This window comes from Carassius auratus, chromosome 10 (genome assembly GCF_003368295.1).
Source record: "Carassius auratus strain Wakin chromosome 10, ASM336829v1, whole genome shotgun sequence".
NCBI lineage: Eukaryota > Metazoa > Chordata > Actinopteri > Cypriniformes > Cyprinidae > Carassius > Carassius auratus.
This window is the reverse complement of record NC_039252.1, coordinates 18,924,330-19,046,225: the sequence shown is the minus strand read 5'-3', so window position 1 is coordinate 19,046,225 and position 121,896 is coordinate 18,924,330. Positions and strand designations below refer to the sequence as shown.

General features: G+C 37.2%; 3 protein-coding genes and 2 long non-coding RNA genes across 10 annotated transcripts in view; all 5 read right to left on the bottom strand.

The window, feature by feature from the left end:
* Positions 1-738: 738 nt before the first annotated feature.
* LOC113110496 (uncharacterized) lies at positions 739-4,962 on the bottom strand. The gene is made up of 4 exons (XR_003293161.1): positions 3,815-4,962; positions 3,615-3,730; positions 2,590-2,656; positions 739-836 (listed from the first exon to the last, which is right to left on the bottom strand). It is a non-coding gene; the product is annotated as an uncharacterized LOC113110496 (long non-coding RNA).
* A 4,317-nt stretch (positions 4,963-9,279) lies between these two features.
* On the bottom strand, positions 9,280-64,727 carry LOC113110188 (uncharacterized). Its single transcript, XR_003293096.1, has 11 exons — positions 61,914-64,727; positions 61,760-61,795; positions 61,591-61,669; positions 44,579-44,825; positions 41,042-41,181; positions 38,834-39,033; positions 33,906-33,944; positions 27,500-28,032; positions 27,254-27,297; positions 26,916-27,002; positions 9,280-10,033 (listed from the first exon to the last, which is right to left on the bottom strand). It is a non-coding gene; the product is annotated as an uncharacterized LOC113110188 (long non-coding RNA).
* Positions 64,728-74,614: 9,887 nt separating this feature from the next.
* On the bottom strand, positions 74,615-86,519 carry LOC113110185 (transcriptional activator MN1-like). 3 transcript variants are annotated; one of them, XR_003293095.1, is made up of 4 exons: positions 86,112-86,519; positions 82,480-85,599; positions 77,065-77,125; positions 74,615-75,894 (listed from the first exon to the last, which is right to left on the bottom strand). XR_003293095.1 is itself a non-coding variant. In XM_026274230.1 (4 exons), exons 2-3 carry the CDS (start codon positions 85,559-85,561, stop codon positions 77,115-77,117), a joined length of 3,093 nt encoding a protein of 1,030 aa, XP_026130015.1. In that variant the 5' UTR covers positions 85,562-85,599; positions 85,862-86,515; the 3' UTR covers positions 74,615-75,896; positions 77,068-77,114. The 3 variants fall into 3 exon arrangements, 1 of the variants encoding a protein (XP_026130015.1); XR_003293094.1 differs by having other exon boundaries at positions 85,862-86,515; XM_026274230.1 differs by having other exon boundaries at positions 74,615-75,896; positions 77,068-77,125; positions 85,862-86,515.
* A 1,296-nt stretch (positions 86,520-87,815) lies between these two features.
* Positions 87,816-107,454, bottom strand: LOC113110186 (phosphatidylinositol transfer protein beta isoform). Of its 2 annotated transcripts, XM_026274232.1 has the most exons (12): positions 107,352-107,454; positions 104,865-104,895; positions 102,068-102,213; positions 101,725-101,816; positions 101,244-101,251; positions 99,758-99,832; positions 99,581-99,664; positions 96,219-96,296; positions 96,011-96,121; positions 95,510-95,632; positions 92,576-92,663; positions 87,816-90,096 (listed from the first exon to the last, which is right to left on the bottom strand). In XM_026274232.1, exons 1-11 carry the CDS (start codon positions 107,369-107,371, stop codon positions 92,616-92,618), a joined length of 816 nt encoding a protein of 271 aa, XP_026130017.1. In that variant the 5' UTR covers positions 107,372-107,454; the 3' UTR covers positions 87,816-90,096; positions 92,576-92,615. The 2 variants fall into 2 exon arrangements, with proteins under 2 accessions (XP_026130017.1, XP_026130016.1); XM_026274231.1 differs by lacking the exon at positions 92,576-92,663.
* A 3,242-nt stretch (positions 107,455-110,696) lies between these two features.
* LOC113110183 (tetratricopeptide repeat protein 28-like) overlaps positions 110,697-121,896 on the bottom strand; it is a 265,529-nt gene continuing 254,329 nt past the window's right edge. For 2 of the 3 annotated variants that reach the window (XM_026274227.1, XM_026274229.1), the window contains 11 exons: positions 120,669-120,813; positions 119,878-120,057; positions 118,396-118,904; positions 117,073-117,320; positions 116,771-116,895; positions 115,422-115,653; positions 114,884-114,960; positions 114,703-114,726; positions 114,443-114,572; positions 114,249-114,356; positions 110,697-113,040 (listed from right to left, as the gene is read on the bottom strand). In XM_026274227.1, coding sequence (XP_026130012.1) covers positions 111,440-113,040; positions 114,249-114,356; positions 114,443-114,572; positions 114,703-114,726; positions 114,884-114,960; positions 115,422-115,653; positions 116,771-116,895; positions 117,073-117,320; positions 118,396-118,904; positions 119,878-120,057; positions 120,669-120,813 — 3,379 coding nt within the window. In that variant the 3' untranslated portion in view covers positions 110,697-111,439. The remainder of the gene's footprint in view (positions 113,041-114,248; positions 114,357-114,442; positions 114,573-114,702; positions 114,727-114,883; positions 114,961-115,421; positions 115,654-116,770; positions 116,896-117,072; positions 117,321-118,395; positions 118,905-119,877; positions 120,058-120,668; positions 120,814-121,896) is intronic. The other variant, XM_026274228.1, reaches the window with a different exon arrangement.

The window sequence follows — 121,896 nt, the reverse complement described above, 5'->3', positions numbered from 1 at the left end:
TCTGTGCTAGCTAATGTTCAGTTTTGGTGTGGCCAGTGACTTTGTGCATGTGCATGACTTTTGGTGCCTTGATTTGTTTAGAATATATATTAGTTGAGAAAGCAGAGTGTTTGAGAGGATCCACTGGTATTTTGATGAGACAAAAGATGCTCAAAATATTTTTTTTTATCTCTCTAAATGATGCATGAATGTTTTGTAAAAAAAAACAAAAACAATTCTGCATAAAAATACTACTAAAGCATTTATTAATCTTGGTTAATTTCAATATTTTAGTTCATGTTAATGAATGTATTAACTAACATTATTTAATGGGACCTTATTGTAAAATGTTACCAATGTTTTTAATCTGATGTGAATGAAAACAGATGTATTTCACATTATCTGAAATAAAAGTCATTAGTTAAAAACGTATTAACGATGGATTTCTTATAAACACACAGCTTTTCACTTCACTGTACATTATCTGATGGACTCGAGTGGTGTGGGTTACTTGTATATTATTATGATGTTTTAATCAGCTGTTTGGACTCTCATTCTGACGGCACCCATTCACTACAGAGGATCCATTGGTGAGCAAGTGATACAATGCTACATTTCTCCAAATCTGTTCCCATAAACAAACTCTTTTACATCTTGGATGGCCTGAGGGTCAATACATTTTCAGCACATTTTAATATTTGGGTTAACTATTGCTTTAAATTCCCAGGCGAGTCTCTATTTATCTCAGACGCAGTTGGAAGACACCGTTCCCCGTCCATCTTCTGTATATAATGTAGACTAGAATAATGACAAATGTTGCTAAAGTCGTTCCAAACACACCGCTGCTCAACCATCTCCTGCAAAACACAAAACAATCACAGTATTTCTCTAAATAACGACATTTTGATTTTGAGTTTTGGGTGAACTCTTCCTTCAACAATAAATCCACTTTTAGTGTCATTGAGGGCAACAGCTTGATATCTAAACTCTCCTTGTTTGACTTTCTATCTTTCATTTCTGCCTCAAAACAAAGCCGAACATGACATGCGAGCTCCATAAACAAAGGCGACCTCCGTGAAGCATCGCCCTGGTCTGTGATCTCTCTCTCTCGGAGGGTAAACAGCCGGCTGTGGGTGGACGAGGCTTGTGTATAAACCATGAGACAGCAGCAGGTGTTGTCCACAGAAGGGCCGCTTTGAGATGGGCCGACATCACGGGTCATGAGGTTATTTTGGGGTGCTTTTGAGTTTTAAACCTCATCAGTATTCGAATAAACACCACCGACATGTCTAAACACAGATGCCACACTCTCTGACTGTAATTATGTGGCCCTGTGATTAGAGTATACCATTCAAAGCTGCTTTCCAGGCAGGCAGATGAAACCACTTTAGGGAGATTTCTGACGATTAATCGTGAACTATCTTTGAAAAGATCCAGTTGGGTCTCTCAAGTGACTCTTTCCTGTTTAGATGAACGGGAATAGCCCGTAACTCTTCCCTAAACATTTACAGAAAGCCTATGACTAAGCAATATTTTGTTTACAGCCCACAGAGCAACTTCTATCTAAGCATGCTTTGATGCAAACTACAGTCTTTAAATAAATAGGAGAGATTACAAATACTGTGACGCAGACGATGACACTTTTCCAGGTGTGAAATGCAGAAACCGTGATCACTACAGGGGGAATCTGTGTGACGCATTCACTTTGATTATTTCCTCTCTATCTTTAAAGAGGATAAACTCTGACTGCCAGTTAATCCACTTCAGGAAAACAGAACCTTGTTGACAGTGTTTAAGAATAAATTTTATCAAAAAATGTTTTCGGTGTTAGAAATCAATAAAACGAGCAAGTGGTCCGATTCATTTAAGTGAATCAGTTCAGATGAGTCATCTCAATGAACAGGTTCAGTTGATATACTTGGAACAGAATACCAGCTTTAATATAGCATAGTATATAGTATCGTATATGTCAACTATTTGTACACAAAACAGGAAGGAATAGTTGCATGACCTTACCACATTTGCCACAGTGTTTGCTCTGTTGTGTATTGCACATTTAGGCAAATGAAGAAGGTCATCTGGGGGTTCCATGCATACAGACTATTTGCATACTGTACACAGTACACATACTGCATGGAAAACTGTATCCCACAATGCACTGCGATTGACTTCTTGCATTTCCACAAACTGAGAGTAAGCTGGTTTTTATTTATTTATTTAATTGTTAGTTTGTTTATTTATTTGGTCTACTGATAATTTATTTTGAATACAAATTTGGATAATATGTGGTTTTATTTACAAGAACTAATTGCTGAATTAAATTGCATTGGATAGTATTTTATACACTGTTTCCAAAAAAACAAACAAAAAAAAAACAGTATTACCCTTAGTGGATTTCTGAGAAAAGCATCATAACATAACATCCCTCTTAATCTAGTTAAATCAAAATGTAGTTGCATCAAACTATCTTCAGTCTGTTTTGGTGTCTTGTGTCCTGATGCCCTCTAGTGGTTTTCTAGGGAACTCCTGACACAAGACAGTACTCGAGACTTATTTCTGTAATGACAGCAGATATGAATATTGACAAACCTGAACCGGAAGGAGACTTACATGCTGATGTAACTGGCAGAGCTCTGAGTATCTGACATCAGGACCAGAGGCGGTGCAGAGACAGGGCCTGGGAGGAAAAACACCTTCATCAAATAGGTTTTATTGATAAATGCATCAGATATATAATGCATTTACATATACATCATAATCCATTAAATATTTTCATAAATAGCTTTTACCAAAGTTACAAACATAAATGTGTATTATATACAGTATAGTCATCTAATCCTATTATCGACAAAACATAAATAAATGAATATATTTATGTTCATGCCATATTCAGCCTGGTAGGCCATATTATATTTGTATATGTTCTTGTACATAATTATATTTAATTATTCCGTAGTTATATTATTTAAATAAATTGTATATTCTTTTTTATTATATATTATAATTTAGAAAAATACGATACATGTAAAAACATTTATATTTGATAATTTTTATAAAGCATTACAAAAGTAATTATAATCCATTAAATAATCTCATAAATTCACCTATATTCACTATACAATATAAAGTCATAATAATCTATAGTATATAGTAATAATAATAGTAATAATCTAATCCAGTCATATAAATATATTGTTTATGATCATATTGAATTATGTTATTACACAATACACATTTTATATTATAATTTAGAAAAAAAAACGAATTAATTTTATTTTATAAAGTATTATAAAAGTACTTCTAAACCATTAAATCATCTCATAAATACAGTAGGCTACATAGAAATTCACCTTACATATAGTCAAATAATCCCAATTACTGACAAATTATATAAATAAATATATTTGTGCATATACTTGTGTATATAATTATATATTTAATTATTATATATTGTTATATTATATAAACAAATAATGTTACATATTACAATTTACATATATATAATTTTATGAAGCATTATAAAAGTATTTAGGCTTTTAGATATGACAATTTCTATTTTAATATTAGGATGCTTTAGAGCATTTGTGAGATTTCAAGACTATAACTATACAGTGCTTATCATAAAACAAAATTACCCATAACAAAACTTATGTTCTTGGAGCACAAGAGTCCCTGCGATTGTTCAAAACAAGTGCATAAGAAGTAGTGTTTGCCATTGTCTGTCATATTTTCCAGCTGGAGCGATCCAGACCTGAAAAAAAAAAGCACTTATTGAAGATCTTGAAACACTTTTCACAGCCTCTGTCAAAGACTGAACTGTACATGGAGGTTTAACCATGGTAAAAGGTGTATCTGGATCTCCTGTCTTCCTTCGGTTGAGACGAGCAGAGCACATTGGGTCGTCTGTTTGCTCCCGCTGTTCCAGTCAACCAGCAGAGTCGAGTTCTTACTGACAGACACCGACAAACTGACGTTACCTGCTGAAGACGCAAACACACACTCACACACTGATATATTGACAACCTGTCTCTAAACGAGTCCCATCTCACAACACTTACCCGCACAGCTCTCGCTCCGTAAAGAACAAGAGAACTCTAGAAAGAAAAAGGCGACAATAAATGATGACAAAGTCGTCATCTCTTCCCTGTGTTTGTCAGCGACTTCATCCCAGTCGTGTGTACCTGCAAATGGGGCATATTGACAGAGCAATATACCGCAGAGACCCTTGCACACTCTCTCTAGGGCACTTACCAGGCAGAAATAGAGCCGGTAAGCACTTGTGAGGGGATGGAGAATTATCTGGAGAGCTTTCTAGAAGATCTCTCCTTCTGTGAAGTGCAGAGTGTTTCCTGTAATACTGTACAACGAGCTTCTAAAATGCTCATTTTCAGGCCTTGCTGAGATTTTCCAAGAGAGGCTCATGTTTTTATAACAGCTTTTTATTTTGCTAGTTAGTGGTGGTTGATTATTACTCTAGACATTACAGTAAGTGTTACACTTTAACTGAATGGAACTGTATTAATGTATAGACTTTGATGTGAATTTCTTGGACTTGGGTTAACAGACATCAATAATCAACACATATTTCACAAGAAAAACATTTTCTTCAGAAACTGTATAAATCTAATAATTAAAAAAAGAATGTGTAGTAAGTGTGCATTTGATCTGACAAGGAATAAAAAGTGCAGTGCATTCTGGGATTGCTGCATTAATTGTGGGTATGGAAAGTCTCTGTCCTGTCTGTGTAATGAGATCTGCTGACACCATGGAGATCACTGACTGAGAGGAGCCACTGTTTAACCTGCAGCTGCTCCCATGAGACGCATCTGCAGCTTTTTATTTCAGATTTCTCTGTGTGCATGTGTGAATGAGTGTTTCCTGCAGGTCTGGGGCTCTTTAACTTGATTCACAATGAGGGCACACCACAGCACATCATTTTCTTTTCAAACAATCAGTTTATATAACAGCGATAAAGAACATAAATGTTTTATTCGTGGAACTGTGACGTGAAGAGCTGCCAGATGTATAAAACTAGAAATAGGAACATTTAATTTTTTTTATTTTTATTATATACCTAAACCATTTTTGAAAATAAATGAATAAAGCCCCATAAGAGCATAACCTTCATATTAGTTCAAATTATATTCTAATTCATTGCTTAAAATTGGAATAAGCACAAATTAATAACCTTGGTTTATTTATTTATAAATCAATACACTATTTAATCATATCGACATCATATTTAGATATTAAATCATAGTTAATAACAAATTATAATATCTAATAATCAATCTTATTTTGTTACAATTTATAAATTTATTATTTCAAGTGAAATTATTGTAGTTATATTTAACAATAATAAATATATTACATATTTAATCATTCTCTCTCTCTCTCTCTCTCTCTCTCTCTCTCTCTCTCTCTCTATATATATATATATATATATATATATATATATATATATATGTTAATTAATTTTAGATAATTTTAAAATAATATTTAAATTTAATTTGTCATCTCATTTTGGTTTTGCTTAATTAAAATATCAAGATCATGCTGTGCAGCATTACATTTTGGCCAAAAAGCTAACTAATAAAATCTATGTATGATTAAAATATAATTTAAGAATCATAAATAAAATAAAATAATAATATAATAATAATAAATATATATATAAAAAATACAATGCAAATGTTCTCCACCAGCTGGCGCTCTTGCTGTACACATGCTAGTCATCCCATAAAATAATTTTACAGTTTCATTTAATTCAGTATTCATATCTAATCATATTACACTTTTACATATATCTATTTATCAATGAACACACAAAATATGTAGATAATTCAGAAAAATTGAAAACTATGCATGCAAATATAGAGCAAAGAATATGAACAGAAAAAAGATCAACAAAAATGAACTAACAAAAGTGCTTTTTAAACTATATACAGTAAATATGAATAACTATAATACACTTTTGATCTTAAATAAAATGTATTATTATTACATGTACTATTATATCAAGTAAGTGTAGATATGAATGTAAACCTGATGAAATATAAACAGGATCTATAAACATGATGCCTCCTCATTGTTATCCAGAATAGTGACAGGATAACCAGCACACAGAAAAACACAAACCGGATGGTGATGTTAAACTAGTCAGCATGAACACTTCCTGTCTACAGCGAGCGGCTGCGCAGGAATAGCACAGAATGTGTCTCTGAATCGCACCAGTCCTATCAGTGCAACTGTGTCCGGGAAAGGCCAGAAGATTTGTTTCCACAGACCTCGTGTTACTGCGATGCGGCGTAATATTCAAACATGAGCTACAGGAGCCATTAATGACTTTATAGGACTGTCAGAGTCCGTGTATCTCCTCTAGAGAGGGTCGGAGAGGCCAAACAGGTGTGTGTACATGTGTGTGTGTGTGTGTGTGTGTGTGTGTGTGTGATGATTGAAAACTACAGAGCAGCAGAAAGCTGAGGGAATAGAAATTATAATTAAAGTCAACGGGGGATGACAGGCCTTAAGCTCGCCGGAGTTAAAGGTCTTATTGGAGCTGGCTAACCGGAATCATAATAATTCGCAAATCCACCTCACTATGGATTCTTCTACCGTCTGAGACGAGCCCTAATGAATAATGGAGGAGATCACCAGCACCATCTCTCTCTCTCTTACACACACTCTCTCTGCCAACACGCTGCATTCATACATTATACAAAAATACCAGCAGTCAACGTCTAACAAAACTATAGACTGATGAAGATCACGTGCAAAACCATAAAAGCCACTTCATAAACGAGCAAAATTCAACTCTGTATCTAGTTACTCTGTGGTTTCTTTGGGTAAACAGCTTAGAGATTGGATTCATGCAAAATAAACATCATGCATATTATATTAACATTATTTCATTAGAGGTTCTCACTTTACTAACCAGCCTGGGGTTGTTAGCTGGTCTGCCATACAGCTAAAATATCCTGTTACATTTATAGTAAAAAATTATTTTTTTGGTTGTAAAGGATGCTTGTGTATTTTACAAGTTAGATTTTATTATTAGGCCTATTTATATATATATATATATATATATATATATATATATATATATATATATATATATATATATATATATATATATATTTTTTTTTTTTTTTTTTTTTTTTGTACAGTAAAATACACTAATAAGAACCATAATAATACAGGTGGCACAATAATTTTGCAAGTTTCTACTTAGAAAAAAAAAAGTAAAAAAATTTTTTTTGACATTTTCTTACTATTACATAATGTTAAACTATTCAGTTTTTCACTGTGTAACACAGAGACCAAACAATATTAGGGTTTCAGTATTCGGCACTAGAATACTGCAATAATCATTCACTTGAGAAACTGTAGCACAGATCACCCTAATGTACATTACTTATGACAAAAATAAGAAGAAACAAAGTTATTTACACAAAATATACATCATGTATCTTGCAGGGACTTCTGGGAATGCCCTTTTACTGTTTTCACCATAAATTATAATGGTAATTATGAACCATGTATAGTTTTATATTTATTTTTTTACCATATATGGCAAAGTAACTCTTAGGTAACATGTTTCCCCAACATTTGTTTTTACAGTGTTCTCTATTCTGATGCTTTTTCAACTATAACCATTATGCAACCACACACACTACCCTAGCAACACCCTAGAAACTGCATCCCAACATCCAACCCCCCTCAATAGCATCGAGTTATGAATGAGCAGACACGGCTCATATTTTCTTCATAAAATGCTAAACCAGTTCTTTGATATTCAAGGCTCATCAGCCTGATCCAAACCTGTCGTCCTGTAAGATTCTCGGCTGCTGTCTGGATAACTAACGGACGAGGTCAGACATGTTTGACATTCACAGCAGAGCGGCCGAAACTAAATTAGATCACATTAGCTGAGATTTCTACTACAGCCAATTTAGCAAAGTTTCACAGAGATTGCTAATGCAAATATACCCCCTCGACCCCCGCCGTCCAGAAGAGCTGAAGATTAAACTGTCGCTTAATCACCGTCCACACACTGACCCCGCTAATATTCCACGCACATATTAAAAGTTGGGCTGATTGCTTTGTGAAGGAGGAGAAAGGTTTGTTTGCACTGCAGCTGCTTCTTGTAACTCTTTCATAACTCAGGCTAAGTTTTCCTGCTTCATCGTTAGAAATGTAAAGAGCCTTGCACAGGTAGGCCTGCGTTTTATTTTATTTGTTGATTGAGCGACCGTCAGTGGAGAGAAAGTGGCACGTTAACAGTGTTTTGCGTAGTTACGACACGCTGACTTCTTCAGCCAGATAATTTGTGCAATCACGAGCGGCTCTGATTTTCTCCTTACCACTGATTAAAAGTAACAGCCAATGCAATATGCTGATGCCAGCAGTTCTTAACAATCGCATTAGCATTGCCATTACCCAGAGTAGAATGAATCACACACACACACACACACAAACGTAAAGGCTATTTTTTTAATCTCATTGCATATAAATACTAATTCAGCACTTATGCCCTGTATGGAGAACAGGGGACGGGACACAGAACCCAGATCATTTATAATTCAGATCAGCAGGTATTATTCAACTGTATTTGTTAAAACCCTATTTTAACATTTTTAGACAAAAATCAAACTCTAATATGAGCAAATGATGCTTGTGTAAGCAAACCACACCCCTTTTTTTCAAGTCAAAGTTTGGAATGTGATTCATCTCGGCTGTTTGATTGGTTCTTGGTTTATAATGCTTTAAAGAATTTGTTCTGTATATGCACACACACGTATATATCCACAAGGGTTAAATTGGGATTTGTTATTTGTAGGCTTTGGAGACGTGTATGCAAAGCCTACAAAATCATATTAATATGATAAGCTGTAAAATATAACAAGTTAAGAAAGCCCCCTGCTATTAACACTAAAACATTGATCAGAATCATTCTAGATGCTGGCAGTGTGCAAAGCTACATCTGATGACAATAAAATCTTTCTGTAGGCCTGTGCCGTCTCATTAGTGTAGGTATCACATAAAGGAATGATATCACCATTTAATGAGATAATGTAAATACGAAATATTAAGTGTAAAACAAAGTCTTTTTATTAGGATGATTACACTGGAATGAAGTAACCTCATTAATACTTCAGCTTTCATTTCAACATTTGAGCTATAAATTACAATAATATGATTGTTGTTATCTATACATTATCAAATTAAATTATTTGCATGCACACACACGCACGCACACACACACACACACACACACACAAATACTACTGCAATCTTATTGAGATTGTTTAATGTTTTACAATTTTTTCACCAGTACAGTACAAGTGTCTAATGAATGAGTCATTGAGTCATTCATCCAAATGATTCGTTCAAGCGGCTGATACAATAGATGTTTATGCATCGGCTGAAACTTTGACTCAATCGATTTGTTCAAAACACTGAATCATTCAGCAATGAATCGGCTGGTTGCTGTGAGATGGGCTGCCATTCTGCTGGCTTTCTTAGAAATTATTTTCACTGCTGAAATAATGCAGGGTAACTTACCCTAAACATGTAGGCTAAGTGACCTAATATTATTGTACTTACTTACTGAACTGCTTTTTGAACTATTAAACATTATTACTATTATTACTTTAATATATTACATTATTACTATTAGTCGTTATGCTGAAAACGTTGGGTGATGATGTTGCTTAACTAACTGTATCATTTAAAATAAAAACTTTATATTTTGAATTTTGGAAAAAATAGTTAAAAAAAATACTTCAAGGATCAAGGCTGTTGAAAAAGTGTGTAATTTGGGTGCTCCTAGTGTCCTAGTAAAATGGAATTGCAACAATAATGATTGTTATCAAAAAGGTTTCCAGACAAACATTTTAACATGAAATCACCTTTAAGCTCAGAAAATACTCTCTCAGATTTAGGCCTTTATCCCGATGTTGTGAATGTAGAAGCATGACCAACAGCTTTCAGATTGGTTCAGAGATCAGAGGGATGTCATGGTTTTGGTGAGCTTGGGAACTCTGCGCTCTACCTGCAAGATTAAAACATGCCATTGTTACACATTCCAGAAAGAAGCACCTGAAGAGAGAAGAGGGGAGATGAGTCGACTGGAATCTATTTCCATAATTCTGCCGTGCCTGTCTGCCGCTAAGACCTCAGGTGGTTCATCGGTTGCCCCAGCCAGACCCTATCAATGCGAGGGGCGATCTCATCCTTTCTGCATCTTTTCTCATCACAGCTTGATTAAATGGGCTTCAAATATGCCTCCGGAATAACAAATGTGCAATTCCCTCAGCGCTCGCTCACAGTCCTGCCCGTGAAATGCACACACACACACACACACACACATGTGCAAATCATAAAGGAGCTTTTTCTCATGACCATTCTACAGTCCTAACACACATGCGTTTCTTTTTCGATATTAGATTTCAACATTTTGTTGAAGCCAATAAAAATGCCATGTTTTATTTCATTAGCAGTATTTGCCAAGTTACGCATCACTATCACTATCACTCATGCTGTTCGAGAATTCAACAAAGCTCTAAACTTAAATAATAGACTTTGGCACGTAATGCATTCTGCAACAGTAAACAATCACAAAACACCCGAACAAAACACCCTAACAGTCACATAAAAACAGGCTAAAAATAGAACAGGCAGAAAATAGAAATATTTTATTTTTATTGATATTTTACTATAAATGTATTTACTTTGTATACACACGTGTGTGTTGATTGTTCATTATTTCATTATAAATTACGTTATTATTAAATAAAATATTATTTATAATTTATTATGGACAAACAAGATGCACATTTACTTATCATTTTGTATATAAATTACATAAATTGAACATTTTATTGTACTTTTTTTCCCATTATACATATACATATATATACATATATATATTATTGTACATTTTTCAAAATGTTGGAATAATAATAATAATTATTATTATTATTAATTATTAACATTTGATTAGAAATTCATTTTACAAACTGTTCAGTCAAGCCAAAAGTGCTTGTGTACTATAATGTGCAAATGATGTGCAGTTGCAACCTACAGTTTTGTTTTTGAGAAACACGTTCGAAAATGTGTAGGATTATTAAAATAAATGTATGAAGCTTTTTTTATTATTATTTTTTTTTTATCCATGACACATCTGTGAGGTGTATGGTGCATTTAATTCACTTTTAATACACTGGCCATCTGTGCGGCAATGACAGCGCTGTACAAAATCACTGCTCACATCACAACAAACCATTAGCAAGTGATGTTGCAAACGCACCAAATGTTTGCGTTTCAGCATGCGTCTCCATCAGACGTTTGTCTAATTTGAAGCAGAATCTGTCTTTTATTTCACATTGGCAGTAAAATAATAGCCTAATAATCGATTAGCGCATGATCTTTAAACACTGCCATGGCCTTAATAGACTTTTGTTTATCAGCTCTCTGTCGGTGGGGGTTGCTGGATAATTTCTCCGATAATCTCCAGAGACCCAGAAGCCAAGACGAGACGAGGAGAAAGGCAGTGCATGTTAAGAGCTGAATGTATGACTAATTAAATAAATTGATTAAAAGGGACAAATCAATCGCCTTACAGCCTGCAATGAAGATGAGGCACTTAATTTGGGTTGAACTTGCAAGGGTAAGCATTACCAGAGGAGACTGCTCATCTGCTGGAACGAGGCGATGAACTGCCTGACTGAGCGTCTCACACACATCCATTTCATCCGTTCACACCACTACAGACCACAGCTGTGATCAGAATACTCTAGTAGCGTACTATGACCTGACCTTCTGTTTCTACTGTGACAAATGAACAGGAAGTGGTGTCGAGTGTGATTGTTTATCTTCTTCTTCACTTGTGTTTTGACATTTCTACATAGAATTGAATTAAAATGCAAAATAGATTATATGAAAACACATTATATGGCACGCCGCTAATCAAAAGGTTTATAACCACTGCTTCAGAGTATTTTTTATAGTATACAGTGCACTAAACTTATTCCATAAACTCTATGCTAATATTCAAATAACAGACAAAATACTGCATCCCAGAATGCAGTGCACTGAACCTGACCATACATTAGACATTTTACACAAAATTAAATTAGAATTAGAATGCAACAATGTAGCATACTTATAATTGAAATGTTTATCACGGCATGCTGTACACTACTAAATAATATGTTTATAGCTGCATATACTCTGCACCATTTTATCATATTTTTGAAACATATGTAGTATAATTTATACGGCACAGTATTCAATAAATCGTACACTAGTGTTCAATTCCGAATATAGCCGAACAAATGCACAGTGCAAACCAAATTGTAATGTACTTGACCTGAGCTTACATTTTCAACTCGGAACATAAGCAACTAAATTACACAGCACTGGAGAATGCATTGCAGAATTTGAACATAATTTGTTTTATTTAGGTTGTCAAATGTTTGGTATTTTTTAAACACAAAATTAGACGAAATGCAAATGATATGATAACTGGTCATGTGACAACAACACGGCATATTAATTAATTAAAATGTTCACTGCATGCCATTTGATAGTATTCTCTACAAATAATACACAGTATACAGTGCATACTGCACAGTAAGTTAGTGTTCAATACCAAACACAGCCGACTAATTGACAATGCATCCCAGAATGCAGTGCACTGCACCTGACCTTACATTTCCAGTTTTCAGAAATGAATCCACACTAGCTAAAGCATCATCAACTTTTAACATTTTTTTCTTAACATAGGCTGCCAGACGTCGACAGAATGACATTTTCACACAAAATTAGATTAGAAATGCTAAATAGATTGTTACTGGGACAACAATATAGCATAATGAACTGTTTATCACTGCATACTGTGCACAGTTACATAGTTTTATCTAAATATACTACACTGTATACAGTATATACTGCACCATATTGCAATATTCAAAATAGCCACACAAAACAACAACAACAAAAAGATTTAACATTAGATGACAGATGATAATAAATTATATCTAGGCCTGTGACAACAACATAGAATACTGCTATTTTTATCACTGCATACTGTATACTAGGTCATAAGCTTAAAAAAAAAAAGCATTACACAGAGCATACTCCACAGTATTCAACTAACAATAAGCTACAGTAGTATTCAATTCTGAACATAACCAACTCACACTGCACATGGTATCGCAGCATGTAATGCACTTGAATACATTTTACAGTTTCAGTTTAATGAAGGAAACCACAAGTGATATCAGTTGCAATTTTAACATCCTTTACTTGACTTTTCTAGGCTCCCAAAAAATTTGATTAGAAATGCAAAGCAGATGTTAACTGGTCATGTGACAACAATAAAGCATAAATCAAAATGTTTATCACTGCACACCGTTTCATAGTATTAAAAAAATATGTACTGTATAGTGCACAGTATTTAGTAAATAGAAGGTTAGTAATCAAATTGACAACAACCAAATCCCACTGCACTGGAAACTGTATCCCAGAATGCAATGCAATGCAATGGACTTGACCTTAAATGAACATACTATGCACGACCTTACATTTCCAGTTTTTCATTCTGCAAATAGCCCACAATTTAGCAGTTAGCTCTAGGGCTAATTGATGCTTTACACAAAGACTTTTCAAGAAGGTTTTTACATCTTATTCGCGTTCCGCTCCGTCCTGGGAGTTGAACTGTGACAATGGTAAATCAAAGACAGATTGGTCTACCGAAGCGGCCCGCCTGAGCAACTGGAGGCTAACAGTTCTAGCGTGTTTTTCTAACCTCAACATCAGATTGCTATTGGCCTTGACCAGCGTGTAATGCGTTTGGGCCTTTGGTCCCTCAACTGTTCCTTTGTAGCTGAAGTGTATCGATTGGCTGTGCGCTACCATTAAACTCAAGAAGGGTCCCAATTCTGTGTCCTCTAACTGCAAGTGCAAAGGACATTCGGGAAAAAGAGGTACAAAACTGTCTCTTACAAACCCAAAAGTGAGCGGCCCGCTCTGGGAAAAGAGTCTGTCCCTGCAGTACTTTCATGAAAGAATTGTGGTCAGTAATTACAGGAGTTCAAGCGTTTCGAGTTTGACTCTTGCCTTCCAAGTTCATTTTCTCTTCGGAAGAAATCATTAGCCAAATGAACGGATACAAACGGATTGTACGTATATTACAAGCGCCAAGCATCTATGAAATTTTTAATTGCCTTCATCTCCATTATATCTATTATTAAGCTATAATGGATTTTTACGTCGGTGGATGGAAGACATTTTTGGTATGCTCGAAAACACCATAAAATATGCTAAATAAATCAAAACAGATAGTGCTAATGGATCATAAGAGCACTGAGATGTTTTCAAACTTGAAAATAATCATAAAGTGAAACTACCAACCAGTGTGTTAAAAAAATTATAACAGATAAAGTCCAAAATATACTGACATATTTTAAGATAAAAAAAAATGGGTTTGACAAAATAAACAATGTTTAAGATTCTGCACTAAACACTAAGGTAATGTGAAAAAAAGAAAGAAAATGTGTTGAATCAGTGAATAATGTCAAATACAACCAGACTGCTGAACTGCATGTAAATCAAACTGACTGCAACTTCTGAATTGGTTTATAATGTATATGAAAATTAGAAACAATTAAAGAATTCCCAGTACTTTGTTAGTTGCTTATTAAAATAATTTTAGATGTTTAGAAACTACAAACCTGCGTTTTTAATAAATAACAAATGATAAAGTCTGATATCAGACTAAAAGTCAGATATCTTTTGATTTAAACAAATAAACAGTTTTAGGATTCTGAAAAATTGTATATATATATATATAACAAATTAAAGAATAAATATTTAAGACTTTGCACTACTTAACTCATCAAATGCAGAAAAAAAAGAAAAAAAAGATTAAATTAGAGAAAATGCAAACCAGGAAGCATTTTCAGTCTGATCTGATCATTTCTAATTAAAATAAATGCATGCGCTATTTAACTACAAACCAGTGTGTTAAATAAATAAGCGTTAGAGATTACATTTATTTACTTTATATAAACATGGAAATAAAAAATAAGATAAAATGAAAATAAAGAAGTACTTGTATACATTTTATAAATAAAATGTACAAATATAAATGTTCATAAAAAAATAATAATCTAACATTCTGCACTGTTTTTAGGTCACTAATCAAATGGAAGACTGTGGGACTCCGTTTTTGGGACCCCACATCATGGATCAAACGGACCAGAAGTGTTGCCCACTTCTGATTCAAATCAGTAAATAATCAAACAATGACAAGTATTATGCTCCACTCTTTGGTTATTAAAATGAATTCACACTCCTTTCAACATGAATGCATCGGATTCCACCCACCAAAGCAGTAAGTGTCCCATCCTGCCTCTAGGTGGGGCATTTAAGCCATTTTTCTGATAGGTCGAACCATATTTAACTTCAAGCGTACTGTACGCACGTCACGCAGGCTCATTCTTAAGGTGGCCTTCTCCAAACACGCAGGTCGACGTATAAACGACTTGTCAGTCATCACTCCAGCAGTGATTGAAGACAGACCGATGGGACAGGCCTTGGGACGAGACGGCCTCGTCACTGACGGAGTCACTTACCGGCCCGGTGACCCTGTCCACTCCACCCTACAGATCTAAAGATGTAGTGACACCAAACGCTCACAGATAATTAAATATTGATTTTTGTTCTCCAGCCCTACATAAAATTGTCCGGAGCCTCCCAGCAGTAATTCTCATTTTGGGGGAGAAAGGGGTAGAAAAAGTGCGTGCTGGCCGGTCAAGCCCTATTTCATGCACAGGTAGGACATCTATGTTGTGGACGTTTGGAGGGTGGTGATCCATCTTGAGCGCTGCCCGCCGGAGCCAGAAACCATCGCTCTGCCAAAGCCACTGCCAGGGCCTCTCTTTTCTCGAAGTTTTAAACGACCATGCGGCATATCTCCACGATTAATACTCTTCTTAACTGGCCGCCGTCCAATCTCAGGGCGAGATGCCGGCCCTTCCTGAACGATGAACTCGACGTGGGCTGGTGATTTATACGGGTATGAATATGAGCGGATGTTAATCATTTTACATTATTGTGTCAGTGTAAATAATTATGTTACCCGGAGTCAGTTTGCAATCAACTGCGGCAAAATACTGCACGCTGCAATTCGCTGGCTTCATCCATCATGCGGCGTGGGAAGGAGGTGCCAAAACCGAACGGCACCTGAACAGAAGATCTCAATGTGAGCGCATTGAAATCTTCTGAGACCGCATGAGCTGCCCATGTTCACTGTATTGATCTGTAATGGAGCACTGGCTTATTTATTTTTACTTATCCAAAGGAATTCTAGGAGAAACTTCTGAAACCAAGTTGATACTTGAAAATAAAGTACATGAATATGACACTTGAAGTATAACTAGGATCTCCATTAGGTCTTTTAGTCATGAATGAGCAATCTGTGTCAGTTTTGATAGACTTTCCTGTAAAAATCCACAAATGATAATAAGATTGAACTGCAAGCAAATAGATACTTAATAAAAAAAAAAAACTAGAATAATCTCACGTATTTCCTCCAAAATATTGAAAGAGATACCTAGAGTTCCCAGATATATCAAGACACCAAAGTCTTTAATCAAACTCTGAATTAACTCATTTTTGTGTATTTTAGGCAATATTTGCCTGTTTTATGTTTTCTGTATTTTAGGCATTAAAAAAAAAAACATAATTTTGACATTATTTGAGCGGTGGAAAAGCAACTTGTGAGCAATTCAGATCAGAAGGGCTTTCCTGTAATAAAGAAACATTACAAATTAAAGCTGCAAGCAGCGATGAACGGGCCCTCGCACCCGGGCTCACCGCCATCGTGTGGCTTTAGTAAAAAGGTGAACGTTGAGAAATATGCATTTAAACTCATAAATATAAGTGCAATATATCAAAGTTTATTCCATATGTGTGCCAATCTTCCTGTTGCCAGCAGGTGGCGCTATCGTTATAATGGAATAATGGCCTTCAGATGTGTTCAAGCCAGGACCCTTATCACACATGTGAAGTTTGGGCAAGATCGGACATTTTATGCCTGAGTTATAACATCTTTTATTCCCATGGCGAGACATCGAACTTCGTCATGGCGCCATGGACACGCCCTTTAACAAAAACTCAAGATCTCCACAAGCTAACATTGCACAGTCCTTCAGATTAGACTGACCACAAAAAAGACATTGATGTCATAAAATCTCTAGGAGTAGTTTGTCGCAGTGTAAAATATGTCACTTCCTGTTGCCAATAGGTGGCGCTATGACTATAACTGAATATGGGCATGTAGATCTGTTCAGGTCAAGAGTCTCATCCAACATGTGAAGTTTGGGGCAGATTGGACATTGTATGTCTGAGTTACAGCAACTTCCTTTTTCATGGCGAAACATCGAAATTTGTCAGGCCGCCATGGACACGCCCTTTAACGAAACCTCAAGATCTTCGCAATTTAAGATCGCAAAAGGCTTTAGATTACACTGACCAAGTTTGGTGTTGATCTGAATAAATCTCTAGGAGGAGTTCATTAAAGTCCAAACCCTGAAAATGGCCAAAACAACACTAATTTTGCAGAGAAAATTCTAAATAACTGACTTCCTGTTGGGATTCGGATTTCGTACCAAGAGATTTTTTCGTAGATATTGGTGTGTTACATGTGTGTACCGATTTTTGTACATGTACGTGAAACATAGCTCGAGGCGCACTCCGTTTAAAGTGTATACGCACTCCGTTGAAATTGTATAGGTGGCGCTATCGAGCCATTTTGCCACACTCGATGGAATATTGGCCTTCAGATCTGTTTAGGACAGGACCCTTTACACACAAGTGAAGTTTGGGCAAGATCGGACATTTTATGCCTGAGTTATAACATCTTTTATTCCCATGGCGAGACATCGAACTTCATCACGGCGCCATGGACACACCTTTTAGCAAAAACTAAAGATCTTCACAACTAAACATCACACAGGTCTTTAGATTAGACTGACCACAAAAAAGACATTGATGTCATAAAATTTCTAGGAGTAGTTTGTCGCAGTGTAAAATATGTAACTTCCTGTTGCCAATAGGTGGCGCTATCACTATAACTGAATATTGGCATGTAGATCTGTTCAGGTCAAGAGTCTTATCCAACATGTGAAGTTTGGGGCAGATTGGACATTGTATGTCTGAGTTACAGCAACTTCCTTTTTCATGGCGAAACATCAAAATTTTTCAGGCCGCCATGGACCCGCCCTTTAACGAAACCTCAAGTCCTTCGCAATTTATTATCGCAAAGGGCTTTAGATTACACAGACCAAGTTTGGTGTTGATCTGAATAAATCTCTAGGAGGAGTTCGTTAAAGTACAACCCCTGAAAATGGCAAAAACAACACCAATTTTGAAGGGAAAATGCAAAATAACCGACTTCCTGTTGGGATCCGGATTTCGTACCAAGAGACTTATTTGTAGGTATTGGAGTGTTACATGTGTGTACCAATTTTTGTACATGTACGTGAAACATAGCTCGAGGCGCACTCCATTGAAAGTGTATAGGTGGCGCTATAGAGCCATTCTGCCACACCCGGTGGAATATTGGCCTGCAGATCTGTTCAGGCCAGGACTCTTATCACACATGTGAAGTTTGGGGAAGATTGGACATTTTATGCCTGAGTTATAACATCTTTTATTCTCATGGCGAGACATCGAACTTCGTCACGGCGCCATGAACAAGCCTTTTAACGAAAACTCAAGATCTTCACAACTGAACATCGCACAGGCCTTTAGATTAGACTGACCACAAAAAAGACATTGATGTCATAAAATTTCTAGGAGTAGTTCTTCGCAGCGTAAAATATGTCACTTCCTGTTGCCAATAGGTGGCGCTATGACTATAACTGAATAAGGGCATGTCAATCTGTTCAGCTTCGGAGTCTCATCAAACATGTGAAGTTTGGGGCAGATTGGTCATTGTATGTCTGAGTTATAGCAACTTCATTTTTCATGGTGAATCATCGAAATTCGCCAGGCCGCCACGGACACGCCCTTCAACAAAAACTCAAGATCTTCGCAATTTAACATCGCAAAGGCCTTTAGATTAGGCATACCAAATTTGGTGATGATTTGAAGAACTCTCTAGGAGGAGTTCGTTAAAATACAACACATGGAAATGACCAAAATTACACAAAATATGCTCATAATATTAAAAATAACCGACTTCCTGTTGGGTTTAGAATTTTGCTCTAAGAGACTTTTTTGTAGGTACTGGAGAGTTACACATGTGTACTGACTTTCATACATGTACGTGAAACATAGCTCGAGGCGCACACCGTTGAACGTGTATAGGTGGCGCTGTCGAGCCATTTTGCCACACCCACTTCTGAAACCTATATCAGATGTAAATTTTCGCCAGTTCTGAGGTGTGTGCAAAGTTTCGTGACTTTTTGAGTATGTTTAGGCCCTCAAAAAGGCGATTAATTTTGGAGAAGTATAATAATAATAATAAATATAGCTGCAAGCAGCGATGGCGGGCTCAAGCCACCAATGCCATCGCCACCCCGGTGGCATCAGGTAAACTGTGCCCAACGGGCACATGCATTCACAATATCCCTCTGGCAGTGAGGTTTTAAAGGATATGGCAGTTAAAGGGTTAATCCGAATCATCTAGACTTTAAAATCACATTCACAGAACAATATATATATGTATATAACTTTAGTAACACTTTACAATAAGATTCCATTTATAAACATTATGTTAACATGAACAATATTTATATAGCATTCATTCACGTCAGTTAATATTCCAAACTTAAACATTAAAACATTGTTTTATTGTGATTTTTTTCCAAGCATATTTTACCAATTCCAAACCATATCAATCTTAATAACTACCATTATTTTTTATTTAATCATTTATGAGTGCTATACAATAGTCCACGAAAGCTGGAAGAGAAAAACAGGTCAAGAAGAACTGACAAAAAGAATTGCAAAATAATTAGGAATTAATGTGAAGATTAATTTTTAGTCAATTCTGCAAGACAGACTTTCAGGAAAGGAGGTGGAATAAAAATGAGCTCCTAAATCTTAATCCTGGATTCTGGAAGATATATTCCTCAAACCATCGAACAAGAGGAGGTGGTGCTGGTCCTTCACGAGTCACTCTAATCTGTTTATTAAGCCTATATATAAAGTCTTAATATATAGTATTTCACAATACTTCATGGTATTCTAATTAAATCATTTTTTGGAATTTTAAGTCTCTCAGAGCCTGACACCGAGTAATTCTGGAGACTCCAGGAAAGTGGCAGTTCTGTAAAATGTTGGCGCTGGAGACTAAATGCTCCCTGATAGTTTCACACCTAATTCACTTAACACACACACACACACACACACACACATACACACACACACACATTACCCACAGTGACAGTGGGACTGAGTGACATCAGATGTATGATAGTTTTTTAATTTTCTATCATCCATATAGTGTTGTATAGTCATGAAACTATTGTAATGAGACCAGTCATTCTGAGGAAATATGCCTCAGAATGACTTGTCTTCTATGTGTACATTTTTTTGAAGTGTTTAGAAGCTGCACTTTAAAAAAATAAAAAGACATTTACTGGTTCCTTTTTTTACTATTATTTCAAAAAATCACCACGACAAAACCATTCAAGCTATCCAAAATTAATTCAAACCTGTTCTGTAAGATTAATTCTTTAAACAGTGGTAAAAGAGGATGTGGTGCTGATCCTTCAAGAGTCACTCAAAACATATCTGTCCATAAAGCCTATAAAGAATTATTCTTAATATACAGTTCACAATACTTCAGCTTGTTATTCTAATTAAGTGAGGGTCATTTTATCAGTAAAATTCCTAAAATACATATTATTTTATTTCGAAAGATTTCTATAAATGATTTAAATCATACTCGTTTCTACAATAATTATTTAAAAGTAATCCTATAGCTCCCTCTGGTGGCCATTATAGGTACTAAGAATTGCAAGCTTGATTTATAAGTTATGATAGTTTTAATTTTATGCTGGCTCTTGAAAATGATAAAGCTATGAAACTTACTGTGCTTCCTTCAAATGAGGACTTCTACTTATATAAAAAAAATTATGAAGAGTTAGAATGAAAATTTTTAAAGATATAGTAAAATAACTATTGTTTTTTTTTATGTTACTTTAATAAATCTCTATGGCAACACCATTTAAGCTATCCTTAACCCATTCACAATTTAACATCTCAGTATATTGGCATCATGTTGAAAAAGGAGTATGGAGTAGTATGAGGAGGAGTATGAATTCATTTACAGGCTGATTTTATCATAAATCCACAATAACATTTCTGAGTTCTGTATCAATCTGTGTTGTTGTTTGTTTATTTTTATCTTTTATTTTTCATAGGAAGATAACTGACCCTTTACTCTCCTTTTTAATAAATGTGCTTATAAACCAAGGACAAGCTATTTATAGCTGTATTTATGAACTGCTTACTCCTGACTATTAATATTGGGACAAGGCTTTATAAAGCATGAACTGACTATTTACTAATGAGTGCAGTTATTATAAAGTGTTATCAATGCATTTGCTAATGTTAACAAATTAGACATTATTTTACAGTGTTATCAAATCCTTAAATGACTCATAAGCATTTGTGAAAGTTCTGCTTGCATTACAGCTTAGTATTGATCTGTGAGCTGAACAGATTTACTGTTACATCCATGAGATTATGTAAATTCAAATAAATATAATGTCACAGGATGTCATAGGTCAGTATCAAATGAGTTTGAAATTATTATTTGCAGCACAAATAAGGTTTTTTTTAGGATTTTTAAAAATCCCTAAAACTGTCAGAAAAAGGATAAGGCCTAAGCTATTTCTATGTGAGTGGCTAAATTTATTTTTGTTTTTATAATTGTAATACACAAACTATGAAATTATACAAAATGTATAAAAAGGTAAATAAATAAGTACGCACACATTAAAAAAGCAGCCAAGTCGAATGAGTTTCCTTTTTTATATATATAGATTAAAATTGAAGACAGAAGCAAGTGGTAAATGTGGTCACTTTAATATTCAAATCCAGTACGTTCGTACAACGAAAGGCAGAAACCTGCAGCTCAAGAGATATGTTATTCTGCCAGTCGCACTTTCAAATAGTCTTGCACACTTAAACTGGTTACAAACACCTGCAGTTAGCTCTTGTTGTGTTATAATTGGTGTATTGTGTGCATCGGTGGCAATATTTTATTTAAAAAAGCTCTTAAACAAGAATAAATTCGTTTGTTTTCAGCTCGTAACACTACGCGCTGATCGGAGCGGTGATTTCAGATAGGCAGCCGCAAATATTTCATTTTCACACAAACAGTTCAAAAACATCTGAATTTAGCTCTTGGTGTGTTTTAATTGGTGAATTGTGTGATATCGCTGCAATATTTTATTTGTAAAAGCTATAAAACAAGAATAAACTCGTTTTTTCTGAGCTCGTCATTCCACACGCTCCTGCTCAGAGCAGTGATTCATCTCTTGTGTTTCTCACGTATCACTGACCACACATCAATTATTAATGAGCCCTGACCCGGTAATAATCAGATATGTTGGTTTAGCTTGTCAGTGTGAATTAAATCTAAGTATTTATTTGTATTTTAACCAATTTAAAAGAGAAACTAAAACTCCGGTAATTGCACCTGTAGGGGCGCAATTTCTCTCAGACAATGGAAGTCTAAGCACATACACTCAAACAGAGGGACAGAAGTGAGATGAGATGTCTGAGAGTTTTTTAATTTTCTGTTATCCATACAGTGTTGTAAAGTCATGAAACTATCCATATTTACTCAGAATGACTTTTTGTCTGTATGAAAAAAGGTTTTGAAGTGTTTGGAATTTAAAAATGCAGGAAAATTAATAATTCCATTTTTAATGTCATTTAAAAAAAATCACCACGACAAAACCGTTCAAGCTATCCAAAATCTATTGGCAATTTAAGTTGTTTAAAATGTTTTGGCATCATGTAGACAAAGTTTGGTGTGTATAGTGTTACTCTCCTCTGAGCAGTATGCATTAATTCACAGCTAAATGTAAAAAAAAAATCCACATTCAAATCAAAATAGCTGACTTCCTGTTGATCGTAGCTGATGACTGTGAATTAGAAAGTTGTCCGTCTTGATGAGAACAATTTTTGTACCGAGTTTGGTGTCTGTAGCTAAAACTAACCCCCCCACTTTTGACAAAAGGTGGCGCTATAGAGTGCCTCTTCCACGCCCTCTTATGAACTTTTGCCAGTGTTTAGTTATCATAAATACTGATATGTGTTCTGAGTTTGATGAAATTCTAAGCATGTTATATGCCTCAAAATCACCTGAGAAGTATTCCAGTTTAACATGTTGCCACGGCAACAATATTTTTAGATATCAATATCCCCCCAGCAGATTTATATAGGCTGTGTTTTAACATTATTCTGATGAAGTTTGAAGCAAATTGAGTAATAATAAGATGCTGAATTCAAAGCATTTTGAAAATGACACACTTCCTGCTGCCAGTTGGTGGCGCTATAACTTTGACTCCTAATAGTCACATATATGCGATCGACATCATACAAAGAATAATCTGATGAAGTTTGATTAAAATCAGGAAATGTATGTGGATGGTATTAGACACTTCCTGTTTCTCATTTCTCGCCATAATTTCAACACCTCGCCACGAGCAAACCGTTCGAGATATCAAAAATCCCCTGGCAATTTTTCATCCCCAATGTCTTGAGATCATGTTGACCGAGTTTGGTGGTAAACGAGTAAAAAACCTATGACAAGTATATCAAATTCCAGAGCATGCGCTTTTTACATAACTCTAAATAGCTGACTTCCTGTTGGGCGGAGCCTATGACATGCAATACGAAAATTGTTCGGCACAATGAGATCTATATGTGTACTGAGTTTCATATGAATATGTGCAAGTATGTGTGAGCTATACATCAACATTTATGACTGTGTTCCAGGGGGCGCCGTAGAGCCCCTGTGCCACGCCCGGGTCCCAGCCTCTGCAGGCTCCTAAAGGGCACAGGTTCCAAAGTGTGTGCATATTTCCAAGAGTTTTTGAGTATGTTAGGGACCCCAAAAGCCCCCACAACTTTGACCAAAAATATGAATAATAAACCCTAAATAGCCAACTTCCTGTTGGGCGGAGCCTATGACATGCAGTACGAAAGTTGTTTGGTTTAATGAGATCTACATGTGTACCGAGTTTCATGTGTCTACGTGCAAGTATGTATGATATATGGCCCTCAGTATTCCAGGGGGCGCTGTAGAGCCCCTGTGCCACGCCCGTGTATCAGTCTCTGCCCAACCCTAATGGCCGCAGGTTCCAATCTGTGTGCCAATTTTCAAGAGTTTTCGAGCATGTTAAGGACCCCAAAAGCCCCCGTAACGTTAGAAAAAAATAATAATAATAATAATAATAATAAAAAATAATCCTAAGGAAAACAATAGGGCTCTCGCCCTCCAGGCTTGAGCCCTAATAATAATAATTAAAGCTGCAAGCAGCGATGAACGGGCCCTCGCACCCGGGCTCACCGCCATCGTGTGGCTTTAGTAAAAAGGTGAACGTTGAGAAATATGCATTTAATGTCCTAAATATAAGTGGAATATATCAAAGTATATCCCATATATGTGCCAATCTTACCGTTGCCAGCAGGTGGCGCTATCATAATGGAATATTGGCCTTCAGATGTGTTCAGGCCAGGACTCTTATCAAACATGTGAAGTTTGGGGAAGATTGAACATTTTATGCTTGAGTTACAACAACTTCTCTTGCTGTGGCAAGACATCAAATTTTGTCATGGCGCCATGGAAACGCCCTTTAACAAAAACTCAAGATCTCCAAAAGTTAACATTGCACAGGCCTTTAGATTAGACTGACCACAAAATATATGTTAATCTCAAAAAAATTATAGGAGTAGTTTGTCGCAGCATAAAACATGTCACTTCCTGTTGCCAATAGGTGGCGCTAGGACTATAACTGAATGTGGGCATGTAGATCTGTTAAGGGCAGAAGTTTTATCTAACATGTGAAGTTTGGGGCAGATTGGACATTGTATGACTGAGTTACAGCAACTTCCTTTTTCATGGCGAAACATCGAAATTTGTCAGGCCGCCATGGACACGCCCTTTAACGAAATCTAAAGATCTTCGCAATTTAACATCGCAAAGGGCTTAAGATTACACTGACCAGGTTTGGTGTTGATCTGAATAAATCTCTAGGAGGAGTTCGTTAAAGTACAACCCCTGAAAATGGCAAAAACAACGCCAATTTTGCAGAGAAAATTCTAAATAACCGACTTCCTGTTGGGATTCGGATTTCGTACCAAGAGACTTTTTTGTAGGTATTGGTGTGTTACATGTGTTTACCGATTTTTGTACATGTACGTGAAACATAGCTCGAGGCGCACTCTGTTGAAAGTGTATAGGTGGCGCTATCGAGCCATTTTGCCACACCTGATGGAATTTTGGCCTGCAGATGTGTTCAGGCCAGGACTCTTATCACACATGTGAAGTTTGGGGAAGATCAGACATTTTATGCCTGAGTTATAACATCTTTTATTCCCATGGCGAGACATCGAACTTCGTGACGGCGCCATGGACACGCCTTTTAACGAAAACTCAAGATCTTCACAATTTAACATCACACAGGCCTTTAGATTAGACTGACCACAAAAAAAATTGATGTCATAAAATTTCTAGGAGTAGTTCATCGCAGTGTAAAATATGTCACTTCCTGTTGCCAATAGGTGGCGCTATGACTATAACTGAATATGGGAATGTCAATCTGTTCATGTTAGGAGACTCATCAAACAAGTGAAGTTTGGGGCAGATTGGTCATTGTATGTCTGAGTTATAGCAATTTCCTGTTTCATGGCGAATCATCGAAATTCGCCAGGCCGCCACGGACACGGCCATTAACGAAAACTCAAAAGCTTCGCAATTTTACATCGCAAAGGCCTTCAGATTAGGCATACCAAATTTGGTGTTGATCTGAATAAATCTCTAGGAGGAGTTCGTTAAAATACAACGCATGGAAATGACAAAAATGACACAAAATTTGCTCATAATATTAGTAATAACCGACTTCCTGTTGGGTTTTGGATTTTGCTCCAAGAGACTTTTTTGTAGGTATTGGAGAGTTACATGTGTATACCGATTTTCATACATGTACATGAAACGTAGCTCGAGGCGCACACCGTTGAACGTGTATAGGTGGCGCTGTTGAGCCATTTTGCCACACCCACTTCTGAAACCCATATCAGACGTAAATTTTCGCCAGTTCTGAGGTGTGTGCAAAGTTTCATGACTTTTCGAGCATGTTTAGGCCCTCAAAAATGCGATTCATTTTGGAGAAGAATAATAATAATAATAATAATAATAATAATAATAATAATAATAATAATAATAATAAACGGAGCAATTCCAAGAGGGTCCTCACACCATCGGTGCTCGGGCCCTAATAAACGGAGCAATTCCAAGAGGGTCCTCACACCATCGGTGCTCGGGCCCTAATTACAGCAATGAGATGCAACAGAGATTTAAATCATAAAACCTACAGTAATCGCACATGCATCTCAGTATGAATTCAACAACTGACTCATTTGTTTGTATTTAGATTTATCTAAAGCTATTTTACGACAGCATCTAAAACCAAGTTGATACTTGCGTGAAACATAAAATCACAAATGACAGCAATGAGATTTGAAAGATTTAACTTCAACCCAGCAATAATCGCACATAACTGTGTTTTAGAAGGGAGCTCAATAATGTCTCAAATTTGACTAAGTCTGCAATCAGTCTCAACACAAGCTTAACAGCTGACTCATTTGTGTGTATTAGGGAAATGAAAGTTAGTACTTACAGTACATGAAACATAACTAGGATCTCCATCCGGTCTTTTGAGATGTGAATGAGCAACCTGTGAGCCATTCAGTTCAGAAGGGCTTTTCTGTAATAATAATACAAAATAAAAACAATCACAAATGATAGAAATTAGATTAAATTGAAACCAACAATAATCTCACATGCATCTCATGCACAGTTTCAGAAGAGATCTCAACAAAATATCAAAACTGTACTCAGATATGTCAACACCAAAGTCTGTGATCAATCCCTATATGAACTCAACTGATTTGTGGGCATTTTTATTTATCCAAAGGAATTCTAAAGGAAAACATTTGAAAAAAAGTTGATACATACATGAACCATGACAAGAAATGTCTTTTGAGATGTGAACGAGCAACCTGTGAACAATGCAGAAATGTGATTAAATCAAGAGATCATAAAACCAAAAATGTTCTCACATGCATCTCATCCAGAGTTTCTCAACAACATCTCAAACTGTTCTCAGATATATCAGTATGAACTCAACAAATGATTCATTTGGGTGTATTTTTTATTTCTTCCAAGCAATTTAGGAGAAACATCTTAAAACAAGGTTTATACCTGCACGAAGCATAACTAGGATCTCCATTAAGTTTTTGAGCTGTGAACGAGCAACCTGTGAGCAACTGAGTTTGGAAGGGCTTTGTTGCAAATAAAGAAAAATCACAAACGACCTCAGATTCAAATCCTAAAATAACCAGAAGAGAAGAGAGTTTAAGCAATGTCTCAAACAAAGCTGAGCTCTATTTGTACTGTGCGTATTATGATTTCTTCAATGACACTTCAACGAAACATTTGATACGCCATTCACGACCGCTTTGCATCCATAATGTGACGTATTTACGAGTGACAAACCTCTTTGTCCTTTCAAACAGCATGTACTGATGAATCATGCACGATGAGACCACAGACATGCCTTGCAAAAGTAAATAATGTAAATTTCATGACGCCTTGGAGTCTCTGGAGCCTTAAAAGAGCAACATCTGAGTGCTAAAACTCTCCTCTGGGCTCAGGAATCAGGTGCGACATTCTGGCGATCACGTCTGCACGTCTTCAGCGCGAAACTTTAACCGCTGTCTGATTCCAAGAGTCATCTGAATATGGATGAGGCAAAAAATTAGTTAAACAGAAGAGGCTGTCGCATTCATTAAGTTACCCCTACCCCCAGAAACACACTCACAATATTCATGCTGTTACTATGCAAATCAGTGCTAATGAGATGCTGATGATGTTTTTTAATCACAAGGGGAGACAGTGAGTGTAGGAGGGAAGGTGAAGCGAACAAACAAGCTCCTCACTCTCTAACCTCTTGGTATCAAACAATTCAGGCCAGAGAACATAGCTATTTCACACTTGGAATAAACATTTCTTTTTGTGCAAGTTCCCTAGCTCCAGACATCAGAGCTTATGTAAACGCTTCCTAAATCAAGTCGCCTCGATGATGGAGCTGCATCAGAATCCTCCTCCGTAAGTTACGGATGTGACGCTCCACCTGGGAATGAAGAGCGATGCTGTTGACGTGACGGAATTTCGAGAGACAGCTATCCATAAATTCCCAGACTTAAAGAGAACACGTCCTAAAATTTAGCTTAATGAAACGTGGCAGACGAAGCGATACAGATGCACTGTGATGGTATCTTAGCATATTTTTACATAAAACCCTTCACATATCCAAGGATGACTTCGTCAAAAGCAGCCAAAACGCACACTACGCGCCTGGTTTGATCAGAAAGCGCTGCTAGCTCTCAAATCTCCCATATGTTTCACTCATCACACCTCTATGCATTTAAATAGCAGACAATCTGACATTTTGCCTGTCGACTATATCGTAGAGCATTATTTATTTACCAGGCGGAGATGGGCCGAGCTGAAAAGCAGCTCTTTATTTAGATTGAAAGCTTAAGTTCAACACATCCGATCCTAAGACTTCGACCCGTGATCAAAGCCTTGACGTGTAACATTTTCCACAATGGCGGCCCAATTAGTATTCTCAAGCGGACGATGCGAGAGGAGATATTTTTCACGTTCTCTCAAACATAGCAGTGATGGAGCAGGAACAGCAGGTTTTATGTCTATGTTTGGAGAGAATTACTCATTGTGTTTTTGCTGGCGGTATGTGCAGGAGTTCGGGCAGATGGGCATTGAATACATGGCGCAGATATGGAAACAATTTCAGCCGGAGATTTGGCAGCGTCTAACGCCCGTCTATGTTTCATTTGCGGCAGAAATCAGTTTTCGGGGGGAATGCTTTTGTTTACTGTCTGGGAAAAAATTTGAGTTTTCTCATAATATTATCCTTTGGGAAAATAAATAAGAAAAGGATTTGGGCCCCTGATTTGAGTCTGGAATTCGAGAGTTTACATGCTGCATGTTTAAATCACAGATTTAAGTAAACCTCCATACTGATGTTATGTGCATGTTTTGTTAGAGTGTTATGTTGTTCTCATCATTGCAAGTCTTCTGATAAAAAAAGCTGAAGTGTGTCATTTCTTCATCACTATAGAAACCCAAATCTAACTGCAATCTCAAAGCACTCAGACCTTCTGCCATTGGCTGGACCAGCAGATAGCCCCGCCCCACATTCACCCCATTGGTTGACCTGATGTTGCTGTGTCAGGATGGTCTGGATGCTTAAGCAAACAGAGCAATGATTCAAAACCATTTACACTTTTCAGGAGAATATTTACTCAGTATAATAAATTGTGATATGAGAAAGTATTTTCTTATGTGACTTACTCTTGGGATGAGTTACTTTGTTGGATTCTTCATTTGTAGGTCACTTTGAATAAGAAATACATGCTGAATATAAAACATTTTCTAAATGCAATTGCCAAATAAAATATGAGTAAAAAAATACATTATATGTTTGAATTATTTTAACAAAGACAAAAAGCTTTAATGTGCCTAATACTGTATAAGCATCTGCTAAATAATTATAAATATAAGTAATTTTATAAATGTAAATTACAATTATAAACACTCTGAATTATTTTAGCATTAAAAAAAAGCTTTAAATGCAAATGTTTTTACAAGGACTGTTATAAGCATTGACTTAATTATAAATACATTTAACATTTAAATAACATTTCAATAAATGTATACATATTTAACAATTTTAATGTGTGTGTGTGTGTGTGTGTGTGTATATATATATATATATATATATATATATATATATATATATATATATATATATATATATATATATATATATATATGTATATATATATATATATATATATATAAATTATTTTAACAACTAAAACACATTTTATTAAATACATTTAAAAATACACATTTTATGTGTCTGTTTTTTACAATTACTGCTATAGCCATTTGCCAAATAATTATAAATAAAATAACATTTATTTTAACAATTAAAAAAGCTTTACAAGGACTTATTTGCCATACTGGTTCTGTAAAGCTTTTCCTCAAATTAAGATGAAATTTTTTTCGTAACATTACCCTTAGAATTTTTTTTTTATAAAAATGTATTTTTTCTTCATTTATGTGCACTGCTATATATCTAAATCCCAGCTTTAAACTCACCCAAGTACTGATTTTATGTGCATAGTCTTGCTATAAAGCGTTTGTGATAAGAAAACAACATCTACAGGCGTTCACTGAGCGAAAGCAATCGCAGCCGTTTTGCTAATTAACCTGTATATGTGTACACTATATTTTAGCCATAATTTAATTGCATGCATAAAAGCACTTGTGCATGCATTATTGCTTGACTGCAGGGTATGGAAGAGGTGGCCAGCGCCTGATGGTTGTTCAGGAGACAGCATCAGAATGCAGGGTTCGTTGTCTCCGCTCTCCCCCTCTCCGTGCATAGAACAGCTGTGATGATTTCATTTACATACTAATAACCAGCCAGGACTCCGGCAACCATCGAGTGTTTGACTTTTATTGTCACTTGTGTCTCCTGCAGTTTAGTGGGAATGGGGAAGCCACGCATCAGTAAATAAGCGATAGAGAGGGGGCCGCTGTCGGCTGGCACGGTCTTGAGAGACCCGCCGGACGCCTTGATCGATGCTCTTCAAAAAATCTGGAGCTAATTCGGAAAAAAATGCAGAGTATCTCCAGCGAGTGAGGTCTGAAAGTGCACCAGGCATCTGGTTTTTAGCCGCTCTCTCTATTGTAAAGCCTCTTTTTACAACTGTCTTGCGCCTGACACCCTCGAGACGTCCACGGATTGGGCCCGTCGGCGGTAGCACATGGCAGCCATTAGTGTAACTCAATACCACCAATGGCTGCCTCGTATGGAACTTTGATCACTTAAATCCAGCTTAAAGAAGCAGGGGCCACTTTCTAACCCCATATCGCTTTTTTTCCACCCATCTTGGAATTTTAATTTGATCCCTTTCAGGTTATTTGCAAATCTCGAATTAGACGTATGTGCGTTTCTGACCAGGAGCCTCGCTGAACTCGGCACAAAAGACGAGGTGGGGGTCTGAAACCCGAGAATCGCTCCAATGTTTGGACTAGCCGGGATGGATTTCTGCGAGAGAAAAAAAAAAAAACGAGAGTGAGAGAGAGTATTACGACTGGATTATTTAACACGTAAACTTGTGCTTTTAATTGAAAACACACGGCCGAGTGTGGACTTTACATACAGGTTTTATTTCATGACTCCTACTGTGAAGACTCTCTTCCTCTTTCTGGTGCAATCTCAGGTTTATTTATACATTTAGTGCCCCAATACCTGCCAAGGCTCATAAAGGACAAGATTTAAGTCTCAGTTCCAAATTTTACAGACAATTATTTTTTTTTTAAAGGAAACACTTCAAACGAGTCGATAACAAAAAGAAGGCACGCGGCTTGCAGATACCGCAGGTATTGGGAGGATATATGAATATTAATGAACGCTGTTGCCAGTTAATGTCACTCGCAATTGAAGGAGAAAAGACGAGAGGGGGAGAGAGAAAGAGAGAGAGAGACGAAAAACAATGAGGATGGGAAATAAGAAGGAAACAAAAGGAGAGAGGAGCAGACGAGCGAATGGACGCGAGGCAGACGAGAGGAGAGGTGTCTGGCAGCTCTATTAGTATTCATATGGCGTGCAGCTCTGGAGAGGATTAATGTACTCTGATGTGTAATATTCTGGTGAACAATTAATTTGCCTACAGTTTTGTCACGCTTGAAATTTAAGTGCTAGAACCGATCGATGGTCGCAGCTCCTAATATGATCTCTGCAGGCCGCTTCTGCAGTCTCCGGTTTCATCATTTTTATTCTCTCTCTCACATCTCCTGTGACATGCACTGGCGCAAGGACACGCTAGCTTTTTTTTTTTTCTCCACACACATGCATGCACATTTACACAAAAATACTCACATGATATCTCACGCACACACCAGGGCAAAGCTGTTCAAAGTAGCAACACTTCTGGTTTCACTACACAGGCTGGAGTTTGACACATCATGCCTGCAGCTTTAACAAAGATGCAATAACCAACACAATCCTAAAACACCATATGGAAAAGTTTGATCCATTGTAGTGTGTTTGAAAGGTTCATGTTCAAAGAAATGATTCAGACTCATTTGAGTCCTGTGCAGCAAAATAATTACATGTTTTTAAACATTTTAAATTTGATGTACATTTGTGTATTTCATGCCACAATGCTTCTATGCCACATACATACTGATGAAAATAAATGATTGATCACTAAATAATTATTTAATAAGATTACCCACTTAAATAGCTTCAATTTAGTCAAGTAGTAGCTGATAAGTAACAATAAGCAGCTTATTGTTGAAAGGAACAGTTCACCCCCAAAAAGGAAAATTGTCATGATTTCCTCCCCCTCATGTCATTCCAGAAGAAAAATCAGCATAGTCCGAACAACTTTAAGTTGATTGGACGAAGAAAGTCATACAGGTTTTAATTGTTTTTTTTTACAAGTGACAACACTGAAGCTATTTAAATGAGTAATCTTATTAAAGAATTATTACATTTTTATCAGTATGTATCTGGCATAAAATCATTAGTGTTACTGGCATAAAATAGATACACTCACACTAGCAGTTAGATAATTATTTTGCCATACAGGACTCAAAAGAGTCAGTGAATCATTTTTTGGAACATGAACCACTCAAACGAACTGATTCACTAAAATGAATCAAATAGTTTGTCCTTCGTTGTCCTGTGAAACACAAAAAGAAGAAAAGTGGGGTTCAAACAACTTTCAGTTTATTGGACAAAGAAAGTCATACAGATTTTAGTTATTGCCACTTATAAACTACTTTAAAGCTATTTGAGTTAGTTATCTTATTAAATAATTATTCAGTGATTAATCAATTTGAATCTGACATAAAAGCATTAAGGGAAAAAAAAACACTTTTGACTGTGAAAAGTAGTGTCACACACCAGCAGTTAGATCATTATTTTGCCGCAGAGGACTCAAATGAGTCTGTGAATCATCCAAACAAACTGATTCACTAAAATGAATGTAATTTTCCCCATATGATGTTTAAGGACTGGTTATTGCATCTGCATTGAAGCTGCAAGCACAAAGTAAATTAGATCATTGTTTTGCTGCACAGGACTGAGAAATGAGTCAGAGAACATTTTTTTGAACATGAACCATCCAAACAAACTAATTGACAAAAATTAATTAACCTTTGACTTTCTTTCTTCTGTGCAACACAAAACAACAAGAAAAATCAATTGGATACAATCAACAGTTTCATAAACAAGGAAAATCATAGAGATTTGGAATGACATGATGGATGGTAAATGGTCACAGAAATGTGATTTTTAAATAAACTATCCCTTTTAACTCATTTACAGTATGGGAATATTACCAAGTTATAGATTCAAGTAGACATGCACATGCAAATAGATTGTTTTCAGGCACAACAAACAACCGTTCAAACAAAATGATTCACTAAAATGAATTGAACTGTTTGAATGTATTTACATTTATGCATTTAGCATTTGATGCTTTTATCCAAAGTGACTTACATTGCATTCAAGGTATCCCTTTCCATTTCAGCCTTTCCCCTGTGAATCACAAAAGAAGAAGAAAAGTCAGTGGGATCCAAACAACATTCATTTTACTGGACAAAGAAAGGTTTTAAATGCTCATTTTTAGGTAAAATAAGTCTTTAACACTCCTTTCATTTATAGGAATCAGGAAGTTATGTTTTCAAGTAGACATGCACACAAACAGATCCTTTATAGCAACAAAAACGAACATTCAAACAAACTGATTCACTAAAGTGAATTGAATTTACATTATGCACAGATACTCAAAGCGATTTGCATTTGATTCAAGGTATCAGTTTTATCAATTGATGAATTTCCAATGCATTCTTTCTTCTGTGAAACACAAAAGAAAAACGAGCGAGTACAAACGACATTAAGTTCAATGAACAAAGAAAGTCACTGTTTTGGAACAACATTTTTCACGATCAACCTTTAAATGATGGGAATCCTAGCAAGCTTTACTTTCAAGTAACCATGCATCTCACACAAACGGGTCGTTTTCGGCGACAACAGGGGGCGTAGGTGCTTGCTTTAAGACTAGCCGGTCGACGGTGTGTCTAACAGAGGAGATTTTGCAGGACTATTCCACGGCCGTAACCCAAACCTCTCTTCACAAGGGGAGGCAGCGCGGAGAATCAAAGAATTCCACATGTTCCCATCCACACTTCGCTTCCCGATAACTTTCCTGATTTATAGGCGAGCAGCTGAGCGCAGCTGTGAGGTCTTTATTAAGTGCAAATCTTTATTGTGTGCGCTAAAGGCTGTAATCATATGTTTGCAACATTTTAAGAGCTGCATAATTAGTCTTCGGAGGCTCATAAAGGAATATATTCATTCTCAGCACGCATTAACAACCTGCGCAAGATCGCTTATCGCATTAACAGCCTGTGTGAGATTGCTTATTGCTTTAAAAGGCCTGGGCATTAGATAGGGACAGCACTTTATTACACAACTCAACACACTTTCCTTTCACACATCTGTTCCAGTGTGGATTTGCAGTACAGATTGCTGTGCATTTGAGCTTTATCTTATTTTTTGGGATGAAAATCTACTCTGAAAACCAGACAGGACGGGAGAAAATGAAAGATTAGGGTGGTTAAATTTGCAAGAAGGTAACCTGATTTAACTCACTCTTACGAGCATCCAAGCACGAGGTTATGCCTTGGACAGTAAGTTTATCACGTAAAAGTTCTGAAACTCAAGAGGCTGATAATGTTTCACAGCAGCTCTAATGGAACTGAAACTCTCATTCATAAGAAATGCCTTGTGGGAAATCTCCTCGCACCAGCCGTTTTGGTGCAGAAGAGATGTTTGAAAGTGTTTAAAGTCAACATGAAACGGCATTTGTAACCCGTTTTACTTCTGAAATGTGTCATTTACAGAATATTCAACTAGAAAAAAAAATGTAGGGTAGGACTGGATTTTATCATTTGGGATTTGGTTTGATGCCCAAAAGTGGGTATTTTATACAAAAAAAGGCACTAGACCTGAATGCAGACTGCATTTGCAATTGATTCTAGTGGAAAGGTTTCAGAGTGTTTAAGTGCCTGTAAAGACAAATATTTTTTCTTTGGAATAACCTGAACTAATAACATGGATTATTATGGATGCTAGCTGAATCCCAAATTTTTTACACAAAATATGATGCATTTTTGCTTTTGAAAACCATTTCTAAGGTGAAGAGGTCTTGTATTATCCCATAATCGTCTGAAAACATGATTCCTATATCTATTATTTGGACTATTTGTTCGGTTCTCACATGTATGTCATTATTTTATGCCTCATCCTGATTTCATGGTTAGAATAATGGCCAGTGACAGAAGAAAATGCAAACATGACCCAGATGTTTTCTGCCACATCTGTGGGTGTTTTACTACATCCAAACAGTGACAGGAAATTACAAAGAGGCATCCATATCTGCAATGAATGGGTGCCGTCAGAATGAGAGTCCAAACCTCACAATAATCCACACCACTCCAGTCCATCAATGTCTTGTGAAGTAAAAAGCTGCATGTTTGTAAGAAACAAATCCATCATTAAGACATTTATAACTTCAAACCATTGCTTCTGCATAAAACACAAGTTAATAATCCATAATACCGCTTTCTTCAGTGGAAAAGTTCCCATCTCCTGTTGTCCTCTCACATCAAAATCCACCCACTCATTTGTTTAGAAATGTTTACACTTGTAAATGGTGTTTGATCTGTGCATTTCTCCCCCAATTCAGACAAAACGTATTTTTCACTGGAGAAGCAGAGGGCTCATATTTTAGCCATGAAGCAATAGTTAAAAATGTCTTGATGGGTTTTTTCTTACAAACACACAGTTTTTGGCTCCACAAGACATTAACTGATGGACTGGACTGGAGTGGTGTGGATTATTGTGATGTTTTAATCAGCTGTTTGGACTCTCATTCTGACGGCACCCATTCACTGCAGAGCATCCATTAGTGAGCATGTGATAGGATGCTACATTTATCCAAATCTGATGAAGAAACAAACTCCTCTACATCTTGGATGGCCTGAGGGCGAGTACATTTTCAGCAAATTTTCATTTTTGAGTGAACTATTCCTTTAAATGGAGTATTTTTAACAACACTGACATTAAATGATACATTTTCAATGATTCTTATTTATCATAAAAACCAAAACTTTGATATTTGACTGCTTTTATTCTGATATGTGCATTAACACTGCTACATATACGCTTTATATAAGAACAGGATCATGCATTGAAGCAAACAGGGTTCATTTTGATTTCATGTTGACTTTAAGCTGTGGGATTGTGCGTGGATGGGTGCATCGTGCTTAAAAGATGTAATGCATCCAACTTTCTAAAAACAGAAGATATACATGGACAGATGTCCATCCATCCGCAGGGACCATCTGTGTCCCAAACAGTTTGTCCTAATCATCACCGTGACCCTCAGCGTGAAAGACAAAACCTCAAACTGACACGAGAGATCACGGTCAAGTAGCGAAGTGCCATTATAGAAGCTCTACATGTACCATTAGCACAAGACACAATAATAGCCTTTAAAAGACACTAGACTGCTGCAATTTGTACTGAATTTAAAAGCCACGAGCCTCCGTCTCAAACAAATCGAATTCATGTGCTATTTTTCGGCTTGGGCTCGGCACAGAAGCGGGTAATCCATAGCGCTTCCTGGCACGCCGCGCGCACCGCACAGCTGACTGGCGTGTAAGACTGCCTCAAATTGGAGCAATTGAGCTCAAGCTAAAGCAATTACATCCTTTGTGTTCTCCACGGGGGACGTGACTAAACTGTGCTCATGATGAACCGAGAGGCCAAGAACGCTTGAATAACCAACAAGTAACTGAAGGTAGAGCTCCAAATTATCCACCTACATTACCTAAGTATACCTGACTAGGGATGCACTGCTATAGACATTCTGGTAAACAGCGAAATTTTAGCCTGTAATTATTTCTGGACCTCAATCACGTATTAAGCATTCATACATAACACATACATAAAAAAAAATTTAAAACACCATTCTTATACAAACATTTTGTTTCTTCTTTCATTAATGGTGCTCACACTTACAATTTGGTCATGAATTTGCATCAAAACATAGCTAAAAGTTCATATTATGGTTGCCCTGCCAGATTTCAGGGAAATTAAACACTTGTATTAATATTTTTTAAGAATTTTTTTTTTTTATTGTTTGTTTAGTGCAAATAGGAAAAAACTGTAACTGGCCACATTAATCTGCAAATTTAAGACCAAGTCGAAAATCTACAAGGAAATCTAGCAATTAATATTCATGAGTTAATTGTTTGTGAGGACTATTCTTACACAATGTAGCAATTTAGGTAAGACAAGTTTTATAAAAATTTAATTAATTTTTCTCGTTATTAATTCATTAATTATGTTCACACAGTTACAATCAAGAATTTGCATTAAAAATAAATATTTAAGTAAAATTTTTAAAAGATTAAAAAAAAAAAAAAATAGTAGACAAGCCACATTAAACATTATGTAATTAAATAAATTGTGTAATTAATATTTAGTAATATATTAATAGTTAACAAAAAACTTAACTTAAGTAGATTTTAACAAAATGTTACATTGACATTAGAATTTGCATCACAGCACTCATTTTCTTCAAGTAAATATTAAGTTCACCTACCAATTTTTTAGGAAACTTATAAACTGTATCTTATTTCATACAATATATTTTGACAGTAAAATTTAGTTTGGTTGCCATGAAAATTAAAAAATGTAGCCAGTCACATTTAACTAAAAAATAAGACCAATTAAAGGAAGAAGATAGAAATTATTAATAATTAATCATTAAGAGTATTTTTTTATAAAAACAAACAAACAAAACAAAAAACATTCTTACACAATCAAATTATTGTGACAGATTATGTAAGAACTGTCTCTCATAAACGATGCTCCCACAACAGCTTCAAGCATTTGCATTAAACAAATTTTTATTAATTTTTTAAAAAGTAAATATTAATTTCACCTACTCGCTTTTTGGGAAATTATTAAATTGAAATTTATTTCTTAAATACATATTTTGACAGTAAAATTTAGCTTCGTTGGCGCATGGGGGAAAAAATTGTAGCTGGCGACATTAAACAGCATATTTAAGTGCAAGACCAAAAAGGAAATCATGTAATTAATATTCATGAGCCAAGCTGTTTTCATTCCTATGACCCTGTGGATTGATAACTGTTCAGAATTTTTAAAACCTGACATCAAAAAAAAAAAAAAAAAAAAAGTTAATTGTATAAATTAAGACCTTATATCTCCTTTCAGCTGCTAAGATATTAGATATTGGTTATCTATCATGCAAACACAATACACAATCACATGAAGTGTGTCGTTCCATGCATAACCTCACAGAACCTCCTCAGGAAGGTGCACGGCCTCACCGTCGGACACAGCGGTGCTTTAATTGCCCCGGCGAGGGAGTAGGAGTGCGGGGGCAGTAAATAAAGATTTCAGAGGGGGATAGAAGGGTGTTGTCAGGGCTGTGGGCCGCTGGGACATCTCTCCGCTTCTCTGGTTCACTGCATGCTGGCGAAGCTCCAGACTCCATTGCATAAGACAGTGAGACGTGATGTAAGTGTATCTGTAAGAGACAAACTTTATTTATACACAGGCACTCCGATAAGGTCCGAGTACGAACGCAACAAGGCCCTGGCACGACTGATTTATATAAATGTCACGTACTGCTGGGTGAGAATCTAAATGCTCAAAAATCGACAGTGAAAGAGAAAATCTGTTTGATATTTCATCTTTTACTTTTTTTTTTCTTTTACATGCCGAGAGGCAGGGTTTTTTCCCCTCCGAATTTGTCATGTGGGAGCAAACGCTTTAACACATTAGAGGAGCGAGTCAATTGAGTCTTTTGTGAGCCATCTGGAAATACCCGACTCAACAAAGCTTCGGCTCTGGTGCCGTATATCAATGAGAGAGACACAGTTTCAGCTCCGCCACGGGCTAAAGACGTCTCAAATGATCAGCAAAATGGAGGATTTAAAGAAACATGATCATTTTAGAGTGTGTTTAAGATATATAAATACACTCAATAAACTTCTATTAATTCAGGAACAACTTGAACAAATATTCTGAGTTAAATAATGAAGGGTTTACTGCTCATAAAATGCTCTTTTGTACTTCGATCCACTTGATGGAGATCTCAATCACATCTCAACGTCCATCTGAGAAAAAAAAAAAAAACTTTGGGAAGAATAAACAAAAATAATTCGAACATAGAGGAGTACAGAACTATAAAAATAATCATTTGATTTGAAACTTTCCAAACAAGTTCATATTAGGATTTGACTGAAAACTTGCCAAATGTCAGCAGTTTGATCTCTTTTGAAGCTAAATAAGAGTCTTTTTCTTAAGAGAAACATCTTAAAAGCTTCAGTAAAGCCTCCATTTGTTCTCAATTTAAGATAATTGCATTCATATGTGATTTGTCTCCAAAACGTTCATTCATACATATATACATACATGCATATATACATACACACACATATATATATATATATACATACATACATACATACATATATATATATATATATATATAAAATTACATCTTTTCATGCCACAATTCTAATTGTAAAATAGAATTGAGAAATATAAGAATCTTAGAATTCTCGAGCTTTCTTCTCATAAATGTTCAATTTACATCTCAAAATTCTAATCTTGACTTTTCCTCTGAATTCTAAATTTACATTAAACAATAAATTTTTTTTCTGCCAAAGAATTTAAAATAAAATACGTAATTGTGACTTTTTCTCTTACAATTTTGACTTTTTGTCTCAGAATTGGAAGTTTATATTGTGAGATAAAAAAAAGTCACAATTATCCTGTGGAAGAAAAAAAGCTTCCATAACAAACAGACAGACAGACAGCTGCTTTAAAACCAGTATGTATTGTATAAAACAATACAGACTGTCTGAAAGCAGCTTCACATTTCTATTTGATATATATCACCGTATTTAATAAAGTTATTTCATGTTATTTTCACCAGTTCTTTTGTAATGTTATTCTCATGGCACCTCATGCACTAGCTGCGGTCTTCCTCCAGAGCGAGTCTATTATGGGACTAAAGGTCAGGCCGGTAATTTAGATTCGGGCTCTTCTAGTCAGTTAATGGGATTGTTTGGCTCGAGCCGGAGAGTATAAACACCAGGACTCCATAAACATCTCAGGGCAGCGGCTGGGCAGTCTGTTTACAACCCGCACCATTACCAAAGTCAGAAGGGCCTCGGGTCACAGAGATGTCCTCCTCGGGCGACCCCAGCGGCCTCTCCGAGATGATGGAGGACGCATGTTGTGTTGCCAGAAGCCCATTTATGATTCTGGAGCACAGTTGCACCATAAGCCTGCATTTATTTAACTCAAATCCAGTTTACATGAGCTTAAAGGAGTCAAATCATTACCTGATCTGTAGAGATCAAATAGCATTCTGTGAAAACATAATTTAAATTCCCTCCTGTTTGCCTTCAGAAAAAGAACTGATTTAAAAGGCATTCTCGATTCTCAAAGCAGGGGTTTCTTAAAAGGACTGTAAAGAAAAATAGACCATTCATCCAGTGGATGAAGGTTTGGTTAACTCCAACCTTTAGGCCCCTGGTGGTAGATGAGTGTCTGTGTCCAAAGCTCCTGCATCTGTGTTGCATGTTTCCAGGGTTTCATGCACCAACCAAACCCCTGCCATTGAGATGAATGAGACGGAGATCTTCTCGCACCTCATTTAATCCTAAGGATCACAGAAAAGATGGGAAGTGCAAAATTACACTCCAAAATGATGGTTTTCAGTGCATAAAACTTTACTAACATCATAAGTGGACCGCTGGGGAAAAACGCAATAAGAAATGCATGATAGAAGCCGTTTAAATATTCATCTAAAACACTCGTTTCCCTTTTGTTGTTTTCTTTTAAACTCGACCCTCTGCCTATATACAACCAGAAGACAAAACCATATGGTTTGATGAAAAGTTTTGTAGAATGTGCACGGACCCTCGAGAGAGAGTGTGTGCTTTATGGCTCTGTCTCATGATTACAATGTGAGGTATAATTGCTAACACATGTGAGCCATTTCCATTCGCTGCGATGAAATCATCGCATGAAAAAAGGGCGAGAGAGAGTAAGGGCGAGAGAGCAGACAGCTCCCCCCAACATTCCTTCGTTCCCTCTCCGCAGCATCTTGAGAGGTCGGAGGTCAGCGCAAGGAGATCAATGCGATCAGACACAGGAGTATTGTTTCAAAAAGCAGGAGACATGAGAGGCTGCCTGCAACAGGAATCCCTTCGGATCAAAAGGCCAGCGAGAAAGTTGACGGAATTCCTCGGATCCACCATCTTGCCTTCCTAAGCAATCAGGCATTTTACAGAAACCATTTGGCTATGATCAATTCACTGGCCTGCCGTTGCCTCCCATCCACCCTTTGAAACGGGATTAAATGTTCTAAATAGGTCTCCGCTTCTCAAAAGCCGAATGAGCGGAAAAGTGCTTTTAATCTTGTGAAACTCTATACGGTCCATTTGAGGCAAATCTGCAGACAGAAGAGGTTAAAGTCGGTTTAAAAAGCTAATCATCTTCAGCACGATATTGCTACTGACTAGTGCCTGACTAGCTGGCTTGCTTTAGATGCCTCCCATTTCAACCCAGATGATCAGGCAGAAACTGTCGTATCTGGAAATGGCTGTTTAGTTAATAACAGCTTTCGCATGTGTGTTATTCTTGTGAAAATGGCTTGAAATTGAGTTGGAAGGAGAAAAAAGAGGGTCAAGATCGGGAAGAAATGCAGTTGGGAATGAAACCGAGTGTGTGTCTCATCAGCTTTTTATGAAGATCTAGTAAATAACCTAATAGCTGTTACCAGTTTAGATAATCACTACATATAAAGGTGAAAAGTGTCATTTTCTGGAACTGCAAATGTTTTCAAACAGCTTTTCTGAACACGCTCACATGCCATTGGTCAGTCACACAGAGAGTCCCGCAATTGGTCAAGCAGCTGTTGCTGTGCTAGGCTGATAAATGAAATCAAAACTTCTGATAATACATTTTCTTGTGAGATCAGGTTGAGATTGTAACAAATATATGTGGGCTTTTCTTAAATTGTCCCCTAAAAAATTGAATGTTTCCCACTGAACACATTAGACAGTACAAATTCATATAAAACTGCAAATTAAGATCGGGATTGTCTTTGGAACATAAATGTATTTTGCCCAATTTGCAGATTCGGTTTTTTTTTTTTACTTTACTTATGGGTGCTATATGTAAGATTTTGACTCTACTAAAGCATAAAAATACCATGTTTACAGATATTTAAGAAGCATGCTAAGTTAACATACTTGTTTATCTGAAAAACAATGCTATAGTCAGTTTTTCTCTTTTGAAAATGTGCATTCCGGCCAGAATTCTTCATTCTTGCAATTCAAGTGAACTCGTTCCTGTTGGTGTGGTCAATCTGGCAATCTGTTTGTGCGTCAAGTCTTAAGAGGAGGGGCCGAGTGAAAAAAACCTTCTCCAATATTTTGAATTTGGACTGCAGTACTTAGTTCAACCACTTGGTTTCAATCCTACATACATCATCTTTAAATCTGACAAGTGCAGTAAAACAAAATACACCTTAATTAGCCAGTAAAAAAATTTTTTTTGCATTATTGTTTAAAATTAAGAGGAGAGTGGAAAAAAAAATCATCAAAATCTGTAAGAATTGCAGCTGGGAGTGAAAACGTTGTGCACCCGCATATGCTTTTAAGGAAATCCTTACATTTTTACCTAGAAATTAACCTAATAGCAATTAACAATTTAGATAGTGTCTACATAAATATGTGAAAAGTGTATTTCTGCACCACTACAATTGCCAAATGAAACTGAAATTTCACACTTTTTTAAAAATTAATGAATTAATTAAGTTGGGTCGGTTCAGATGCTGCTTTATCTGTTGCATGTCCATACCAAATGACTGTTTAGCTAATAATATCTTTCACTTTCATAAAAATGTGTTATTCTTTTGAAAATGGGTTGAAATTGAATGGAGAGAAAAAATAGCTAAATCTGGAAGAATTGCAGTTGGGAATGAAAACAGTGTTGGTTGCGTCTGCTTTTGTGAAGATCCTTAAATAATAACCTAGTAAATAACCTAATAGCTGTTAACAATTAAGATAATTACTACATAAGTAGGTGAAGTGTAATTTCTGCACCACTAGAATTGGCAAATGGAACTGCCAACAATGGCAAACTGCTTTACTGAACACTCTCACATGCTATTGGTCAGTCACACAGAAAGCCCCGCCCCAAACTCATGCCATTGGTTGAGCAGATGTTAATGTGTTGGGTTGGTTAAACATGACAGTGTTTCAGGGAAAATAAAGCTGGAATAAATTAAACCTGATGCACACCGCATGATTTTAACCTGATTTTGCCATCTGAGACAAATGTCAACTTTAATTGAGATGTTTTTACCAACTCATCTGTAGGAGACAAAATAAATATTTTGCAAATATTCGCATTAAAGAATAAGCAGTACATACATTTTTTCTTCCACAGACCAAAGTCTTAAAGAAGCAGTTCACCCAAAAATGAAAATTAGCTGAAAATTCTCTCAGCAATCCAAGACGTAGGTATTTGATTCATTTTCAGATTGCTTGAGGATTATTGTGATGTTTTTATCATCTGTTTCAGACGGCACCCATTCACTACAGAGCATCCATTGGCGAGCAAGTGATTAAATGCAAATTTTCTCCTGTTCCCATGAAAAAACAAACACATCTATGGTACATCATGAGTAAATCTTCAGCAAATTTTTATTTTTTTGTGTGTGTGAACTATTGCTTTAAGATGTATTTGTACAATGAGATATAAAAAAGACATACAGTCTTGTCTTGGTTTTACCCAAGATCTTGCCGGGGTCATGTTGTTCAATCTAACAAATAACAACCATAAAAATCTCCCAGTGTGTGCCAGGCTTAAAATATAGTATGCTCTACATATTAAGCTTGGAAAGAGAAGAGAGTATTTCAACCTAAAAAAATTACACCCATCACCTTTACGCAGTAATGTTTTAAATCTATTCCTGTGCGTATTTATTCAGTAAGAGGCTTTCCCTGCGGTTCCACATCTCCGCACTGACCGCGCTCATCACTCACGTTAACGTTTTTCGCCTCTCTCCGGGCGAGTTAAACCCCGTTCTGCTGATTCTGTCGGTGTTCTTCTTCTCTCGCTTCCGCAGTGCTATTGATCCGAGTCTTCAGTGATTGAGAGCACAAACTCAAGTGTATGAGGTAGACCCTCTTGAACAGGGCCACTTATCTTCACCTCGTTCACATCTCTCCTCATGTCTCCCTTCTAAATGCCTTTCAGACCAGTCCTCGCCTCAGGTCAGATCTCCAAGTCCTACAGTGTGAATAATATGAATAAAATTAACATTAACTCACCCTCATGTTGCTCCAAACATTAACACAAAAGACATTGCAAACAAATCTACACAACGCTTCAAAAAGACCAAAACACACAATAAATGTGCACTTTGTGTGAGAACATATCAATATACCTTATCTTCTTCTAAAGGACTCCATTCTTGCAATTCAGATTAAAAAATAGTGTGTTGTTGCATTACACCTTGTTTGACATTATTGATGCCAAAACAAATAAGTGAGATGGAAAATCAGATGCAAGAAGTTAACAGCTTAAGTCATTTGTTGATTAATGCATATTGGAGACGCGAACCGTTTCAAATGATTCAGTTCGATTTGGTGAACTGGTTCAAAAAGATCCGGTTACATCGAATGATTCGTTCGCGAACTGGATAAGACAAACTGCTTTGTTTTGAATTCTCTCTCACAACAGACACGGAAGAGAAGACAATGCTGAATAAAGTCGTCGTATTTGCTATTTTTGGACCAAAATGTATTTTCGATGCTTCGAAATATTCTAACTGACCCTCTGATGTCACATGGACTACTTTGATGATGTTTTTCTTACCTTTCTGGACATGGACAATATACCGTACACACAGCTTCAATGGAGGGACTGAGAGCTCTCAGACTAAATCTAAAATATCTTAAACTGTGTTCAGAAGATAAACGGAGGTCTTACGGGTTTGGAATGACATGAAGGTGAGTCATTAATTACATAATATTCATTTTTCGGTGAACTAACCCTTTAAGTCTTTTTTCGGGGGGGGGGGGGGGATGTTTGCATTTACTATGAACTCTTGCATGAAAATAATTTTCCCAGAAAAAAAAAAAAAGAGAACAAATGACAGTATACAAGTTGGAATTACATGAGGCTGAGCAAATAATGACATCAGTTTTGGGTGCACTGCTCCTTTAAAGTTTACGCAGTGCATCTGTGTCATGCTTTCAGTTAGAGTCAGTTATATCCAGCTCATTTTGACAAAAACAACAGGAAATGTGTTCAGTCACGCACTTACAAATGGAAACCAAACTAAACTGCTTAACTTCCTAACCCGACTTCTTCAACCCAAGTATGACGGCGAAGCACGAGGAAGTGAGATGGGATGCTGGAGAAAGTTTGTGGACTGCGAGCACAGCGATAGCGCTGAAGAACACAGATATCATGTTTGCTCTTTCAGGAAAGAGTCATTCCGCCCGGCCGAGGCCTGATAGAAACCCAAAATAGTCCGTCAGCGGCGATCATCGGCCTACACCCATCAAACCTCAAGTCACAATTCTCCGATTGTATTTCAGGATCACCCTCTCCTGCTGTTCTTATCCGCCCCATTACTCTTTCCTGCCTTTAATAAAACAGACACAATAGTAATCTTAGAGAAACACATTCCCTGTCATGGTGACAGCCACACAACCTCCCCTCTTTTCCCTGCGAGTCTCTAGCCCTCTTTTGACAGCTACCTTTCAATACCGTAATCGCGGGGTAAGTAGCAATTTTCATTCAGCTCTACTATTCACGGGCCGCGCTAATGAAAGCCAGTACCTTGTAGGAACAGTTTCAAATAGGCTGATAGACAAGTCCTCTCCATTCTATTATGGAGACAGGCTCTTATCAGCGCGCCACAGTAATGCTCTTCCAAACCATTTGTCACCAGATTTACTCTCTTTACCCATCGCCGAACCCCAATCAGAATTCAATCCATGCCTCTCGCACTTTGGCCCTCACCTCATCTCCAACAGAAACCTCCCAACACTTCAGAGACGATTCGGCTTCAATTTAGAGGACAGCGTGGTGGGGCCGAGCTACGGAGAGCGTTTTGCGAAAATCAACTGTATCTAAAGACAAAGCCATGCGGATAATCCCAACCTCCCGGTCGGATTGAGTGTGTGCGTGCACGTCAGCAGCCTATTTGAGAAGCGGCTCATGCCAGCGCCGGAGACACAGTCTGCCGAGCGCAGGGATGAGCGCTGAATGAAAAGGAGGAATACCTCCGAGACCCGGGGTGGCCGAGAGGTGTCTCTAATATCTGATGTCTTTATTTCCAGCCGCACAATGCTGCCCGGCACGGGAGTGAATAGGCAAAAATGGCAGATCCAGTGGGAAGCGGTCGTGTCTCCAGACGGTGAGGGAGGGAGGGAGGGAGGGGGCCGTCGTGACTGTTGTGTGTGTTATCAGCGCTGCACTCGCACTTCCTCGTCCCCGCGTCCGGTGGCAGGGGCCAGTCAGAGGCCAGTGTCTGAGGCCATTGTGTTGTCACGGAGGAAAAGCCCGGCCCTTCACGCCTTCCCCAAAACCCTGTGCATTTCCTGTGTCCAATTTATCATTTACCACAAAAAGCACAAAAACCAGCAGATGAAATTCTGATAAAATTTGGGTAATAGTGAAAAGAGTACTGTTGTGCTCAGAATGCACGGAAAGTCTGGACATAACTCAAACGAGCTGTGAAATCCCTTGCTAACAAACAACCACGTCAATTTCCACCAAAACTATAGTAAATGTAAAATTACCTGAAAAAACATCTATTTAGCCTTAAAACAAGATTAAATGAACAGCATAATAACATACAAAATAATGGCATACGTAAATATACCTAAAAACATACAGATTTGTTTTTCATGTAAAAAAAAAATCTAAATATCCTTAAAAAAAAAAGATTAAATAACCAGCACAAGATAAAAGATACTTGCAAATTGGCCAGTGGCTTAAATAACATACAACATGTGGTATATGAGAATATATATATATTTTTAAATGTCCATAAAACAAGATGAAATTACCAGCATTAGATAACAAAACATCTGATTTAAGATATGTACAGATCTACCACAAAATGCATTTATATCCAAGATATATTCTCTGAAAACTGGCCAAGCTAGCAAGCGAACCTACTTAGGATGTTATTTTATGTAATTTAGATATTATGTTAATAAGTTTGAATTGAATTTTTATGATAATTATATTTAGATATTTTCTATAAAAAAAATACAAGGTCTAGGTAACTTGAAATTACCCACCATTTGCATTAAAATAAATTTAAAAAAATACAATAAATGTTAAAAACAAATTAATTAAATGAAACTAAAATCAGAAAAAATAATAAAATCACAATATTATAATGTTATTATCTATTATCACGTGGTTTTATGTTATTAATAATGAATGCAGTAACTATTTTAGTGAAAAATACGGTCAACATAGTAAAGCAATAAACCCCCAAGAAGCTGTGGTTTACGATGAATTTAGCTAACGAGTGTTGTTAGGCACATAGCAAAGCGTGCATGATTGTAGAGTCATTTACAACAGCTTCGAACGCAGCTCAACCAATCAGAATCGAAGGCCGAAACTATCCGTTTTATAATAGATATTTTATGTTTCTGTTCTGACAGTCAAAACAAGGTTTGTTGTAGTGGTCTATGGAAAAGGGAGCCAAATATATGCAGCCCTTGAGGGGGGGACAGAGAGAGTGACACAGAGAGAGAGAGATAGTGTGTGTGTGTGAGAGAAAGAGAGCGATAGAGAAAGAGAGAGGTGTACTGATGAATACTAAGAGAAGAACAGCAGCGATGTGTCTTTAGTTTGAGAATGACCTTGCGGTCCATCAAATGAGACGAGACGGGCCGTTCTGAGCGTGAATAATGGCTCGTTTGACAAAATGCCTGCTCTTTATTCTTTAAAACATCTTTATGTATAGTGCATCAATATTACAGATGCGGGTTAGTGATTTTTTTTTTTTTTTTTGGTGCTGAATTCCTCAAATCATGTGTTGTTGAGGAGAGTGTGTAACTATTTCATTAAGTGATCATATAGTCTGTTTTCACCTGCTGGACCCGAAAACAGGTGAAAAAAATCCCACAAGTTGTTTGTTTTTAGACTGCAAGTTGAGGCGAACCTCTCCACCGAGGTGGAGCTGGAAGGAGGAACAGGATTTTGGAGTGATTCTGATAGCTATTTACTCCCGGAACGCAAGTGGGCGTTTTGGTCATGATTGGGTTAGTTCTGAGTACCAGTTGGGCTTGTTTTGTTATGCAGACCTGGCAACCCTGGCCCCCAATCCTCTAGCACATTCCCTGAGTTTTGCCAGGGAATGCATTATTCACTTTTCATAAAATGAAAAAAAAAAAACACATATATAAAAAGTAGCTGCGAGAGTAATGTGGAGGTGTTTCTATTCGGCATGTGCATTTTTCATTTTTTCTGATGGATGTTCTATTGGAGATATTTAGGCGTGTGTATTTTCGCCGAAAAGAAAACGTTTCTCGTCATCCTTCCCATGAGCGGCGTCAGATGATGGAGAGGGGCCTCCTCTCCACGGCACTGTTACTAGGGAACCAAAACTGGACCTCTCTCAAGTTTCTCTAGACACTGCAGAGCTCCAAAAAAAAAAAAAAAAAAAAAAAAAAAAAAAAAAGCCAGTGTTTCCTTTGGCAGCGGCGCTACTTTTTCTAACCTTCCCAGAGTAAGAGAGACGAGAGAGACGAGCAGCCGGGTGACCCAGGGAGGGGGAGGAAGGGCAGTCCTGCTTTTCCACCCTTTTCCCCTGCTAGAGTTCGGAAAAATGTCTCTCCTGTCCACATGCTTTTCACCCCCCCTCCCCCAAGGTGTGCAACCCCCCCCCCCCCCCCCCCCCCACAAAACCCCGGCCTGTTCTCAGAGGAACAACAACCTCATCCAAACCACATGTCTTTACACTTTCACTGCCTCGAAAAAGAGCACGACATTAAAAACAGACAATCAGGAATGGAAACGGAATGCAAAATCCAAATCAGGATCTTTCCTTATGAGAAAATTGAACAGTATCTAAAAACAACAGAAATGAGAGCAAAATTAGATTTTTTTTTAAGTCTTCACTGCTTCTCCAAGAAAGCAAACAGATGGAATAGAGAGCAAATGGAAGCATTTTTCTCCTCCGAAACCCCCCCAGTGATTTCATGTGAAGACATTTCTGAACAATGTCAAACCGTGCTCAGATTTGCCAAGTCTGTAATCAAGAGATCAATCAATATGAATTGAGACAAACATTTGATTGACAATTAAAAACAGACAGAAACGGACTCCTTGCACTTGGTCACAATATCTAAAAAAAAAAAGAGAGAAATGAGAGCAAAAGGAGATCTCTTTCCTATTTCAATTATTTATCCTATACTGCAATAAAATGAAATGCAAAACTGATGGAGACATTTGCTTAGATTTTTCTCCTCCAACTTTCAGGCAAATCAGCTCATTACTTGTCAGAGGATGGTGGTCAAAAAATATATATAGCCTATATATTTTTTTTTATATACTCTTGTCTCAACTGCTTCTCCAAGAAAGCAATAAGATGAAATGGAGAGCAAATGAGTATAATGCACATTGTACATGCCTGTATATCTTAATATTTAAGACTACAGTTTACTTTTATGCACATTATTTTGCGTTCTATATTCAATTCTACAATATACATATTTTTTATATTTTATTCTTATATTTTTTATTGTTTACTTTTATTTCATTCTCACATAGCAATATTTATGTATATTTTCATCTGTGTTGTTGTCTTTAATAATTGCACTGTCCATGGAGCGGACCTGACTCACATTTCACTGCTGGTTATATATGCTATATTTTTGTATGTGACGAATAAAAATCTTGAATCTTGAAATGGAAGCCTTGCCTTGAGATATTTCTCCTCTAAAACACATTGCAGTAATCTCATGAGTTTCAGACGAGATCTCAACAGTGTCTCAAACAGTGCTCAGATTTGTGATCAAAAGATCTATATATGTACTCAAACCAAGAAAAATGGAAGAACACTGAAAATAGACAATCAAGGATGGAAACAAACTCCTTACAGGGAAAACAGACTCAGCTAACCACATGATCACAGTATCTAAGAATAACAGAAATCAGAGAAAAATGAAAACTCAGGTTATTTGCCCTGGACAACAATTAGATTAAAGCCTTAGTTCACCCAAAAATTAAAACTAGATCATAAATTACTCACCCTCAAGTCTCAATTCTAAGGTGTATATGTCTTTCTTCTTTCAGACGAATCCAGTCAGAGTTATATATAACTTTTCTTCCTTCGCTCACAAACGTTGGTTTTCACAAGACTCGCCAGCGTATTCAAAATGCTGACCTCATACGTCATAAATTATTTTTTTTTAAATCCAAACAAGATTCTTTATCTTTGGGAAAAGACCCCAGTAATCTTATGAGTTTCTGAAGAGATCTCAAAAGTGTCCCAGACGGAGCTCAGATTTGCCAGAAAATGTATTATTTGAGCTGCTATTTGTATTAATTCATAACTCAAACAACAATTTCAATTTCTCGCATTTAAACATCTGAGACTTTGTAATACTGAAATGCAACAAGTGAGAACTCCATTGAGCCTTGAGTGATGAACGAGCAACCTCTGATCAATAAAATCCTCCTCTGAGTAGCCATTTAATTCATTTTTAATAGGTCTCAGTTTTATAATCTTACGGTTTTATAATCTTAATTTGAACAACTTTCTCAGTCATGTTTACATCTCGCTAAGAATTTGTGGAGAGACAAAAGGAAATGGAGAACTCCATTAAGCTCCATTAGCTTTTGAGTGCTGAACAAGCAGCCTCTGAACAATAAAATCTTCCTCCGAGTAGGTGTTTTAATTGGTTTTTAATTAGTCTTTTTTTAAACTTCTTTTCAATTAAAATGATTTGTAAAAATCCCTAAAACAAGATACATGTAATTGAAAAAAAAGCATTCAATATTAAGTCTTGATTTTAATTATTTATACTTAAAACAAGCGAGAAAAAAATACAAAAGACAATGCCTAATTAAAAAAAAATATACTCTAATTTTCACTGGAAGATAAGACCTAAACGCTCATTTAGATTTTTTTTTTTTTGGCACTACAGTTTATTTACTTTTATCACATCTTGAAGGAATACTGTGCTATACATTACTATGAGAAGCAGTGCTCAAAACACTTTGTACAAATCCTCAGCAATACCGTGTTACTTTTGGGTGTCCAGAGGAGAGCACATACAATCACAGCAGAGAGTTTTCCCCTAAAAGTGCTCGTTCCCCACTGCCTACGATTTCTCAGTCTCTGTCTCTCCTCTGGCTGACTGCTGCTTAACTCAGCTGCACGCTCACAACTGCAGTGGAGCAACACAGGCAGCCAAAGAAAGAAGACAATTATCCTCAATATCTGTCACTCACATGACAGCCCAGCTTCTCCTAGCCACGCTTCAACAGATGCAGGTGGGGGAACAAAGAGGTTCGGGCTGCTGCTGCTTTTAAGCAAACTCTCTCTGTCTTTCTCATTACCTGGCCCATTTGCATGCAGACTGTCAAACAAAGGTGTTGATGGGGAAAGATACGAGAAGAAAGGAGTAAAGATTCTGTATACCGCCTCTGTGTGTGTCTGTTTACGTGGGTTTGGGCTTTTGCAGGCGGTATACACACTACAAGCAAGTACAAGCGTTTTGTCGTTGCGTATCACATGCACAGTTCCCCTCCAAATCGATCACCCACAATGCATCATTTTGCACCCACGATTCACAAGCGAAATCCAGAAGCCTGTGCGGATTTAAAGATACATTTCCTTCGTACATGACTAGGAATCAGACAAGGAGTCATTAACTAGTTTCAAATGTTAAAAATGGTGAATTTAACCTACACAAACTCCTAATTAAATGTAACCAGTTCAATTTTTCCATGCACAATTTATCATATATTTCCACAATGCTATGAATACATTTGAGAGCTATAGCCTGCATGAATTGATTGTATTTTTATAGTGGCTTTCCAAATTTCCTAGCAGCAAAAATTTGGTCTATCAACAACAAAACTGAAAATATGATGCAATCACAGCTAATCGAATATATATGAGGCTTAATATATGTTAGAGGTTCAATAAATAGTTATATAAAGCAGAGATTAAGACAATATGAGATTTGAACATACATCATTTTCCTCCCAAAATCAAAATTAAGTGAGTTTATACTTAAAACAAGAAGACTGTCTGCCAATTGGGTTAGAAAATAAATTTAATTTAAAGGGAAAATAGTTTTATTTTCTTACCCCATTGTCAGCTAAAACTATTTTTATGAATTTTTAAGACAATACTTAATATCTTAAGTCATTTTGCTTCTCAGGTATCTTAATTTCTGAATATTTAGATATTTTTACTGGAAAACAAGACAAAAATATGAAGAAAATAGATGCATGGTACTAAAGCTAAACTTACAACTAGTTATGACAAGAAAAAAAAACTGCCAATTTATCTGCCTTTACCTTCAGATTATCATTAAGTTACTTAATTTTTACCTGAACACTTCCAAAAAGAAAAGAAAAAAAAAAACTTACTGTAGCTTTAGGTTTGCATTTTAGTTTTAGCCTTTTATTTGTTCAAAAATGTTATATTGTTTTTTTTATATATATTTTAAACCTTAAAACAAATACTCTTAAAAAATCTTAACTGATATTTATGTTTTTATTTTTCCAGTTAAAATGTAGTCTTGAAACATGAAAAATTAGCTGGCAAGATATTAAAACCTATATTCACATGCACTAGTTTATTATTAAAAACAAGTGTAAAAATCTGACAAAACACTCAGATTCAAGACGTTTGAGATATTTTCACTGCAAAACAAGACTAGGATGTTTGCAGAGCACTCTGCACTGCTAATATGTGTGATGCATTATGCAAATTCAAACTATGACTGAAATATCTCCCCTTATAGTTGTTCAAACAAATTATAATCACCTGAAACGTGTTTACTGGCGTGTTGGAAGCGCACAGGAAGACAACATTGCCATCGCAATTCTGGGCTGAATTTAGCAGGTATGTAAATATGTTTGCTCAACCCTCATGATTGGGCTGCTTACAGTGAGACAGACAATGCTCCGTGCTGCCTTTATTCATTAATGGCAGCTTTTGTTCCTGTAAACAACATGAATATTTAATCCGTCCTTAGATTCCCTCTTGGTTAATGAATGTGTCTCAACCAGCACGCCTGGCTCTCTAGGGACGCGGGCCGCCGGGAACGGTTGCTAAGCAGTCATCGCGAACGTAGCCTGCTTCATTCTTTCATGAACAACGTGAGCGTTCTGCACCGCGGCCTGGATCCCGTGCGCATGCGTGACACGCTCCGACCCTCCGCGGGTCCCCCGGAGGAAACGCACGGCGAGATACGTGAACGCATCGAGACACCTGGCTGCGCCGCCACGACTGATGTCACTTCCTGTGCATGGAAATCGCATAGCACGATTATGAAACCGGTTTACGACTGAATCGAAAGGTTTGCAAGCAATTAAGGGTTATTTATTTGCACTCCTCTCTCTCCAGTACATGAATGCCACATGTTCCTCCAGAGGCGCGGAGAAACAGACAGACAGACAGACAGACACTCGTAAACTTGTGCGTCTCCGTGCGCAATTGGTCCACAGGGAGAGAGCAGCGATCTTATGGAGGAACCCACGCCAGACCCTGCCTCAAGCAGGCTTCCAGCTGTTGTCAATTACTGCCACTTTAACGGCGCGTTAAACACACAATGGCCAATGAGGCGCTGCCACCCGAGTCACTATTTAACTGCAACACGGCCATTAGCTGATCCTGAGGGCCCGGAGCCTGCTGCTTTACCTAGCGAGGCCCAATTTAATGAAATTAAAGCTCAACTCCCTTTAATAGCCAGGTTCCCCGTCATAAATTCATTAGCTGCTGATGAGTATCTTCCCGTTATGTTTTAACGCGAGATTTACAGTCGCCTAATGAACACCATCAAGGGTTTAAGGAGCTTGTCTCATTAGGGAGGGATTTTAATAGACAAACAGAGACGGGATGACTGCCGTGGGAGTTGCATCTGAAGGGTTTCTCCTCGTTTTTCCTGCGTTCAGAAATCAGCCAGCGCCAATTACTTTGGGTAACGTAATGAGCGCCGCTGTTGACTCAGGTGAGCGAAACTGAAAGACTCCACACACTACTGCCCTTCAGGCCGGGTATTAAATTTCTCTCATCTGTTTTGCCGTTGTCGGTGTGAGCGCGTTGGGGGTGTAATATATATGGACGGGGGCAGGAATGCCGCCTCCTCCCCCCTGTACCCCAACGTCTCAAATATCCTCAATGTCAAACATGGTGGGCTCCAAAAATACATCTCTGTGCACAGTCTCCCCTTCTACTGGATGTCCATCTATAGGTCTGTCCCTCGCAAATTTATAGCAGCACTAATGCAAAACATCATCGCTAATCTTGTGCAGGCGCTTGTTTACAAAGCAACTGTCACCATCTTTTTAAGGTGCTGTGGTTTTCAACTGGTGGGTTGCAGGGAAAAACGATGCTGAATGCAAATAATAATATGCAACTAAATTAGAGGAATTCCATCTTTAATATTTTATAGTATGCATTTTATATTTATATAGTAATTGTATTTTTATAATAATAATAAAAAGCCTATTAAAGTTGTGCATCAAACAAACTCTACCATGCCAACATGGACATGAACAAAACTACACAAGTAAAACAAAATAGGCCCACAGACCAGATTAATAAGAGTTATTGAGATTATCAAACTATTTTTTAAATTGATATTGTATTTATTAATACTAAAATTATATTATTTTGAAAATTAGAAATATAAAAATTTAATTGTTATAAAGTACTATTAAAATGATAGAGTACTTTATTTAGTAATACTGAAATATAAAGTAAATTATATTAAAATTAAAGTATTATTAAAATTGGTATTGGTATTAGAATTGACACTAAAATTAATGTTAAAATTAATATGATATTAAAGTGAAGTATTATTAAAATTTATATTGTTTTAATACTAATTTGTCACGATAATACTAAAATTAATGTACAAATTCATATATTAAAATTTTTATTTTATTCATAAGGACAAGAACTCCAATTCACTCGAATTGTAGTGAAAAGTTAAAAAGCCTTTATCGCATCACTGACTTTATACGTTAAAACTACACTATACGGCTACATGCCTTCATCAGGGTGTCATATTGGATATTTATTCATATTAAATATTACAATTAATATTATAAAAAAAAATCTATATTAATATTCATTCACAATTCAGAACTTTATAACTGTTTTTGAGACACCAGTTCTAAAGCTAAGCAGTTAAGAACCACCGTCATCGAGTGTCCCGTTAAATGCTAAAGCGCCTGTCATTGAATTTGCTGTCACCAGTGAGGGACAAGATTTGTGCTTTGACTGATGACATCGTGCAATATATCAGGAAGTTTCCTCAAAGCGGACAGTGAGATGGGACCCTGCTGTCAACACACCCTCACCGTTTCCTGTACTTTATCTGTTAGGTGTTCACTTCACTCATTCTGATGATCCACCTTTGCATTTAAAAGATGCGAATCACAAAATGCGGCGCTTGTGACTTGCATGCAACCATCAAAATGCAACATCTAGACTCTGCTGCCTCCCAAACACACACACACACACACACACACACCTCTGGGCTGCCCATCATCTTCATGTTACTCTCTCAGACGACTAACATAAACAGATTGTCTAACTGCAATGAAAACATACTGCACCGGCCAGTGTGTGTCTGAGAGAGAGACAGGCTCTTCTTTCAGTCAGAGACGACCTGAACGCCACACACTCCAGACCACCGTCTGCAAGACCCCATCCTGCAGGAAATGCACAAATCAAATACAGTCCAGTTTATTTATCTTACTTCACTAGCAAATTGTTTTATCTTGTTCTAAGCATAAAAGCAACCAAATTTAGGAAGGTTTACGCTTAAAACAAGAAACAGGTTTACCACTGGGGTAAGAAAAATAAACAATATTAGCCATCTGAAAACAATATCTTACACAATTCATCTGGTTTTAAGGCTGATTAGACATTGTAAAATCTGACAATGAATTTTAGATGAATTTTAGGTGCAACAGATGATAAAGATACAATAAAAACAGTAAAAATTGGAAATGTTATTACAATTTAAAATAAGAGTTCCAGCATCATTCCTCCAGTCTTAAGTGTCACATGATCCTTCAGAAATCATTCTAATATATTGATTTGCTGCTCAAGAAATATTTCTTGTTATCATCAACGTTGAAATCAGTTGTGCTGCTTTGTATTTTTGTTGAAAAAATTTTGAAACTGATAAATGGAAAGTTCAAAGAACAGCATTTATTTAAAATATAACTACTATAATGTAACATTACAGGGCTAAGTGACTATCACTTTTGATCAATTTAATATCCTTGCTCGATAAAAGTGCACTTAATTTAGGTTATGGCATTTAACAGTGGTCTGCCTGCTGCAATATAGTATGCAAATAACAAGCAGGAGGTTTTTGGATGTAAAATAAAACTAATTCCAACTCTGCCCTGAGGCCCCCACCAATGCATCAATCAATAGGGAGTGTGTCCTCCACAGCGCCTGAGTGAAAATCCAGACATGAGCTAATGCTGGAGAAATATACACGAAAGGCTTAGAGCGAGCAGACACACACACACACACACACACACACACACACACACTTGGAAAGCTCTGTGGTGACGTTTTACGACTGCCTCGCATTAATAAACAAAATAAACAAATATACAAATGGTCAGGAACTGTTTTCACGAGGCATGAACCAACACATGAGGTAGTAGTTTGTTCACGCATTTGGAATAAACTGACGCTGGACGCTTTGTGTTTAATAACCCATAAATGCATAAACCACACTATAAAACTTCAATATTTTCTTCTGCATTCCGAAATCTGCCAACCAAAAGGGCTTTAGCTGTTTTACAGTAATATAACCTGGAAAACATCGTGTGCACACACCAGTAACAAATACTATAGACTGTGAGGCTGACATGATCATCTCAACTGCCTGATTGTTCAGATCACAAAATGTAACTATATTATTGCACAGCTTCTGTATATATATTATATATTATCATCACCCAGCTACTGTGTAGATATAGACACAATGTTCATATAGACACAATGTGTACTCTAGCAAATCTCAACTGCTTGATTTTTTTTCTTCATCATAAAATTTAACTTTATTATTGCACAGCTCAGTTGGATATACATGTATTTATAAGTACATAATTATATATCCAACTTTATTCACATTTATAGAGTAAACTCACAAAAAACCATATACAGGTGCATCTCAATAAATTAGAATGTCATGGAAAAGTTCATTTGAGTAACTCAATTCAATGCACACAGACTGAAGTAGTTTAAGTCTTTGGTTATTTTAATTGTGATGATTTTGGATCACATTTAACAAAAACCCACCAATTCACAATCTCAACAAATTAAAATATGGTGACATGCCAATCAGCTAATAAACTCAAAACACTTGCAAAGGTTTCCTGAACCTTCAAAATGGTCTCTCAGTTCGGATCACTAGACTACACAATCATGGGGAAGACTGCTGATCTGACCGTTGTCCAGAAGGCACATCACAAGGATGGTAAGCCACAAACATTAATTGCCAAAGAAGCTGACTGTTCACAGAGTGCTGTATCTAAGCATGTTAACAGAAAGTTGAGTGGAAGGAAAAAGTGTGGAAGAAAAAGATGCACAACCCACCGAGAGAACCGCAGCCTTATGAGGATTGTCAAGCAAAATCAATTCAAGAATTTGAGTGAACTTCACAAGGAATGGACTGAGGCTGGGGTCAAGAGCCACCACACCAACGTGCCAAGGAATTTCAGACCTGCCCACACTGCCAAAATCAACTTTACATTTACAATTAAAGCAAAAGGAGCCCCTACTGAGTATTGAGTACATGTACAGTAAATGAACATACTTTCCAAAATGTTTTTTAATTACTGGTCTTATGAAGTATTCTAATTTGTTGAGATTGGTGAATTGGTGGGTTTTTGTTAACTGTGAGCCAAAATCATCACAATTAAAAGAACCAAAGACTTGCATTAAATTTATTTAATGCACAAGTTTCACAATTTGAGGTGAATTACTGAAATAAATGAACTTTTCCATGACATTCTAATTTATTGAGATGCACCTGTATACAGCAAATGTCAGCTTCTTGATTGTGATTCTCAATGCAAATCCAGCTCTATATGTAAAGTTGGATACAAGTATAAAAATACAAGTATTAATCGTGCATACAGAAAACTCATGTAAACTAATAAATATAATGCAAATCTCAACTGCATGATTGTTTATATCGTTGCAAAATATCAACTATATAATGACATGTAAAGTGATATATACAATGTAGCAAATCTTAATAACTTGAGTGGTTATATCATCACAAAATGTGAACTATATTATCGCACGGCTCTATATGTAAAGTTGAATATACATATATGCAACTTTATTCACATATTAAATATCTTCATTATCAACTGCTTGATTGTTAAAAGTAAACTATTAAAAGCACAGATCTATATGTAAACTTGGATATATGTGTATATACAACTGTATAGCAAATATGAACTGCTTGATTATTTATATAATTGCAAAATGCATCTATATTACCACAGTTCTCTATATAAAGTTGTATGTATAAGTATTTCCTACTTTGCTTGCGCATATACGTTATACACGTGTAAAATGACATGGGCAATTGCAAATCTCAGTTGCTAAAAATTATCCTTTTTTTTCCAGGGTTTATAATTGTCCTTAAATAAAGATATGTCAACTAACAGTGATTTTCTTTCTCCTCTTTAGTGTATTTGCGGTCAAAACTGTTTATTTTATGTCTTTTTAGCAAGATTTGTACAGCACAGTGGTCAACTAATGTTGTTTTTATTGTGCTTTGTAAATACATTTTGATTGATTGATTGCTTATATCTCAAGCAAACAAACAAAACTCTATATAAATTAAGATATACAGCTATATCCCACTTTATAACCTACTTCTATAGCAAATCTCAACAGCTTGAGTGTTTATATCAAAATGCAACTATATCATTGGCCTTCTCTGCTAAATGTGACTTGAACATTAAAGATTTTCAGTAAAGTAAAATACGATTTACTTGACTTGGCTTGAAAGAAAAGGTGCAGGGCCAGTTAGATTTGAATTGTATTACTTGAGGAACGTATTATCACGAATGAGGCAAAACAACTTTTCTAAACAGCGCCAGCGCCTCTCCAGTGTTCCCATGTCCTGTGAGACTCAGTCGGTGTGTCGCGTCTGAGATCATCGGTGCCACACGGGTCAGGTTTATTTCAGAAACTTTCGTCCCCATGGAAGAAATCCGAGGCATGTGCATCACCAGTGTTGTGGGTGTATTTATGAGCATGATGTACACCGGGTATTTTTGGCCTAGCATGAGGACAGAGTGAGCACGAGTAGAAGGGGATCATTTCAGGGACGAGGAGTGGGGGCTGGTGTTCAGCACCCGGTTAATTTTATCTAACGGCCCGAGCACAATCAAAACGAGAGATTGACTCGCCGTGAAGAAGTGAGGGCCGGTGTCAAGGATACGGAGAGAGAGCGAGAGAGAGAGAGGCTGTTTGTGATTAATCTGGCTGCATTGCATCACCGCCCTCCGGAGCAGCCAACTGGAGCACCCAGCGAGGCGAGCGCTGTCTATTCTGAGAGCAGAGCCTCATCTCGAGGCCAGCCACCGCCGTCTTATGACTGCCACTGAACACCAGCCGCGCTCGGGGTTTCAGAGCTTGGACAATGACCTCAACAGGGCCATTACACAACACTTAACACCTATCGACCAGCACACGGCCAGTGTGATACATTTGCTTTAACAGCAGCTCCATATTCTATATTAATTAGGTTGAGCGAATACTGTATGTACTGTAGGCATAGTATATACTGAAGCAATGGCATGAATAGTAACGTAGAAAAGCTTATTACTAAAAAAAAAAAAAAAGGTACAATGTAGGGTTATTATTGTTAATGATTAAAATCATAAAGTTTTGTTACTTGAAATACATAAAAAAAAAAAGATTTCAGCTAGTTCCCAAGGCAGCACTTCTCATTTTAATTTAGTTTAACTTGCAGTACAAAAATAGCTCAAATAAAAATGAATAAAAACAAAGCATAACCTAAAATTTTACAACTTAAATCTCAACTAATTCAAAATACTAAAAACTATAAAATGCTCTCAGTGATACTAAAAATAACTGTGGTGTAATATACCTTTATTCATTATTTATCCCTAAACTGTTCATATAAGTATCTTGTAAAAGGGAACCAGTGACAGGTTTGTACCTTTTTTCTTAGAGCATACAGTAGAGTAGCATGCTTTTCCGAATGTAACCAAACAGGGCTAAATAAAACTAAATACATTAATTTGTATTAACTGCAGCGTTCTGGAGCTCTATATTTGATACATATTAGGGTGAATATCTTTAATTTGTGTTTAAAATTAAAAAAAATGACTCACTGACACTACTAGATTTTAAAAACAGGAAATAAAATTTCAAACAAACAAAATGCTACATTGTTGTCATGAGACCTCATCATGCCTCATTCTAATGTTAAATTACTTTGGAAATAAAAATAGTAATTTTCCATTTAAGTCCACTTTTATGTATGTTTGAGCATACGTATGTTTATGTAGGTATGATCAAAGGATTGTGTCTATAATTCCAGTTTATAAAACAATATACAGTATAAAGCAAACCTCAAATGCTTGATTTTTTTTTTTTGTAGTATAAAGACTAATAAGTTTTTTTTTTAATGCTTTCAATTGTAACTACAATTCTGTTTTATTTGTGATGTATGTTCTATGGCATTTATTCAAATTCAATTTAAATATGATTGTAATGGTTGTGAATATATCAGTCATAAACAAATTTTACCATCTGACACCACCTCTGCACCATGGTACACCACATGACTCCTCCAGCACACGACCTGACCACCGGACCAGACTAGATCCTGGAGGAAAACCACACATACAATCACTTTAATGCTTTCTGTACAAAATAAAGAAAAATGGAAAGAAAACTCTTTTTTATATTTTCCCACATGGAATTGACAGGATGGTGAAAAGTGTCTTTTCAGCTGAAAAGAAAAAGACAATAATATTTAGAATAATGTGCACTCATAAATCATTCACAATAGGAACAGGAAGATTCACAAAATACATAGTTAATTTCAATGTTGAGTTGAAGATACACACCAGCTTGTCAGGTTGTCCTGTTCGAGGCAAATTCAGAAGTGTTTTGGTGATTCAGTGTCTTAGAATTTCAGCAGTGGAATCCACACACACACACACACACACACACACACACACACACACACACACACACACAGCCCTTGGCTAAACTCTAAATGAAAGACCTGGCGATGTACTATCCTCCTTTGAGGCGAGCAGCTAATGAAATGGAGCCACTGAGCCCTAGAGCGCTGGACACAGAGCAACACCTGACACTCTCTGTGCTGCTTTACTGTCTGTCTCAGCGCTGCTGTAAATACCAGCATTATTGAACAGCAGTTTCATCAGAGAGTGACGACGCTCCACACTGCATGATTCAACTGCCCTTTAATGCCAGATCATTTTTTCAATAACACTCCAATCATTACATCAAATGTGTATATGATGCTTGAGTACTTCAATTTGAACTGGGGGAGCAAACAGGAAGCAGCATTCCAATTAGAATGTAATGAAGAATTTAAATGAACTGAAATTCAAAGAAAAGCAAAGTTTATCAAGACAATGTTTCAAAGCTGACTTTAAAAATGGCTTGACGTTTGAAGTTTTTATAATCCTAATGTACAACGATAAATTCCTCTTCCTATCATCCTGATTTGAAGTCGCAATGTAACAAATGGAGCAACAAAAATATCAAGTAGTAATAAAAATGCAGCAATAAAAAGGTATTGGCGAGACGCAACCTTTTATCTTAGAATTCTGACTTCACAGTTCTGAGTTCATCTCAAATTACTGACTTTTTTCTCGCAATTGTAAATATATCATAATCTGAAATTCTCTCAGAATTTTTAGTTTTCCTTTCGACTATGAAAGTGTGAGTCCATGATACAGTGGAGAAAGTCCTTCACCAAAAAAATCCACCCATCTAATCCACATATTTGTTTAGAGTTGTTTTTTATCTTGTAAACAGTGATTGATCTGTGCAGATTTCTCTCCTGATTCAGACCAGAGAACCAATATTATGGATAAAGGACTCAAGTATTTGCTGGAAACTAAGGTAGGTTAAAAATCTCTTAAAGGACTTGTTTCTTACAAACATGCAGCTTTTCACTTTGTGAAAATGTTAATTGATGGACTGGAGTGGACTGGATTATTGTGATGTTTTTCTCAGCTGTTTGGACTCTTATTCTGACGGCACCCATTCATTGCAGAGCATCCATTGGTGAGCAAGTGATGCAATGCTACATTTCTCCAAATCAGATGAAGAAACTCATCTCCATCTCAGGATGACCTGAAGGGAAGTCATTTTCATCTGATTGAAATTTTTTGGTGAACCACTGCTTTAAGTAAAGTTGAACCAAATAAAGTAAATTTGTAAAGATAAAATGCAGAACAAATTCTGGGTGATGGTAAAAATTTGTACTGCACAATAAGATTTTAGAGAAATGAGCCGATAGATTTTTTCCTGAGAGACTGCCGCATAATTTAGCATAAATCAGAGTTATCTCAATAATATTAGCGATAAAGCACAATTACTGGTGTTTGTTTGTTTGTGCTGCAGTCGGTGTAGGCTGTCATTTCAGTCCTCAGACTCTATTCCTCAGTGGATTCCAGCAGCTTACCACGTTATCCTCAGGAGAGCTTCTCCAGGTCCCACTATAAATAGACCAATTAGAGCTGTTTTTCTGCGATGGGTGTACGGTTTCTTACAACAGCCCTCTCACCCACGAGAGAGGGGTCATTAGTGGGGCTGTCACCGGCGGCAGGGCCACCAGCTCACCTGCTTTTTGGGAATGTTTCAATGCAATCAAGTCATTTTAGAAGAATTACTGTGAGTTGCATGCGTGGGCACGGATTGCCTATTAATTTGTTTCGAAATGCCCGTTTTACTCGTCTATAATAGATGTGTCCCCCGCTAGTGCGAGCGAATTAATTTAGCCAGTGCTGAGGGGAGTTTTACACCCTGAGACGGTATTACTTAACAGAGAAATCTGTCTCTTCCTCCGCCTCCCCATTGCCGCAGGACATCGCATAAGATGTGCTCTCACCCAATTTGTTTGCCTTTCTGCTTAATTGACTGCGCTTGATTGCTCCTGTTAAATCACTGAGAAGCTGTGAAGGAACTTCGGCCGGTTTTATCAGCTTTGTTTGTTTATGATGTATCGCGTTTATATGAATAGTGCCGGAACGAGAAACCGATTCCCATCGGGACTACAGAAATCATCCCGATTCCCTTGGCTCCCATAAGGCTTGGCAGCTTTTTGATGGTTCCATTGTGCGCCGTTTCCTGGGTGCCGCAGACTGGCGGGGGCCGTGCGGTTCTGAAGCGTGAGACAGCCGCGCACCCGGAGCCCCAGAGCCGCAGGGCTGGCTGTCAAAACCGGCTGGTCGTCTGGGATTACTCCAGATTGGAGCTCATTAGCATCCCGCTGAGAATCTCGCGCTAAATGGTATCAAGCAGCTATTTTAGACGAGGTAATCTCGAGAACGTGGTATATTGTGGCGCTTGAATTATTTCCCAGAGATCTGGCGGTTGAGCGAGAGGCGGGAAACAAAAGGTGAAACGCGTTGTTGGGAATCACAGAATGCAACAGTTGAGCATCGTCACGGTCAGAACGCCATGACCGTGCCAGCGGATTTAGCGCGGTCTGCACTTAAACTGATCGCCAATTGATGGCACAAAACTTAAAATCAAAGAAAAAAAAACAAATAGGTAAAAATTTTTATAAAAGAATGCATTATTTTAACATTATATAGCAAAATTGCAACAGCCAAAAAAAGAAAAGAAAAATCTTAATCTCACCATTTAACAATTAGAAAAAATTCCAAATAAAAAGTTTAACACCAACTTATATATGTATAATAAAATAAAAGCAATACCTTAAAAGAAAACATACTATTGTATTTAATTATTTTAAACATTACGCAATACACTTTTTGAAACATTGAAAAAAAAAAATATATATATATATATATATATTTAGGTTTCTAAATATGTTCTAAATATGTCCTGAAGTGAATAGATTAAAATATATATATTAAATTCAATAAAAAATAAATAAGTGCATTATTGCATTATATAGCAATATTATACACACCATTATATATTTTATAATTTAAAATGTACAAGTATTTAAAGTAAAAAAAATAATGTTAAGTGTGTTATTGTTGAGGTTTTTTTGCAATTATATATATTCTTTATAAATAAAAAAAGGTAGAAAATAAAAGGTACATTAAAAAAAATAAGAAAACACTTTCTAGAAAAATATTCTCTTCAGTTTCGCAATTAAATTTTTTGCTGAAAATTCACACAAAAAAAAAAACGTTTTATGCAGTAAACATGCTTTTATTAGTTGCTGAGAGCATGAAACCAATAATAAACCAATTAATACATTTTAAAACCATATAATTAAATACAGAAATTTTAAAGTGCATTTAGCATTCTTTTTCTTAAACTCAGCAGTTGAGAATCACCGTTTTAGATGTTGTGCTGAAAATACATATTTCACCAAGCCTGATTTTATATATTTGATATAAAGCAGTGGCCGCATACAGTAACATAATTGTTTCTTGAATTGTTTCCCAGAGATCTGAGCTGGGGAAACAAAAGTGTCATCAGTGGCGAGAGGTGAGACGCGTTGTCTGTGATCACAGAACGCAACAGTTGAGTGTCGTCGCTGTCAACACCACGTCAGTGCCAGTGGATTTAGTACTGTCTGCGGTTAAACGGATTGCTAAATGATGGGACAACACATACATCAAGGTGCTTCCAGTCTCACTGGACCTCAGCCAGCAGCAGACAAGACGATGGAGCCGTGACCCTGAAACACGAGCGCTGCTAATAGTCTAATTACACCCGCTACATCAAGACTGCATACACGGCAAACACAAGCGCTCTCATTGGAAGAGAAAGAGAGGAAATCCAACGCTGATCCGACCACCACCTTGCCACAATATGATCCCATTTTAAGCTCTTAGACTTGATAGGATGCCAAGTGGCCCCCGTGTCGAGTCCTTCGAAATAAACTGTGCTGAAAAGACAGGCACAGCAGGGTCACCAACATGTGTTCAGTGATTCTCAACTGGTTTTGCTTCAAGACCCTGATTTTTATATATCAGACATCAAGCAGTGGCTGAATACAGTTGACGGTTGAAAAACATTGAAGTTTTTTATATTTTATTGGTTTCTTAATATGTAGAAGTCAATGGTTTCATGCTCTCAGCAGCCCAATAGCAAGAATAAAATAGCAATAATATGTATGAAGATTAAAAAAAAAAACTTTCTTTTTCACCATTATGTAGCATATATAGTATATGTGTGTTGATAAAGACAGTGGGTAACTTGTGGTCAATGATTCTTAACTAATTTTACTCAATAACTCAATCCTGATTGTATTATATTAGACATGAAGCAGTAACTAAATACAGACATGTTGGTTGTTTAAAAGATTTTAATTGTATTTATTGGTTAATTTTATTGAATGCCCTCAGCAGCCAATTCAAATTAATTTACTGCACATACAAGCAAATCTATATTTAGACTAGATAAATATAGATTGGTAAATAAATAGTCATATTTTGAATGTCTGTACGTCTTTCTAATTTGCAGCAAAATATTTTCAAAAACTGAAGAGAGAGATTTCCTTTAAAATACTTGTGTGGATCAAAACCTTTCATCCTAAAACCAAAATGTTCGTGTTTTTTTTTTTTTTTTTTTGATAAACTTTGATTAACTTTTTTGATCCACCTCAAATGTTGACTACTACTACTATATATATATATATATATATATATATATATATATATATATATATATATATATATATATATATATATATATATATATATATGCGCAATTAGCATTCTATTTACAATTAGCATTTTATAGCACATAGGAAAAAACATCTATATAATGTGGGGGGGGTTGCCTTTTGCATTATTTTTACTTTTAGGATTATATAACTAGAAAAAAATAGCAAAAAAACTTGATTTTTAATTTTTAAATATATGAGTTAAATAATCTAGAATTATTTGTAATATTTTTTGCATTATAAAGCCAAATTTTGCATAAGATTTTTTCTACCATTATAAAGCATTACAAAATAAATGCTGTTGGGGGGGAAATGTAAATGTATCATTATTTTTCTTCAACTCACCAGTGCATCAGGCTTCTCAACTAGCTTAACCAGCAAGACTTCTGTGGTCGACCACCTTTACCACATAAGACCATGATGGTCGACCAGCCTCACCAAATTCCTTTCCTGCACCGAAGAAGAAACAGTTTAGCAATGGCATATGAATAACCCCACATGTCATGTGATATAAACTCATGCATGTCCCAATATCATTTCCTTTGATCTGATACGCCTAGTGCCACTGACTTCCCTCCAGCAGCGGATTGGCTTTCTCGCTCCGTAACGGCTCCTGTTTCAGCCGAAGGTCTTTTTCTCCAGCCTCCTTATCAGGTAACCTACCTGCAAAAAGTCACCCAGTAGAGTAAAGCTTGAACAGCGCAGACCTAGAAAGCAACTCTGTTGTAACATAAAACCTTGAGGTGATGCAAAATGCACAGACTCTAATGAGTGACCCAGTGGGGCAGCCATTAATTAGCTAAGATGGATAATTAGCAGTAATTAAGAGCGTTTTCGCCATGCACGTTTGTTATGTCAGGCATTGCGTCAGCTGAGCCAATTTGTAAAGGTTTGGGTTAATTATTTTAGAAAGCGACTCAGATACTTCTGAGTCTGTCATCTCATTAAGCATGTGAATGACAGGGGCCTCGGAGCAGGTAACCTCGCCACCGAGCCGCGCGCTCCCCGTTAGATCCGGAATCTAATATGGAGATGCAGAAATTACAGACAGGGCACGGGATGAATTATTCAGTCAAGACTGCCAGTTCGCTGATTAATTAATCATCAAGCACCTCTCTGCTGGGGCTTATCTGAGAGCCAGGCAAATGGACTGTTTGCATTTCGCTGAATCTCTTTGTAGCGCTGGCTACAAAGCTAGAGACTTCAGAGTCATAAACAAGGCCCGAGTGAGTAAAGATGATGACTTGAATTTTGCATGTATTCTTAAAACTGAGTCTGAAAGCAACAGGAAGTTGCTAAGTCGAAGCACTGCTAGTTAGCTCCCGCATACCTGTAGAAACAAATAGATTTTAATTAGTTGAATTAGCATCGTTTATTACAGTCCTTGTGCATCTAATTGTGTAAAAATTGTTCCTTTTTAAAACCCTTTTAACTGTACCACACAGAATCAAGTAGCTTAATGCTAACAGCACGATATAAGATGCAAATGTTCAACAAATACATTTCATTTTAATAATAACAAGAATAATGCATTAAATCAGCTAGAGATTTGAGAATCATGAACAAACCCCAAGTGAGTAGAGATGTTGACTGAAAAAGCAACAGGAAGTAAGCCCAGCACTGCTAGCAACGCTGCAGACGTTAGCATGCAGCACACACCTATAGAAACAACTGCATTTCATTACTTGAATTAGCATTTTCATCTAGCCATTGGGTTTTTATTTCTTTATTAAAAGTAAAAAACAAAACCAAGTTCTGCCTTTGATAGTGTTGTGGTAAAATCACTGTACTGCGCAAAATCAAGTAGCTTAATGCTATCAATGGCAATAGCAGTATTATATGAGACAACGTTCAATAATGAAAAAAATTTCTTAATAATGCATTAAGTCAGCTAGAGACTTTGGGATCATAAACAAAGCCTACGAGAGTAGAGATTTTCTTAAAATGGAGTCTGAAAGCAATAGGAATTTAACGCAGCAATGCTAGCAGATCTATAGAAACAAGTAAATTTCAGCAATTGAAAGCTTTTTTTAACATCGTTTAATTTACCCTTTGCATGGATTTTGATTGACAGGCAATCTGACCAAATTAGTAGCAAATCTGCCATTATGTCTGAGAAGGAAACCAGACAGGAGAGTAATGTTAGATTAACATCGGTGGACTTTAACTTGAAAAATTGTGTGTATTGACGTCTTTCCGCAGTTTCACGCTATAACTAGTAAAGAGATGATTGGTTCAAATGCTGCTTGAGGCACTACAGTGATCTGTCACGACACTTTAAAGGAATGGAAAAATTGCATTTATTGTGACCATTTAATTAAAAAATAACCATTTAAAATATGAGAATTTTTTCATACCTAAAGTAACCTTCTCTGTCTTGTCTGTCAGCACGTTGTCATTTTCCTCATTGCTCCACAATGTATTTTTCACTGCTTGAGAACATGATGTGTGGCATGAGAGTGGATGTAGCAACAGTAAAGAAAGGGGAGAGGGTCTTTGCGAAAGGTCAGCTGTGGTAAAATAGATGTATCACACATAATTGAGTAGCTTAATGTTAACAGCGGCCATAGAAGGATTGTATAGGACACCAATTTTCAAAAAACTGTTATCCTTAATAAAATACATTATTAATTTCATGAAATAAACCAACAGCGATCAATATACAGTATTTATCAATCTTTGTTAATGTTGTTCGTGTCAGCTCAGATCTATAAAATAATAGTAATAGATTCAACATTTGATAAATGTTGAAATCAACTAAGATTAAGATTATTAAACTCTTTAGACATTTTTATTTGTTAACCATGTTAACAAATGGAACCGTCTTGAAAATTGTTGCGCAGTTAACTAATAAAATTAATTTGATAATGAATTTGTAATGAAATAAATAATATTAGTAAATAATGTGTATTAATATTAACAAAATAAAAAGTAATTATTCATATATAGCTCATTAGCGCAACTGCAGATGGCGTTTCTGGCGTTATTTATGATTTGTAGTAACTTGATTAGTATTGCTAGTGACCAGAGTTAGTTTTCAGACTAGTTTTCATGCCAAAATATCATAGAGACGTGAGGAAGAGCTCTTGAGTTTAGTGCACAAACACCTAGAAACACTTTAGAAACCAGTTAAGCACTCAATGCAATAATAAAACTGTTGTTAGTGTGTCACACTTGCATGCATCATGGTGGGGGTTTAGCACAGGAAAAATCTAATTCAGAGTTAAACTTACAGACATTTTGCAGTGAGAAAACTAATCTTAAACTGAAAGAACCCCATTTTACAAGGTGTTTTACCATTTTCTACAGGTATCTGCCACAGTAACCAAAAGCTACAACTCGGAGGTGTTGAGGCACTGATTTTGTCCAAAAGGAGCATAAAACAGTGTAAATTTTCCTGCACTAATCAAAGCTCAGGGAGCTGAAATGCGGCTCAGGTTACAGCGAGGGGCTGCTGGAGGAGTTTGTGGCTGCCTGGCAGAGGAAAACGGCAGGAGGCCTTCGCTCAGTGTGACGGGGGGAGAGACGCTCAGTGGGCCGTCAGCACAGCTGCTTTTTTCAGTCCATCACAGACCCCCAGCTCCCCCCAGCTCCTGACACGCTGAGGCCTTCTCTGGAAGACAAGGAGAGGTCAGCCAGCAGCTAAAGGTGGGGGGCTTTGAGGAATTGGAGGGAAAGGGAGTGAAAAAGAGAGAAAAGAGGCGAAAAGAAAAAGCTGTATTGATGTTTCCACCCCTGAATCCCTAGCCATGTTGAGTCATACGTACGGCAACCGACCAAGAGCCACAAGTCAAGCTTGTGGGGGGATGGGGGTCCTCCAAATCCATATCCATATGGTCTGGATCATGAGTGGCCCTCAAACAGTGGGTCGTGACCCAAAAACGACTTGCAGGTCTGTTCGGAAAACGTCACAGACAGCGAAATGATGTTGAATGCAAAAAAAATTATACAATTATACCTTCAACGCAATGTGAGTGGCTTTTGATAAACGCATCTGGCAAATGCAAATGCGTAAAATTAGGCTCATCAACTTAGAAAAGAAAACACATCCGTATCTTATTTTGTTGACGTCAAAGGTGGAAATAATCTGTAACTTGATAAAGCGAGTCAAATTAGATGGACACCAACATGAACAGGTTGCGTAGAAAAAATATGCATGATAAAAGAAAATACAAACCAGACTACATTATTTGCAACAAGGTTTTGTGTAGTAAACAAAATGCAAACATCATGCATTTATCCAAAGCAACATTTGTTGCACTTTTTACATGCAACATTATATATATTTATATATATATATATAAATTATTTTATAGCATATGTTTTACATGTTCCTGATTGTTTTTGGGGATTCGTAAAAGTGTGAAATTGACGTCACAGTTCAGGATAATCGCTAATGAAGGGCCCCTGGTGCCATCAGTCAATCAGCACTGTCAGGACGTAATAAATGCTGGGTAATTAGTCACGTGACATTTACGGCTCAGGTGATTGACTAAAACAATGTGCAGAAGATGCATGCAGTGTGCCTCCAGCCGAGCAAGTGCCATTAGGATGTTAACTAATAGAGGACCGATTGCACGAAACCAATAATAATTCAAAAAAATATCTAATAACTTTTCGACCGTATTGAGTCATGATTTGACGTCCAATCTAAAACCAGAGCCCTGAAGCCAAACCAGCCGAGGGCCGCTGGTCTGGATGATCTACGACCTGCCAAATAAATCAGCAGCACACTTCACATGAACACATTTAATGCAAATGCAAATGTTAGTAAATGCTACTACGTCTTCAATGACATTTAGCGCTTTTACTTTCTCAATGAAGGCTACATATAACAATCAGTCAATTACATCTTGCGGTTTCCCTCCCACCGCCACCCAACTAGATAAAACACATGAAACTCTTTACAACCCATCCAAAACCATTAGAGATAATAGAAGCGTTAAGTGAATCCAAGCAGCCTGAAGCAGCCAATGCCACTGGGTTCCTCGGCCCATAGAGCGCAAACAAAAGGAAGTTTCAAACGACCCGGGTGCACGTCCACCCTAATGGGGACGGAAAGAAAAATATAAGGATTGCGAAGCATTCCAAAGCACAAGAGATGCTCTCCATCCCCCTTTCCTCATACTCTCCTGAAGAAGAAAAAAAAACTGAAACGTCTCTCCTCTTTCAAACAGCTTGCTTTTGGATGAGCTCTCCTTAAAAAGATAGCAAAATCTTTGTTTATTCCCATTGTTCGAGAGGTGGGGGGTGGATTCTCCCCCTCTCTTTCTCTCTCTATGCTGATTTCCATCGGCTCTGCCCAGCTATTTAAGTGTGTATTGTGAAGGCTGACCTATGAAAAATTCAGAAGACAGACAAGAGACCCAAGCCAGTGGCCCTCTACTGTTGGGCTCCTTGGGGATCGCCGGACTGTGGGAGACACTGCCATTTGCACACCAATTGCTGAATCCCATTCTTGAAGCCAAGCTGGGCTTAGATACCCCTCCTCCTTCTCCTCCTCCACTCTCTGTCCCGTTCTCCAGCAGTCCCACCATGGTGTTCCTCTGTGAGCGGAGATGAATAGGAAAACCTGCTTTGGGACTGAATGAATGCACAGACTGTCAAAGCTCTCAAAGGCCTGCAATTTTAGAGCCACTTGTGTTGCATATTAACATGTATGTGAGGATTTAACCATGTGGTTGCGCTCTGGCCGACGCACGCGCTGCATGGGGAATGGCAAAGCCATTGGCGTCTTAAACAAACACGGATAACCCGAGCGTTATCTTGCCTGGAAGAGCGAAATAGCTTAATGTTGGATGCAGAACAAATCAAATCAGTTTTTAATAAGCTTAAGTGAGACGTAATGACATCAGGAGGCCGGATTAATTAAAATGTGGAGTTTGCTGATCGATTAAACCCAACTCTAGGGCTTTCAAAATGTGCAGATCTAATTTGAGCATTTAGAAACTCGTCTGCGGTTGAACATTTTTTCACGTTGGCACCAGAACCAAATGAGTTTTTCGTAAATACATCTAAAAGTGGCTCTCGTAATGACAATCAACAATATTAAAAGCAGAGGTTTGCAGTCATCTCCAAATGGGAAAACTGTCTCACTGTAGCTCCAGTAAATTGGAAAAACAAGAGCAAGAATGTCTGGCGCCAGCCAAAGAAAATGCACCTTCGGCCTAACTGCACTAGGACATTTTTCAGACTGCGTTTCCTGTTAGAGATTCCGTCTTTTAGACGGTGCGTCACTCCTGGGAATCAGAATCGCCATGGTATTGACTGCTTCTCTCGGCTGCGCTGGAATAGAGATGTAAATATCAGCGGAGACGTGTAGAGAGCACAAAACTCTCGACTGCTAATACGACACTGTGATATTGCAACTGGAGTTCAGTAGAAGTTTTTGTTACATTTATGCTCTGTTTCTCGAGATTTTTGGTTTAAGTCAGAATCAACTAGTGGGTTCCAACTAAACATCTGCACATCTGTTGCAGGTCTGGTCTGATCATCAACAGTAATGCTAAATTCAAATAATAAATGCATACAGTTATATAGCCATGCATAGCTGGGGTACTAAAATTAACAGGCTTATCAACTTGTAGAAGAGAAGAAAACACCATGTCTTCATCTGAGGCTGTGCAATCACACACACACACGTATTTGCTGAGGCTGTGCAATCACACACACACACGTATTTTATATATATATATATATATATATATATATATATATATATATATATATATATATATATATATATATATATATATACACACACACATAAAATTTGATTGCATGCATCTATATTCTAGATGTGTTTGAACAAAAAATCTATTTTAATAAATAATATATTAATGCATTTAATTATTGATTATGAAAATAAGTATTTGATTTTGGTGGGGAAAAAAGTTTTTTTGACTTAAAGCACAGAGAAGACGATACAAGTCTCTAAATGCTGAAATTATAGCAGCAGATTTTTATAAAGCCACAGATTTAGGTTTAACTGATCAGCATACTCTGCATTTTAATTAGTCTGGCCTCCTGTCATTATGTCTTAATCTTTTTAAAAACTGATTATATATATATATATATATATATAGGGCACAAACTCATGTCACTAATTCTTCTGCTAATAAAATCCAAAGTTTTTGTTTTTATGTGTTAAGCTGGTAGATCACATTCTGTTGATGTTTATGCAATTATAAAGTTGTTTATGTTATGTTAATCATTTTGCATATGCCTTTTTGGGCCTATGCAGTTCATGGTAATAATACAAAATGTCAGTGTTTTATTTCTGTTCAGTATGAGTGCTGAAACAAAACCAGTTGAGGAGCGCTGAACTATAACATCTGCTTAGTGTAATCAGCACATGTTGTGTGCGTACACATGCACTTTATACATTCTTCTAGGAAATGGTTTCCAAGGTTTCGAAAATGGCCCTTTGCGAACACACTGCAATTTGCACTTTACATCTTTGACCTAGTTCCACTATCAATAAGCAATGATTTACATAAAGAATACCGGAGTAATCACGATCAATACTCTGGAGACTTCACCACCCAAAGCCAGAGGTCTCGAGGCTCGTCCAAACCACTGGAGATTTGTAGCCAAGCATTTCACAAACAAGTCTCCTCGTCTGACTTCTCTTTCTCTCTCTCAGTTGAAAGTATTTTCCCACTGTTTAAGATTAGTACAGGGTAAACATAAAGACGGCATTTCTCATGCATATCTCAAACCCGGTGCCCCCTAATCAAACAAAAATGGATATAATAATCCTTTTAAAACAATCCTCGTCGCCATTTAGAAACTTCAAGCAGTAGCTATGGAGAGCGTGCTAATTTAGGTTTTCTCTTGGGAAGAACGCCACATTTCATAGGAAAATATTGAATGAGATGGCAGCAGAGGACAGAGGAATCGGGGAAAAAAGCATAATTTACAACATATTTATTGTTAATAAGTGATTCATAATATACAGGTTATTTACAAAAAACTCTGCGGACACAAATAACTTCACTTTAAGCTTCGTGTATATCACAATAATGAGAGAAAAACGGAGAAAAGAGGTAGAACAAGGAAACAGAGAGGTGTCGAAGACCAAAAAATTGGTTAAAGACCTTTTTCTCTCCAGAAGAAAACCTATTTTCTTAAAAGGAAAGTCTTTTGTCTCCGACTATTGTCCTCGCTTGAATAGCCTGCCAATTCCGACTAAACATATTCACCATCAGTTGGTTTAAAGGCAGAGGGAAGCTCAGGGTCTCAATGGAGGCTTGGTAAAGAGGGAAAACCCAAGCAAAGGAGAGTTTCGACTTGAAACAATGGCATTCCGATGCCGGCCAGGCAGGTCACAAAGGGATGTTCTCAGGGTGAATATCAAATTTCCAAAAACAGTAGGGAGAGGACAGAACCCCCACTGGCCTTTCAAAGTCAAAAGGTTGACCCACCACAGACAAGGAGCCTGCTGCTGGAGACCTCGGAGAATGGGAAGCTTTATAACACGCTGCTTCCCTCTCGTGCGAAGGAATTCAGTCTCTATTGGATGGCGGCTCGCTGTCAGAATTCTGGGAGTTGGACACAAACCCTTCCCCCCCAAAAAAAAGAGAGAACATAATGTAACCGAAAAAGATTAAACGCAACGCTGAAGTTCACAAATAAAGAAGCTTCGCCGAAAAACAGGGATAATAAATATTTATAGAGAGCGGCGCGCTCTCGGACTAACTAGTTAAACCCTCACTTGCAAGTCTTAAAAAAATGAGGTAATCCCAGCAAAAGTGGATCTTTATAGAAGATAAAAATACACTAAAAGCAACTGAGCCTCGCTGTCCAAGATTCCAGTCTGGTGTGCTTGTGTATTTCCTGTATCCCATTGTCTCTCGTCTCCAGTCCATCTAAAGAGACTCTGTTGGCCTGAAGACTCACTCTACGGACACCCGGAGAGTTTGCGGTTTCTCTGGGGCTAGTAAAAAAAAAAATGTATCCAATTACTGCTGGAAAACACCAAGCCAGCCATCATCCTTACAGTTACAGAAAGCAGCCAGCGAGGTCCCAAAGTGGTTAGAGTTGTTCTGGATGAGTTTAAGTCGCATCTGGAAGTGAGAGGAACAGCAGGGGCCCCTCCGTCCCCCCTCCCCACCCCCGCGTCCCGAGGTTTCCGGACACCGCGGGTGGCTTCCTCCAGGTCCCACCCCCACCCTCACAGCGAGATCGTGCAGCACCTGTGGAGAGATGCAACACACGTCAGTCATCCTGTCGCCGTGGACGGCTCGCAGGAATAGCAACGGGAGCCGTCGCGCTCAAACGGCGGGAGACAGATGGCACAGCGGCTGCGGCTCGTTCTGTGGAAATTAAGCGAGTCGGTACAGATCACCGCGCGACCCCCTTGGATTGTGAGGTTTTTTCACATTAGAAAAAATACCCAAACCAACAAGCTCTAAGATGAACTACAACAACACAAACTCTGACCCAAAGAAATTCATATCCCATGATGCATTGTGGATGATGTAGTCACATCAAAAACACTGGTACAATATAAAACTCTGGACTAGTATAGAATCATAATATAAGGATTATTATACTTAACTAAAACCATACAAATTATTTTCATTACTTGAAATAATGTAACTGGAATAAAATATAAAAATAACCTAAAACTTAGGCAAGGAAACATTTCTCATTTGTAGACATTTGTAACTTGAAAGATAAATAAAAAAAATAATACAAAAAAATTACAAATGACAAAAATAAAATTTAACTGAAATTAAAAATAAAAACTTCAATAGTTCCTCAATGACACTAAAATAACAGTGATTTTTAAAAAAATATATAATTATATATTTTAAATAAAATAGATACATAGTTTGAAAAGCTGTGGAATTAAGTTCTCATTTTCATTAACTTCACATCACTGTAATAAATAAAGCTAAAACTGAAATAAAAATGAATTCAAATAACTATACAGACATATTTTTTTAAATCTAATAAAAATTCATGACTACAATGTATCATCTATTATGATTTTAAATATATTGTATACATTTCAATGTTTATTGCAACATTCTAATACAGAAGTAGTTTGAGAGTCTAAGGAAGCTGACTTGATTACATCATTCGCAATGCTTCATGGGAGTGGGCAGTGACTGATGAGCTTTTTTGGAGCAAATTCTGTTTCCATGGTAACAGCGAGCTCTCTGATTGGTGGTTCGTTCTCTCGGATCTTCACAGAGAATTTGGCTACTAAACATGATTTTTTTTTTTTTTTTGATGAATTTGAAATCACATAAGCAAATATCACTTCAGAGCTCATCTTGAAAGTTTGATTTAAAACAGCATTTTTACTTCTGAAACCCGATCGACTGATATATATCTGATAGATTGGACTGTCTTACCTTTTTTTTTTTTTTGTGAAACGCTAAGGAGAGCCAGCAGAGGAGCGCTCCTACCCATGTCCTGTGAGGAGACATGAAAAACATTACAATCACATCACACACGTCTGGAATGACGCACAATAAATGAGGATGAAACATTACAGTGAAGGAATAGTTTAGGAATAAATCTTGTGATCTTTTTCTGTTTGAACAGATTAATGGAAGATAGACAATTTATATTTTAATGCATGATTTAAAGGGCATGATTAAAAAGCAACTTGACCAAATATAGAACAGGTGTAAAAAGAAAGTCCTATCTAACTCCATTTATGAGTATTTTATAATAATAATAAAAAAATATATAGCCTATATAAAAAATGTCTAAATGACTCCAATATACTCCCTATTCATACTCCCCCTTCAGTCTTGTGTTGAGTTGAGTGTTGTGGAAAAGAGCAGCCAGGACCCTCTTCAAACTCTCTTTTGTGTGCCACAGAAACCCTGCGGTTCATAAAGAAACGAGGGCGAGCAAACAGTGACAGAACGCTCGTTTTTGCACGAACTGCTCTTTTAAACTCCATCTTGCGAATCATCCCGACAGTGCAGACTTCATTACTCAAACGCCGGGATTGTGTCCATATCATTGTTAAGCGCTTATATTGCGAGTCTCTCAACAGCAGCCAACAGAACTGCAGGGGACGCAGTGGGTGCCTCCCCACACAAGAGCGTGGAAATAACTTGGCACCGGCGCGCTCTTTTACATAAACTAGTCCCTCTAGAACCTGTTTTTATATGCTGTTATATGGTTTGAATTTCCATTGACAAATTAGAATGAAATTATTCTAAAATATTCTAAAGAGAGCGCGGGACCCAGGCCAAGGGATATGAAAGAGCTTTTCACAGTTTTCGAGGGCCCAAAGCACTAAAGGAGTTTCACATCAGAGCCCTGGGGCCGTCCCCCCCCCCCACCTCCTCCTCCACCGGCGCGCAGCGGACAGGGATCGCCTTCATGAGCGCCGGCCCTGGATCTGGAGAGGGGAAGGGCTGAGAAAGCGGGCCAGCTGTGGGGCCCAGTCTGGATGGCTGACTGCTGTCTGGATGGCTGACTGCTCTGTCTGGCTCTTAGACATGTTCTCTTGGCCAGCACAACACATGCACTAAAGCGTACGCACTGGAAAAGCAACACCCTTCTGCTCCATATGCAGTTCACAGGCAGGCTCTCGTCACTTACAAATGAGGGGGGAGAAACTAACTTGTTGGTTTATGTTTCTGTGGGTGGGGTTGCTAAGAAGAACCATTAATGATCTTAGAGACACATATGACGACGACAACAACAACATATGAGGTGATGCGGAAAATTTACATCTGGGATCAGAGCTTAATGGATGATCTATCTGTAATGGGCCCGCGGCTTTAAGAACAGCCACAAAACATGTATTTTTAATCTTCGAAGATGCATTTTAGATTAACATGTCGCCATTATTCACTCGCCCTCATGCTATTTTCTTTTCTCTTTTTTACTTTCTGTTAAACGAAAATCTTCCCCTCCACCTCCAGCTCTCTGTTCGGTTGAACTTTTTGAAAAGATAATTTCAATTCGAATTTGAAAACCAAATTATTCCTATACCACTTTTCATACTGCACAGGGTTTGAAAGCAGTGTCACAGAAATTATGATGTTAATGTTTATAGTATCTTAATATTTTCACGGCTAAAAAAATAAAATAAAAAACTAAGTGTAAAATAGAGAGCTTGGTTGGGCATTTTCAGTGATAGAATATAGCATTTTAGACTTATGTTGGAGCTTGATATGAAATATAATTATTTTTAGTTTTATGGAAAAGAGCAGCTTGGACATTCTGCCTAATATCTTCTTTTTCACCGCATTTTTTCTTAAAGGAGCATTTTTGCCAAAAGTCAAAATTTTGTCATTATTTACTTAGTCTCTTAAGTCATTCAAAATCATGTTTTTTTCCTTTCTTTTGCTAACTTTGTAAACATAAAATTATTGTTCTCCATTAAAGCTCAGATGTCTTTCATGCTTGTGTTTGACTGTACCATGAGTCAAACTAAGTAAAATGTATTTTTGTATTGCTTTTAACAATACACATTGTTTCAGAGCATTTTCTTTAGAGAAAACAACAACGTTAATGTTTATATCTTAATTCCTTATAGTTGCATTTAACTGTTTACAGCTAGGCGATAATAGAGAGTGATACAGAGCACTTTGATGTTTTATATATATATATATATATATATATATATATATATATATATATATATATATATATATATATATATATATATATAATAATTGGATATAACATATATAGAATATAGATTTTTTTTTTTTGTCCGGGTTTGACGGTATTAAAATCAACATCCTTTTTAGTTTCATGGAAAAGAGCAGCTTGAACAATCTGACTAATATCTCCTTTTCCTTTGCGATGTTTAATTGTTAAAGACAATTTTACAATTTCAATTTACTCTTTAGGTCATTCAAAATCATAAGTCAAAACAAATATCTTCATGCCTTATAATTGCATTTAGCAGATTAAAGCTGGGTGATAATATTATAAAGAGAGCTTTGATGGGAATTTTCAGTGAGAGTATTCAGTGAGACTTAATGTTGAGGATTGATGATACAAAACCATCTTTTTTCATTTCATGGAAAAGAGCAGCTTGGACATTCTGCTTAACATGTCCATTTATGCTTAACCAAAAAAATATGTTGAAAAAATAATAGTGAATTATCCACGGCAGAATTTAAACTGTTCCTTAATGTTTAGCACTGAGAGATGATGCACAAATCAAAGTGATGCATCTCTGACGATACAGGCCTGTCCCTTGACAAAATGCAAAAGCGGAATTCAATACATGCCAAGACAAGATCATGTTTTTTTTTTTTCATTTCCAAACTGACATTCCTCACGGAAAAATGCAGTGTACCACATGGACACAAGAAGACACTAATTAATTCTGCTCGGCAAACTAACACTCCCAAAGAAAGGTGTGCATCTGCGTATGCAATGCTCAAATTGCTATCCATCATGCAACCCACAGATATTAGCTGTAAAACTGACTACAATTAAATATGAGCCTATATTATATGCAGAAGAAAGCCACAATTACAACAAATGAGTACTTTTGATAAATGAGGAAACGTTTCAAAGGCATTGATGGTTATTTTAGGATATGCAACTTGCACAAAGTGTACACTGTTTACAAATTTGTTTTTCCAGAGCCACTGAGATATCTGGCTTTTCTGACAAACAGGGAAAAGGTTCAAAGACATGGAAGCTCATTTTTGTAAAGGATCTGCAAGTTACACAGCGTTTGGAGTGTACACTGTTTGCTGATATTTTCCACATAGATATCAAGCCCTCTTTTCTCTTCACATCGCTGACGTCCCTTCCTCACAAAACGCATCCCTATACCTGTGTTCTCAGTCTGTTTGTGGAGTGTTGTTTTCAGTCGTTTTCCCCAGGAGACCATTGCATCTTCTCCTTTGTTTTCTGTCTGTTCTGGCCTTTAGTGTTTATTCTCAGAGCTACAAAGCTGTCAGAATATCCGACAGCCCCGTCTGAGAAATTGCATCTGACAACCTTCTCCATTTATTAGGCAAAACAATAAAAACACTCAGAGTTGGAGCTTTCTGATAACGTGCTTTTTGCAGCTTGCATCTGTGCTACATTCGGTCGAGATGCATTCAAATCATGTCCCTGAAATTATTGCAGTTTTATACAGTAACTAATTTCCATTGAGCTGTTAAAATGAAATTTAAAAAGCATATCTAAAGCAGATAACTAAAAACCGGCTCAACACATTATTTTGATTAAAACTGCTGCAAAACTTCATAACATTCTGATGTGCACAGAGAGAGAGCTACTGCAGTTAAAAAAATGATAATAAAAAAATTAAATAAAGTAAGGAACTCAATTCCTGGTGCAAAAGATGGAAAAAGAGATAAATGCAAAAACAGATGTGTTTGTGTGTGTGTGTGAAGGGAATACTGTGGCTATGTAACAACATTTGGATGTTTTAAGTTACAAGTTCTTGAGACACTCCTGTTAAGAAAATAATTCTGACCGTCCTCTTGACTATCGTGAAAATCAAACACGTCCCCTGATGAATGCCATGCCACATGCCTGATTATGACATATCTGATGGCACGCAATTATAGGACCGACGGGACCAATCACAAAGCGTGAAGAGACAGGAAAGAGTATTCTGAGGTAAAACAACACTGAATCTTGGCCACGCGCCTAACGCCTGCGTTTAACCCTCGCGCAGCGCTGCTGTCAGACCTCATGGGTTAATAACGCCACTGCGAGCTCTAACGTGCCTGCAGTCAAATTAAACGCAAACTTGGCTGTTCTAACCTCCTTAGACAATGTTTGTTGCCAAAATAACACCCGTGTGTTTGCTGTGGCATTCAACAAGAAATTCTAGGAACTGGAGCTCTGTGACCTACGATGCTCTTGACTGATATTTTACACCATCGACAATACATTTGAACAGTCGTGTAAAGTTTCCAGTAAATAATTTGATAAGAAAGCCTGGGGTAAAATCACTTACGCTACCAGGAACAAATTAAACACTGCAGACAAATTTTCTAGAAGAAAACTGAAAGAAGTTACTGGAGGTTTTGATTCCACTTTCTTTGCACTTAGATTTAACACAAAGAGGATCTGTAATTGAGATCTGAATGTACTTAAAATCTCAACCACAGATCCTAGATAAAACTTAAATGCAAGTACAACCGGAATCAAAACATTCAGTTTGCATTATGTTAGTCACTTGCATGTCTTGTGTAAAATGTTCAAAAATATCTGAAATATTATTACTAATAATCCAACTAATCTAATTAATCTAAACTAATAATATTTTCCAATAATTTATTTTAATTAATTTTCATTTATACGTTTGTATGTATACATGCATGCATATATATATATATATATATATATATATATATATATATATATGCATATATATATATATATATATATATATATATATATATATATATATATATATATATATATATATATATATATATATATATATATATATATGAATAATACACACACACACACAAACCAGATTAATACTATTTAAAAAATTATAAATTAACATATATATTGTATTGTGACTTATTGTAATGCAAATTGCAGAGCCAAACAAACTTTCTCTGCTGTCAGTGAGTTAATTATTATTTTGCATCCTGTTTTCTGTCAGCTCAAGACTGATTGTTTTAAAGTGTGCTAATTAAAGCTCACTTCTGGGTGACAGATTAGTTGTAAATGGGTCCCTGCGCCTGAGGTTAAGCTACCTTGGGTTGTTCATTATTCAACCATTAAGCCATCAAAGTAAACTCAACAGTCCATAAAAACCCCAATTCATCATGCTCTCACTGCAAGTCAATGAAGTTTACCTTCTTTGTTGTCACTCTGGCCCCGTGCTCGATCCCAGTATCCCAGGCACTTGTCATTACTGGGGTCCTCTATCAGAGTCTTGTTGCCAGGGACATACCAGGTGGCATGCTGCTCTGTCATGAGAGAGTCAAGGTCAATGGTATTCACAGAGCCCTTGCCTGCGACCGGGCTAGAACTGGCCAAGGTGCACTCTCCGTTCAGACCGGCCTGGCAGTCTGCCTTTTTGCTCGTTTTCCCTCCCATCGGCTGGTCCTCAGAGATGCTGAACTGCTGTCTTTGCAGCTGGATCTGAGCCTGCAAGATCTCCAGAGGATGAACCTCGTCCTGGCCCGGGTTGCTCAGCGGCGTCCGGACCTGTTCCATGCACGTATTGTCATTGTAGCCGGCCCTGTTTTCAGAATTACACTTCATGCCAGCTCTGCAAGGCCTGGGGTCCTCAGCGCTGTAGTTGGGGCTGGCTTCGTCTAAATAATCCATGCACGGCGAAACGCCATCAGACTTGCCCACGCTTTGAATGCCGCTGTCCATCGAGGTTGCAAGATCGGGCTTTCCAAAGGAAGGTGAGACCAGGGACCTCTCCGGGCCCTCCATGCCCATGTTCAAAGCAGAACCCTGCTGAGTCGGACTGACAACAGGGTTACCGCCGCATGGAGGGGAGAAGTTTCCAGGACTGATGTGCCCGCTGTCGCGTCTCTTCTTCCCCCTCCCCTTGCCGTTGCCTGTTGCCATTTTTCCCTCACATCCAGACTCCATGTTGTCATTCGGGGAAAGGGTGCTCGCTTCCCTTTTCGCCATCTGGCCCGTACCACTTTGACCTGCAGTCGTATTGTTGTTATTCCCAGAGCAAGGCGTTTGACTATTCTGAGAAGCGTTGCTCTGGAAATACTCTGCCCCTGGGCCGCTACTGCCACTGCTATTTATGTCCTGCTCAACCTGGCCTGCTTTGCGTTTGGCCTCATTTTGACTTTTCTTATTAAAAGTCACATTGAGGTTCGGGGCCCCAAGGCTGGCGATCATATTCTGGCAGGCCGTGGAGAGGGCTGCCAGACAGCTTTGGCCAAACACACTGTCTTTTGTACTGGCTTTGTTCAAATTCCCCAAAGAGAGGGCCCCAAGCTTATTGACTGACAGGTGCTGGCTGGAGAGGTACTCGGGATGGGCGGGATAGTTCCCTGGAGAGGAGCTAAATCCTGGAGGATTGCTCTGGGGGGCTCCCTGTTGAGTCGGCCCTCCAGGAGGGAAGCTGTGCTGCCTCCTCATCGCCATTCCTCCGAATTCAGCCGGCCTCCTGTCTGTGGGTGCGCCTGACTGCATGTTGCTCTCATCGGGAGACTGCATATGCAGAGGATTACTGACATTATTTTCGAATGGATGATGCGCTCCCGGAGAATTCAAAGACTGCATGTCCATGCTTGTGACGCCTTGCCTAAAAATAATGTTGTGTCCATTCTCTGCCTGCTCCAAGGCATGCGTGTTTGTTTCTCTACAATGCTGCTGCGGCTCAGGAAACCATGAGTTTTCTTGAGGTAGGTGGGGGCTGTCAAAGTTTCCATGAAAATTATGCTTCTTCTCGAAATTGGACTGAGACACACTACCCAGAGGGCCTCGGCAGACCATGCCGTTTGATGTGACGTCCCCGTGGAGACTTAACTGTTGCAGGTCGGGTTGTCTCATTCTCTGCTGCTGGCTCCTCGATGCCATTTGTTTGATCATCATCGCCGCGTTCTGCTGCCGCTGCTGTTGCTGTGGGCCGGAGCTCAAGGGTAGGGGGCCTGATGGAAACCCATCCGTCACATGAGACGCAAAGTCCCCCATGGGAGAAGGGAAAGCTGAGGGGGAGAGGTGGTTCTCAAGATTGGGCCGATTATGTAAGCTGTTGCTTAGGGGGCTGCAGCTCTCTCCAGCAGAGCCGTTTGGGAGATCAAACCGTGGTCTTTTTGCCATATTCAAATAAGGCAGTGAGCTGAGGTGAGGGTGATGTGGGGGCTGAGGGGCTAGCTGGGGGACATCAAACACCGGTTCCCCAAAGGGATGCATGTTATGGTTGTTCAGTCTATGTATGGGCCGGTCCAGGTGGCCGTGCTGAACGTGGACCATCGGACCACCACCTTGAACATCCGTATTGTTCGCTACATAGTCCGGAGTGTGATAAAACCGTGGAAGCGCAGGGGAACCGGGGTTCTGCCTGGCGACGGGTCCCGGTCTTTGCTGGGGCATGAGGTGGTGTCTAGCGTTAACCCCCGGATCCATTTTCCCACGGTTCCCGAATCGGTCCGAAAACACGTTCTGCTGAGGTAACTGCTGGTCAACTTTAGAGCCGCCCATCATGGGCCCTCGGGAGCCACTTCGATTACAAGTGGAAAAATGACCCCCGACCACTTGGTTCCCCGTTTCACAATAGGGAAGTTTGTGCTCTGAAGAGTCCGCAGTGGAGAATCCTGTCATGTCGAAATTTCCCGTCAGAGGATCACAGGGAAAACAGTGCTCTGATCCCCCCATCCTGCCCTGTGGAAAAAGCCTGTAATGTTCCAGTCTGTGGGTTTCGGGGGACGAGGATGGCAGGCCGTGGAACGATGCGGCCCGGTTTGGTGACTGGTCTAGTGGAAGACACGGTGCTGGAACGGCATGGGTACCGTTCGGATGGCCATGTGGTTGAAATTCAGGCATTGTGGCCATTCTCTGTTGCTGCTGCTGCTGTGAAATGCATTCTCGTGACTGTGCTTCTGCGAGCTGCTGACCGAATCCTCCTTCAAACATATGCGGGTTACCTGCGTTGTTATTGAAGCCCATGTGTCTATCCCCGTGCAGGCAAGCGGGGACGTTGTCCTGGTACAGATGTGAATGCTGGTCGTGGTTAGGAGGTTGATGGTTGAACGGTCCTTGCATGTGGAGTTGATGTTGTGGCTGAACTCCCATAGCGTGCATATCCCCATGGGCATGAGTCTGGAATCCATACTGGTCTCTATTTGAGACAAAGTTGAGTCCCTGTATGGGGGATTCATTTAGAGGACCCATCATGGGCTCCACAGCTACCGACGGCCCTTTCATATGAAATCCGGCACTGTTATAATTAGAGTTCATTTTCAGTCCACTGGGATTAAATTCCTGTGTGTTTGTCACTGCAAATAATAATAAACAATTGAATCAAACAATGCTTTTTTGTTGTTGTACTTTTCAGATATATTTTTTTCTTTTGTCTCTCTCAGGGGCCCATGTTAGCAACCGATTTAAATTGAAAATATTATATATTTTCAATATTTTCAATAACATATTTAGTAATTAAAAATAATAATAAAGTTTACATTTAGCATGCATGCATGCGCTTATTGACAAATATTCAAATGACTCTAAAGTAAGATATCAGATGACAATTGGAAGTACCTCAATTCCAGCATAAGCGTAAAAACGCGAACTCCTCTTTGTATGTCCTTAGAGCAACGGCACTGAAAAATGCACATCTTAAAAAAAATAAAAATAAACTCGTTTACATCGTTATTCGATGCGTAACTCTCCAAGTCGTTCAACACAAATCCAGAGGAGTGCAAACCAGCGCGCGGACCACATGTCCCCTGTTCACATCTCCAATGCAATGCGCGCGATCCCGACTAATTATTCTATATTAAACACTTACATGAATTCAAAAAGAGTAGATAAATGCATTCAATCGACGGTCCTCCGAGGAGAACTTCGAGCGTGCTTTCAGTCCTGTGAGGAGACTCGATGCACCGCTGTGTGTGCGCGCTGTTTGTAACTGGAGAGCCCTGGATCCCTTTTGTTGTCACATTATGAAATGTATTCAGCACAGAAATTAATCGGCATTTTATTTAATATCGTCCATAAAACACGCGCTGTTCCATCAAATGCTTCTGGCTCCAGGAGGGTTTTGTCGTTTATCCTTGAATCGGATGTGTCGAGCCTCGGGCATCGGCAACAAGTTTGACATTCCCTCATCTGTTCCAGCGCTGATTTCTCACCAATGCCGACACAGGCACACATGCGCAGGGGGCGGGGTCTGACGCACAATGGGCGGGGCTTCGTTTAAGGAAGTCTAAAAGAGATGTATATAACGTATTAATATATAATATACGGCATAAAAAAAATGCGGTAAGTGATACTCTATTTTACGAATAGAGCAAGATTTTCTTATTAACACTTGAGTACATATTTTCCTTTACTAAGTATAAGATCATATACATATATACATATATATATATATATATACACACACACATATATATATAAATATATATAATGGTATATCTAATGAATTCATTTGGTATTCAATTCTGTAAATATAAAATAGTACATAGATTTAATTTTTACACTGGGATTACATTTTCTCACCACATTTTGCATATTATAAAAATGTGTTCATAGAGATGTTCTGTAAAAATACACCCACATATGCATCAGTGCTCGATGTTATTTAATTGCTCTACGTGTGAAATACTAGATCTCTTATTTACACACAGCTATACATTTAAGCAATTCACGTTTAAATGCAGTATGGAATAAACACAAATCAGTGTAAATCTTCAGTCACCCCCAAATCCTTCATATGCAAAACAGCTATATTCCTTTATACACAGATATTGTAGTAAATATGCAGCAGTTAATTAGTAAATTAGCAGATGCATGAAACAGGCTTCATTTTCAAGCTGTGACGAATGGCAGCCAGAGATAATGAATGTGTCTTCAGGGTTAATTTCCTGTAAGTAACCGGTGATTGTGATGTATTTTTAGAACTCACTGCTGCAGCATGGGTCAAATTATTTATCTTTACAACAAAAGCTTTTTAATGAATAGTGATTACAAAATTGTGGAAATAAAACCCTTATAGTCTACTACAACCTAGACGGTGTCCTGCACACCCACTATGGAATGATACAACCATTAGACCACTGAAAGGTTTTATGGTGAAATATAAGTGGCCATTTATTGATAGCTATGACTGAAAAAATTAAACTAATAAAAGGATAATAAATGGAAAGCCATAAGACTTTTGTAGGTCCCTCTGGTCTTTATCAGAAATCTTTACCTGTTTCTTTAGCAAAGCGGAACAGTGCCATCTAGTGCTGCTGTCAGGAACAACACCGATGAAAACTAGGAGAAATTCACGAGACATGGTTCTGTGGGCACAAATTACAGATGCAGAAATAAAATGTAAAAGCATTTAAGACTATTATTTGATTATTATCTAGATTTTCCAGACCTAAATACTTTAATTTAAAAATTACCTGATGCTTACAAGCATTCCGTCGACTTGAATTTAAAGGTAACACGTTAAAGCATGCAAAACCACAAGTGAAAATAAAACTCAAATTAAAAGACCAAGCATGACTGGTGTCGAAATTTATTAGATATACGGTTAATCATTAAATGTATAACCAATTCAAAAGCTGTGGGGGGGGGGGGGGGGTAGAAGAAATCACACCATTGTACATTCACTGATATTTCCCCTGATTTACAAACAATCAGAAAAAGCAGAAAAACAGCATTGTGTGATTCCCCAAGAAACAAAACAAACAAAAAACAGTAGATTCTCCAAGTGCGCAGTTATGCTTTTATTAAAATATGATTCAATGTATCTGAAAACCTTGCCCAAAGGTAAACCACACGATCCGTGAGACTCGAGACAGTATGTCAGAACAGACGTCAGTGCACTGGTTGCTCATTATGATCTAGAAAACATGAAAAAAAAAAAAAAAAAGCATCTAAACCTGACTTCCTCCCATCCGGATCTGAGAAGAGGAACACAGGTACGTGTCAACGTCGCCTTGATTGCTGCTGAGGCCGAACCCGGCGGCTTGCATGAAATGTGTGAACAATCGGGGACCTTGAAATGAGAGGGACGTGAACACACCAAACCATCAACTGTGCAAACTCCAACCATCAGCTGTCCATGAAAGCCCACCTATAAAAACTAATGCACGATCAAATCCTCTCGACCGGCACAGAGAACCGTACACGTCAAAAACCGGTTACTTATAAACGAGAAGATAAAACAGCCTTGCACAAACAGCAGACTCTTTTTGCAAGGCTGGATGATCTGAGCTGGTGCAGGAAAGCCAGAGACGAGGAGCACAGGAAGTAGAATTATTCCACCTGCACATCCCGATACTCTGACCTGGTACGATATAGAAACTATACAAATATCAAGCTCTTTAAAATGTGTTTATAAAGCTGTCCTCTTTACCCTAAGCGTCTGCTGAGGCATCTACACACTCCTTCAGGCGCAGAACTCAGCGTTCCTGCACGTTCTGATCCATCATTTTACAGATAATGCAATATTCATTATATAAATATATCAATTTATGCTTTATGATTTCATTAAAGAAAAGCTTTGGGGACAGCATGTCGATTGTAGAAAATTTCAGGTTGTCCGTTTTTGTTAGGGCTGGTCAAGATAAAGATTCAAGTGCACAGTAAAACCATGAGACTTGTGCACTGGAATCTCTTACTGCCAGTGCCACCGAATTTAAATCTGTTGTCATGAGAACGCCAGTAACATTTGCATAATATGCGCAAGGATTCCAGAAAGGAGTCACTGTTCGCATGTCAGTAAGCAGAGGTGTTATACCTCAGAAATGGCTATTTAGATTTATGACTTCATAGATTAAACAAGAATCATCACACTTCTGCTTTTAAACGTCGACATGGTTTGCATGCATTGCAGCTTTAATAGTGAAATGACGATTTAAAAAATTTTTTTTTTATAATTTGCTAAGGGAAGCTGCTTTATGTATGCACACTTGTAATGAACTGAGACTTTTCCGCGCCTGGAAATCACAATTTTTCCCTGATATCTCCAGGATTTTCCAAGACCGTGGGAACCCTGAGAGCGTTACAGGTAGATTAGCAATATAAAAGCACTTTGCCTGTCCTAAGACGACTCTAAAAATAAGAAAAAGCAGCAGCAATGGCGATTTGCTCTGGTAGTTACTCTGGATTTTGGTGAGGAGAACCTGAAGAGTCCTGAGGGGTTACGTCACGCGAACATGAAGACCCTCTCAAAAACATGCCTGAGCTCATGCAAAAGCCACTCGCGGCGAAGGTTTTGCGAGGTGGACATGTGTTCTTGCACAAATGTGCATTCCGTGCAGTAGCATCACAAATTTTTCCTTAGAAAGGCAGGACTACGCTGATACGAAATGACAGTCTACTAATTAAAACGTGATTAGGATTTTAAAGGAACCAAAAGAAGTGCTTCATCTGGGGGAAAGACTAAACACAGACAAGAAAAAAATAAAGATCTGAACCATTACAAACAGATAAAATTAGACAAAAACACAAAGAATTGGTCCAATGCCTGCCAGAATTAAGTCGTTTTGTTTCTGAAATGGAATAACACAACCATACAGCAATAATCTGATGTTTCGCAGGATCAACCTGCATGATCTAAAAGCAGGTCCAGTCTGTCGGCAGGTGTGTGAGTACAGTACTACTGATCACTGTGTCATTCTGCGGTCTGCTGGTGGAGGACGGCGCAGCTACTGGCCGGTTTGGATGGATGTGGAGATGTCTTTCATCAAGTGTCATCGTGGTTGGATTCTTGAAGTTTAGCCTCATTGTTCATGAGCAGCACTGGTGCCTCGAACCTGACCAGTTTTACGAAGCTATGAGAACAGAAGAGAAAAACACTGACCGTTAAAAAACATCCAACGCATGTTTGAAGCCAGCTGAACCGTTCCACATTTTTGTCCTAACCAGGTACGAAACGACAAAGTGTCCTATTGTGTGACGATCTCTACAATGCTAGTTCAAGCTTTGGTGCATTTTGTTGTTTGCTTGGTTTCAACTGGTTGCATATAACATCATATATTCTTAAGAAAATGCATGGTGTTTGTCTACAGTGGTGTTCATGTTTACTAAAGTAAACTATTCAAAATCATTTGTGCTATTTGAAACATTGCTGAAATGGAATAAAATCCAAATGTTAGATTAAAAACTTGTTGGTAACACTGTACAATAGGGAATTTTTTAACTTGTTCACTTATCTGTAATATATAGAGAGCTTTTATTATTTTGTTAAAGTTAATAAATGTAATTCATTGTTTAGGTTCGTTCACAGCGCATTAACTAATCCTAACAGATAAAATTTTTGATTAAAAGATTTTAAACGTGTGTTTAACATTAAAAATGAATAAAAATTACAAAAGCAAAATGACAATTACTAAAACTTTACAATTCAAATAAAATCTAAAAATAGAATTTCAAATAATAAATATTACACCCGTTTTTCATCTGCAAAATGAAAATTATAATTCTGATCAATTAGAAACAAGATGCAAGGTGATTTGAGGAATCACAAACAATGAGGTGCGATTTACATATTAAAGTTTAATACTTATGGGTTGTTTGATTCAATAACACCAAGATTAGTTATTAGCCACTGATTAGTTGTGATCGGCTGGATTTTGTCGCTTCATCGTGCCTGGTTAGGACCCCGTGTGAACTGAAGGTTTTTTCCACACTCACACGTGTACAAACGCACACTCAAATCAAAGAGAGCAGAAACACATGCGCCGAGTACAAACACACTCTGGAAAAATCAACAAACACAAGAAGCGGTGATTAGAAACCAAGAACAAAATGCAGAGAAGCAGCAATGGGGCGATGAGGAGAAATGAGAAATGAAGAAGAAGAAAAAAAAAAGATTGGGCAGAAACGCTTGGAAAGAGTCTCATCTCTTCCAGATCGTTTTACGGCAGCGAGCCAAACGCAGAGGGAGGGAGAATAACACAAATATGAAGCGGCTGTGCTCCGTTCTGACTCTCAACAGACGCTGAATTTCTCTCGAGAAGAAGAAAGCCTATAAAATCTACTTCATAACTGCCTTACAGACGCTGCAAGATCAACACAAGATTCGAGCAGACGAAAACCACATGACCATTACGAAAATAAAGGAATATTTCACCAACAAATTCAAGTTTTGTCATTCTCCGTTGCTCCAAACCTGCATGAGTTTCTTTCTTCTGAGAAAGGTTCAGCACGATCGTCTGAAAGTATATAACGGCTGTCAAACTCACAAAAACTGTAGTAGTCCATACAACTCTTGCACTATATTACAAGACAGAAAGTCAAATGATACCTTCCATGAAATGAAAACAATTCCTACATGCAAAAAAGAAGAGAAAAAAAAAGTTTTTTTTTTGAGGGAATCAAACTAACTTTAAGAAAGTTTTAAAGTTTTTTTTTTTAACCACAAAAAGAAAATGTATTTTGACATTTTCTTAACAATGAAACATAACCAATTTCCTCAACTGCAATGCAAATTTAAAAATATACATATTTAATTTTAATGGAATCAAACTACATTTAATAAAGTTTAAGGAAACCTTTAAAAAGTTTTTGATTTACTAAAAAACAAATAAGAATTATTTTGTTCACACAAAGCTATCTTATGATTTCAGACGACTTAAAACAGCACTTAAATTGTATAAACAATTTTTATGATGTTTTTCACAGCTTGATAGCCTGTGGCCACTGTATGCTTTAATTGTAGAGAAAACAAGTGTGGAGATTCTTCAAAAACATCTCCATGGAAGAAAGTCAGTCATACGGGTTTGGAACAACATCATGGCATTTTATGTTTGTATGCACTAACCCTTCAGGACGAGAATACTGGAAAAAAAAAAACGATGCTCCTGTAAACGTCGCAACCTGCCTCCATTTAGAGGGAAGATCAAGAACTCGACAGAAGAACGCTGCGTCTGGAAGCTACAGGCATTGGCCGCCACACTTGCTTTAAACATCAAGAACTCTTTTACCTTTCAACTGGAGTCTAAAACCATTAGAACTTGCAGATGAGGCTTTTTCAAGGAGCTGCAAACACCTGCTTTCAATTTGTGCCGTTGAGGCACTATTTTCCTCTGGCCTGAGCGAACGCTATTGGGCGGTTCAGCCAAGAGTTTGTCTGAAATGACTAACACTTTAACTCGGGTTACATTCGTCCACCCGTCAGCTGAGAGGAGAACACCAGAAGAAAAGTTAGTTGTGGTTAGCTGAAGTGATGGGTTAGTGGGTGGCGACGGCTGAAAAGAACGTGAGAAAGAATGTGCGACGGAGCGGCCGCCTTTCCTCCCCTCCACTTACAGAGTCTCTCCACCTGCCTTGTGATACTAAAAGGATTCGGCTAATCTTCGGCTGCAGTCGTGCCTCGTACAGACCCCTTTTGACGCATCTAGAAACAAAACATGCCGTTAGGTGCAATCTTACCACTTGCTGATGTCCAGCTGGAAGAACAATGTTACGGAACATCAAAATAGCCAATAACACAACATGAAAAGCATATTTCAGTGAATAGAAATAGCCAAGTTATTTTTATAGGAATCAAACTTGGCAAGGCAAGTTTATTTATATAGCACACAATGGTAATACAAAGTTGTTTACATGAAAAGGAATTAAAATAATTGTACAATGACCACAACAGATGCATAAGAAATAAAATTATTATTTTTTTTTTTGTAAAAATGAATAAAAATGAAAAAAGTAAAAATTTATATTTAGTGCTGTCAAACGATGAATCGCATCCAAAATAAGTTTTCATTTAGATTATATATATATATATATATATATATATATATATATATGTGTGTGTGTGTGTGTGTGTGTGTGTGTACTGTGTAGATTCACTATAGTATATATTTTGAAAATATTTATATGTATATTTATATTCATATTATTTATATTATATATAAATATTTAAAATATTTTTTTCTTAAATGTGTACATGCAGGTGTGTGTATTTATATATAAACAAATACACACAGTACATAGTATATTATGTAAACAAACTTATTTTGGATGTGATTGATAGCGATTGTTTGATTCAATTTAAATAAATTATTGTATTTCGTAAAATTTTATATTTATCAGACTTAACTTAAAAAATAATAATCAACGAATTTAATTTATTTATATTTTATATATTACTTAAATATATCTAAAAAAAAATTAATTAGATTATTTATTCTCATTACAAGCTATTGATTAAAAAGAGGCTCTTTATTTTAGGGAGAAATATGATGCATTTATATCTCCTTTTGTTAGAGTCACGCATTTAACAGCTGAATGTAAGCAAAGAGGCAACGGATGGGTTAAAGTTGACATAATCCTCACTGGAAACATATTCACCATTTCCATAAAAGAGGTTTTAAAAAAAATATATACTCTGGAAGGTTTCTGTAAAGCACGGCAAAGCCAAAGTAAACCTAATTCGTCAAATATTAGTCCAAATACATACTTTCTGCTTGGCAACTCTATAGTAGTGGTGTTAAGAAACTGTTTGTTTAATATAAAGTTTTACTACATATACTGCTTTTTTTATCATTAATGCCAGCCTTTACAACTGGAGGCAATTACAGATGAACTGGTTAGGGGAAAGATATAACTTATAACGTGACTGTTGGGTTGATGGGTAAGGAATCACTTTATTGGTCTTGGCCAACCGTTGCTTAAGAATAAAACTAATAAGCGACTACGCCTTGGGGATTTGGATGAGAATGTACTGATCGATATTTCCCAGGCAGTGAGGAGTTTGCGGTTTTCCTTGGCTGCATGCTGAAAGCGATCACAGAGCATGTCAGAGTTTGGAGAGACTGCGTGCCGTTGGGTCGTCATATTTACTGGGTAGAGGAAAGAGTCTGGGCCAAATACTATACACTTGAGCTGGGACGTGTTCAACAAAAACACACAACTGAAAATAGAGAGTATGAGCTTGCTGCCAACGGTGACCAGCGGGGAACAAACCCAATATAGCTCATACCCCTTCAATAGTGTCCAGAAGCCGGATTACATTCAGAGACTACTATTTTACGTCTAGAGTCAAATAATGACCCCTGGTGCTAATATCACAGGTACTAACGTTTTATTCCGCTTATAAACACCCGTATTACGCTGTAAAATCTGTCCAGATGTGCACTGTAGGCTGATGATGTAGACTGAAAATGTGAATTATGAATACAGTGCTTCTCAATAGCACACTGACCGACCCGCTGCTATTTTATATTTTAACTGCAGACTAAATTTAATGACAAGAGACTAAATAAGACTAAAGCTTCCTTCATGATTTCTTTCCCAAAACTTTGCTCACAAAAGTTGCACACAAAAGCAATTGCATTCAACTAGTATTCTTCATTTCAAATGGAAATGAATCAACTATTTTAGCGTCAATCATTCGGACAACTCACTTGTTATCTTTATATAGAATAGACTTAATCCAGGGTTATTAGAGTTATCTAAACTAAAACCATAAAAAAAAAATCCTCTTTAAAATAAAATAAACGTTAAGTGAATTAAAAAATATATAAATTATATTTTATTTCAGCTAGTTACCTAAGCAACATCTAATTTTCTTTTAGTTTACCTTGAACAAATATTTTTTTAATTATTAAAAAAAATTATTCAAATGACAATTTTTTTTAACTTATTTAAAAATTAATAAAAATTACTAACAAAATTTGACAATTTTAATAAAAATGTAAGCGAAACAGAAATTATAAAAATGTAATTAAAAATATTTCCAAAAACTATAATTAGTACATCAGTGATACTAAAACAACACTGCCGGGAAGTAAAATTTAAATCGAAAATTGAATTAAAATGAGTGTGAATGATTTGGACAACTTGTTTGCTGAATCAGTAGGAATGACAATGACATTTGCTCAATAAACCTTATTCAACTATTTGTGGTGAGTCATTTTCAAAATGAGCTGTAATTTTATTTGAAAGTAATTTTAAACTAGTTTGAGAGGTTTGTGACATTTAAATCAGCCTAATTATTATTATTTTTTTAAATGATAGAAATTCCATATTCTGATACTAAAAGGCACAGAAATTAACCCTTTGACCATTAAAAACCATTCACGAATGGACCAAAAAAAAAAAAAAAAAATCCAGTGGAAAGAACAGCATTTCATGCTCTGGACTGCTGGGAATAAGGAGGTCTGCCAAGGATGGGTGGGAACAAATGCAATTGAGAAAATATACATACTTCAGACCATAATTATGTGCAAATGTCCTTCTCACCTCTTCCAGCTCTCGCTGCGTCTCCTCCTCCATCCGGCGGATGTCCTCCATGGTGAGCTCCACCCAGCTGTCAATCCAACAGAAGAGCTGACGGTGAAAGTTGGTGAAGATTCTCTTCTCTTGCTGCAAAGGAAGATAAAATACAGTCTCTTACTGCAAAGCATTGTGAAATGGGGGAAAAAATCTCTCAAATCTTATTGGAATTTTAGAGGCATTACATGAGGTTTAATGCCAATGACACAGAAAGTGTTTTATATCACTAGCATTAAATCTGTCACAATGCGCCTTGAAATTGTACATCTAATGTAGTGTAGTGTTATATGCACAAGTTGTTTAGACCATGGAATTTTTTTTTGTCATTTTTGGAGCGTGAAGGCATCACATGGGCATTAAAAGTGGTACTTTGGACTAGTATAAATCTCTTTATGTGTACTGTATGGTTAAAAAACATGAGGGAGAATAAAATATAAAGTTCTTGCTTGCATGTGAATCGTGGCTTACCTTGTGGATGAAGTTTTCTATTTTGGTTTGCAGGCCCCACCACTTGAACTTGACGGTGACTAGTTTGTACGCACACATACGAGGGGCGTCCGGCTTAGCCAAGAGCTCTTTCTGTTCATGGAGGAATCACACATGGGCTTTATATGGAACGGAATTCATAAGGAACAAAAATCTTTGATAAATTAACTATTTTAATAAAGCCACTCACCTTCCAGTCCGGTCCCAAAGGTCCACGGCCCGTTTTCTCTGAATGAAAGATTGCTGGGTCCTCTGCCAGTTTATAATCCTGAGAGAACAACAACATATGTTTTCTTTATGGTTAATATTTCTCCACATCGTCTTGGTTAAGTCAGCTTCCATGTAATTCCAGAGATGGATATTTTATTTTGATTAACAAAAACTATAAGTCAAAACATTTTAATTTATCACCAATTACCAGGAACATTCAGAAAGTAAAAAAGGTCAATTTCATGTTATCAGTGTTGTCAACTACTCAAAGTAGCTAAAGCCTGCGTAAACAGTGGCAGTAGATGATGCCATGCACTAATGAACATATCCATGACATCATACCATATTTGCATATATATATATATATGGTGGGCCGTTATCGGCATTAACGTGCTGCGTTAACGTGAGACTTATAGGGTGATAAAAAAAAATATCGCCGTTAATCTATTCTCAAAGTTGGGTTGGGAGCTGGGTCTATACTACGCAAGCTATGATGACTTTCACCTTGATATTTTAGCGCAGATGTATACCTTGCTGAATCTGTAGGGGGGCGAGTGCGAGTCTTTAAAGCTGTGTGTATGCCTACTGTGAAATTAGCACATCAAACGTGACGTGCTAATATGGATGCAGCTGAAACCGCCGTGTTTGCTTCAGGGAATTTTTTTAAAAATTTTTTAAAGAAAGCTTCCCAATGGAAACCTCAACAAGACGCACGCTTGTTTCACACATACTCCGTCTGCAGTGTGTATGCAGTCCGTGTGCGTTACGTATGTGGTGCAGAAGCAGCACAGACTCATACTCATTGTGTTTTCACACAGGACGCGTTTGCAGTCCGATACTCTGTACGTGAACGATCAGTGCACTGCTGCAGACGCACCGCTCCTGGAATGCACTTACGAAATGCAACCGTGTGATCGCTGGAATCCGTTAACATGGGTGCGTACAAAAAAATACGAAACGCATACGCACTGCAGACGGAGTATGTGTGAAACAGGCGTAAGGTTGTTTGCACCTTGTGCAATGTGGAATTAGTTTACAGCTTTCTCAAGCAGTTTGTGATACATTTTGGAAACAGGAGATGAGCCCATTTTCTAATGCACCACCCGGCTTGAGAACCCCCTTCTCAAAGACTTAACCTTACATTTAGTCATTATTTTATTTTGGTAGCACACATTCTGAATGTCTAGATTAGATTAATTCCAAGATTATCCCCCAAGAGTCGCAATACTTCTTGTGTAGTTAGTAGTTAGTTTTGTGTGTGTGCGTGTGTGTGTGTGTGTGTGTGTGTGTGTTTGTGTGTGAGAGAGAGAAGAGAAATACATGAATAAATAAAATAAAGTGCTAAATGATTCTTTAAGAGAGTCAAGATTTATCTTGAGATTAAAATAGGTAAAGTCTGGGGTGAGACTGTTTTTAATGTAAATTTCATAAACTATTAATCATGATCACTCAGAGAGTTGCTTGATTTGTCAGTAGCTGCTTTCTGAAAAAAATAAGTTGCTAAAGGCTGAAAAGGTAACAATACGTTATCTTGAAAAAAACACCTTCCCACCACCTCCAGTTTAGCAATTCCCATCATTTCCTTCTTTGCACACTAGTGCGCTACCTTTTAATCTCTCAAACCCCGGCACTGAGTACCGTGAACATATGGGAATAAGGATTAACCTGAACCAAGACTGATCCACTTAACTAATTAAAGATATGAAGTATAAAAGCGCAGTCACTTCAGCGCCCCTCTACAGTGAGCGGGTCAGCGGGAGATGAAGAGGAGCAGATAACACACCACGACGCTGGACTCCAGTCAAACGGACACAGCTGTATTTATGCACTCGGCACAGAGCCAGAAAGAGGTCACATGGAAACACATTTGGATTTATTCAAAGCAGCTGATGTTCGATGCAGTGTGCGTGTCTGCTTGTACATGACACCGGCAGATAGTTTGTTTGATCTTGAGGCTTGAGTTTAGCACAGTGTCTACAGCTTCAAACAGACCAGATTGTGCAGTAAACTCTGCCGCTTCCAGGAGCTTGAGGTCTCCCAGCAGTGGAGAAAGATAAGAAGAAGCCTTCTTGGTAAACTATTGAACCTCGAGTAATGCAGGTTAGAAGGGCAATGGTCCACACGCTCTAATGTCATGTCACCCTAATCCAGTCTTGCGTAACATGCCGGCTAAAGGCTGAATAACAAGTCACACTAGCCAGCCTAAATAGCATGCGGGATAAGGATTAGCACGTCCCAAATCATGGCACACTGGAAACGGTTGACTAAAAGTGGCATTTCTGGTGGATTTTTTATGTTTAGGCTTACATTGACTTTAAATTTGTGTGCTACAGGAGGAGAAATTTGAGTGTTAGTATGAACCTAATCAATAAAGTAATTAATTTTGATGCACTAATATTTACATGCAAACAAACAGCATGCAACAAAGGGGTTTGTTGTATTAAGACAATTTTATGACAGAGTAATGTGATAAGTAGGGCTGTGATGTCTTGCTACAAAGTGCATGCACTACTGTTTAAAAGTTTGGGGTCAGCAAGTTTCTTCTGCTCACCAAGACTGCATTTGTTTGATTTCAAAAATTAGTGAAAACAGTAAAATTTTGAATATTATAACTATTTAAAATAACAGTTTTCTATTTGAATTGAATTGTAAAATGTAATTTATTCCTGTGATGTAAAGCTCAGATTTTAGCATCATTCCTCCATCTTCAGTATCACATGATCTTCAGAAATCATTTTAATATTCTGATTTGCTGCTCAAGAAACATTTCTGATTAGTGTCAATGTAGAAAACAGTTGTGCTTCATTATATTTTGTTATATTTTCATATATATTTTGTAACATCATAAATGTCTTTACTGATACTTCAATTTAATGCATACTTAATTTCTTTCAAAAACAAAACAAAAAACCTTTTTGTGCCAGGAATATTACATAAAACAATATTAAACTCAGTGGATAAATCAGATTTTTCCAGTTTGAGATTATCTGCATCAGCCGATAAGCATTCATGCATGAGCGATTAACAGAAGCACAATGGTTGAACACTAAATGAGCCTCAAACAGTTCCAAAGGTCTCATTTAAAGCATGGTTTTATCCAAAAAGGACTCGCAAACGAGAAACATCACACCAAAACCTCTAATGCAAAAACAGCTTCATGCATTTGCAGCAGAGGGCGGGGTTATGTAAATTAGTTAGATATCAACAGTCCATTTTTGAGTGCCAGCTGACCACAGGATGACCAGCAGGGATAGACTATAAGTGGGTATTGCTACTTAAAGGCACAAAAAATGTGTGCAAATGAGATCAGAACATTTGTAGACTGATGTAAAGTGAACTCACTCCAGGTTCAACCTGAGACCGATCGGCTATATCGATATGCACGACTTCCACCGTCTTCCATGTGGTGGGATCCAGATCATGTACCTGTAATTGGGCACAAACAAACACAAAAAACATATCAGCCTGATATTACAGATGCATTCGAAAAATTAAAAAAATAAGGAAGGTCTCACTCACATTCTCTAAAGAGCCCGTGTCAGGTTTGTGCCATGTTTCAATTTTAATCATGAAGTCATCTTTCATGTATTCATTCTGAGGAGAAGACACAGTGATGTTTACATTCATGAAATGTGGTTTTAGCACAAAAAACAGCATGAGCTTGTTTTAAACTGTGGTTTAACAGCACATGCAATGCAAATATGGTTCTAAAAAGGTAATCTGAGGTCCAACAGGTTTAGAGTGCTCCAAACCGCATGTTTTTAAACTGGCTTTAATGCTGGAGGGAACGAGCTCCTAGAAAACAGGAAGTAAATAGGCTGTACTCCAAGTTCTAGGGAAACTGGCCGAGCTGAACTAAAATAAACACACGCACAGTGGTCCCAAAACATATTTAGACACTTGAAGGAATAATTCAGCCAAAAATGAAAACTTGCTAAAATGTCCTCACCTTCAGACCATCCGAGATATAGATGGGTTTGTTTTTTTCATGGGAAAGGATTTGGAGAAATTTGGTATTACATAACTTGCTTAACAACTGATAATCTTAAGTGAATGGGCGCCGTCTGAATGACAGTCCAATATCAAAACAATAATCCACACCACTCCAGTCCATCAGTGAACATCTTGGGAACCAAAAAGTGGTTTGTTTGTAAGAAACTCATCCATTATTACAGTGTTTTAATTTGAAACATCACTTCTGACCAAAAAATTAGTCCATAATCCACAATAAAACCTCCTCCAGTGATAAAGTCCATCTTCTGTTCTATTCTCACATCAAAATCCACACACATATTTGGTTAGAGCTGTTTTAGACTTGTTTTCACTTATAAACAGTGTTTGATCTGTGCAGATTTCTCTCCTAATTCAGACGAGAAAACTTGTTATTTGAAGAAACTAATATTATGGATAGAAGATGAAAAATGTCATAATGATGGATTTGTTTCTAACAAAGATGCAGCTTAATTTTCAAAAGACATTAACTGATGGATTGGAGTGCTGTGGATTATTCTGATGTTTTTATCAGCTGTTTGGAAACTCATTCTGACGGCACCCATTCACTGCAGAGCACCCATTGCTGAGATGCAATGCTACATTTCTCCAACTCTGTTCCTCTGAAGAAACAAACTCATCTACATCTTGAATGGCCTGAGGGTGAGTACATCTTCAGGAAATGTTCTTTAATGTCTGGACTTTTCCGATGATAACATAATTATTTACCAAACACAGCACATGTGCACGAAGCAAACAAAGTTTTGACAAAAACAAGTTACAAGAAACTATAAAGACATGCAGATACAGACACTTAATCTGATGCAATGACATTCACACATTTACAAGCATGTCTGAATAGCTTTTAAGGTCACTGTGTCATTTCACACACTTAGAATCAATTAAATGTGACTCGATCACAAACAACTTTAACAAACTGCAGGCACTTCATAGTAAATGATCATGCATTAAAGTTTAGTGTACAGTCATAATGACTGCTAGTGTTTGTACTTACAGTCACAACTGAGGAGAATGGAGCGGGGCATGCAAAAATAAAAGAAGAAAAATAATCAGGTGACACAAATAAACCATTCATATTTCCACTGTCAAAACAGACCAAAACATACAAGGAGTACCGAAACATACTCTTGAGTACATGAATGCAAACAGCCACGAAATATTTCAGAGGTCAGTTCATATGCACTGGCTTCTGGGGTCTCAGTCATTTAACAAACTTAATATTGGCTGCAAACAACAGGGCTGACCTAGGCGTGCTTTGGTTGAGCATTCATGTCTGCGTTTGCATACTTGCCGAGTATGTTTCCAGCCTAATTCTTTACCAAACGACACATGTGGGAACTTCATGAAACAATCAAAAAACATTGTGTACGCATGACGTCTGTGCCAATATGTAATTCATTACATATTGTCGTATGCAATAAAAACATGATAGTGACGGATTGTGTGGTGAAACGGATGAAAAGGTTTCCACTCACTCGTGCGGCAGTATGGATAAGCATTCCAGGCCTTTTCGTGGAAAACTAACGCCCCCTCTGGTGCGATCATCTTCACAAAGCCTGGCACTTTACTGGATGAATGCAAAACACGAGAGTAATGAAGCAAAGCCGGAGTAATTATTTACAGCTTTGCGTTAAGTTGAGTGGTTTGTCATCTGATAATGTGCTGCAAAACACTTGAGACGTGTCACATCTGACAATACTAAACTGTAGCTGGTGTTAGTATCAAGAAGTCTGCAATTACAGAAAATTACTAGCTTGACAAACTATTAAAGTTTGGTGAACTCATCTTGGCGTACAGAATGAAACGACTCATTTTTACCTCTTTAAGTGGTAGATTTTGTGTGTGTATTGTCCCTTCTCGCCTTCCTTCTCATAGGGTTCATTCTTGAGCACTTCAATGCCTTCTCCTCCACCCGTCTCGTTTTTACTGGCCTCAGCCACCGAGAAAAGCTGCCCGACTTGATACTGCAAAGCCAGAGAAAAACGTGAGATTTTATAGATCAGATGGTAAGAGTTGATATAACCACACTTAAAACTCAACAATAATTTTCAAAAGGTGACTATTGACCTTTCTATGAACCTCCTGAAATAAAAAACGCTTTAGTTTAGTCCAGGTCTATTATAGTTAACTAAAACCAAAACCATAAAAACAATTTGTTCCTTACAGTGTTATTTTCTTATTATTGAGATAAAAAATTTTTTTTATAGTTTTCTTTAATATTTCTTTAATAAACTTTAAAGTTTTAGTAATTTTTTTACGTGTTTGTCATTTCTAGTAGCTTCTGTGTTTTCTATACTTAAGTCATTTTTATTACATCTTAGTACAAGTCAAACTAAATTAAAATAAGAAATGTTGTCTTGACAACTAGCTGATACAATTTTTTATATTTGTATTATATTTAATTACATGAATATTTATATAAACATACATTTTATTTAAAGTTGGTTTATATATATATATATATATATATATATATACACACACACACACACACACACACACATTTATACACGTATATAGCTGCCAAGGGAAAACTTTTATTTAGATGTACTTAAACTTCTAGAAGTTAAATAAAAATACAAACTATATACAAAAAGTACAGATGAACAAAATACTAAAATGAAAAAAAACAACAACACACAAAATAATATGGCAAAAAAAATAAAAACAACGTGTGTATATATATATATATATATATATATATATATATATATAAAATCTCAGAAAATTCAGAATATGACTAAAAACTATAATAGTTTGTACAAATACTCTGATACAAAAATAATTTTGTTTTTTTCTGTGTCTTTGAGGTCATCTTTATGCTAGTGCTCCTAAAAATACCTCTTGGAAAACAGATTATGATCTTAAAGGTTTTTATTTATTTTATCATATCTCTTAAAATTAGTACTTGTGGATCTCACAGTCACATGCATGAATACACAAACCCTACAGACTTCATATAGAAAACACACTCAGATCAGCGTCAGTGGAATTAAACAGCTCTCATATAATTAAAATACGTCCCTTCCAGCAGTTCCAGATATGAGACAAAGCTTTGCATTGAGTGACTGATTGATGCCTTGAAGGGAGACTATAGTAAAACCACTTTTACGAAGCCAAACAGGGAACTGATGTAGATATATGCATGAATAGTTAAGCTAGGCTTTGGACAAGGGTTATTATAGGTAACTAAAACCATAAAAAAAATGTTGTTTAACTTGATGTACTAAAACTAATGCTGAAATAAAAGCTATATAGAAGGGTTCTTGCAGTTGTCCGAAATTAAAGCAGACACTAAAATTAAAACCATTAAAATGTCTCTTGAAATAAAATGAAAAATTGAAATTAACTGAAAAAAAAAACACTTAAATATTTATATTGAAATAATTTTTGTAAATAATCATTTCTGCTAATTGCAAAGGCAACGTATTAAATTTTTTATTAAACTTAATGTACTAAAATAAATAAAACTGAGACACAAAATAAAGTTAATAGATTTGTAGGCTCTGTAGATTTGTATCATAGCATCTGAAGAATGTTTTAATTTTTTAAAAGAATTATCTTCTGCTCAGCAAGTCTGCATTTATTTGTACATTAAACATTAACATGCCGGATTCAAGATGAGGGTCTCAAAAAAATTAAAAAGATTTTACTTATTTATTTTAAGTTAAATTGTGCTTTGCTGGTATAATGTATGCTAGAACATAAAAAATAAAAAAAATCAGTGTTAAGTAAATATTTTTTTAATTGTTTTGTAGTTGTTTTTATTTTTATTAGAAAAGCTAAATAATATTTAATTTATGCAATAGTGAAAAAAATTAGCAAAATGCATGGGGGGAAAAAATGCAAAAAACGTGTTCAATATTTGGCCTTCGGCCCAGTGGTTAATTTTCTTCAGCTTCGGACAAGAATTTTCATTTTGGTCCATCCCTAATCTTAATGATACTAAAATAACACTTGTTGCAATGCAAAAGCCATGCGTGCAACTATGATGCCATAACATGCATGCACTGTAGGCAGCCCACTAAGTTTTGGAACAGAGCCCTAGAGTGTTTTTTTCCGAAAGAGGATCCTTGTATCACATATGACGGGATCTGCAACAGAGATCACTTTAAAACAGTCTGCATGACAGCTGTCAGGCAGCAAGGGACTTCACAAAAGTAGTCTGATTGTATGTGGCATGCTACGAATCAACAGCATCCTAAATACAAAATATCAAACAATGTCAATCAAGCAAGCCTCAAGTTTGGTTCTCTCAGAACAGCATGAGACTCAAATGCTCCCCGAGGGCGAGCGTGTTCTACATGCATGACATGCTTTATCTTGTCCTTGTTGCTCCGATCAAATACTCGACGTGCAAGACGAGTTCAAACCGCTGGGGTTTATACAAGTGTTGTGATGCTGAATTCTAGAAAAATGTTTCAGATGGAGCGGTCCGACTCTACTGATGCTGCCAATGGAACTAATAACCCATCAGCATAATTAAACCACAGGAAATGAGGGTATTTGGTGGTTTTCAAGGTCAAGGTGATGCTGTGGATATACAGTCCATTTTTAACTTATCAGAACTTGGAGGGTGGAGGTGTAAAAAAAAATTAAAATAAAAAGTGCTCACCTCTTCCACCGAGCATGGCAAGACCACACGACTGAAAGAAAAGATAAAACAAGAACAATTATTTACAAAATAAAATAAATTATAATAATAAAAATTAGACAAAACACTAATTTTACACACACATAAAAATGCATTTAAAAAATAACACATTAGCCTATATTAATAAGACACTATTTTAGTGGCTGTTTTTTTTTTGTGCAATGCAAAAAAAAAATACAATATATTACTGAAACAAATTTCTTGTTCGCTCTCAATAAATTGTATTATTATAAACACTAATGTATTACTTAAATTTATTTATAAAATATACATTTTTACATTTAAATCTATTAATAAAATAAATTTATTTATTAATATTATAAAATATACATATATAAACACAGATTTAAACAATAATTTATAAAATTGTTCAATTATACTATATTATATTATATTATATTATATTATATTATATAAAACCCCAGAAAATGCTGATGATTTCAAATGATGTAGAATATCAGTTGAATAATCAGCCTGGGTGATTTAGATATCTGTCACTTGTAGTGGACAACCAATATCAATAATTGGTGCTGACCCCAATATTCAGAAACATAATGCACACACAAAATTTAATTACAGTAACATCTTGTGGGGTATTGAAAGCAGAATTGTAAAAAGACTGTAAAGTAGGGGTGAGAAAAGGGAAATGAGATCAGCACAGGACCCAGTTTAAAAACAAACCTGGTTTCCTGTGAGCCACCAGCTCTTCTACGAGCAGGTGCACAAGACACTGCTGCCCGACACACACAAATAATCATCCTGGAACATGTTTTGTTCTATTACTACAAGTAATCATAATTGCTACTGTGAGTTAAGCTATTATACATTTTTACATATAAACAACATTCACTGCTCATCTTGAGAGCTCTTTGGAAGCTTGATTTGACACATGAACATTAAATAAAGCATAAAACATTACAGGTCAATCCCTGCTATATGAGCCAAATTTTGAAAATAATTAAATGATCAATTGACAGACAGGCAAAACACTACAGATTTCATCCATGTAAACGGTCTTCTTAATGGAAAAACTTACATCAGCTTCTATATTACTCATCGTTTCCTCAATACGGAAACTCCCCTGTAAACCTCAAGAGGCTAAAATGCTATCCTGTAACTCAGGGTGACTCAGAAAACCGGCAGTATTGCGACAGACTGAGTTTTTCTAGTACATCTGACCATTTAAGTCTAGCAGAGACAAGCTGGAAACTCTGACAGTGAGTTTTCTGTAATCAAACCCATGCAAACCTGTTGCATTGCTGCTAGGATCGCTCACATTTGCATGCTCTTGCAAACCTAAAGGGAGGATGCCCTGATGCTCCAAACCTTCAGAGAAGGTTAAAAGGTGCTGGATTTCATAAAGTGGCACATTGTGACATAATCTTGATCCGATCTCTCAGATTAAAGGCTATACAGCTACTGTTTTCAGGCATGTCATGTCCTGTGCAACAGATGAGAACCTAATTAAAATGTGATAGCTAGATCCCAAGAGAACAGAAAGATAAAACCTGGAAGGAAACAAGAACAGGTTGGAAATGAATGACCGCAGGCCCATATAAACGGGAGTTAACCGTCAAACTGACATTGAAGTCCAATTTGGATGCATCAAAGAATGTCTAAACCAGAAAATGCCTAAAAATAACCAAGTCACACGAGTGAATATAATTAGATTAAGTGTTTAACAAACCGGTTGTCAAGCCAGAGGGTAATTGATTATCATCATTAAACACTTTTCAATTATATAGACCAACCTGCTACCATTAACAGGTTTAAAAATAAGATCTTTGGGTCTCTGTGAGTTTATTTAAATGATATACTAAATTAGTATGATATAGTGCGTCGGCAATATTTCTAAGGTAACGTTAATTGTTGAGATATAATCTGAAATGTTTTACTCAGACAGACTTTACTCAAAAGTTGCTGACCTGTCAAGCGGTTTCGCTCTCATTAATAATGCCTCACTTACATAAACCGGCAAAATAACAGAAAACCACTAAAAAGCGAGTTTTTTCTACAACGTGACATTGTTTGTGATAATAAATCCGCTAACGTCAAAATCAGACACTTTCTGAGAACATAAACTGGTATGAATCGATAACTATTTCGTTATCTCCAGTCTGAGGGAACTATCAGATTTGGTGGCGTTTAATCTTGACGGCTAATAAGTAACAGCTAATAGCATCGCGTGCTAAGGCACCTCTCGTTGAAAATGAATGGCGAGTGGTTTCGCTTAGCCTAGCATTCTAATGCTACATGCTAGCGCGGCTAAAGCTGGGCCTCATGCGCGAGCCGGTGTCTCGCGCACTTCCCGGGAGCAATTCCATCTCCTCCAGTCCACATTTCACTCTCCAAAAGAGGTCAAGAACCAGCAGATACACATTTACTATGTGTAATTCGTAAACAAAAATAATGTTTGGCTAGAAAGATAGAAAAACGACTTGCACTTACTATTCCTTGATGAGCACCATCTTCTTTACACCGGTCACGGCTGCGCGCAGGCCTGCCGACGTCACCACCCACGTGATACCGCCCCATAAAGCCGGGGACGCGCTTTACAAACAACATGTATTCATAAATATTGTACAGCTGCAGAATCATAAACCATTGAGCTTTTGGAAGTGAATGTGGGATTTAATTCATGTAATCGATATATTCCTCACAAAAAGTAACGCACTAATCTATGAGTCTGCTATCAAGTCAAGTCGCAAAACTTCTGATTTGCCACGAAAGTCAAAACCTACCAACTTCATGAGATGCATTTTGGGACGCTTTTAATCACTTAAGGCCTATATCATGGATTTATTTATATTTATGCATTCGCTCCACACCTTTATTCAAAGTTTCAATCATCAAAACAAAAGTTCAATAGTTTTTTTTTTGTGTCCTGTTTTTTTTTCTGATCAAACTTATAATAACCATCATATATATATATATATATATATATATATATATATATATATATATATATATATGTGTATATATATATATATATATATATATATATGTGTATATATATATATATATATATATATATGTATATATATATATATATATATATATATATATATATGTGTGTGTATATATATATGTGTGTGTATATATATATATATATATATATATATATATATATATGTGTGTGTATATATATATATATATATATATATATATGTATGTATATATATATATATATATATATATATATATATATATATATATATATATGTATATGTATATATATATATATATATATATATATATATATATATATATATATGATAGTTATTAAGTTTTTTAAGATAGTTAATTTACCATTATTTACAGAAGACACTGAAATATAATTCAGTATTTCCAGGCATATTTACAGTAGAACAAGAATCATTATATGACATTAAAAATTAACTTTTTTTCAAATTGCAATGTTGACAACGAAACATTATTTCACCCATATTTTGACATTTTATTTTCAGTAAACTATTTGAAATGTTAAAGTAGGCACTTGCATTTAATGTTTTATACAGTATGTGTAAATAAAAAACAGTTTTGTATGTTTATTTTGATGCAGACACCAAAATGGGACATCTCGTATATGACCCATTTTCAGTTCATGCTTTCCCTGGAAACTGAACCCATGCAGGGGCGGATCTACCGGGGTGGCACATGGGTGGCAAAGAAAGGCTTGCCACCCCTGTTGCCATCCCAGTTGGCAGCAACGAATTAAAGGTTATGGCCAATTTGAAAAAATTTAAGAGCGCGAATCTTTCGTGATTCGTGATCCCGCTCCGAACTCCCGAACTGATTCAAATGATTTGCGATCCCCGAACTGACTCAAATGATTCGCGAACCCGCTCCGAACTCCCAAACTGACTCAAATGATTCGCGAACCCGCTACGAACTCCCGAACCGATTCAAATGTTTCGCGATCCCCATAACTGACTCAAATGATTCGCGATCCCACTACGAACTCTCGAACTGATTCAAATGATTCGCGATCCCTATAACTGACTCAAATGATTCGCGAACCCGCTCCGAACTCCCAAACGGACTCAAATGATTCGCGATCCCGCTAACTCCCGAACTGATTCAAATGATTCGCGATCCCTGACTCAAATGATTCGCGAACCCGCTCCGAACTCCCAAACTTACTCAAATGATTAGCGATCCCCATAACTGAATCAAATGATTCGCGATCTCGCTACGAACTCCCGAACTGATTCAAATGATTCGCGATCCCCAAACTTACTCAAATGATTCGCGAACCCACTTTGAACTCCCGAACTGACTGAAATAATTTGCGAACCCACTCCGAACTCCTGAACTGATTCAAATGGTTTGCGATCCTCCAACTGACTCAAATGATTCGCGAAACCGCTTTGAACTCCCGAACTGACTCAAATGATTCGCGAACCCGCTCCGAACTCCCGAACTGATTCAAATGGCTTGCGATTCCCCAACTGACTCAAATGATTCGCCTGACAGAAACAGCAATGTCTTTACAACAACCTGTCAAAATAAAATTTTGGTATAACTTTGAAGAAATTCAAACAGAAATATAGTACTATTGCACAGTAGAGTATGCTATATGTCAAGTATTAGCATAATTGTTATGATATACTTCCTATTAGCTAATAATAATAGTTAATTTAAAAACACAGAAACTCTGGTTACAACCCACCAAAATAAAAGTTTGGTCTAACTCAAAGAAATTATGTAAGAAATTGCTTAGTAAAATATAACATTATTAAAGGAATATCACACAAGTTTTCATAGAAGTTTTATTTTAAGATTTAATTTAAAAGTACATTTTTATATGTGCCTATAATGTTTATTTGTTTATTATTATTGTCAGCTAATAAAACCTATGCTTCAGAGACCATATTCATATAACATCTAAGACTAAATGTAGCTCTTGACTGGTTGAGTTAGATGGTGATTAACACTAAACAGTAGAAAATCAGTTGAGTCTCCCCAGCTGGAAATGGCTGTTAAAATCTTGTGTTTCTTATAATAAATTGACATATTGATAACACTGAACCTTTTATAATGCTCTTAATTACATGTCGATGCATACTGTATGCATTAGTGAGTGTGGTGGTGCTTATGGGGTATGGTCACTTATTCCTTATATGTTTGTAATGTTTGTTATAACGGTTTCAAATGCAAGACATTGATTGCATGAGATTAAGTTTGTAAATGATAGCCTGTATCCTTGTAGTGTGCACATATATTTATCATCAAACTGATAACTGTGACTGAATTCAGTATATATACATCTGCCATATGTTGCCACCCCTCAAAAATTCCTGCCCCCTTCTCGCCAACCCATCAATTTGTCAAGCTTTTTTTAGTCATATTGCAGAATGACAGCAAAATGAGTCAGTTTTTTTATTGAATCATTAAGAACCAATAACTCACTCACCTGCACAAAATACTGATACGTAAACAACATTTGACAGAGATCTTAAAACCAAAAAGTGGCTCTCTGTCAGAGAACAATCCAATAATTGATTAATATTATCTCTGCATACTGATTATCACACATCACTTCCATTTTTTGAGAAATATTTTGCACTCTAAAATACTCAAAAGTGAATTTTGAATCAGTATAAATATATAATTGTAAAGAAATATATATAAAAAAAAATACTTTGTGGAAAGTGCACTTTTTAAAATTGTTTATTCAATTCATTTATTTGGAAAATCATACCTGGAATTCTTTTTTGTGAAGCTATTATAATCTTTCTATTCTGATGTATACTAATATGAAAATTAATAGAAGACTACCACCACAAGAGAGTAAATTAAACTTTTTATTGAGACCATTTTACTGAGAAATGACTGAGATATGTCTGGATGAGAGTCCACATATGCAAAATCTCTGTTAAAAAGACACTGAATCACTGGAGAGCAAGAGAACCCATGCTGTAATACTGACACTCAATTCACATAGAAGTAAGGTCAGGTGCGTCGTCACCATCTCAATAAAAATATGAAAATGTTTTTCAACTTTTTTTGTGCATGGTTTGCTTCTTTAACAATATAAAAACGTATAATACTGATTGCAAAACGTTGATTTAATTTACAAAACAAATAACTGTAATAACAATTACCATCCATAATAATAATAATAACAATAACAATAATTATATTTAAAAAAAAAAAAAAAAGAGAAAAATGAAAAAAAAAAAAAGAAAACCAGTCAAAGCCGCATCATTTTCACTAACACAAACAGCGAGCCTTTTTGTCTTTTTGTTGAAATACCATTTTGGTATAATCTCTTTTTTTTGCTTTTTTTTTTTTTTTTTTGTTCTGACATGCGCAAGGCAAGATCAGTCTGCATATATAAACGGTCCTTTACAGTGTGGGTGGAAGCATAAGGATTATATGCTCTCTGCACGGGAAAATAAAACAGTAGGCAGTTTGAGGCTTCTGGGAATGTGCACTTCCTCACCCAGACTGTCCTTTCCACTGTTTTCAAGAGTCATAAATACTCTAAATACTCCTTTATCAAGAGAAGCCAGTCACTGAGGGACAGAATCTCAACATTTAGATGAAGGGAAGAACCGTCCTGGTGACAGGAACTTGTATCCGTTTCCCGAAGGCAGTCGGATGGGATGTGACCCTGGACTGCTGCCGGTGGACGCCGTCGGAGAAGGCGTGACTCTCTTGGGATCGATCTTGCGATGGCCATTGGGTGGATTTCTGTGTTGGAGCGCCACATCCTGGCCATGCGTATCCTGTCCCGTCACACTGTGTCGGGGCGAGAGGTTCAGAAGGCCCAGGACATCTCGTTTGGCGGTGCTCAGTTTCCCACCGCGGAGCGCCCGCATTGGTCCCGAGTGCTGCTGTTGGGTGGCGCTGGCCCAGAAGGTCTTGAGATTGTGGATCGCTTGGACTTTTTCATCTATAGCGGCCAATTTGAGTCGGTCGATATCCGGAGCGTCCGCTGGACTGGAGCGCGTCGATCCCGTCGAGGAGTAGGACAACGCCGGAGAGGGTGCGCTCCCGGCCGGAGACTGGTGGCCTGAGCTGGGCGAGACATTGCTGGGCGAGCGAGAGATGTGGCCGCTGTAGGGCGAGCTGGGATACTTGAGTTTAAACTGGGCGTGACTGTCGGAAGTCGGCGACGGTTGGCTACCTTCCTTTAGGGACGTCTCAGACGTAGCAGGGCTGTTGTATCCCGAGCTGACCTTCTGTAGGGATGACGTACGAGAGGGCGGTTTGGGGCGTGTTGGGAGCGGAGACGACTGAGCCTTGATGCTCGCCCGGCTACTAGGGCGACTGAACGCACTTGTTTCTGAGGAACGGAAAGCAGAACCTCCGGTTGGGGTCGGGGGGCCTCCACCGCCCACCCCGTCACCCAACGGGACGCTCCCAGTGCTTCTCTGCAAAGTTTCGACGGCCCGCATGTGGCTTTGCGTTTCTTCCAGGATCTTCTGCGCCAGTTCCTGCGGGTCCAGAGCGGCTCCGGGAGTACGTTCCTCTTGGGACTTCACAGTGCTGTCCGTCTCTGTGCTGGATTGATCGGATTCGCCCGTGTCAGAGCTGCTCACCTTCCCGACCTTCTGGAAGGGCGAGTTGGGACTAGGAACCAGGGTGGCTTTGACCGGAGACGTCGGGGTGCTGACACTTCCCCTAGAGGACACAGACACCGCGTAACCCCTGCCGGTCCCGCCGCGTGCTGCCCCCCGATGGTTCCTATGGTTTGCGGGACGAGGGAGCGTGTCACATTGGCTACCCAATGGCTCACTGCTGATTATACTGTATCCTTCATACTCTTCATCATCGTGCCCTCCTACGGCTCCATGTGGGGACGAGCGGCTGCGGGGCACTGCCATGTGCCGGTGGGATGCGAACAGCCCAGCTCCGCCCCGATGCCGCTCTAGTTCCTGCTGCCGCGAGCGCTGGCTGATAAAGTCAGAAGTGCCTTCAGGACGGGACAGGAAGCTCATGGAAGAGGCGATGGAGCTCAGGCTGTAGACAGAGATGGCATCAGAGGCCAGGCTGTCAGGGCATGGAGGGGAGAAGGGAGGGTTGGGGTAACCCATAGGCAGATGGTGGGACACAGACTGTGCTGAGGCCAGAGACTCCAGAGACGATGAACTGTCCAGACTCAGACGCTTCGGAAGCTCAGTAGAGTCTGAGGGGAACATTAAAGTGCAATTATTATAAAATCAGATATTATATACCGTATTTTCCAGACTATAAGTCACACTTTTTTTCATAGTTTGGCTGGTCTTGCGACCTATAGTCAGGTGCAACTTGTTCTTCAAAATTCATTTGACAATAACCAAGAGAAAACATTACCGTCTCCAGCCGCCAGAGGGCGCTCTATGCTGCTCAGTTCTCCTGTAGTCTACACTGAAGACATATAGCGCCCTCTCGTGGCTGTAGACGGTAATGTTTTATCTTGGTTCTTGGTTCTAAATAAATGCGACTTATAGTCCAGTGTGACTTATATATGTTTTTTTTCCTCATCATGACGTATTTTTGGACTGATACGACTTATACTCAGGTGCGACTTATAGTCCTAAAAATACGGTATATAACAAGTTATATTTAAAGCAGTATAGTTTAATATTTTTTATAATTTTTTGTCCAGTAAAAATAGTAATAGTGATCATTTTATGATTAATATATAATAATATTCGTTTTTTAGTTTCATTTTTTAAGTCAGATCTTAGTTTCCAAATTTTTTGTCAAATGTTTTAAATTAGTCAAAATGTACTTAAAAAAACAGCAATAATGTTTTTTTTAAATCAAGTTTATATATTAGTGGTAAATAGAATACCATTAATAAAGTTATATTTATGTAATTATTCTAATGTTGTCTAAACGAAAATTGACTATATTCAAAATAATGAATCAACATGATTTGTAAAATGATTACAACACACAGCAATTTTTTTTAAATATTGTGATTTTTTTTTATCAGTATTGTAATTATGTATGACGGAAATATAGAATATATATTTTTCACTCCGTTTTTTTAACTGTTTAAGCCATAGTCATTGTTGTTTGAAAAAAACTTTACATGAATAATATAAAATGTATTAATTTTAGTCCATTTTTTTCCTGAAAATAACCATTTTAATTTTGATTTAAATAACATTAAATTACCAGTGTGTAAGATATGCTATATAAATAAACTTGCCTTGTCGATTAAAAAAAATATTTTTTTAAAAGAGCTTATTGGAGTACACTGAAATATTAGCTACTGTTGAAGCAAATACTATTGGAACAGCCTTTTTCTTGTCTTTAGTATTGGTGACAGAATAAAAAAAACTTCAAATGAATCGATCAGTTTTGTTGTTGTGATCAACAGTTTGAGGTTGAAGTGATGCTCACCAAACAGTGCCAGCAGTGATTGCAGGGCAAAGTGCATGGTGCGACGGTTGGCCTGTTTCCCCGTCTTCAACACCACCTCCTCCTGACCGACCTCACACAGGTCAAACCCTGAGAGAAAGAGAAAGCGAAAGACCGAGCCCTCAGCATGCGCTACATCATCTCGATCAGTACTCGTGTGCTGAAGCTGCTCTTACCCAGAGCGGCCAGGAACTCATGGCAGCCGGGAAGTCTCCAGAGCTGCACGCTGATGGACACCTGGATGGGTGCGAGAGAGAAATCCTGCTCCTTCTCTCCAGACTGAAGCTGCACCAAAACCTGATGGAGCTGCGTAAAAACGAGAACGCTTTAATGATGTCAAATATACAAAAGCCTTGTTTCATTGTTATCTACAGCCAAATATCACTGGTAGTATGTTATCGTAGAGTTAGCTGAAAGCATATATTTAAGCACTTACCATTCCCACTACATTTTTAACAGCCTTTAATGGTAAGTTTAGGAAAAGAGAAGGAAAGAGGATTGTTACAAGCAAACACGAGCATCTCAATAATCCAGCAGGCACTCATCAAAGCAGTGTAGTTACGCACAGATCAGATGCATGAGCACAGAACAGTTTGATGCATGCTGTGACATCTTACCCTGTTGATCAGCTGTTCTCCGGTTTCTGACGCTGTGATCAGTTTACACAACGCCTGCAGAGCAGGAGGAGGCAAACCTGCGAACACGAAGGACAAACAACACTTTAAACCCTTGTGCTGCTGTGCTGAAAAGCCTTTACCTCATTTGGTGATCCTGGACAAAACTGTTCAGCCTTGTAAATCTTTCACAAAATTCTCACCAAAGTTAAGTTCAGTTAGCACAGGCTTTGGAACTGATTCCTCGACTGAAGCCTCATTGATCTGAGCTTATGCACATCAGTTTATTTTTTTTAACATTAACTAGAATTTTTTTGGGGGTGGACAAAATCTTTAAAAATGACCAGTCACTTAAAAAATTCCAATAACCAATAAGTGAGAATTTATCAATTTTAATTTCCCTACTCTCACTTGTTTGATCATTATACACAGCAAGCACATTTTTGTGTGCAACATGCATCTGTCCAAGAACGCTCTGTGGGCTGGCTATCTTTCCTCCCTCATACTCTTGTCTTGTCTTGTTAAATAGTAAATGTCATACCCAGCAGTGACTGTAGGGTGGTGCTGCATTGCTGTAGTCGGTCTCCGGGGTCAGCGGTGGGGAAGAAGACCGCCGCAGGGAGGCCCGTTCCAGCCGAGTCCAGCCTGAATCCCACTGCGGTCAGCAGAGCCTGCCAGCCCGGCACGCCGCCCACCTTATTCTCCACACTCTGCTGAGACGTGTACATGGAGTTCCTCTGGCCGTTCTGGATGCGCTGGAGGGATTTCTCCACCTGGGGGAGCCACAGAAACACAGAAGATCTGTTTGTACAAAACCTGACAAAAAGGTTGGATACGCCTACATATTGTCTGATACTATTATTTCCACGTTTTCAATTGAAAATGAAACCTATGAAAAAAAAAAAAAACTTTAAAGTATGAGAAATAAAATTACGAGAAGTAAATTAGTGAACAAATATTTTATATAAAACTTCTGAATATAAAATGTCAGATTAAAATAATATTAAAATAAAAACTAAATGACTAAATGATTATTATTTATTGATAACTATATATATATATATATATATATATATATATATATATATATATATATATATATATATACACTAAATGTATGTGTATATATTTATATACATTAAACGTATATATATATATATATATATATATATATATATATATATATATATATATATATATACACACACACACACATTATATATATATATATATATATATATATATATATATATATATATATATATATATATATATATATATTTACATTTAATATTGTAAAATATTTGATGCAACATTTTATACTGTAACAGTTATACTTTTAAACATTATATAGTTATATATTAGTATATTCACGCTCTATATAAAATTATACAATAATAAATAATAAAATGAAAATAAAAAATGATCATAAGCATATTAAATCTACTATATAAAAGAACAAAATAATGAGTTGTATTATTTTGAATATTACAGTTATTAATAGCTGATACATACACACACAATTATATTATTAAATTTTATACTTTTAAATAAAAACATAAAATACCATATAACTGATAAAAAAAATAAAAAACAACTGCTATATATCTACTATAGTTGTATTATCTATAACTATATGTAGTACATATGTATACTGTATTATTGCATGTGAATACTATATGCACAATGTATACAAAATAATATAGAACTACTGAAAGCATAAAATGTACTTTAACAGATTAAAATATATACACGCTACATACACACACATGTGATTACATTTGATATTTATAGCATATTATTTATATACTATAGTAGACTACTATATGCACATGCGTAACATATATTCTTAGTAAACGCAAATGAGGCCAGTAGTCCTGTGTTTCTCACCAGGTGTAGCAGAACCCTGAGGGCATCTCTAGCTTTGTCTGGATACTGCAGGATCTCAGCCAGAGCCTGACCAATCAGAGACGACGGACTGTTCAGTTTCACATCACAGCCAATCAGCATGAAGCCTGTGGAGACATATTCAAATCATGAGGAGAACAGCACTTTATACTCAACACTGTCTACTATTATTTTAAAGTGACACTTGTGGTGTGCAGTAGCAGTGTGCTACATGACATCACCGTATTCACCACGGTATGATTTGGTTATATACTGCACATGTTTCAGTGCAGCTGTGATCATACCTGCCCAGTTTGAGGGGTGTGAGAACTGTTTGCTGCTCTGGACAGTCTTCATGGCGTCTGCGAGGGCCGCGCTGGCTTTGGTGCCGTTGAGCAGAGCGCTGTAGAACGCGTGGATGAACATCTTGGACGCGGCGATGGGAACCGGCCACAGAGACACCAGCACACACTGAGCTCCGGCCGCCAGGAAAGCCCTGGTCAGACCCACCACACCGTCCGCCGTTACTTTACTGTCCGACTCCTGGTACGAGCTGCAGGGCATGAAAACACACTCTTTCAGCATCGTAGAGCAGTTACTCACTGGAATACAGACACTATTATCTTCATAGACTGTTAAACTACTGTGGATGTGGCTGCAGTCAAAGTAGAGCGTGTTAAACTGAAGTGATGTTTGAAAACCCTGATGAGTAGAAGAGGGTGGGCAGTATGAACGAAAGCATATATAACAGTGTAAGTTATGATTACAATAATGAATATAAATAATGAGATATAATATACAATTAAAATAATAGTAATATATACATTCATACGCACACACACACACACACACACATATATATATATATATATATATAAATTGACTTGATGAATTACATTAATTAATTTATTCAAAAGTTAATTCATTATATATTAAAAATAAGCCTATATGAAAGTTGAATATATTCTAATATTCCTAATTTAAAATAAAATAAAATATTTGTTTTTAAACTTTGATAGACATAAACAAAAAGATCAGAGAAAATTAAAAATTAAAAAAAATTAAACAATAAAATAAAACAAAAAATTGCTTCACTTTATGTAATGAATGAAAAATAAATAGTACTACTACTACTACTACTACTACTATTAATAATTTATAAAAACTAAAATATAAAAAATAATAACAAAATAAAGTATACATATATATATATATATATATATATATATATATATATATATATATATATATATATATATATATATATATATATATATATACACACACACACACACACACACACACACACAAAATATAGACATTTTCTTTTTTATGTAGTCTTTACGTTATTATTAGCACTGATACTAATACATATATAATATATACTACTGATACTAATACATATATAAAAATTGTATAATAATAGAAATTATAATATATTATATATATATATATATATATATATATATATATATATATACACACACATAAAAATGAAATAATAAATATCGCTATTACAGAGACATAACACATCAACACAGCCAACTTACTAAAACATTAACTAAAATTAAAATGACAAACTATAAAATGCAAACTATTATTAAAAACTATCACTGGTCTGTACTGACCCCAGCACGACTAGTTTTGTGGGCAGCCTGAGGTCGAGGATGTCGGCTGCGGTGAGCAGGAACTCCTGCAGCGGGGGGCTGTCACAGATGCTTTCGGCATCGCTGGCGTCGTCCGGCACACGCAGACTCTCCGGGATGGTGTAGTTAGATTTGACTCCGCTCTCTCCTCCTCCTGCTCCTCCGCTGGGAGCCGCTGGTGCCGGTCCAGAGCCGCTGTCCTGGCTGGGTGTGAGGACAAGAGCCGCCAGCTTCCAGGAGATGTGCGTAGCGAAGTGAGCGCATTCGGCCTGCGTCAGGGCGCTCATAACCCGCTCCTTAGTCGCGGTGGGACCGGCCAGCGGCTGACAGCCCAGGAGATCGGCCACCATGTGAGCCTCCTCTTCAGCGGAGGGCATCGGGCCCCAGAGCCAGCGGTCCATCACTGACGGCGGCAGACGAGGATTGCCCACCACTGCGGCCATAGAGCTTCCTCCATTACACAGAACCGGACCGGTCCGCCGAGGGTGAACCTGACCAGACAAACACTGCGTGAGCTTGTGGGCAAAAACAGTCAAGGTCAAATTAAACCTTATAAAATCATTAAGGCAAATAAGGTAAACTACGATGAATTCACCAGGATCAAAAAGGTAAATATTGAAACAACACTCCTTAATGATGGTTAAATCATTGTAGCACTCAAGTCTCATGTACCTTAAATAAAAAAAAAAAAAAAGATAAAGAAATACATAAATAAAAAAATACAAATTGTATTCTTAGATTAATTGTATTTTTAATATATATATATATATATATATATATATATATATATATATATATATATATATATATAAATACATTTTTTATTTGGATGCAAATTGTTAATTCAGGAAATGCATTAAAAATATTAGAGTAAAAACAGCTTGACTCTGTAATGCTTTAATAAAAAATAAAAAAAAGACTCAAGACAGAACAAAATGTATATAAATAAATAAATACTATAATAATATACAAATAGTCATATAGTAGTATATATTACTATTGATAACTAAAACTATTAAAAACAATTCTTGTTATTTGAAATAAACCTAATAAAATAAAATAAAATATTTGAAAAACTAGAACACTAGAGACAGAAAAAAAAACTAGATAATAAAACTAGATGAAAAATAGAAATGCTGTCCTGGCATCTAACTGAAATAAAAGAAGTCCTAAAATCACTAAAACTAAAATTGAAATAGATATAAATTGAAGTTAAATAGAAATAAAACAGACACACAAACACAAAAAAACTAAAGTCAAAATAAATAAATAAATAGAACATACCAAAATGAATAAAACTCAAATAAAAATAAAGCTTTTGAATTTGCCTTATTTTATTTCAGTTTAATAAAAAATAATTGTAGTTTTATTTTAGTTTAATTTGATTGATATTAATAAACACTTTATTAGTATATAAAAACTAGTGAATGAACGCTGGTCTATGTGTGTCAGAAGTGTGCCTACTTTAGCTGTGCTCCCCAGACTGCCGATGGACGGGACGGCGATGAGACTGAACCGCTCGTACAGATACTCATTAGACGAGCTTCCCTTCAGCAGAGCAAACGGGATGAGATACAACTCGCCCTCCAGGACCAGAACCAGCTGTCTGTGTCTGCCGACCGGACCGCTGGAGTGCATCAGACCCTACAGACATCACATCACACACTCAAACTACAGCACTGGACATACATCATAAAATAGCTTGACAAATAAAAGAACAGCCAACGTTAGGGTAGCAGAACAAAATAATATAAAATAAAACCCTGGGTATTACATTAAATATATGCTCAATTCTACAAACCAATTAAGAAACGGTCACTTAGTGACTGACTAATATGTGAACCGTATTTTTCGGACTATAAGTCGCACCTGAGTATAAGTCGCATCAGTCCAAAAATACGTCAGGACGAGGAAAAAAACATATATAAGTCACACTGGACTATAAGTCGCATTTATTTAGATCCAAGAAACAAGAGAAAACATTACCGTCTCCAGCCGCGAGAGGGCGCTCTATGTTTTCAGTGTAGACTACAGGAGAACTGAGAAGCATAGAGCGCCCTCTGGCGGCTGGAGACGGTAATGTTTTCTCTTGGTTCATGTCTCTTAGTTCATTTCTCTCGTTTCATGTCAAATTAAATTTGATAAATAAGTCACACCTGACTATAAGTCGCAGGACCAGCCAAACTATGAAAAAAAGTGCGACTTATAGTCCGGAAAATACGGTAATTGTTTCTGAAACGTGTGTGCAGTCGTACCCCCTCCATCGGGGCGATGAGCAGGTCGTAAAGGGCTCGTAGCGGGGGTTTGCTGAGCGCACTTGTGCGGCGCGGTAGAGACGAGGAGCCCTCCTTCACCGGAGACACCGTGTTACTGAAGAGACTCGTCATACTCTGACAGCTCCTGAAATAACACCACAAACACACTCATCAAACACTAGCGGCCCGTACTTCAAAATAACTCCGGAAAGAGATGCCAAATATAACGGATAATCCTGTATCCAGCTCATTCATCACAGTGGAAATACAGTATGCAGACTCTTTCCTCATAAAAACTGTAGTGTGCTATTTCAGAGACACTCGTGGTGACATATGAGAGAAGATAAAGTGACATCACACCATCTCAGATTCTATTATTTACTGAAACACTGGAGGGCGCTGTTCACCTGAAACATTTTAAACATTTGTGTTTCATAACAGCAGGTCATGTCAAAGATGGACAGTTGAGATAAGAAAAACACCCAGAAAGCCATTTCAATCAAATAAACATCTTAAATAAAACGGGGTCACAAAATGTGCTACAAAAAGAGGTCAATGTAGTAAAAATAGAATTACAACAGTAGCAATACATATAGTGTTATATTACACATTAATAATACTTATTAAAATAATTCAGAATAACTGATTGTTTATTGTGTTTACTATCTTATGAAATAGTCATTAGTGTCATTTATGATATAGCCATAGCCATCATATAGTCGTGTTTTGGAGATTTTTCCATGGTGTGTCAAACAGAAGCCCTTTACTGTGGTTTACTGCTTTAATCAGTTGTGTGTCCTGCAAGAAAACGTCACTGTGGATCTCTTGAAATAAAGACAGAAGCCACACATGACCTTGCAGACCACAATCAAAACACTTCGTTATTAAAGAATCTGTGTAGGTGTAATGATTCCACATACTCCAGGACTAATCGCCATCACTATTGAAACCGAAGAGCTCCCGGAAAACATCCTTCCCACTTCCCATCACCGAGCTTTACCATTTATCAAAGAGACACACACGGGGGTCTCGGCTTCTCCTAAACTCTGGCCTGCGTTTGGAAGTCAGCTGGGTGATCAAACTGTTTAAATGTTTAAAAAGCATCAGAGAGCGAGAACGTGAAGCTGCAGAGAGGAGGATCATTTGTGTGAGAACAGAGTGGACGGTATTAAGGAAATAATTCACCCCAAAATTACAATACATCGTTCAAATCCTGTGTGGAACAACA

What these genes read in the sequence shown, in the direction of transcription:
- LOC113110185 (XM_026274230.1), bottom strand. Translation starts at nt 85,561, where the DNA reads ATGAACTCTAATTATAACAGTGCCGGATTTCATATGAAAGGGCCGTCG.
- LOC113110186 (XM_026274231.1), bottom strand. Translation starts at nt 107,371, where the DNA reads ATGGTGCTCATCAAGGAATA. An exon ending in ACACGGGCTCTTTAGAGAAT is followed by an intron (nt 99,665 to 99,757) that starts GTGAGTGAGACC and finishes GCCCAATTACAG; the next exon opens with GTACATGATCTGGATCCCAC. An exon ending in CGCAGCGAGAGCTGGAAGAG is followed by an intron (nt 90,097 to 95,509) that starts GTGAGAAGGACA and finishes CTGTTCTCATAG; the next exon opens with CTTCGTAAAACTGGTCAGGT.